The 128,986-nt window shown below is 49.7% G+C and overlaps 5 protein-coding genes and 1 pseudogene across 7 annotated transcripts; 1 reads left to right on the top strand and 5 right to left on the bottom strand.

Moving 5' to 3' along the window:
* Window positions 1–7,993: 7,993 nt before the first annotated feature.
* Window positions 7,994–13,929, bottom strand: LOC311522882 (uncharacterized protein). The gene is made up of 2 exons (XM_084632442.1): window positions 13,854–13,929; window positions 7,994–8,714 (listed from the first exon to the last, which is right to left on the bottom strand). Exons 1-2 carry the CDS (start codon window positions 13,875–13,877, stop codon window positions 8,361–8,363), a joined length of 378 nt encoding a protein of 125 aa, XP_084488568.1. The 5' UTR covers window positions 13,878–13,929; the 3' UTR covers window positions 7,994–8,360.
* A 17,255-nt stretch (window positions 13,930–31,184) lies between these two features.
* Window positions 31,185–44,699, bottom strand: LOC311521853 (uncharacterized protein). Its single transcript, XM_084630532.1, has 3 exons — window positions 44,482–44,699; window positions 35,470–35,622; window positions 31,185–31,716 (listed from the first exon to the last, which is right to left on the bottom strand). The coding sequence occupies exons 2-3, from the start codon at window positions 35,497–35,499 to the stop codon at window positions 31,363–31,365; spliced, it is 384 nt and encodes a 127-aa protein (XP_084486658.1). The 5' UTR covers window positions 35,500–35,622; window positions 44,482–44,699; the 3' UTR covers window positions 31,185–31,362.
* A 3,531-nt stretch (window positions 44,700–48,230) lies between these two features.
* Window positions 48,231–55,525, bottom strand: LOC311522370 (acyl-coenzyme A amino acid N-acyltransferase 1-like). 2 transcript variants are annotated; one of them, XM_084631625.1, is made up of 4 exons: window positions 55,359–55,525; window positions 51,676–52,179; window positions 49,718–49,920; window positions 48,231–49,179 (listed from the first exon to the last, which is right to left on the bottom strand). In XM_084631625.1, the coding sequence occupies exons 2-4, from the start codon at window positions 52,136–52,138 to the stop codon at window positions 48,589–48,591; spliced, it is 1,257 nt and encodes a 418-aa protein (XP_084487751.1). In that variant the 5' UTR covers window positions 52,139–52,179; window positions 55,359–55,525; the 3' UTR covers window positions 48,231–48,588. The 2 variants fall into 2 exon arrangements, with proteins under 2 accessions (XP_084487751.1, XP_084487752.1); XM_084631626.1 differs by lacking the exon at window positions 55,359–55,525 and adding an exon at window positions 53,563–53,582.
* A 9,125-nt stretch (window positions 55,526–64,650) lies between these two features.
* On the bottom strand, window positions 64,651–72,742 carry CCDC86 (coiled-coil domain containing 86). The gene is made up of 4 exons (XM_084630553.1): window positions 72,395–72,742; window positions 71,899–72,028; window positions 66,669–66,743; window positions 64,651–65,760 (listed from the first exon to the last, which is right to left on the bottom strand). Exons 1-4 carry the CDS (start codon window positions 72,667–72,669, stop codon window positions 65,641–65,643), a joined length of 600 nt encoding a protein of 199 aa, XP_084486679.1. The 5' UTR covers window positions 72,670–72,742; the 3' UTR covers window positions 64,651–65,640.
* A 4,972-nt stretch (window positions 72,743–77,714) lies between these two features.
* Window positions 77,715–91,637, bottom strand: LOC311521516 (membrane-spanning 4-domains subfamily A member 15-like). The gene is made up of 7 exons (XM_084629845.1): window positions 91,516–91,637; window positions 89,037–89,203; window positions 86,950–87,069; window positions 84,197–84,253; window positions 82,926–83,078; window positions 80,984–81,103; window positions 77,715–80,534 (listed from the first exon to the last, which is right to left on the bottom strand). Exons 2-7 carry the CDS (start codon window positions 89,190–89,192, stop codon window positions 80,526–80,528), a joined length of 615 nt encoding a protein of 204 aa, XP_084485971.1. The 5' UTR covers window positions 89,193–89,203; window positions 91,516–91,637; the 3' UTR covers window positions 77,715–80,525.
* An 8,107-nt stretch (window positions 91,638–99,744) lies between these two features.
* LOC311522735 (olfactory receptor 9G4-like) lies at window positions 99,745–118,090 on the top strand (annotated as a pseudogene). The gene is made up of 4 exons: window positions 99,745–99,811; window positions 114,771–114,853; window positions 117,084–117,176; window positions 117,395–118,090. The product of its transcript is annotated as an olfactory receptor 9G4-like (transcript).
* Window positions 118,091–128,986: the final 10,896 nt, after the last annotated feature.

The raw sequence follows: 128,986 nt of genomic DNA, 5'->3' as shown, positions 1-128,986 counted from the left end.
CTCCACCAATTAATGAAGAGAGGTATCCAATCACCATAGCTCTGCCCTATGTAGATTTTACGGACAGAAAAGGGACCATTCGCTCATTGCATCTGATCTCCTGTATACCAGAGAATCATGTCACCCTGTTATCCCCGTATCGAGCCCAATAACTTGTGTTTGGCAAAAGCAAGCACTGTGGTTATGCCAGGAAGGAAAAAGATCCAGTGCCTGACTCCCATATGGCAGGAGTCTGAGCCCTCAAACTCCTCTGCTGCATGATCTGCTTCTTGCTCTGATTGACAGTGTCTTGGAGGCCGACTTCCAGGCACAGGACTCCTTGGCTACAGGATATGGTCACAGGCAATCTGGTCCCATTTGGAGGGTCCAGCCTGATGACCAGGGGATGTCGCTAGGTGGCCTCTTGCTATGGAGCATCATACGCATTGGTGGTACAAGACAGCTGCCTAGGTGAGCAGCCACCCTTCAGATTAACCTAATGTGCCAGGTAGAGAAGCAAGAGAACCCAAGACATTACAGCCAGATGGGACCTCTTAAGTTATTGTCTTCACTTCCTGTCCTCACCCATTGGACTGATCTTCTGGAGCTGGAGCCTATTCTATCCTCGCTGTCAGTGTGAGATCCCTAGGAGATCAGGCATCAGGAGTCCTAAGGGGCCATGGGTTTGTTATGCTACTTCCCTCCTTGCTCTGAGCTCAAGGAAACCACTGGTAGTTAACAAAGACCCTGAGATCAGGCAGGTCTAGACGGATTTCCATACTGCATGGAGATGTCTGCTCAGACCCCTGGCTTCACTGGATCCCACCAGTGAGATCTCCACTATCCCCATTGATCCCAGGCCATGCTTCTGAGAGTCGAGTTCTGTCCTGCCCATTGCTGCTTTGCTGCTATTGTTGCTTCTTCCCATTCCCTGGCCTGAGGCCTTTCAGTGGCTGGGCTGGGTAGCCCGGATATTTTCTTACCTGTTTCTCTTCTGGGCTGCGTTTTGCTCTCCATTGGTGGCAGTTCCATTGACCACCCCCTGTCTTTATATGGCCATGATGCATTTTGCCAGACTCCGCCCTCTGCTGGTTGCACACATCCCATTGGTTGAACCCCAAGTGGGGGGACTCTCTTGTTTCCTCTCTTCCTAGTGTAACGGACGGACGGGGCTGGGAGCACACCTGTATGTCTTTGGACTGTGTATTGTATTGTGCGCGTGTGGGTCGTTTGGCTGCTGAGTTGTCTCATTAGTGCTGTTTTTAGCACATCGTTTTACTAACGTATTTTTAGGGTGATACTTCCCCTCACTCTCCCGCCCCATCCAAAATGCTGCTGTTAAAATCAGTAACCTGGCTCATTGCTTCAGAAATTTCACGCACACCCCACTGGAGTCTCTGGCTTCTAGTCATGCGTCACGGCCAGTCCTGGTCCTTGCCTTTGAGGCCCTGTGTCACACAGTGTCCACCAGCGTGTTCAGCAGGGTCCATTGATCTCCCCTGCTCCCCTGCCAGTGAGGCCAACCTCCAACCGCCCTCCTTTCCTTCCCCGGCAGACTTTGTGCCTCCTTCAAGCGTTCTCCTTGCCACCAGCATAGAAATCAAGCGCTAGAATGAAGAGTGGGAGAGGAACAGTAGAGAGGAAGATCAAGAGAGAGAAATGCAGGAGGGTGGTGAGAGTTCCTCTCTCTATATTCCTCCTTTTCTATCCCACAGGCACACAGTTTCTCTCTGTAGCTGTCAGTATCCCACCCAGCGCTGCTCCGACCTGCCTGTCTGCTAACCCTAGCAGTTTTATCTGTCTTCAAAAGCCCGGCAAGACCAAAGAGGAAACTGTTTGCTCTGCAGCCGGGCCTGGGAAAGCCCCTGAGATCAAAACCGGGGGAGGAGGACAGGAAGGGGAGATGGGGGAGGTGACTGGAGTGCTTTCTGCTGCCCCGGATCAAACATCACTAGAGACAGGCCTGCCCCAGACACCCAGATTCAAACGTGGAGGGTGTCTGAAATCTGAATTCAGCTCTGGATCTGCATTTCACCAGTGGCCCCTGGCTCCATAATAGTCTGGACCAACCCAGGAGGCCCAGTTTCCCCCCTGCAGTGTACAAATAATTCCCAATGAAGTCAAAAGGCATTACTGCTCCTCTGTAAAGCATTGGGTCCTTGGATTGCAGCACTCCCGCCTCGGAGAGCTCTGAAATCTGGATGTGGTGTTGGACTGGGACTTTGCAGCTTGAGCCAATTTCTGAACATCGCTCTGGATCCTGCCTGGAGCTACTCAGTCTCCCTGACACTCCCTTGCAATGCTCTGCAGAGCCAGGAAGATGAGGCTACAGCTTATTAGCTAGTGCATGTAAAGCGCTGTAGAGACATACAGCCAAATCTATCCCTGATGTAATCCTGCTGACAGGCAGGGCCGTCTTTAGGCATACGCAGACTACCTGGCTGCTGGCTGCGTAGGGCACCCGAAAATTTGGGGCATGCCTGGGCCTTTGTGTCCACCCTCCTGCCTCTTTCTATCCCTGTTCTAATCTGACCCCTCCTGCAGGCTCCTACCACAGCTGGCTGCTGCAGCCTGGTGAGTCTTCCTCTGGAAGAGATCTAGTACTTAAAAGTGAAAAAGCCCTTCCAGCCTTTCAGACTTATTAGCACAACACTGAAATTGTTAAAGAGCCATTCAAGGGGTAAAAAGAAAAGGAGGACTTGTGGCACCTTAGAGACTAACAAATTTATTTGAGCATAAGCTTTCGTGAGCTATAGCTCACTTCATTGGATGAATCCGATGACGTGAGCTGTAGCTTACGAAAGCTTATGCTCAAATAAATTTGTTAGTCTCTAAGGTGCCACAAGTCCTCCTTTTCTTTTTGCAGATACAGACTAACACGGCTGCTACTCTGAAACCATTCAAGGGGTAATGAAGCCATTTGACAGGCATTTGCCAACCACCCGGTCTATGCTGTCAGTTTCTGAATTTACTGACAAAAACAATTGTGCATTACTGTAATAGTTACTCAGAACATGTTAGTCTACAGGACCTTAGTTTAAAATATGCTTTAAAAATATTTCATTAGTGTGTTGCTGAAGATTATAAAATCACATCTCTAAAAAAATCCTAGCATAGATTTTTAGGTGCACAATCTGAGTATTCATTTTTAGCCTTAAATGCTTGGATCTTCAGACATTTAGTTTTTTAAACAAATCCTTCAAAAGACCACCCTTATCTAAAATACACATGCGAGCCCGGGTTGCTGTTGGGCATAGGGGCACCAGTTTAATAATACTGCATAGGGCCCCATAAATCCTAAGGACAGCCCTGCTGACAGGAGTGAAGTTATACCACGGAGGCAGCGGTCCAGAAGTGCCATGGAAGCACCGAATATGATGAAGGCCATGGGAATACTCAGGAGAAAGAAACCAGGGCACTAGAGCACTCATTCAAAAGCCAAGGCCAATGTATTGGCCTCCAAGTTGATTTTCCTCACATTGTTGCCCTCTCGCTCACTCGATAGCCAATTGCAACAGTCCCTGTGACAACCGTCACCTGTCACCAGCCAAACTGGAGCTGCAGAGTTTGCAAGAGAAGATTAAAGCCATCAGTCACCTTTGAGTCAATACAGTAGAACTTCAGAGTTACCAGTCAACCACACACCCCATTTGGAACCGGAAGTACGCAATCAGGCGGCTGCAGAGACCAAAGGAAAAAAGCAAATACAGCACGGTGTTAATAAACTACTAAAAAAAAGGGAAAGTTTAAAAACCAAAAATTTGGCAAGGTAAGGAAACTGATTCTGTGCTTGTTTCATTTAAATTAAGATGGTTAAAAAGCATCACTTTTCTTTTGCATAGTAAAGTTTCAAAATTGTATTAGGTCAATGTTCAGTTGTAAACTTTTGAAAGAACCACCATAACAGTTTGTTCAGAGTTACGAACAAGCTCCATTCCCAAGGTGTTCGTAACTCTGAGGTTCTACTGAATCCCTATTCAAAGATGTCAGTTTCCTGGAAATGGGCCAAAGTATTATAAGTGGAGTGAGGAGTGATGCCCTATACCTGCCCAGCACATCACTTGCTTTCAGTGGCCTACAACTTTGCCAAACTTTAACTGTTTAGGATCAAATATTCCTTGGTTGCTCCCTGCCTAAGGCTTAATATTTTGGCCAACTTCCCCCAGAAACGTCTCAGCCATCACTCACAACACTGTTAGGGAAAATAGTACTTCTACCAATTCCAGCTACACTTCCAAGTCTTCTTTTAAGAAGTGTAGTTCCTTCTCCCCCCCTCCCCTACCCCCGCCCAAGGTACAGGTACTTGAAATTTGGTAAGGGATTAGCGCTGGGGTCACAGAGGCATATTTTGCTGTCCCTGTGAAGATCAGCCCCCACTTTGGCTGAGTTATGATTGTGTCCCCTTGTGCATTTGCATTATGCTGGTCTTTAATTGAATCATCACATGCTCTTTTCCACTCCCTCATTCAATGCACCAATCACATTTTATGACAGAGGCATAATACGTCTTTTTATCCACATTCAACGTGTGTGGCCACACGCCTTGTTTACTGCCCGTCAGCCAAACCCTGCACTGAGTGCAGAATAAATTAATTTCCTCCTGGGCTTTAATATAGTAGACGTCATCCCAGCACTTGAGTGCTCCACCAGCATTAATGGGTTTATTGTAATAGCACCCCAGGTAGGTAAGGGGTACTGTTGTCCCCATTTTGCAGATGGGGAATGGAGGCACAGAGAGGGCCAGGGAAACATTCATCCACTAGTTGTGAGAGTCTCAGGATCCCAGTGCCCCACCTGAGAAGCCTAGAATCTGATTTTTCAGAGACATTGAGCATCCACACTCCCACTGGCTCTGTCTGCAAGTGCATGGGTGGTGGGTATAATAGGCAAGGGGAGGCGTTGCCTCTCCTAGCACAGCAATCCCCGCTGCCTAACACCTGGGCCGTGGTCCCCCCTGCCATCTGCCGGCCTCTTTCCTTCCCTGCTCTGACCCTTCCCCAAGGCTCCCACAGCTTGCTGCTGCTGCCTGGGGGGAGTCTTCCTCCTCTCTTCTACCCCATCCCCTTCCCCACTCAGAGGTCCCTGCAGCTGCCGGCCTGTGTCTCTCCACAGGGCACAGGGAGTGTGTGTGTCTCTGTGTGTGTGTGTTAGAATGCCAGCTGGGAGTCAGTGGGGGGTGGGGGGAAGCAAGGAGGCGAGCAGAGGGGATCCCTGAGTAACTTTACACAGTGAAAAAGCCTTCCAGAGATCTAGTAGCAGAGATCACTGAAACTCTTAAAAAGCCATTAAAGTGGTAATGAAGCCATTTGCCAGTGCCCAGGAAGCCTTTGGCCACATTCAGCTGGCTTTTATATTGTAGGAAAATGTGTTATTGGGGTTAAAAAGAGTTTCCAAATGACGACCTTTCAGTTAGTCTCTGTACCCAGAAGACGCAACTGCTGACCTGGCAGAAGGAGGAGCTGACGTAGCCAGTGAGTTTATTTCTTGATCTAGTCGTTTTATTCAAACCCTCTTTAAGTAAACGAGACTCTGGCAGGGAATTCGGTGTAAGAAATACTGCCTTAATATAGGCTGTCAATGACAAGTGCTTTTTCAAAAAGAGAGATTAAGCTTCAGGTTGGCGCAGATATCCTGGCTTTTCGTTTCTTTCTACACAGCATACACCGAATTCCCTGCCACGCAGAGGAGAATCTATTTGGCAACTGAGCTATACCTGTTCCCTGTTCAGTTCCCTTGGGGAATGTTATTAGTGCTTTAAGGTGAAAAGGGGAGAGGGTGTCATGAGGGGCTCAGCAGCAGGGTGAGTGACTATAACTGGGTTAAAAAAAGAACTAGATAAGTTCATGGAGGTCAGGTCCATCAATGGCTACTAGCCAGGAAGGGCAGGGATGGTGTCCCTAGCCTTTGTTGGCCAGAAGCTGGGAATGGGCAACAGGGGATGGATCACTTGGTGATTACCTGTTCTCTTCGTTCCCGGCATTGGCCACTGTCAGCAGACAGGATCCTGGGCTAGATGGACCTTAGGTCTGACCCAGTAGGGCCATTCTTATATTATGTTCTTATGCAAGTGTAAGCAGTGTCAGGATGAGCTCCACCCTGACATCTGGTGGTGAGGTGTGGCAAGTTGTGGAAAAGAACTTCAGGGGCCGATCTCATTTGCATAGGCACACCCACCACGCCTAGAATGAGACCATAGCTGCCCAAATGGTCACTTTGGCTGCTGTGGGATCCCCAGTGTCTCTGTTATTGGGGCAGGAAGAATAAATTGCTATTACCCTGATTATGGGAACTGTGCTTGGAACTGTACGTGGCCTTTTGTTATGATGGAGGGATTCACCATCAACTAAGTAGCACTCGCTAGGCAAGGGTCATGGGTTCCAAAACTGTGTGAATGGAGAGAGGCTGGGGACAAGTATTAATACTTGGTGGCATGGGCCCCTTGGTGAGGGCCTTACATGCTGATTGCACTTCCTCCTCTCTCCACTGTGGAATATCAGAGCTAATTTTGATTTCATTTGAAGTCTAGTTATAGGCTGCTGAGCTCACTTTGGGCTGACAGTGCACCAGCACTGGGGCTCCCCTACTATAAGCTGAATTCACCTAAGAGCTGAAATCACTGAGTGTTGTGTTAAGTAGTGGGGGAGCCTGAAGATATATTGTGGAGCAATTTGCGGGACGGCTGGTGAAGCAGTTCGACGCGGAGCAGTGTGTGGATGGCAGGAGCTGCTTGTGGGCCGTGGAGCTGAGTGAAGGAGTTCGTGGGGCGGCTGGCGGAGCGGAGCGCAGCTGAGTGAAGGAGTTCGTGGGGCGGCTGGCGGAGCGGAGCGCAGCTGAGCGAAGGAGTTCGTGGGGCGGCTGGCGGAGCGGAGCGCCGCTATGGAGCTATGGGGCGGTCAGCTTCAGATCACGTAAGGTGCCTCTTACCCCTGTCCCATTTCCACCCAGATTGGGAGGTAAAGCTCCGCCGATAAACTTTCGAACTCTGGGGCTGCCCTGACCAGGGACAGAGACTTTTGGGGCATTGGACTTTTGGGACTTTGGGTGATTTGGGGTTGCTGGACTCAAGAACCAAAGGGAAAAGGGCATGCCCCAATTTGCCTGGGGTGGGGTTGTTTTTGCTCATGGGTTGTGTTATGAATCCTGTTGGTGGTGTTTCCCCAACATAATGCCACATTGTTTCTCTCTGTTATTAAAAGACTTTTGCTACACTCAGACTATGTGCTTGCGAGAGGGGAAGTATTGCCTCTTGGAGGCGCCCAGCGGGGGTGGTATATATTGGTCCCAGGTCACTGGGTGGGGGCTCGAGCCGGTTTGCATTGTGTTATTGGAATGGAACCCCTAGATATTGAACCCGGCCCTTGTTGCTGCCAACTCTGACGGGCAGAAGGGTTACACAAGGAGGCAAGTGGCGCGGCGAGCCAACTACACAGCAGGTGTCTTGTAGGGGGCGGGGAAAGGGTCTGGCGGAGGGTCGAGGAGGCGAGCAGCAGGCAGGCAAGGAGATGAGCGGAGGAGGGGATCTTGAGGGGGGCTGAAGAGGTGAATGGCGAGTCGTTGGTCTGTGGGGGTGGGGTGGAGCAGGTGTGGAGTGTGGGTGGGGCTGTGGGCGGAAGAGGCAGGACTCGGAGTTCGCCTCCCCCAGGGGAAGTTTCACGCACCACCCATGTGCAAGTGTGAGTGCCCAGCACACGAAATGTGGGTGCTTGTACAGAATTAAAGTAGGAGTGCAGTGGCAGAGTGGGCCCAGGATTACGACAGTGCAGGGGAGGGATAGCAGGTCAGGATTGAGAACCTTGGCGGAATAGCAGCAGAGGTGAATCAGCAGAACTATGTGAAACCCAGGACTGGAGTAGCCAAGCACTGGGTCAGTGTCAGACTTGGAATTGGAACCCAGGAGTCGTGGCTCCTTTTTCAGTGCTCAAATCAGATCACCCTGCTCCTCCTTCAGTGAGAGTGTGTGAGGGAGAGAGACCAGGAGTCAAAAACAAGGAGAAAAGAAATCCAGCTGGGTAGCTAATTTTTCTGATCTTTATTTGCATTTCTCTGAATGGTGCAATTACAGCTGAGTTCCCGGGCAGCCTAGCATTTCACATTTATTTAGATTTCAGTTAGAAAAACTAACTAAAGAAAGTGGCTCAGCCAGTAGTCTACAAAAATTCAGTCCCAGCCTTTCAGCCTTTAGCCCTCTAGCATCCTTTAGCTCACTCAAGAGGTGGCTTTTACAGCATGGAAATGATACTTTATGAAGCAAAAATGATCATTTGGATTTGTTACCAAGGCAGCTTGTGCCTGTGCATAGCGAGCAGATACATTGGCCGGTAGCAACAAGCAGTTAGCACGTGTTCTAACGCGTGCTTCTCCCCACGAATCTTTAATCCCATTTATCCTCCATGGCATTTGTAGACAATGAACAGTGTGGCCTGGTTCTTCACATTTTGCCGCCCCAGGATCTCCGAGCCCTGCAGTTCCCGACTCCCGTACAACAGGCTGATGGACCCCGAGCCACCAAATTTCCTCTCCTGCATGATCCGCTCCTTGATCTGATCGACCGTCTCACAGAGATCGGCTTCCAGCTGCAGGGTTCTCGGGCCGTTGCTGATGGTCAGGGACACTCTGGTGTCAGTTGCTGGGCCGATGGGGAAGGGGTGGAGGTGGGTGACCTTTTGGAAGGACCCATTGCAACCCTTGGTGGGAAGAGCTGCCTGGACTCGTGAGCAGCCATTCCTCTGCTGAAACTAACACACGAAGGAGAGAAGTGAACGAGTCAGACATGGCCACCAGAAAGGAACAATTGTGTTATCTGACCCATGTAATATGCCACATAATCATAGAATATCACAGTTGGAAGGGACCTCAGGAGGTCATCTGGTCCAACCCCCTGCTCAAAGCAGAACCAACATCCATCATTCCCACGAAATGCACCTTTGACCCCCTGTGATGCTCCCTAAGGGTATCCCGAGCTGTGAGGCACCTCCGCACCCCCTGCCCTTAGCATGAAGCAGGCTTGTCTCTGCCTGCTGTGGATCCGCTTCCTGGGACCAACAGCTTCTGGCAATACAAACGCTGCCATCCAGGCCTTGGCAGGCCTCACTCCAGTGGGGGATTTAGAGTTAGTGGGGCCCTGTGCTCAGCTTCATTTTGGGGGGGCCCTTCTTGGGACCCCGCCAAGAAAACGAACATTCTCGCTTATTTCCTCCCCGCCCCCGTTTTTCATTCCTTTTTTCTTCATCCTCCTCCTATAAGTAATAGGAAGTAAATGAAAATAAAGGGAGGTACCTTGATTGTTCTTGTAGTCTAACTTATTTTTCCACAGACACTTGAAAATCGCTGAGGGTCTCGGTGGACACTTAATGATCTTTCCAAATATTGTTTGTACCGTTAGCTAACGATTGTAAAGTGCTTGGGATAAAAGCGCTTTATAAAAAAAAAATGTAAAAAAGTGTTGGGGTTTGGGGTCTGGCCAGGAGTTAGGGTGAGGGAGGGGGCTCAGGGCTGGGGGTGCAGGGTCTGGGAGGAAGTTAAGGTGCAGGAGCAGGCCAGGGGTTGGGGTTTGGGGTCTGGCCAGGAGTTAGTGTGCGGGAGGGGGCTCAGGGCTGGGAGAGGGGGTTGGGGTGTGGAGTGCTTACCTGGGGCAGCTCCTGTTTGGTGCGAGGGGTGCAGGTGGGGATGTACGGGGGTGCAGGAGTCAGGGTGGGTGGGGGTCTGGGGAGGCAGGGTTGTGGGGGGTTGCAGGAGTCAGGGAGGGCAGGGGGCTGGCTGTGTGTGAGGGGGTGCAGGAGTCAGGACTGGGAGTGTGTGAAGAGGTGCAAGAGTCAGGGCTGGGGTGCAGGGTCTGGGAGGGAATTAGGGTGCAGGAGCAGGCTGGAGGTTGGGGTGCAGAGTCTGGCCAGGAGTTAGGATGGAGGAGGGGGCTCAAAGTTGGGGCAGGAGGTTGGAGTGTGGAGCGCTTCCTTGGGGCAGCTCCTATTTGGTGCAAAGGGTGCAGGTAGGAATGTGTGGGGGAGGTGCAGGAGCTCCCTTTTGGTGCAGATGGGTGGGGGTGCGGATGTGGGGGGTGCGTGAGTCAGGACAGGGGGCTGAGGGTGTGGGCTGCGGTCCTGGGGGTGCTCTCAGCCCCCTGCCCTAAGCGGCTCACGGCAGAGGGCTGGGGGCAGGTATGTGTAGGGGGAGTGCCTTTGCTCTGCCCTGCCCCGATTCCACCCCTCTTCCCCAAGGCCCCGCCTCCACCTCCTCCCCGGAGTGCCCGGAGCACGGGCAAACAGAAAGTGCTGGGAGGAAGGGGGAGGGGCAGGAACAAGGCAGGCTCAGGGGAGGAGGCGGGGGAGAGGGGAGCTTAGCTGCCAGTGGCACCCTGTATTTTACTGCAAATCCGCCTCTGCCTCACTCACTCTATATAGGCAGCAATAGGCGCACACCAAGTGCTGAGTCCTCTAAGTATTCCCAGCAGCGTTCAGCCCCTTATGCCCCGAGCACTGACAGAACCACCAAGCCCGCTCTTCCCAAAGGAACAGAGCACACCAGCTTATAAATTTCAGCTCAGGTCCAGGGCTTTGCTGAACTCCACAGCACTCAGAGATATTTACAGTGAAAGCAGGAATGTTTGTCATCAGAGATTCAAGTAACAGGAGTAAGAATATTGGAAACAAATGGATACATATAAAATAAAGTCATAACATGCTTTCTAGAGACTAAACCTGCAGTTTTCTCTCACCCAACCTTCTCTGCAGCCCCTTCAAGCAAGCCTGGCTGAGACCCCTTTCTCATGAAGCAAAACCCCTGTCTCTTTATTTCCTTTGTGAAGGAAATTTCCTTTCTTTCCTTTTATTTCCTTTCTTCTTTAACCGCTAGAGATACCCCCAAAGTACATTGTCTTTACTCATAGACAGGATAACACCCTCCCCCTGCTCCCCGGGCTTGTTTTTTCCTGTTGATTTCACATCTCTTCATTAACATTTGATTTAAATATATATGAACATCCATCGTGTTACCTCACAATGCTTAATTTACATCCCGACTGAAGATAAATGTTTCCTAACTCCTGTCTGTAGGAACTGGTCTAGGGCATGTCACCTTTTGGTGACTCACTTTTAACAGACATACCTAAGAACGTAAGTTTCTGGTACAGACACACAGCTCCTTGCAAAGTACCTGTAGGTACATTTCACAATGATATTGATGACCAGGGAGTCATTTAAGACCTCATGTGACATTCTTTGGTGAATCAGAATGTACATCCCAGAATCAGGAGCTTCCCATAACCCCCTAGCACTCCCTTGCCAATTGGCATTAAGGGGTGCTGGGGTCACGCCTTGGCAAAATGTTTCATTTTTCATGAAAAATGAAATTGTTGCTTTCTAAGCTTCTCTTTGGTATTCCCTCCCCCCCCCATCACAAAACAAATCAAAGAGTTTACATTTACTGGAAACTGGGTTTTAAATGAGTGGGTTTAACGCCAGCCTTATGTTGGTGGCCTTATATCTGCATCCCAGATCCACAAACTCCACATTGCCTCTGGATGAGACAGGGCTGAGGGAGACTGTATTGCTGTTGCCACGTCTTGGCGCGGTCTGTCTAGCAGGGGAGGGTGTTTCACCTTCTCCTAACTGACCCTCCTGAGTTTGTTCTCAATCAGTTCAGTGCTTGGACCCTCACCTCCAAGTGAGTCTATCAGCCCTTCCGTTTTAGGGCTTGCAGTCGCCTGGCTGTTTCCTAGAGGCAGCCTGGGGCGGGGCTGTCACCATCTTACTATCCCCAGCCTTTCTGCCTCCTTTCCCTTCTCTGTGCTCTCCCCTTTATAACAGGCCTGGTTTCCTCTCCTGATTGCAGCTGTGGGCGCTTGCCTCCATGGCTGGCCGTTCTCGAGGTGTGATCAAGGTGCTTGCTTGTAAACAGGAATGACTCCTCTCTGTCTGTGCTCAGGACGGGGTCTGTAAACCCCAGAAGAATTGCTCAGAGCCACACTGAGAAACGCTGGACCGGGACTCATCAGGATGGAAGGAAAGAATTTTGGCTTCAGACCAGCAGGGCGGGGGCTTGCTGCCCTTAGTTACTATTTGTTATTTGCAGTGTTGTAGTGCTTACAAACAACAGTCAGGATCAGGACCCCCCCGATGCTAGTGTAAGCGGGGGAATAGTCCCGCTATTATGGGGAACTTTCCTGGCTTCTGCACTACCCCAGTGAAGTGGGCTAGTGAAAAGATCTGAGTCCTCGCTCCCACTTTCTTTACCCAGAGGCCTCCCTGCCCTTGAGGACTCCCCTTCCACTCTCCTGTCTGGCAGAGTCCTCGTAACCCCAACAAGGCTGGGCCCAGGATTCTTGGGAGGCTCGACCCCCAACCCTGCTGTAGTCACCTAGGACAGGGGCTAGGGTGTCCCCACTCCGGGGTGCTCTCTCTGCACTGGGCACTTCTCTGACCCACTGACCATTACATACAAGTTAAAGCAAATGCAAGTTATTTAATCAACAATTAATTTTAAAAGGAATAAGGAAAAATGGGAAGGCTAAAGGAAACCCATCACCCCGCTCTGTGTCAGGGAACATCACAAACAGTGTCTCTGGAATGTCAGGGCGGTTCACAGTCTGCTCCTTGTAAGTCCCAGGCCTCCTGCTCAGGCCCTGGCTGTGCTGCAGGGATGCTGTGGGTTGGACACTTGCTCTGGTGGTGGTCACATGCTCTCAGGCTCTAAGTAGTAGGACCCATCTGCCCAGTGTCGCCCCCACCCTGTCGGGGTTACGATCCAAGTCTGGCCTGCAGAGCCTCTTGGCTGAGGAGTCCCCCTGTGCTGGGCCCGCTGCCCAGGGTCCCCCTCGCTCTCCCCAGCTGCTCACCGCACCCAGCTCCAGACTGCTCCAGCCCCAGCTCCACCACCCTGTCTCTGCGCTGCTGCTGCTGCTCTGCCTCCAGCTCCCTGGGCTGCTTCTTTGGCCCCTCTGGCTCTGGATGCTGCAGCTCTGCTCCCAGGGCAAGTCTGCTCTCTCTGGGCCGTGCCTCTGGCTTTGGGGCTGCAGCTCTGCTCCCAGGACAGGGTCTGCTCTCTTTGGGCTGCTTTTCTGGTCCCTCTGGATCTGGCACAGCTCTGCTCCCCAGCTCAGCTCGGGCCCCTGCTTTCTCCTTAGCTCAGCCCCACTCTGTCTGACCCAGGCAATTCCAGCTCACACGGAGGACGGGACCCCCCTGGCCTCCTGACTCCCTGATTAGCCTGACCGCCCTGTCATTCAAGCTGACCTGGAGCATTGGCCTCTCCCCATTGTTCCTGGGGACTATCAATCTTAGGGTCCTGATTTCCCATAGACCCTTCCCCTTTTAGTACTGGGAGCTAGCCAACCAGTACACCCCCCTGACTGTTAGTAAGGGGGAACAGTCCCCTTACACTAGACACAGAACAAAAAGATTAACATAAGCCCAAGTCTGAGTTCACAATTAGTCCACAGGAGAGCAACGCAGATTCATGGGTCTGTTCACATCGGTAATGTGAGTCCATCCGTATGGAAAGGGGGTATTTGATGCCGCTAAATCAGCTGATCCATGGTCCCTTCTGAAGCCATCAGCATTGTCAAGGGGAGCGTTTCAGACCTGATGTGGGAGCAAGTGAGTTTTTTCTCCCGATTTGGGTGCACAGGGCACTGGTACCACAGAGATTGTCTCCAGAGAGAGAGAATGAAGCGAGGGAGAGAAATAGAGAGGGAGGCCGAGACAGAAATGCAGGGAGTGGAGGGGAGAGGCTGGGAGAGCTAGAGAGGAACAACTGAGAGAAAGAAAGATGGGGGCTGGGGGGTTTGTGGTGGTGGCAGGTTTGCAACAGTGAAAATTAAAATAACATATTTTCCCTGTCTGTCCTGGTTAGCTGGCATGACCCGCCCCTCACCCACTTACCTGGGGTAGACTTTGCACATCCATGGCTCTGCTGTCTGGTGTGGAGGCTCCGATCTGTCTCTTCTTAGCCCCTAGGCTGTTATCTGGGGTTCTTTATACTCTCCCTCAAAACTGAAAGTAAAAGATACACTGAAGGCCACGGCACTGTACAGCTGTTACATCCAAAAGCACCTGGCAGCGCTCCCACCTGAAAGACTAGGGCGAGAAGGGGACAGGAAGGGCAGTGGGGTGAGGTAGATTGAGCCCTCTACCCTGGCCAAGCTAAAACCTAGCTAGTGGGCCGAGCCAAAGACCCAGATCTCAGTACCCCTGAACGTGGAGGGTGATTGAGATCTGAACCCAGGTCTGGAGCTGAATTTCATCAATGGCCCCCAGCATCATAACGAGCTGGAGCAAACCACAGGGAGGTTGCATTCTCCTACTTCAGGATACCAGTAACTGCAAGTGAAGCTGCTCGGATCCCACTGCTTGAGAACTGGGCCTGGGGGGTTTCAAAATCTGGTTGGGAGTCCAGCCCAGTGTTTTGGAGCCCATTTCGGAGCATTGCTCCGTATCTGGCCTGAAGCTTTTCACTGTCCACGAACCCACCTCTCAGTGCTCAGCCAATCCAGGGCTCATTGGCTAGTGTTTGTAAAGTGCAGTGAAGACACAGGGCCAAATCTAGCCCTGTTACCACCCAGCTCCATCAGTGACGTTACACCAGGGCTGCATTTGTCACACAAGTACTGAAATGCTGAGTATGGGACTGATCAAGAGAAAGAACCCAAGAGACTGGAGCTATTATTCAAAAACGAAGACTTAATTTGTCACTGCCTTGATTTTGTTTGTATTGTTTCCCTCTCAGCTGCTCTGTGGCCAACTGCAAGCTTCGCAAGAGACATTGGAGCTCTGGGGATTTCAGATGACTCAGATTGTCACCTTTGATCACAGCTACTTGCCAACAGCATTACTCTAAGCCGCAGGTTTCCTGTAAATGGGCTGAACGTCGAATCCAGTGTGCGGCCCTATCGGTTGCCAAGAAATTCATTTGTTTTCCGTGGCTTATAACTGCCAAATTTTAACCCTTTGGAATAAAATATTCCATACTTGTTCCCGGCCTCGCAGAGGGGGCGCATGGGGTTCATGCAGGGTCACATGCCCCCCCAATTTATTGCTTGCTTGTACTGAGCATGGTCTATAACACTGCTGAAGCTGCCTGCCCTCACTCTGCTCCCCCCCACCCCCCCTCCCCACCCCACCCCGATTGGCAGGCACAGAAACTGATACCAAAGTGACCCTGAACATCTTAAGTGGCCAGAAATCCCGGTGCCTGGAAGCCGATCTCCACAACACGGTCGATCAAATCAAGAAGTGGATCATGCTGGAGGGGAAATTTGGTGGCCTGGTTTGGAAACAGTTACCAGCCATTTTGGAGAACATGAGCTGAGACAATAAGTGGCTTTGTCGCTTGTAATCCAGTTTTCCAATTGTTTTTGTTTTTAAGCTCTCTAGCACCTTAGCGGTTTTGAGCAGGAACTAGAAATTTGGCAGCCGGTTAGACCTGGGGTCAAGCAGGTACCTTTTGTTGTCCCTCTGAAAAAAAACCAACCCAGATTGGGGTGAATAATAAGCCACAGCACTAAACTCTGCCCTCTTGTGCACGTGCATTGTGATCCAGTCCTTTGTTACATGATCATGCGCTATTTTCTCAACAGGCCCCTGTCTCATTCAGTGCACAGGATGGAAGGTGAAAGAAGCAGGGCTGTGTAGGGATGAGGGCGTTCTCCGTAGGCCCCTTGCCTCATTTCCAGCTGAAGGTGGAAGGTGCATGGTGAATGAGGTGGAGGTGCACACAAAATGAAAGGATGGTTTTACAGTTAAGGCTCTGCACTAAGACCTAGAAAGCCTGCAGGGTTAGGAATTTTACATCTGGGTGGGAAATGGTTTTCGCATCCTGGGAACATTTTCAAGATTTCAAAAAAATCATCCCATCCCAAACTGGAACGAAGAGTCGATGTCTTGAAAATGTTTGTGAACTGAAAATCCAAAAAAGTGGTTTGGGTCAATGAAAATTTGGGTCAATGAAACCCATGTTTAAGAAGGATGAATTCAAACTGGAACAGGTACAGAGAAGGGCTACTAGGATGATCCAAGGAATGGAAAACTTGTCTTATAAAAGGTTTCAGAGTAACAGCCGTGTTAGTCTGTATTCGCAAAAAGAAAAGGAGTACTTGTGGCATCTTAGAGACTAACCAATTTATTTGAGCATAAGCATAAGGATGCATCCGATGAAGTGAGCTATAGCTCACGAAAGCTTATGCTCAAATAAATTGGTTAGTCTCTAAGGTGCCACAAGTACTCCTTTTCTTTTTGTCTTATGAAAGGAGACTCAGGGAGCTTGGCTTGTTTAGCCTAACTAAAAGAAGGTTGAGGGGAGATATGATTGCTTTCTATAAATATATCAGAGGGATAAATACCAGAGAGGGAGAGGAATTATTTAAGCTCAGTACCAATGTGGACACAAGAACAAATGGATATAAACTGGCCACTAGCAAATTTAGACTAGAAATTAGACGAAGGTTTTTAACCATCAGAGTGAAGTTTTGGAATAGGCTTCCAAGGGAAGCAGTGGGGGCAAAAGATCTATCTGGCTTTAAGATTAAACTCGATAAGTTTATGGAGGAGATGGCATGATGGCATAACATGGTTTTGGTAATTAAATATTCATGGTAAATAGGCCCAATGGCCTGTGATGGGCTATTAGATGGGGTGAGATCCGAGTTACCCAGGAAAGAATTTTCTGTCGTATCTGGCTGATGAATCTTGCCCATATGCTCAGGGTTTAGCTGATCGCCATATTTGGGATCAGTAAGGAATTTTCTTCCAGGGCAGATTGGAAGAGGCCCTGGAGGTTTTTCACCTTCCTCTGTAGCATGGGGCACGGGTCACTTGCTGGAGGATTCTCTGCTCCTTGAAGTCTTTAAACTAGGATTTGAGGACTTCAATAGCACAGACATAGGTGTGAGGTTTTTTTGTAGGAGTGGTGGGTGAAATTCTGTGGCCTACGCTGTGCAGGAGGTCGGACTAGATGATCATAATGGTCCCTTCTGACCAATATATCTATGAATCTATGAAAATGTTTTGTTTTGATAATTTCAAAACCATTTTTTCCATTTCAACACTTTAAATTTAAAATAAAAAGTCATTTCAACCCCCCAGAATTGGAACTTTTTGTTGCAAAAATGTCACACTGGGACATTTCCACTATTTCAAGGCTTTTTAATTTTTTTTTTTGACCAATGTTTTTTCAAAAGCACAAGATGTTTTCCCACAAAAAGTTTCCATTTTGACCAGTCAGCATTTATCTGTGGAAAAGTGTTTTGTTGGTGAGTCCCCAACTAGCTCGAAGCAATACCTTCATGCCTTGCATAGATGTTGTGAAGAGAAACATGCTAATGCTGGTAGAGCACTCAGCAGCCCTGGAGAAAATTCAAATTCTGCATTTAGTGCAGGGTTTGGCTGGTAGACATGAGGCCACATGTTAAATGGAGAAAGATAAACAGAAATTTTGACCAGCTGCTTCATTTAGTGAAAGTTGTCCATCTGGTGCACTGAAAGGGGCAGGGGTCCCATAAGAAAAAAGATGTGATCATGTAATCGAAGACTGTATCATATGCAGAGGGGGGGCAGAATTAATTCTGGCACTTCCCAATTTGGGAGTGCCCAATCTGACACCCTTAGTGTTCCTGTAATGCAGTTATATTCGGTATACAGTAAATATCATCCTTTCACCAGCAGCATAATTCTTGACAAGGCAAGAATCCTGCATCATCACAGACCAACATTTTGCTCCATTTTGTTTCTTCCCTAAATATTATTTCTTGTGTATAATTTAAAATAGAAATGCAGTGGTACCGTGGGCCCAGGTGATAACAGTGAGGGGGTGGTAGGTCAGGACTGAGATATGTAAGGGCGTTAGACTGTAATAGCAGCTGGGGTGGGTAGAGGTCACCCAACAGAACCATGTGGGGCCCAGGACAGGACAAGCCCAGAAAAGGTTAAAGAATTGAAAACCAGAACATGAATGGAAGAAAAGAAATCCAGACCCTTTAAAACTCCTGTATTCATTGTCTGTGTCTTTTAATGCTCACACAGCTGCTCAGCTTCTAAAACTAAGCACAGTCACTGGTGCTAAGATCAGAACACAGATTAATTTAAGGATTTAAGATTAATTTAAGCAATTTCCATTAATTTCATCAACTGCTCTCTCCCATGTTGCCTTTAACACGCTGTGGTGGCTTATCCCCCAGGGCATTTTGTGGATGATGAACAGGGTAGCTGAGCTCTTCACTCCGTGCTGGCCCAGGGTCTTTAGGCCCTGCAGTTCCTGGTTCCCATACAGCAGCCTGATGGACTCTGAGTCACCAAACTTCCTCTCCTGCATGATCTGCTCCTTGATCTGATTGACCGTGTTACAGGGATTGACTTCCAGGCACAGGGATTTCTGGCCACGGACGACGTTCAGGGTCACATTGGTGTCAGTTTCTGGGCCGATGATGAGGGTTTGAAGGTGGGTGGCCTTCTCCCAGGGAGCCTTCCAGACACTGGTGGGAGGATCCCGCAGCACTGCTGATCAGCCAGGCTTCTGATTGACATAACATGACAGGTGAGGAACAGAAGAATCAGATTTCAGAGTAGCAGCCGTGTTAGTCTGTATCCACAAAAAGAAAAGGAGGACTTGTGGTACCTTAGAGACTAAGCAATTTATTTGAGCATAAGCTTTTGTGAGCTACAGCTCACTTCATCAATCAGAGACATTACAGACAGAAGAGGCCTATTAGGTTATTGTGCCCACTTACCCTACCCTTCATGTCCACACATGTCAGCTCCTGTACCCACCCTCTCTATCGAAACCAGCCAGTCTCATTTTATTTAGCACCCATAAGTGTGCTGTGGACTTCCCTGAAAATAGGAAAAGGCACAGACCCCGTCCCACTGAGCTCCTTTGTCCACACCGGGGATTTGCCCCCGTTCCAACTCTCGGTGTCTTTCCCTACTCTGTTTTCCTTTGGACTTCACCCTCACACCACACCTAACTCCAGCCCGGCTCTGCTGCTGCCGCCGTTAGCCAGATCAGCTCTCCTGTTCATTGCTTCAAAAACAGCACCCCGTGCCAGCTGGGTCACGTCACTAGCTCTCAGTTCTGCCATCCACTGAGTTCAAACTCCTGATATCTGCCTTTCAGGACGTGTATCATACAGCTCTCACCTATGCTTTGAACTTGGTCTCCTCTCTCATGTCCCCCACCCTTGCTGCTGTATCAGCCTTAGCACCCTGTCCCTCTTCTCCTCTGACAGGCATCCCCATGCCTCATGTCCCCAGGCACCTCCATCTGCTAGTTCTAATCCCCCCCTCAAAGTCCCATTTCTAGCCTAGCTGGTAGGAAAAAAAAAGTGGGGGGGGGGAATTAATAGAGCCATCAAGATTGTGCCTCATGGAGTATTTTCCTGGCCTGATTCTGGTCCCTATGGACAGGAACTGCATCATGTTAGAATTGGCCCTGTTGACCTCCCCCAGCCTTAGCCTCTGACCTTCACTCAGTTCCTGGACACTTCCTTTGTGTGAGGAGCTTCGCAGAATTGGCTTCCTCCCCAAGGCCCATTGAGGTCTCTTGCTCTGTCCTCTCTAATCCATCCCTTCCATTCATTTGTTTAGTTCTCCCTGAATCCTCTTCAGGTTGTCAACCCCTGCCTGAGGGAAGAAGTCCAGAACCGAACTCTGTATTCAACATACAGTCCGCCAGTGCTGCCTTGGAATGAAAGGCCTAAACCCCTGAGGGTCTGTCTCCCCTGGACACTAACTCAGTTTGAGCCCGAGCCTCCCTTCCATCCACACACACAAATCAATCTGACGTGGGAAGCACATAGGACCCGAGCCCTAGGTTGGCTGTGAGTGGGGAGGGCCTCAGAGCCCAGGCTCCAGACTGAGCCTGAATGCCTATACAGCAATTTTTAACCCTACATCCCAAGCTCTGCAAGCCTGAGTCAACTGGCCCTGGCTCTGAGACTTGGTGGTGCAGGTTTTTTACTGCAGTGTAGGCTTCAGCCCTGCAATATGATGCCACTGTACATACAGTCTCAAAGGCTTATTCTTCCCAGTCCACTAAAGGGCAATTATTTCTGTATCAAGATCCATATCTCCTCAGGGAGGAGATGGGAAGGCAAGATTTGATTACAGCAGGTTGAGATTTGGTTGGCAATTTTTTGCAAAAAATGAACATCCTAAACTATTTTCAGTTCATTCAGAACCTTGCACTTTCCCCCTGTTTTTCTAACAAAAAAATAATTCACACTGAGAATTTTCATTTTGTTTTGAAAATTTTCATGTAGAATATTTGTTTTTTTCTCCAGCCTTTCTCTGCCATTGCTTATTTTCTTCCACTGGGAATGTGTGAATTCTTTTAAAAGTGTGAAAACAGTGAGGGAAACAGCTTTCTCTCTTCACAAGTTTCCTGTGGAAGAAGGTCAGAGGGAGAAAAAACATTTTCTCACACTTTCTCTCACTTCTCTATTAAGTGAGAGAAAACAGTGTGTTTTCTTTCATTTTCTCTTAACATAGTTACCCATTTCCCCCCCCCCATGGTGAAAAAGGAGGAGAATATTTTAAAAAAAAATAGAGTGGGAATTTGGAAACTTCAAACCCCCCCCCAAATTGTCATTTCAATTAGTAGTAGAGAAATGAACAAATTTAATTTTTACAAAAACCCATTTCTCAACTAAAAAACCTTACTCAAGGGAATGCCAACTAGCCCCTGTCCCCCACAGTGTCAATAATGTCAATAGCGGACTCACTGGAATGTAGAGAAACATCTGAACTTGATTCTTATTTATATTAAGGCTACTGTGCTGTGGTCACACACTGGCAAAAGATTTTTTTCATTACAAATGAAATTGTTCCTTTTTAAGCTTCTTTTTGGTATCTCCCCACATCCAATCTCTATTGCAAAAAACGTTAGAGTTGACATCTCCTGGAAACTGGGATTTAAATGAGGGGGTTTAACACCAGCAGAGGGTTTGGCCTTACTTCTGCATCCCAGATTCACAAGCTCCACATTGCCTCTGGATGCAACAGGCCTGAGGGAGACTATTGCTGCGGTTGCTGCCTCTTGGCACGGTATGTGGAGGTCTCACCTTCTCTTTACTGACCTTCCTGAGTTTCATAGAATCATAGGACTGGAAGGGACCTTGAGAGGTCATCTAGTCCAGTCCCCTGCACTCATGGCAGGACCAGCACCATCTAAACCATCCCTGACAGGTGTTTGTCTAACCGGCTCTTAAAAATTTCCAATGATGGAGATTCCACAACCTCCCTAGGCAATTTATTCCAGTGCTTAACTACCCTGACTGTTAGGAAGTTTTTCCTCATGTTCAACCTAAATCTCCCTTGCTGCAATTTAAGCCCATTGCTTCTTGTCCTATCCTCAGAGGTTAAGAAAAACTTTTCTTCCTCTTCCTTGTAACATACTTGAAAACTGTTATGTCCCCCCTCAGTCTTCTCTTTTCCAGACTAAACAAACCCAATTTTTTCAATCTTCCCTCATAGATTATGTTTTCTAGACCAGTGGTTTTCAAACTTTTTTCCCACGGACCACTTGAAAATTGCGAGGGTCTTGGTGGACCATGCAATGGTCTTTCCAAATGTTGTTTGTACCATGAGCTAACTATTGTAAAACACTTTGGATAAAAGCGCCATATTAAAAAAAACTAAAATAAACTGTCCCTCTTGCCTGCATATTATCTGCACACATAGCTCCGCTTTAAGATGCTAAACAAATCTATGAGTCATTGCAAATATTAACACAATATTTTCTGATACTGGAAAGGAGAGTAAAAGGTATTTATCCTACAAAGCACCTAGCAGCACCCACACTGAACCTAATGCTGCTTGCTACTTAAGACTCAATGGGAGTACTCCTAGGCGTAGCCCTGGTCTACACTAGGACTTTAGGTCGAATTTAGCAGCGTTAAATCGATGTAAACCTGCACCCGTCCACACGATGAAGCCCTTTATTTCGACTTAAAGGGCTTTAAATCTTAAAATCGATTTCCTTACTCCACCCCTGACAGGTGGATTAGCGCTTAAATCGGCCTTGCCGGCTCAAATTTGGGGTACTGTGGACACAATTCGAAGGTATTGGCCTCCGGGAGCTATCCCAGAGTGCTCCACTGTGACCGCTCTGGACAGCACTCTCAACTCAGATGCACTGGCCAGGTAGACAGGAAAAGAACCGCGAACTTTTGAATCTCATTTCTTGTTTGGCCAGCGTGGCAAGCTGCAGGTGACCATGCAGAGCTCATCAGCAGAGGTGACCATGATGGAGTCCCAGAATCGCAAAAGAGGGAGAGGTGACTGACGACGCGGCTTACAGGGTTGGCTTCAGGGAGCTAAAATCAACAAAGGGGGTGTCTTTACATCAAGGAGTATTTCAGGCAGGACTTCACGGAGGGTTCCAATAAGAAATGGTGCACCTAAGTTATTGTTCTTATTGGAACAAGGAGGTTAGCCTGGCCTCTGATTGATACATGGCTAGATTTACCTCGCTGCACCTTCTCTGTGAGTGACTGCAGTGTGACCTAGAGGAATGAGTCCCCTAGACAGGGGAGGAGGCAAATGAGTACAAAACAAATCTGGTCTATTTCTTGTTTTGATCCACTCCATCTATCTTTTACATCTTTGGCTGGCAGCAGATGGTGCAGAAGGACTGCATGCCATCCACATCTCATAGCTGCTCGGCAGAAGATGGTACAGTACGACTGCTAGCCATCCTCATCTCTTGCCTGCCCGGCAGAAGATGGTACAATACGACTGCTAGCCATCCTCATCTCTTGCCTGCCCGGCAGAAGATGGTACAGTACGACTGCTAGCAATCCGTATCGCCTGCCTGCTCACCATAAGACGGTTCAATAGGACTGACTGCAGGACTAAAGAGAATGATCTGGTCAAGTCACTCCAAATTTAGTCCCTGCGCCCATGTCTGCCCACGTGCTCCCAGCCGACGTGGCCAGGAGCACCTCGGACACAACGAGGACGGCTACCAGTCGTATTGCACCATCTGCTGCCAAAAGGCAATGGGTTGCTGCTACTGTGTAGCAATGCCGTACCGCGTCTGCCAGCACCCAGGAGACATAGGGTGACGGTTACCTGAGTGAGCTCCATGCTTGCCGTGGTATGGCGTCTGCACAGGTAACTCAGGAAAAAAGGCACGAAACGATTGTCTGCCCTTGCTTTCACGGAGGGAGGGAACAGGGGCCTGACAATATGTACCCAGAACCACTCGCGACAATGTTTTAGCCCCATCAGAGTGCTCCATTGTGACTGCTCTGGACAGCACTCTCAGATGCACGATTGTTTGCTGTTGCTCTGACGCAGGGAGGGGCGACTGAGGACATGGCTTACAGGGTTGGCTTCAGGGAGCTAAAATCAACAAAGGGGGTGTCTTTACATCAAGGAGTATTTCCGGCAGGACTTCACGGAGGGTTCCAATAAGAAATGGTGCACCTAAGTTATTGTTCTTATTGGAACAAGGAGGTTAGCCTGGCCTCTGATTGATACATAGCTAGATTTACCTCGCTGCACCTTCTGTGAGTGACTGCAGTGTGACCTAGAAGAATGAGTCCCCTAGACGGGGGAGGGGGGAAGCAAATGAATACAGAACAAATCTGGTCTATTTCTTGTTTTGATCCACTCCATCTATCTTTTACATCTTTGGCTGGCAGCAGACGGTGCAGAAGGACTGCATGCCATCCACATCTCATGGCTGCTCGGCAGAAGATGGTACAGTACGACTGCTAGCCATCCTCATCTCTTGCCTGCCTGGCAGAAGATGGTACAGTACGACTGCTAGCAACCCGTATCGCCTGCCTGCTCACCATAAGACGGTTCAATAGGACTGACTGCAGGACTAAAGAGAATGACCTGGTCAAGTCACTCCAAATTTAGTCCCTGCGCCCATGTCTGCCCAGGCGCTCCCAGCCGACGTGGCCAGGAGCACCTCAGACATGACGATGACGGCTACCAGTCATACTGTACCGTCTGCTGCCACAAGGCAAGGGGTTGCTGCTACTGTGTAGCAATGCCATACCGCGTCTGCCAGCACCCAGGAGACATAGGGTGACGGTTACCTGAGTGGGCTCCATGCTTGCCATGGTATGGCGTCTGCACAGGTAACTCAGGAAAAAAGGCGCGAAACGATTGTCTGCCCTTGCTTTCACGGAGGGAGGGAGGAAACGGGGGCCTGACGATATGTACCCAGAACCACCCACGACAATGTTTTAGCCCCATCAGGCATTGGGATCTCAACCCAGAATTCCAATGGGCAGCGGAGACTGCGGGAACTGTGGGATAGCTACCCACAGTGCAACGCTCCGGAAGTCGACTCTAGCCTCGGTACTGTGGAAGCACTCCGCGGAGTTAATGCACTTAATGCACTTAGAGCATTTTCTGTGGGGACACACACACTTGAATATATAAAACCGATTTCTAAAAAAACGACTTCTATAAATTCGACCTTATTCCATAGTGTAGACATACCCTTAGAGGGACCTATCCACGGACCACCTGAATGGAGCTCGCAAACCCTGGTGGTCCACAGACCACAGTTTGAGAACCTCTGTTCTAGACCTCTAATCATTTTTGTTGATCTTCTCTGGACTCTCTCCAATTGTCCACATCCTTCCTGAAATATGACACCTAGAACTGGATACAGTACTCCAGTTGAGGCCTAATCAGCGCATAGTAGAGCAGAAGAATTACTTTTCTTGTCTTGCTCCTGCTAATACATCCCAGAATGATGTTTGCTTTTTTTGCAACAGCATTACACTGTTGACTCATTTAACTTATGGTCTACTATGACCCCCAGATCCCTTTGCGCAGTACTCCTTCCTAGGCAGTCATTTCCCATTTTGTATGTGTGCAACTGATTGTTCCTTCCCAAGTGGAGTGCTTTGCATTTGTCCTTATTGAATTTCATCCTGTTTACCTCAGACCATTTCTCCAGTTTGTCCAGATCATTTTGAATTTTAATCCTATCCTCCAAAGCACTTGCAACCCCTCCCAGCTTGGTATCATCCGCAAACTTTACAAGTGTACTCTCTATGCCATTATCTAAATCAGTGATGAATGTATTGAACAGAACTGGACCTAGAACTTATCCCTGCAAGACCCCACTCATTATGCCCTCCCAGCATGACTGTGAACCAGTAACTACTCTCTGGGAACGGTTTTCCAACCAGTTTTGCACCCACCCTATAGTAGCTCCATCTAGGTTGCATTTCCCATTTGTTCTCTGTCAGCTGTGTCTCGGACCCTCACCTCCAAATGAGTCTATCAGCCCTTCCTTTTTAGGGTTTTCAGTTTCCTGGCTGTTTTCTTGCTAACCCAGGCCTTTCTGCCTCCTTTTCCTTCTCTGTGCTCTCCCCTTTATAGCAGGCCTGGTTTCCTCTATTAATTGCAGCGGTGGGAGCTTGTCTCCATGACTGGCAGTTCTGGAGGTGTGATCAAGGTTCCTGCTTGTAAATAGGAAAGACTCTCCTCTCTGTCTATGCTCAGTATGGGGTCTGTAAACCCCAGGACAATTGCTCAGAGCCACACTGAGAAATGTTGGACGTGGGCTCATCGGAACAGAAAGAAAGAGTTCTGGCTTCAGACCTGCAGGGCAGGGGCTGGCAGCCCTTAGTTACTATTTGTTATTTGCACTGTTGTAGTGCTTACGAACAACAGTCAGGATCAGGACCCCCCGATGCTAGACGCAGAACAAAAAGATTAATGTAAGCCCAAGTCTGAGTTCACAGTTAGTCCACAGGAGAGTGATGCAAATTCATGGGTCCATTTACATTGGCAACGTGAGTCTATTGGTGTGGAAAGGGGGCATTTGATATTTCTAAATCAGCCAATCCGTGGTCCCTTCTGAAGTTGTCAGCATTGTCAAGGGGAGCATTTCAGACCTGATGTGGAAACAAGTTAGTCTTTCCCCGCTATTTGGTTGCACAGGATGCTGGCACCAGAGATTGTCTTCAGAGAGAGAGAATGAAGCGAGGGAGAGAAATAGAGAGGGAGGCCAAGAAAGAAATGGGGGAAGTGGAGGGGAGAGGCTGGGAGAGTGAGAGAGGAACAATGAAGAGAAAGAAAGATGGGTGGGAGGTGGGTTGTGGTGGTGGCAAGTTTGCAAGAGAGAAAATTAAAATAACATATTTTCGCTGTCTGTCCTGGTTAGCTGGCAGATCCCACCCCTCACCCGCTTACCTAGGGTAGGCTTTGCACTTCCATGGTTATCCCAGCTTTGCAGCCTGTCCGGGAGGCTCCGATCTGTCTCATCTTAGCCCTGTCATAAATATAAAGGGAAGGGTAAACACCTTTAAATCCCTCCTGGCCAGAGGAAAAACCCTTTCACCTGTAAAGGGTTAAGAAGCTAAGACAACCTCGCTGGCACCTGACCAAAATGACCAATGAGGAGACAAGATACTTGCAAAGCTGGAGGGCGGGGGGAACAAAGGGTCTCTCTGTCTGTGTTGTCTTTTGCCGGGACCAGAGCAGGAATGCAGGTCAGAACTCCTGTAAAGGGTTAATAAGCAATCTAGTTAGATATGCGTTAGATTCTGTTTTGTTTAAATGGCTGATAAAATAAGTTGTGCTGAATGGAATGTATATTCCTGTTTTTGTGTTTTTTGTAACTTAAGGTTTAGCCTAGAGGGATTCTCTATGTTTTGAATCTGATTACCCTGTAAGGTATTTACCATCCTGATTTTACAGAGGTGATTCTTTTACTTTTTTTTTTTATTAAATTTCTTCTTTTAAGAACCTGATTGCTTTTTCCTTGTTGTTAAGATCCAAGGGTTTGGATCTGTGTTCACCTATGCAAATTGGTGAGGATTTTTATCAAGCCTTCCCCAGGAAAGGGGGTGTAGGGCTTGGGGGGATTTGGGGGGAAAACACGTTTCCAAGTGGGCTCTTTTCCTGTTATATTTGTTAGACGCTTGGTGGTGGCAGCAATAAAGTCCAGGGACAAAAGGTAAAATAGTTTGTACCTTGGGAAAGTTTTAACCTAAGCTGGTAAAAATAAGTTTAGGGGTTTTTTCATGCAGGTCCCCACATCTGTACCCTAGAGTTCAGAGTGGGGAAGAAACCTTGACAAGCCCCTAGGCTGTTATCTGGGGTTCTTTATACTCTCCCCCAAAACTGAAAGCAAAAGATACACTGAAGGCCACAAGGTCACGGCACTGTACAGCTGTCATGTCCAAAAACACCTGGCAGCATTCCCAGCTGAAAGACTAGGGCGAGAAGGGGACAGGAAAGGCAGCAGAGTGAGGTAGATTGAGCCCTCTACCCTGGCCAAGCTAAAACCTAGCTAGTGGGCCCAAGCCAAAGACCCAGATCTCAGTACCCCTGAACGTGGAGGGTGATTGAGATCTGAACCCAGGTCTGGAGCTGAATTTCATCAATGGCCCCATCTTCATAATGAGCTGGAGCAAACTGCAGGGAGGTTGCATTCTCCTACTTCAGGCTACTGCAGGTGAAGCTGCTCAGATCCCACTGCTTGAGAACTGGGCCTGGGGGGTTTCAAAATCTGGTTGGGAGTCCAGCCCAGTGTTTTGGAGCCCATTTCGGAGCATTGCTCCGTATCTGGCCTGGAGCTTTTCACTGTCCACGAACCCACCTCTCAGTGCTCAGCCAATCCAGGGCTCATTGGCTAGTGTTTGTAAAGTGCAGTGAAGACACAGGGCCAAATCTAGCCCTGTTACCACCCAGCTCCATCAGTGACGTTACACCAGGGCTGCATTCGACACACAAGTGCTGCCATGCAGAGTATGGCACTGATCAAGCGAAAGAACCCCAGAGACCTGAGCTCTCATTTGAAAGCCAAAGCTAACTTGTCACTGCCTTGACTGCTTGTATTATTTCCCTCTCAGCTGCTCTGTGGCCAACTGCAGGTCGTCACAAGAGACACTGGAGCTCTGAGCATTTCAGATGATTCAAATTGTCACCTTTGATCACAGGTAATTGCCAAGAGCATTACTCTGAGCCACGGGTTTCCTGTAAATGGGCTGAAAGTCTAATCTAGTGTGCGGCCCTATAGGTTGCCTAGCACATTTGTTTTCTGTGGCTTATAACTTTGCCCAATTTTAACCGTTTGGGATAAAATATTTCATGCTCGTTCCTGGCCTCGCAGAGGGGCTGCATGGTGGTGGGGGGGCATGCAGGGTCACATGCCCCCCCCCATTTTGCTGCTTGGCTTGTACTGAGCATGTGCTGTAACACTGCTGAAGCTGGCTGCCCCCTGCCCCCCGCCCTGCCCCCCACTATCGGCAGGCATTGGTGGTCTCTGCTACCTCAGGCTAAACTGGCTTGGAAACAGTTACCAGCCATTTTGGAGAACAAGAGCTGAGACAATAAGTGGCTTTGTCGCTTGTAATCAAGTTTTCCAATTGTTTTTTACAAGCTCTAGCACAGGGGTAATCAAACTGGGGGTTGGGACCTCTCACAGGGTCATGAGGTAATTACATGGGGGGGAGGGGGTCACGAGCTGCCAGCCTCCACCCCAAACCCTGCTTTGCCTCCAGCATTTATAATAGTGTTAAATATATAAAAAAGTGTTTTTAATTTATAAGAGGGGGGGTCACACTCAGAGGTTTGCTGTGTGAAGGGGGTCACCAGTACAAAAGTTTGAGAATCACTGCTCTAGCACCTTAGGGGTTTTGAGCAGGAACTAGAAATTTGGCAGCCGGTTAGCCCTGAGGTCAAGCAGGTACCTTTTGTTGTCCCTCTGAAAAAAAAAACCAACCCAGATTGGGGTGAGTAATAAGCCACAGCACTAAACTCTGCCCTCTTGTGCATGTGCGTCGTGATCCAGTCCTTTGTTACATGATCATGCGCTATTTTCTCAACAGGCCCCTGTCTCATTCAGTGCACAGGATGGAAGGTGAAAGAAGCAGGGCTGTGTAGGGATGAGGGCGTTCTCCGTAGGCCCCTTGCCTCATTTCCAGCTGAAGGTGGAAGGTGCATGGTGAATGAGGTGGAGGTGCACACAAAATGAAAGGATGGTTTTACGGTTAAGGCTCTGCACTAAGACCTAGAAAGCCTGCAGGGTTAGGAATTTTACATCTGGGTGGGAAATGGTTTTCGCATCCTGGGAACATTTTCAAGATTTCGAAAAAATGGTCCCATCCTGAACTGGGATGAAAAGTCGACGTCTTGAAAATGTTTGTGAACTGAAAATCCCAAATTGGGTCAATTAAAGTGTTTTGTTTTGATCATTTCAACAACATTTTCTTCCATTTCAACCCTTTAAAATAAAAAAAAAGACAAATTTTGAAATGAAAGACATTTCAACCACCCAGAATTGGAACTTTTTGTTGCAAAAATGTCACAACAGGACATTTTCACTATTTCAGGGCTTTTTTTTTTTAAAAAAATGTCCAATGTTTTTTCAAAAGCACAAAATGTTTTCCCACAAAGTTTCCATTTCGACCAGTCAGCATTTATCCATGGAAAAATGTTTTGTTGGTGAGTTCCCGACCGGCTCTAAACTATATCTCCCTGCTTTGCATAGGTGTTGTGAAGAGAAACCCATGAATGCTGGTGGAGGAAATTCAGAATTCTGCATTTAGCGCAGGGTTTGGCTGGTAGACATGAGGCCACATGCTAAACGGGGCAAGATAAACAGAAATCTCAATCAGCTGCTTCATTCAGTGAGTATTGTCCATCTGGTGCACTGAATGAGGCAGGGGTCCCACAGGAAAAAATATGTGATCATGTAATCAAAGTCTGTATCATATGCAGAGTGGGGCAGAATTAAATTCTGGCACTTCCCAATTTGGGAGTGCCCAATCTGACACCCTTACTGTTCCTTTAATACAGTTCTATTCGGTATACAATAAATATGACCCTTTCACCAGCAGCGTCATTCTTGGCAAGAAATGGTGAGAATTCTGCATCATCACAGACCAGCCTTTTGCTCCTCTTTGTTTCTTTCCTAAATATAAGTGCTTATGTATAATTTAAAATAGAAATTCAGTGGCGCAGTGGGCCCAGGGTGATAACAGTGAGGGGGGTGGCAGATCAGGACTGAGGTCCAATGGCAGAATTATGTAGGGGCGTAAGACTGTAATAGCAGCAGGGGTGGGTAGAGGTCAGTCAACAGAACCATGTGGGGCCCAGGACTGGACAAGCCCAGAAATGGTTAGCGTGAGACCTGAGATTAGAACGCCAGGAGTTGTGACTCCTTGTGCTGCGCTCAGGTCACATTGCTGGTTGTTAGGATATAGATATTCAAGCCTGTCTGCAAAGGGCTATACTTTAAGAATGTAGGTGTATTCTTATCACTTAGCTAGTTATAGAGGTACAAAAGAAAGAATCAAGATCACAGGCTGTCTGTTTACGGGCCTTCTCTTACAGTGACAGTCTGAGGCCCTATTCTTAGGCTAAGGCCTTTGGCTAAACAGCCAAGGGAGCCATAAGCTAGGATGGTCACATCCTCACATTCCAAACTGAAATAAGGTGCTATTGGGCTGTTAGAAAGGTGATCTGATCTATCACCTCCAGAGAAAGGGAAGAGCCTAGAGGATGTAAAAGGAAGTTTAGTTTGATCGTTTTCTATTCAGTAAGAAATCACTTATCAATAGACACAGCTGGGAAACCTTTATGTCTTTATAGATGTAGTTGTGAAATCCTCACTTCTGTATTGTTTTGTCATTATAGTTCCCACTTTGCTATTGTTTATTTGCATGGTCTCTGTCTGGTTCTGTGATTGTTTCTGTCTGCTGTATTTTGTGGGGTGTAAACTAATTAAGGTGGTGGGATATAATTGGTTAAATAATCATGTTACAATATGTTAGGATTGGTTAGTTAAATTTCAGTAAAATGATTGGTTATGGTATAGCTAAGCTGAACTCAAGTTTTACTATATAGTCTGCAGTCAATCAGGAAGTAAGGGGGGGAATGGGAATGAGGAATGGCGGTGGGGAAATTGGAATCATGTTTTGCTAAGGGAGGGAATGGGAACAGGGACACAGGTAAGGCTCTGTGGTGTCAGACCTGGGAAGGGGGACATTAAGGAAGGAAACTGGAATTATGCTTGCTGGAAGTTCACCCCAATAAACATCTAATTGTTTGCACCTTTGGACTTTGGGTATTGTTACTCTCTGTTCATGCACGAAGGACCAGGGAAGTAAGCGGGTGAAGGAATAAGCCCTCTAACACTGGTCTTTCAACCAACAGCTGAAAAGCCACTCTGAGGGGTAGGGACAAGGAACTGAAAGCCAGAATATGAATGGAAAAAAAGAAATCCAGCCCCTTGAAGAACCTTTTATTCATTGTCTTTTAATGCTCAGGACTAACACAGCTGCTCAACTTCTAAAACTAAGCACAATCATTGGAATTAAGGTCAGAAAACAGAGATTAATTTAAGGAAACAAGTTATTTGCATTAATTTAATCAACTGCTCTCTACAACGTTGCCTTTAACATGCTGTAGCTGCTTATCCCCCAGTGCATTTGTGGACGATGACCAGGGTGGCTGGGCTCGTCACTCTGTGCTGGCCCAAGGTCTTTGGGCCCTGCAGTTCCTGGTTCCCATACAGCAGGCTGATGGACCCTGAGCCACCAAACTTCCTCTCCTGCATGATCCACGTCTTGATCTGATCGACCGTGTTGTGGAGATCGGCTTCCAGGCACAGGGATTTCTGGCCACTGAAGATGTTCAGGGTCACTTTGGTATCAGTTTCTGGGCCGATATCGAGGGTTTGTAGGTGGGTGGCCTTCTCCAAGAGAGCCTTCCAGACGCTGGTGGGAGAATTCTGCAGCACTGCTGAACAGCCAGACTTCTGATTGACCTAACATGACAGGTGAGGAAAAGACGAAGGAGACACATTACAGACGGAAGAGGCCTATTAGGTTATTGTGCCCACCTACCCTACCCTTCATGTCCACATATGTCAGCTCCCGCACCCACCCTCTCTACCTACACCAGCCAGTCTCATTTTATTTAGCACCCAAAAGTGTGCTGTGGACTTCCCTGAAACAATCCACAGACCCTGCCCCATAAAGCTCCTTTGTCTACACTGGGGATTTGCCCCCGTTCCAACTCTGTGTCTTTCACTACTCTGTTTTCCTTTGGACTTCACCCTCACACCACCCCTAACTCCAGCCCAGCCCTACTGCTGCCACCTCTGGTGCCACCACCGCCAAGATCAGCTCTCTCGTTCATTGCTTCAAAAATATCACCCCTGTGCCAGCTGGGTCACATCACTGGCTCTTGGTTGTGCTGCCCACTGAGTTCAAGCTCCCGGGCTCTGCCTCTGAGAGCATGTGTCACACAACTCCTGCCTATGCCTTGGGCTTGGTGTCCTTTCTCATCTCCCCCCACCCCCACTGCTGTATCAGCCTTGGTGCCCCATCCCTCTCCTCCTCTGACAGGCATCCCCAGGCACCTCTAGTTCTGCTGATTCTAATCCCCCCTCAAAGCCCCATTCCTAGCCTTGATGGTGGAAAGAGAGCAGGGGGATTTAATAAAGCCATCAAGGTTGTGCCTCACGGAGTTTCTCCTTGGCCTGATTCTGGTTCCTATGGACAGGAACTGCATCATGTTAGAATTGGGGGCCCTGTTGTCCACCCCCAGCCTTCACCTGTGATCTTCGCTTGGGTCCTGGACTCTCCCTTTGCGTGAGGAGCTTCGCAGGTTTGGCTTCCTCCCCAAGGCCCATTGAGATCTCTTGCTCTGTCCCTCCAGCCCTTCCATTGGTTTGTTTAGTTCTCCCTGAATCCTCTCCAGCTTGTCAACCCATGCCAGAACTGCGCTCAGCATTCAACGCACAGTCCGCCAGTGCTGCCTTGGAAAGAAAGGCCTAAACCCCTTAGGGCCTGTCTATCCTGGACACTAAACCTGGACACTGACTCAGGTTTGAGCCCGAGCCTCCCTTCTGTCCACACACAAATCAGTCTGACCTGGGAAGCACTCAGGACCCGAGTCTTAGGACCCTATGACTTAGGTCCAAGCCCTGTCATTGTGCCGTGTGGATGCAGCTCAAGCCAGAGACCTGAGTTAGGAAGTCTGCATAGTGCACCATGGACACATTAGCATGGCTGTGAGGCCCTGGTCAAGTCGCTGTAAGCCCAGGTTTACAATGCAGCATGGGCTTGGAAACATGGAGTCCACAAGCCTGGGTCCTGCAGACCTGGGTTGGGAGGGTCTCAGAGCCCAGGCTCCAGACGAAGCCTGAATGCCTATTCAGCAATTTTTAGCTCCACAGTCCAAGACCTGCAAGCCTGAGTCAACTGGCTCCGGCTCTGAGACTTGGTGGCACAGGTATTTTATTGCAGTGTAGGCTGTAGGCCAGAGAGATAACAGATCCAGCCCTGCAACATGATGCCACTGTACATACAGTCAGAGACTTGTTCCTCCCAGTACACCAAAGGGCAATTATTTCTGTATCAAGATCATAGCACTTCAGGGAGGAGAAGGGGAGGCAAGATTTGATTACAGCTGGTTGAGATTTGGTTGGCAATTTTTTGCCAAAAATGTACATCCTAAACTATTTTAATTTTCATTTTGTTTTGAAAAAATTCATGTAGAATATTTGTTTTTTTCCCCTGCCTTTCTCTGCCATTGCTTATTTTCTTCCACTGGAAAAGTGTGAATTCTTTTAAAAGTGTGAAAAAAGTGAGGGAAAGAAGCTCTCTCGTCATACGTTTCCAGTGGAAAAAGGTCAGATGTGAGAAATGTTTTTTCTCTACTTCCTCTCACGTAATTTTTCTTACTCTATTAAGTGAGAGAAAACAGTGTGTTTTCTTTCATGTTCTCTTAACATAGTTACACATTCCCCCCTTTTTCCAATGGTGAAAAAGGAGGGGAATATTTAAAAAAAAAATAGAGATGGAATTTGTAAAACTTCAACTTCCCCCCCTCACCCCCCTCCAAAATTTGTCATTCCAGTTAGTAATAGAAAAAACCCATTTTTCAACTAAAAAAACTAGCTCAAGGGAATGCCAACTAGCCCCTTTCCCACACAGATTCAATAGTTGATTCGCTGGAATGTAGAGAAACATCTGAGCTTGATTCTTATTTATACTAAGGCCAGTTTACATTGCTCCAGTCATTATAAAGGTGACTTAAAGTAGTTGTAAATATAAAGTGCTCCCACTTTAAGGTTATGTCTTTGCTGCCAAAAACAGGTGTGTTTTTTTTACATTGAGACAGTGTAAAAACACATCCCTTCTTGCAGTGGAGACATAGCTGAAGGCTCTGTTACATTGCAATAACGGTGTAAAAAGGCTTTGGTGTAAATGAGAATTCTGACCGTCTGTCTTTAAAACAACAGATGAAGGGAAAAAGGGTTAGAATGAAGTGATTTATGAGTGAACAGCTGATCATGGGCGAGGGAGAGGTTTTTACCTGAGATTGTCATGAGGAAAGACAGCATTCTATGCATCAAGAGCAGTCAATGAGTCTTTATTCCAAAGAAAAATTGCTAACATGAGAATTCCAGCAGGGGCGGCAGGTTTGTAGAAATTTTGGTGGTGCCCAGAACGCCCAGAGCCTGCCCCGCCCCAACTCTTCCCTCCACCTGCCTAAAGCTCTGGGAGGGATTTTGGGTTGGGGGAGGAGGTCTGGGGTACAGGCCCTGGGCTGGGGGAGGAAATTGGGGTGTAGGAGGGGTGCAGGCTCTGGGATGGAGTTTGGGTGCTGGGTGCAGGCTCCAGGCTGGTGCAGGGGGTGGGGGTGCAGGAGGGTGTGAGGGGTGCAGACTCTGGGATGGAGTTTGGGTGCTGGGTGTAGGCTCTGGGGCAAGGGGTGGGAGTGCAGGAGGGGGTGAGGGATGCAGGCTCTGGGAGGGAGTTTGGGTGCAGGCTCTGGAAGGGAGTGCGGAGGGCTGGGGTGCAGGCTCTGGGAGGGAGTTTGGGGGCAGGAGAGGGTGCATGGGAAGGGGGTGGGGGTGCAGGCTCTGGGACGGAGTTTGGGTGCAGGCTCTGGGCTGGGGGTGCAGGCTCTGGGAAAGGGTGGAGGGGGTGGCGCTTAACTGGGGCTCCTAGGCAGGGCAGGCCGGGGGGGCCTCCGTGTGCTGCTACCCCCAGGCATTGCCCTTGCAGCTTCCTATTGGCCGTAGGGGCGCTTGGGGCGGGAGCAGCGTGTGTGGACACACACGCAGACCACCCTCCCTACCCCACCACCCCCACCCAGGGGCTGCAGGAAGGGGCCGGCAGCTACATGGAACTAGCAGGCAGGTGGTGGGTAGGGGCCCCGGTCTGTTTTAAATTGCCTGGGGGATGCGCTGGAGGGGAGCGCCTGGGGACAGATGGCAGGGCTGAGGGAGAGACCCGGCCTCAAGCAGTGCTGGAGCCAGGCCCAGGCCAGGAATATTCCTGGTGCCTAGGCGCCACGGGCCCATAGAATTTGCCGCTCATGAATTCCAGGCCCTATTTAGAACCTGGTGCTTGGATATGGCAGATCAGAACCAGTTATAAACGCAGAGTTCATCTCAGTGAAAGAAAGAAAAGTTGTGATGGTGGCAGGTTTGTAAAACTGAAATAAAAACAAAGATACATGGATCTTTCTTTCTTTAGCTGACACATCACTCACACTTGCTTACCTTTGGCAGCACCCACAGAGTCGTAGTCATGATTTCCCCTTGTGCCTCCTCCTATCCTGGCAGCACTTGGATGATCTCTCTCAGGTCTCTCAGCCCAGGGCGGCTCTTACAGGTGTTTTATAGAGAGGTGCTGCTGGAAAGTCCCTCTCGAAACTAAAAGCAAAAGCAGGTAGCATCGCTGTTTATAAGAGACTTGGTCAGGGTGTACCGCATCCAGCCTTTGAAACCCCACTGGGAAATTTCCCAACTGAAAAACTAAGTCACCCACCCCCAGATCCAAACAGCCTGTTGAGGCTGTTGGAAAGCCAAACCCAGCTCCATGTCACCAACAGCCCCATCTTCATAACGGGCCAGAGCAACCTAAGGAGGCCCCATTTCCATGCTGGAGGATGTGTGTAACTCCCACTAGAGTCAAAGGGAAATCGCTCCCCATGTATGAGAACTGGTGCCTTAGATCCCCCCCAACCCCCACCTCTGGGAAGCTTGAAATGAGCGTGTAAATCTGGATCAGTGTGCTGGGAGTTGAGCTTGTTTCTGAACATAGCCCTGTACCCGCCTCCAGTCCTTTAGTCTCCGTGAAACCCCCCCCCCCCCAATGCTCTTCAAAGCTGGGAAGATGAAACCAATGCTTCTGCGTTCATGGTTTGAAGTGCTGTGAAGACACAGGGCCCAACTCGCCCTGACAGCAGTGGAGTTACTCTGGGGATGCCTTTGGTGCCATGGAAGCACTGCCCGTAATATGGGTTAATCATAGAATATCAGGGCTGGAAGGGACCTCAGGAGGTCATCTAGTCCAACCCCCTGCTCAAAGCAGGGCCAATGCCCAATTTTTGGCCCAGATCCCTAAATGGCTTCCTCAAGGATTGAACACTCTACCCTGAATTTAGCAGGCCAATGCTCAAACCACTGAGCTATCCCTGCACATCTAGATGATGGGAAACTCAGGGGAAGATTGCTCGGAGGCTCACAGCCAACTCAGTCCTTTGCTGTGTTAATTTGGCTTCCTTCTTTCAACACTGTCTCTGCAAGCCAGGTTTGGTGCATGGCCAAGAGCTCAGGAAGCGATGTGCAGGATCCGTCACCCTGTTACTAGGCAGATTGGCAGCCCAGAGGTTGCAAGCGATTATTAAAAGCCATCAGTGACTGCTGGGCACACCTGCTCCTTTTAAAAAGCTCTGGGCTTCTCAGAAATGGGTTGATTTGTAAGCAGTGGCGGATTTAGAGTTAGTGGGGCCCTGTGCTTAGCTTCATTTTGTGGGCCTGACCTTGGGACCCAGCCAAGAAAAGAACATTCTCACTTATCTCCTCCCTGCCCCCGTTTTTCATTCTTTTTTTCTTCCTCCTCCTCCTATAAGTAATAGGAAGTAAATGAAAATAAAGGGAGGTACCTTGATTGCTTTTGTAGTCTAACTTATTTTTCCACCGACCACTTGAAAATCGCTGGGGGTCTCAGTGGCCCACTTAATGATCTTTCCAAATATTCGCAAAAAGAAAAGGAGTACTTGTGGCACCTTAGAGACTAACCAATTTATTTGAGCATGAGCTTTCGTGAGCTACAGCTCACTTCATCGGATGCATACCGTGGAAACTGCAGCAGACTTTATATACACACAGAGAATATGAAACAATACCTCCTCCCACCCCACTGTCCTGCTGGTAATAGCTTATCTAAAGTGATCATCAGGTTGGGCCATTTCCAGCACAAATCCAGGTTTTCTCACCCTCCACCCCCCCACACACAAATTCACTCTCCTGCTGGTAATAGCCCATCCAAAGTGACAACTCTCTACACAATGTGCATGATAATCAAGTTGGGCCATTTCCTGCACAAATCCAGGTTCTCTCACCCCCTCACCCCCCTCCCAAAAACCACACACACAAACCTGGATTTGTGCTAGACATGGCCCACCTTGATTACCATGCACATTGTAGGGAGAGTGGTCACTTTGGATGAGCTATTACCAGCAGGAGAGTGAGTTTGTGTGTGTATGGGGGTGGGGGGGGGGTGAGAAAACCTGAATTTGTGCTGGAAATGGCCCACCTTGATTATCATGCACATTGTAGGGAGAGTGGTCACTTTGGATGAGCTATTACCAACAGGATAGTGAGTTTGTGTGTGTGGTTTTTGGGAGGGGGGTGAGGGGACCTGGAGCCACCTGAGCACTGGCAAACAGCTGTTTGGCAGCAGGGGAAGTGCTGGAAGAGAGAGGGAGGGGCGGGAACACAGCAGGCTCGGGGGAGGAGGTGGGGGAGGGGAGACCTTGGCTGCTGGTGGGGGCGGAGCCTGCAGCATGAGCCCCAGGAGTTGGCTGGCCCCACTGAACTCCAGGGGAGTCTTGCCATTGATTTCAATAGGGCCAGAATTTCACCCTAGGCCTTTTATCACTCCATGTCTCTGAGCACTGACAACTTTGCGATCACCTTGAAAAGCGAAAGTGCCGAGTTTACCAGGAACCTTAGGAAACGCCCCTCCCGGGGTTATATTGTTCCTGAGTCATAACTGCTCAAACAAAATGGGATGACATCACAAACCTGGAATGCAGACTTATTTTCATAAGGGATCATAAAGGAATGTTCCCCTGCCCTTTATATCTTCCAAAGCCTTTATTTACACTGTGTAAAGATATCCACTGGTGGCTAACGATTTTCAAAAGTCCCAGCTGCTGACAGTCACGTCTTCTCATTAATGGCAAGTTCTGGGCTTCCTACAAATAGGCTGAACTATAAAGATCAGGTAGCTAATGAAGGGGGAACAGGAGCAGGTAACAGGAGAGTCTTGTGAGGGAGTTTAGAGTGGGAATGGGAGAGCCAGGTACACCTGATGAACATTCTCTAGACTTAGATCGATAAACACCCCCACCCCCAAACCAAAACCCAACAAAAATGCAGGCCGAAGTCCAGTAGCAGAATGGGGACTATCCAGTTTATTAACATTTCGGGGTAGTGTGGCCCCGGGCCAGCCCCCACAGGGGGCAGGGTGGGAGTGCCACCCAGCCCTGCTCTGCCCCCACCTCTGCTCCAGCCCCAGCTCCCAGCCCCACCCCCAGCCATGGCTTCGCTTCTGGCCCAGCCCCCGCCTGCAGCCTCTGGCCCCACCTGTGGCCTCCAGCCCTGCTCCCAGCCACAGCTGTGGGAGGGGTTTGGCCATAGACAAGGGTAACGTTAAAATGTTAGAGAACCACTGCCATTGAATTTCTATGGATGGAGATTCTATGTCTGAATAGTAAGAGCCTGTACTTGGTCCCTCAGGGCCAGGAGTTCCTTGCACCGAATGCACACATACGCCACCTGCCCCCAAGACTGGTAATCAGACATGCTGCATTCAGTGCTGGAACGCCAGAAACTCTGTGACTTGCCTAAAACAACATTTAGGGTGAGAAATTACATTTTGTAACCTGTTTCTTGAGTGTATTAAACTTAGTTTGCATGTTTCGTTTTATTTGCTCAATAATCTGCTTTGTACTGTTTGCTATCCCTTATAATCACTTAAAATTTACCTTTTGTAGTTAATAAACTTATTTCTTGTTTATAACATAACCCAGTTTGTGCAATTCATGTCTGGGGCGGGGGGCAAGAAGCTGTGCATATCTCTCTCCACATTGAGGGAGAGGACAATTTTTATGAGCTTGCGCAGTGCAGATTTTTCTATATAGTGCAAGACAATATTATTTTGGGTTTACTCCCCAAAAGGGGTGTGCACGTGTGTGCTGGGTGAATCTCTGAGCTGAATCCTCTCACACAGAGCTGACTTCCGTCTGTGTCTGCAGCTGGGTGTGGCCAGAGTGTGTTCTAGAGAAGGCTTGAGGGCCTGGCATAGCATAGACAGGGTGAGGAAGCCTAGGCTGGTGGAACGGGTGGGCTCAGTGAGACCCTAGCATATCAGGTGGCATCCCAGATGGGGGGGTCCAACCCATCACAGGCTAATAGCCAGGATGGTCAGGGCCACAACCCCATGATCTGGGTGTCCCTAGCCTCTGACTGCCAGAAGCTGGGAATGAGTGATGGGATGGATCGCTTGATGATTGACTGTTCTGTTCATTTCCTCTGAAACACCTGGCATTGGCCAATGTGATATGGCTTGAAAAAAGCTAATGCGGTCTTGGGATGCATCAGGCGAAGTATTTCCAGTAGAGATAAGGAGGTGTTAGTACCGTTATAAAAGGCACTAGTGAGACCTCATCGGGAATATTGTGTGCAGTTCTGTTTAAGAAGGATGAATTCAAAGTGGAACAGGTACAGAGAAGGGCTACTAGAATGATCCGAGGAATGGAAAACCTGTCTTATGAAAGGAGACTAAAGGAGCTTGGCTTGTTTAGCCTGACCAAAGAAGGTTGAGGGGAGATATGATTGCTCTCTATAAATATATCAGAGGGATAAATACCGGAGAGGGAGAGGAATTATTTAAGCTCAGTACCAATGTGACACAAGAACAAATGGATATAAACTGGCCATCGAGAAGTTTAGACTTGAAATTAGATGAAGGTTTCTAACTATCAGGGAAGTGAAGTTCTGGAATAGCCTTCCAAGGGAAGCAGTGGGGGCAAAAGACCTATCTGGCTTCAAGATTAAACTCAATAAGTTTATGGAGGAGATGGTATGATGGGATAACATGATTTTGGCAATTAATTGATCTTTAACTATTCATGGTGAAGAGGCCCAATGGCCTGTGATGGGATGGGATCTGAGTTACTACAGAGAATTCTTTCCTGGGTATCTGGCTGGTGAATCTTGCCCACATGCTCATGGTTCAGCTGATCGACATAGACTATCATAGACTATCAGGGTTGGAAGGGACCTCAGGAGGTCATCTAGTCCAACCCCCTACTCAAAGCAGGACCAATCCCCAATTTTTGCCAGAGATTGCAAATGGCCCCCTCAAGGATTGAACTCACAACCCTGGGTTTAGCAGGCCAATGCTCAAACCACTGAGCTATCCCTCCCCCCATATTGGGGTCAGGAAGGAATTTTCCTCCAGGGCAGGTTGGAAGAGGCCCTGGGGGTTTTTCGCCTTCCTCTGTAACATGGGGCAGCATGGGGCACTTGCTGGAGGATTCTCTGCACCTTGAAGTCTTTAAACCATGATTTGAGGACTTCAGTAGCTCAGACATAGGAGAAAGGTTTATTGCAGGAATGGATGGGTGAGATTCTGTGGCCTGCATTGTGCAGGAGGTCCGACTAGATTATCATAATGGTCCCTTCTGACCTTAATATCTATGAGTCTATGAGGATACTGGGCTAGATGGGCCATTGGTCTGACCCAGTATGGCCGTTCTTATGGGGGATTTGCAACAGGGGCAGGAGGTAATCTTGCCCCATCCAGAAATGTTCAGTGGCTCCACTTCCCACCGCAAACATAACAAGTGCTTATGTAAAACTCAAAATAGCACTGAATTCCCAGAACCCTGAGAGGGCTCCAGAGCAGAACAGCAGGGCTGGGCCTGCCCAGAATTGAAGTGAATTGCTCAAGCCGTAATGGGGTCCAGCACTGGGATAGCTGGGGGTGCATGGGGCAGCAATGAGACTGGTTGGCACAGCGTGGCCTATTCCCAGCTCTGCTGCTGGCCTGCAGGTGATCCTAGGCAAGTTACTTTGGCTCAGATCCTCAAAGGTATTTAGGTGCCAAACTCCCAATGGGGGCCTTCACCTCCCGATGCCTCAATTTCCCCATCTGTGTAATGAGAATAATGATCCTGGCCTCTTTGTAAAGTGCTTTGAGAACCACAGGTGAAGAGCTCTAGACAAGTGCTAGGGAATATCATTAAATGAGAACCAGGCTCTGCATCTGGAAGTCTACAGAACACACAGAAAGAACAGGAGTACTTGTGGCACCTTAGAGACTAACAAATGTATTTGAGCATAAGCTTACGTGAGCTACAGCTCACTTCATCGGATGCATGCACACAGAGACATCCAGTGGCCAAATGACAAATTGCCAGTAAAGGTATCACTTCCCAGCTGCTGCTGCATTAGCTGGGGCAAGAGATGGGTCATGCAGTTGAATCGGACACAGAGCGTACTTTACAGCTCAAGCCAACATCTTAAACACCTGCTAGAAATTGATGGGAAGCCAGCAGAAATCATAGAGCTCATGTCAGGAGCTGACTATGGGAAACCCCTTTTGGGCCAGGAGCCAACAAAATGCATAAGCACATGCTTGACTTGAAGCACGAGTTGTGCCACTGAAATCAACGCTTATGGTTAAGTGTTTGCCGGGCTTGGGTCCTTGTTCAGCAAACAGCTGCCGGCTACACTAGCTTCAGTTTCAGAGTGAGCGAACGCTCACTTCGCAGTGACCCACTCTGCAGATGACATAGGACCAGAGAACACCGAGCAGCTCCCTGCATGCCAACCACAGCTGAGATAAAAACTCCTTCCCCTATTTTAATGGGGTGACCATGGCAACAAGATGGAAGGATTCTGGAACATTAAAAGAAGGGGTGCTATAGCAACAAAGGGGGCTAGGGCTGGGCGGGGGCGTGGCTACCAACCTCAAGTCCCAGAACATTGCAACAGGGGTAACCAGGTAGGCAGGTTCCAGAACATTACAAAAGGGGGCACTATGGCAGCCCGTCCGAGCAGATCCAGGATGGCAGGGAAATGGCAGCTGGCTGGGGAGGGCAGCACAGAGTTGGAGGGTGACAGGTGGGTAAGAGGCAAGTGGTGAAGGGTTGGGAAGTTAGCAGAGACCAAGCAAGGGGAAAAGCAGGGAATCAGTTGCACTCCGGGCTCAGCATGGGAGAATTTAGAGTTCAGGTGGGTCTCATGGGTCTGTGAGTGACGACCAGTCACTCGGGGCTTCTTCTCAGAGGGACTTCCTGATAGACTGGAGAAGCTGGATTCAGAGCCAGAGATCTCCCACCCAGCAAACCCTCAGAGAGGAATTTTTCCTTAAAGAAAGCAGTTGAGATCAACCATGTTTATTCCCATTATCCTGCCTACGGTTTTGGTCTGACATGGGATGGGAGCAACACAGACTTTCTGGGACAGCCACCAGACTATATGCTAGAACAGGGGTCGGCAACCTGTGGCACGTGTGCCAAAGGCGGCACGCGAGCCAATTTTTACTGGCACGCTGCTGCCAGCCGGGGTCCCAGTGCAGCGTATTAAATTTTTCCCCGTAGGAATGTGATACTTGCGGAGCACTGGGACTGGCGGCCATAAGTAGTACCCCGTAAGTAGCACATTCCTACGTGGAGAAATTTAATACACTACACCTGAGTAGGGAAGGCTGTGCCTCCCCAAACAGCCCGCCCCCATCCGCCCCCTACCACTTCCTGCCTTCCTGCCCCCTGACCCATCCAACCACCCCCCCCCCGCTCCTTGTCCCCTGACCACCCCCTCCTGGAACCCCTCACCCCTATCTGCCCCCCCCCAGAACCCCGCCCACCCATCCAAGCCCCCCCGCTCCCTGTCCCCTGACTGCCCCGACCCCTATTCATACCCCCAACAGGCTCCCTGGGACTCCCACGCCTATCCAAGCACCCCTGTTCCCCATCCCCTTGCACGAGGACGGGCAGCCGTAAGTAGTACGCTGTAAGTAGCACATTCCTATGGGGAGCAATTGAATACACGACACGCAGCCTGCTCACAGTCTGGAGTTCTCAAAATATGTTCTCGCACCACTTATCAAAAATTACACTACAATTAGCTTAAAAAACTTGAAAACTTAAAAACTTTGTTTGTATATTACAGTAATTGTTAAATTTATAATGTTAAGACATAGGTTTGATGAAACAAAGTAGTTGTACTTATATGCCTGTGCTTAATTTGTGTTTTCCATGATTTACCTTCTAAAAAAATCTCGCATGTCTCGCACCCCCAGAAAGGGCATCTCGCACCCCAGGTTAAGAACCACTGCACTAAACTGATAAGATCTGCATTTTAATTTAATTTTAAATTAAGCTTCTTAAACATTTAAAAAATCTTGTTTACTTTACGTACGACAATAGTTTAGTTATATAATATAGACTTATAGCGAGAGACCTTCTAAAAAAGTTAAAAGGTATTACTGGCACGCAAAACCTTAAATTACAGTGAACAAATGAAGACTTGGCTACACCAGCTTGGGATGTGAGGGGCCCAGAAGTTTCCTCAAGGTCCTCAGAGGCCATGGGCCATGTTCAGAGCAGAATCCAACTGACCTCAATGGGATCAGGTGGGCTGTGCGAGCCGTGTGAACTGGGATCAGCTCGTTCCCTGACTCTGCTATCTTGCCCATAGCTCTGGCATTATGCGGGGAATTTCCACCTGCACTCTTGGGACAGGCATTACTGGTTGTGCTTGTACGGAATCCATGGTGTTGCCTCCACTCTCTCCCACATATATTATATAAGAATGGCCATACTGGTCAGACCAGTGGTCCATCTAGCCCAGTACCCTTTCTTTTGACAGTGGCCGGTGCCAGGTGCTAAGGAGGGAATGAACAGAACAGTCAATTTATCGAGTGATCCAACCCCTCAGGCAATGCTGGCAACCCCCAGCAAGGCCGGGCCCCAGGGCGGAACAGTCAATGGGCCCCCACTGGTGCCCAGTCAGCTGCTGCCGGCTGGGTGTGCTCTTCTGGCATGGCCAGGGCTTCCGCAAGCCTGCCCAGCAGCCTTCACTGCCACCAGTACTACCCCGCGCACGCCTAGGAGCATATGCACCAACTTCCAGATTTCCCAGGGGGTGCTTGACCCCCCGCTCCATCCTAGAGCCCTTTCCCCAATGCCCCACCCCCACCCCACCTCTGTTCCGTCCCCTCCTCCGAGGGCACCCCATATATAACTGGTGCCTCCCCATAGCGTGTGGGAGGCACGATCTAAAGGGCAGGTCACGTTCCCCCCCCCCCACTGCCGCGCTCTCCCCACCCCATGTTATCTGTGCGGGGGGGGGCGCTTTGTCCCCCTGCTGCGCCTCCCCCCCCAGCACACTCTGCGGCTCTCCCTGGCGGGGAGCAGGAGGGACCCCCCTTTAACCCAGGCCCCTCCCGGTCACCGCTCTGCAGCCCGGCCCCTCAGCTGCCTGAGATACCTGGCTGGGGAGGAGGCAGCTTCCGCTCCCCACCCGGCTCAGCTGCTGGGGACCCCGGCACCCCAGCCCGGGCAGGAAGTGGAAGCGAATCCCCCGGCCAGACTCTCTCCGGCAGCCGCTGCGCAGGGCTGCAGAAGGCTGGTCCCGCCCCTTCCAAGCCCAGCATCTGGGCCATGACTCACCCAGGCCCGCCCCGCACCCCCGCTCCGCCCCCTCCGCCCAGCGCCCTCAGCCTGCGGCCAAACAGCTGAGAGCAGTGGGCGGGGGGTACTGGAGGGGATGGGGACAAGCTGATTGCTGCCGCTGGTGGGAGGCGCTGCGGGGGTCGAGGCGGGTGGAAAGGGCCCGCTGGTGGGTGCTCAGCACCCACTTGGTGCCTATGCCTAGGAGCCCTGCAGCCCCAGGCACTTTAATCACCCGGGCCCCTGGGCAATTGCCCCCTTTGCCCCCCGTCAGTAGGCCTGCCTGGCATGCACTCACAGTCTGGCAGTCAGAGGTTAGGAACACCCAGAGGATGGGGTTACATCCCTGCCCACCCTGGCTAACAGCCATTGATGGACATATCCCCTGTGAACTTTTCTAATTCTTTTTTGACCTGTTAGTTTTGGCCTTCACAACATCCCCTGCATTCCAAACATTGACTATGTGTTGTGTGAATTACTTCCTTTTGTTTGTTTTAAACCTGCTGCCTATTGATTACATTGGGTGACCCCCTGGCTCATGTGTTATGTGAAGGTGTAAATGGTTATTGCCTTGAACTCATGCTACCCTTCTCCCCAGCATGGAGTGGGTGCATTCATAGTACATAAGAATGGCCATACTGGGTCAGATCAAAGGTCCATCTAGCCCAGTATCCTGTCTTCTGACAGTGGCCAATGCCAGGTGCCCCAGAGGGAATGAAGAGAACAGGTAATCATCAAGTGATCCACCCCTGTCGCCCATTCACAGCTTCTGGCAAACAGAGGCTAGGGCAGAGGCTCCCTGCCCTTCCTGGCTAGTAGCCATTGATGGAACATAGTGCACTGTTTTTCAACAATACATGACTGGCATAGCAGGCCCTTGGGGATCGTACCAAGCCAGAAGAATTTAAGAGCTGTCCTGAGATTGCTCCAAATTATGCCAGAGGCCAAATCTGCCCTTGGCAGCTCCGAGGGTCGGCAGAATGCAAAGGTGGCTTAAAGCCAGATTGCCCCCCCCCCCCAGCTGTGTCATGCACAGCTCTGTGCCCCGGGAACTGGGTTAAATCCTGGGACTGTACAATCATCAGCCCAGATCCAGGGGCGCATTTAAATGTTAATGGTGCTGTAAGCTGGTCCTCTGACTTTTGCAATTATAACAGAGTCAAGCTTTGTGCTAGCACAAGAGAGGGAGATGAAATTGACCAGACAGACAACCCACAGCCTTGAAGCTGAGGAGCCTATTGTCATTTTGCAAAAGGAGAGAAAAAGTCAGTCAACTTCATGTTGATGAATCAGTTAAATGCTTAAAAAAATTTCTGTCAGAAGAATTAATGTTAACTTCGCGAAGGATATTTGTTTGTGTGGCTTTTCAGGTATGAGGTTTTTTCAACAGGATGATGCCCCTTTAACAAATGCTCCTTTCTAATCAGCCCCAAGGCTCATTAATTTGCTCCCCCCACAGCAGAATAGCTCATCACTGTTTGAGCCTAATCCACCCAGGGGCACGACTGGATGTGAGGAGTAATGTTAGGCGCTACTTAGCAAAGGGTGAAGTGACAACATGTATAGTAAAAAGAAAAGGAGTACTTGTGGCACCTTAGAGAAGTATTCCTTTTTTTTTTGCGAATACAGACTAACACGGCTGTTACTCTGTAACATGTATAGTCTGGTTTCAGAGTAGCAGCCCTGTTAGTCTGTATTCGCAAAAAGAAAAGGAGTATTTAGAGACTAACAAATTTATTTGAGCATAAGCTTTCGTGAGCTACAGCTCACTTCATCGGATGCATTCAGTGGAAAATACAGTGGGGAGATTTATATACACAGAGAACATGAAACAATGGGTGTTACCATACACACTGTAAGGAGAGTGATCACTTAAGATGAGCTAATACCAGCAGGAGAGCGGGGGGGGGGGGGGGAGAGAAAACTTTTTGTAGTGATAATCAGGCCATTTCCCTCAGACGTTCTTGTCAACTGCTGGAAATGACCCACCTTGATTATCACCACAAAAGGTTTTCTCCCCCCTGCTCTCCTACTGGTATTAGCTCGTCTTAAGTGATCGCTCTCCTTACAGTGTGTATAACACCCATTGTTTCGTGTTCTCTGTGTATATAAATCTCCCCACTGTATTTTCCACTGAATGCATCCGATGAAGTGAGCTGTAGCTCACGAAAGCTTATGCTCAAACAAATTTGTTAGTCTCTAAGGTGCCACAAGTACTCCCTTTCTTTTCATGTATAGTCTGTCACCCTTCCATGGTGAAAGCCTGGGCTGGGGCCTTTAAAACACAAGGATTATTCCTCTAATCCTCCTCGATCAGCATCACGCCCAACCTGGAGCACAGTTTGTGTCTTGTGGATTTATGTTGCAGCGAAAGCTCATGGGTTACGGATATGAAGACAATGAGAAAGGCTTCCCCTTTGTACAAGGGAATATGGCCACCTGCAGCCTAGACATTATTCACTGAGTATGACACCCTCCCACCACCTCGGTGCTTGATTGTCTGAGGCTCCATCTCAGCTACAGAGTCCAGATAAGGAACTCAAGCCATGCAGGCTCCTGCTCTTAGCTCTGCAGGGCCCACGTTTAGCTGCAGGAAATGACCAAGACAATTGCCGTTCCCCAGGCTAGCGTGGCACTTAATTCCCACCCCTGAGGATGAGATTGTTTTCTGTAAATTATCATGGCACAACGAGGCGTCTCATTTTAACGTCATTTTCAGTGAATTACCTTGGAAACCAAGCAGCCATGGATGTGCAGTAACTAAGCTTTTCTCTGGGAGCTAAGAGGGGAGGGTGAGAACATCAGAAGATCTAACGTAATATCTGGTGCAATGGCTGCAGTTTAATCCACTTTGAACTTGTTATAACTAAGGCTATGAAGCCCAAGGCAGTGGGGGTACCCAGCTGCTCCTGGCCACCGTGGGTAGCTGGGTCCCCGCAGCTACTGGCTGTTGTGGGTGGACCCTCACAGCTCCCTACAACACCTGCCTGCCACAGGGCGCCGGGTACCCCGCAGCTCCTCACCACCATGGGTGCAGGGGAGCTCCAAATGAGTGAAGGGGGACCCCACAGTTCCTGGCCCATCCCCACAGCTCCCAGCCTCTGGTGGCAGGGGACCCCACAGTTCAGAGTGTGGAGGAGAGGGACCCTGGAGCTCTGAGCCCCCATGGGGGGTGGGGGCCCCCGGAACTCCCAGCCAGGCCTCTGCAGCTGCCTAGCGGCTACCTATTTTGTGATGGATATTTTTAGTAAAAGTCAAGGACAGGTCACGGGCTTCCATTACTTTTTCTTTATTGCCTGTGACCTCTTTGTCATTTTTACTAAAAATATCTGTGAAAAAATCTTAGCCTTAGTTATAACCTAATGGGGGATGGATACCTGTTCCCTTGTATCTAAGCTAATTATCTCCTGCGGATTCCCCTGCCTATAAATGCAGGGCATCCCCTTCTCCCTTTAAAGCAGCGCCCTCTCCTACATAGCCCTCTTTACCAGCTAGATTCCAGTAGCACCTTCAGATTCTGAGTCAGGCCCGTGAGCTGGGCATTGCACACACACTAAGAGCCACTCATTCCATTGACGAGCTTGCTGTATACGTAGACAAGGCAGAAGCATTATCCCCATTTTACAGACAAGGAACAGAGGCTTAGAAAGATTCAGTGACCCACCCATGGTGTCAGCAGCAAGGCTGAGACTTCAGCCCAGGTCTCCCAAATCCAGGGCAGTGCCTTAAGCAGCAGGCCAGCCTGCTTCCTTCCTTGGGCACTCCCCCTTGCACCCCCACACCCACCCCTGGTGCTCCCCTGGAAGCTTCCCACATATTCTTTCTATGTTCTCAGTATTTATTATGTTGATCAGGCTGGGGTGATGGGAGGAGCTTCCCCAGCCTGGCAGGAGGGGGTCCCCCTGGCCCCCCACTCCCTTGGCTGTTACAGGTTGCTGGTGGGTCCAAGACAGCAGTCGAGGAATTTCAGGATCTCCTGCCAGGAATGCTCTTGAGCTTTGGCATGGAGCTCCGGCTCACCCCCCCAGTGCACAGGTCTGGGGCTCCCCCGGATCAGCGAGATGCTGCACAGCGGGGACCCTGGCGGCTCGATCAGGTGCCCAGCCCCGGGGTAGGAAAGCAGGGTATAGTTCTTCTTCCCATGGCTCTTCATCCTCTCTATAGCCATCTCAGCAAACAGCTTGCTGTTAAAATTGCGGTCGTCTTCTCCCACCACGAAGAGCACCTCCCCTTGAGCCTTCTCCACAGGGATGGCGGCAGCCGCGTGGGCTGGGTCCCGGGGATCCCTGAAGACATGGTAGTTGTCCAGGGCCCCCATCTCTGTGATGAGCAGCCGCTCAGGGCAGTAGGGAATGTGCGGGATGTGGACCCCTTTGTAACGGAGTGGCGTGCCGTTCAGGAATCCTGTGCCATTGATCCAGACCGCGGCCACCACCTGCTCTAAGAAGGCAGCCATGGCCAGCGAGACCTCAGCCCCTTTGGACACCCCGATCACTCCGAGGCCTGGGCCTCTCACCTGAAAAACCCATGAGAAGCCACATTGGAACAATCATGCCAACAGCCTGGGAATCTGCAATTTGGAGCCAGCACAGGATGATACCAGGAGGAGCCTGCAGAGGGCGCTGTGACACAGACGAAGATGGAGCCTGCACTAGCCAATCCCACCCTAGCCAGCAAGGGGCACTATGACCCTGGGGCAGGAACCTGCACTGCCCAGCCCCATCCTCCCCAGCAGGGGGCACTGTGATACCATGGAGGGGGAGGAGCCTGCACTGCCCAGCCCTGTCCTCCTTAGCAGGGGGCAATGTGACCCCGCGGCAGGAGCCTGCATTGCCCATCCCCATCCCCTCCAGCGGGGGTGCTGTCACACCAAGGCAGAGGAGGAGCCTGCACTGCCCAGCCCTGTCCTCCCCAGCAGGGGGCACTGTGACACCAGGGAGGGGTGGATCCCATGGGTGAGAGCCATTGCCAGGACATGTCAGATATCTAGGCTGGAGCCTGAAGCCCCTCATCCAGTGGCTGTGAAGGGACCCTAGTGAAGGAGTGGGACATACCTTGGGGTGTTTCAAGAGCAGGTTGGCTGCTTCCTCGAAATACTCCAGGTCCACCTCCGCCAGCACCTGCGGCAGGTCGTCATAGCCAAAGAAAGCCAGCGCCAGCACGGCGAAGCCCCGGCTGGCGAGCAGGCTGGATCGGAATTCAATGAGCCCGCCAGACCCGCCAAACATGTCGATCACCCCCGGAAAGGGGCCCGGCCCTGCAGAGAACGGGGGAGAGAGGCATTGTGGGGAAAGGGAAAAACACAGCAGTTAGTTATGGCGACCCCAGGGCTAAGGGCTTAGCTTAGCCTTAGCAAACTAGGGCTCAGTAGAGAGGGAGGATCACAGGAACAGGAATCTATTTCACTTGTGCAAAAGTCTTCCATTGAACTGGATATCAATGGAAGTTAGAGGCCTAAATACCTTTGTTGATCTGGGCCACTGCCTCTTAAGAAACTCCATATCCCTGTCCTTCATGTGTTGAGACCATGGCCACAGGACTATCGCCAACTCTCACCATTTTATCCTGAGGTCTCGTGAGATTTGCGGATTTTCTTTAATGCTCATGCGGATTTCAGCTTTCTTTCTTTTTTTAAAAAAGTTCCTAGCTCCCATTGTTGGAGAAATATTAAATGTGACCCAAACACGCTCAGGAAGCAGATGGCCCAATAGAAAGAACCCTATATTTATTATTTTTCAAATCTCAAGATTTTTAAACCGATCTGGTGATTTTTGAACACCTGGGATTGGCAATCCTGTACCTCTGTTTTCTCTGAGGGGCCGAGCAATTAGTTTGGAAGTTTTTGTTCTATTTGAACCTCTGAGAATTGTCTCTAAAGAGAATTAACTTCTTGATGAGCCTTGAAGTGGTTATAAGTGGGGAGGGGGGGAGGGCAGGGGAAGATTTTTTTTTTATAATTTCGATAGTATTGATGTTTATTTTTAAGCATTTTTTCTATTTTTATTGATTTACATTTTCACAGTTGTGTAAAAGTTATGGATTTTAAGCATGTTTAAAAAATTTTATCAATCAAAATTTTCACTGTTGTGGAAAATGATGGGGCGGGGTCAGACAATTATTTAATGGCAGCAGATATTGAGATTCAAAAAGTTAAAGCTTTACAACCGTTAAAATACAAACTATCAACATGACATCAGAATATAAAAAGGCACTACCCTTCAATCAAACTAACGATCTCAGCCAGCATTTTTCTTACTTTATCGGCAAATTTGTATTATTATCGATGGAAATAATTATCCGTCAGTTTGTGTGTCTCTGGTGAAATCAATCTTTACCAATAAAAAGCTAAGTGCATTTATAAGCTCCACCTAAACCCAATCTTTGGTCCAGGGAGACCAACAGCCTGTGGTTGCTGCAAGGTTGTGCAGCCGAACTAGCTCGGCTAAAAGCGACAATATACTCCCCCAGCCAGGCCTGAGAAAGGGATGGCCTCCAGCTGATGAGCCTACTGCTTGGGGTCAAGGAGGCTGTTGCAGTGGGACTCCAGACATCTGCCTCAGCAACCGGGAAGGGCTTGTTATTCACTATGGCAGGGAATCAGGGTGATTTAGGAAGAGAACAGGGATGAGTCCGGCTTTGTGCTGAATACAAATGTTCATGTGTCAGTGGGTGGCATTTCTGTGACATCATGGAGGGGAAGGAGCCTGCAGCTGTCCAACCCTGCCCTCTCCAGCAGGGGGTGCTGTGACAGTGAGAAGGAGGACAAGCTGTTGGTCCTGCTGGGACACCAGGGAGGGGGACAGAGTCCACAGTGAGCTTACCTGATGGTCATGCCCTATTGCAGGGAGACTGACCCTTTGGGGTGAGGGGTACAAGAGGAACTTGTATATGCAAACAGGGCAAGACAAGCACCAGAGAGAGGTAGGAAGGGGACGCCAGGCTGGACTGGGAAGGGAGGAGAACAGGGATAAAGGATGCAAAAGGCAGGGATGCGATGAGCCAGTTTCCTCACCAGGAGGCAGGAATAGGGCCCCTCGGACCCGGCCCTCCTTGATTGGGACACGCTCCACTCCGGGGCCCACATACCACCTCTCCACGGTGCAAGTGGCAAGAGGCACCAGCTGGGGTGAGGGAAGGAGCTGGCAGGAGTCAAAGAGGTCGAGCTGGAAGCAAAAGGGGCCGCTCATCACATCCCGTTTCACCAGCCTGTGGAAGAGCTTCTCTGGCTTGAGGAACCAGAAGAGGCCCATGGGCCATACGCCCACGTAGTCACCGCCCTTGGCAGCTGCCCGCTCCAGGTCCACCTCCCCAGCCTCGTCTGCCCGGTAAAAGGCTCGGGCCCGGAACTGGACGCCCCTCTCGTCCGTCAGCGATGACTGCAGGGTCACCAACTGGGTGGGTGCTAGGCCGGAGACATGGATCCTCACCGGCATGTCGACCAGCGATGTCTCAGGCGTGACCCGGAGCTGGATCATGACTGATGGGTGTTGGGCTTGGAACCTGGGAAAGGGGGAGTCTGGGGAGCAGAGTGGGGTGAGGGAAACAGAGGAAAGGAAATGGCGGGACGGACTGTTATCAATGGGAGAAGCTAGGAAAGGTTTGAGGGGGGCAGGGAAAATACCAGCAGCACTAAGCTGTCCCTCCTCTGTCCCCTGGTATCCCTGCCTTCCAGGGGGCAGAAAATGGGGTGCCTGGGCTTGGGGCGGGGAACCGATTGCAAGACCAGAACCTCCCCCGGTGACGCTGGCAGGGAGTAGTTAGAGCTGGCACCCTCACACCCCTGCCCCTAGCTCCCTGACCCGCTCCCCCGATGGCAGACCCCCAAACCCCACAGGGTCTGACTTTCCAAGGCTGGCGCCTTAACAGGAGCTTTGAGTCCAACACTCGGGGATCTAAAAACTGGGCTCCCTGCCCCCACCCCTCCCAAGTCCCTTCAGTGCCCCCACCTCTTCCTCCAGCCCTGGGGCCCCTTGATACCCCCTCCTCTCCCTCCGGCCCCGGGCCCCTCGGCACCCATGTCTCCCCCCCGCCACCAGGGGCCATGCAGGCCCCCAGAGCTAGCCACGGCGCCGCCAGCCGGGCCCTCTGTCATGTGACCCGCCCCCCACGTGACCCTGCAGAGTTCCCCACCTGATGGAGCGTGGCGCTGGGCCGCTCCCCTGCCGCTGTGCATACGGGGATCGCGAGTGAGGCGGGGCGAGGCTGGGCTGTTTCCTGCTCATCCCGCGCTGAGCGGCCGGCGGGGGGCACAGTCCCCAGTGCCCCCTGCCTCCGCTCCGACGGCGACCCTCCTGCGTGGGATGCTTTGAGATGCGCCGCACACGGGTGGGGAATTGCTGCTGCTAGGTGCGGAGCAGGGCAGATGATCTCACGCCTGCTATGGCAGCGTTACCGTCCCCTGAAGCGTCGGGGGCCGGCCGACCCCCCTCGGGCTCCTGGGCTCGGAGGATCCCCTCGCCTCTGATCCAGCCTGGCAGCAGTTCCCGTGCCCCCCTGCCCCGCCCACCCTGGGGCCTGGAGAGCCGAGTGTCGGTCACCGGCAGCCCTGAGGCCACCTTGCTTCTGTCCAAGGGCCCCGTGCCGACCCCGAGCACAGCGCACAGCCCTGGCGCAGCCCGATCTATCTAAGGTACCGACCCGGCTTCCGCTGCTGTCAGGGCCAGTGGTGCAAGGATGTTTGCGCCCTAGGCGAAACTTCCACCTGGCACCCCCCCCCGCCCTGAGGCGCCCCCCCACGGCAGCTCCCCGCCGCCCCCTCTCTGCCCTGAGGCGCCCCCCCCCCACGGCAGCTCCCCGCCCGCGCCCCCTCCGCCCTGAGGCGCCCCTCCCCCCCGCGGCAGCTCCCTGCCGCCCCCTCTCCCCTCGGGGAGGTGTGCAGCAACTCCCTGCCCCAGCTCACCTCTGCTCCGCCTCCTCCCGGAGCAGGCCCCCCCTTCTCCAGCCTCCAAGGCTTGGGGCGCCAATCAGCTGTTTGGCGCTGAAGCCTGGGCGGGAGAGAAGCAGAGCGGGGCGGTGCTCAGGGAGGGAGGCGGAGCAGAGGCGCGGGAGGGAGCGGTTCCCCTGGGCGCCACCCCACCTCCCGTTACTTGCTGCAGGCGGCCCTCCCCGCGGCCCCCTGCCCCCAGCTCAGCTCCGCTCCACCGCCTCCCCAGAGCGCGCTTTTGGCCGCCCCCAACCACTTGGCGCCCTAGGCGACCGCCTAGTTCGCCTAGTGGTTGCACTGGCCCTGATTGCTGTAGTATCTGAGCGCCTCACAGTCTTTATCGTACCATTATCCTCATAATACAGATGGGGAAACTGAGCCACAGCGAGGCTACGTGCTGGATTCACAAAGAGACTTAGGCGTCTAAGTCCCAGATGCTAAAGGTGACCATATTTCCCAATGGGAAAACAGGACAGTGCATGGGGCTGGCCCGAGCCCTCCCCTCCATGGGGCTGGCTCAAGCCACTCACCTGAGCCCCCCCCCACTGCTTGCCCAAGCCCCCTCCCCATGTGGGGGGTCAGGCAGGGCTCGGGCAAGCAGCAACGCACATGTTAGATAGGGTGACAGTATTTCCCAAAGGCTGGGGTTGATGTTGCTGCTTGCTTGAGCCCTGCCTGCCCCCCTCCCAAGCCCTGCCTCCCCCCGTCATGGGGCTGGCATCGCCAGTCACCTGTCCCCCCCCGCCCCCCGCATGTTCCTCTGTACCTCATTTTTTTGACAAAAGTGGGCATTTGTCTCATTTGCTCTTGCCAACTGATCAAGCTTAAAAAAGGGATTGTCACCTGCCCAGCTAAACCCGTAGGTGCCTAAACTCACTCCGCACCTATATTTTTGCAGTACAGGTTTGTTGGGTGCCTCTGTTTCTGCCTTTGAACATTCACACTGCACCCTCCTGCTAGGCTGGAGCCGGTGCCTGGCAGGTGCGTTCTGAGCAACATGTGACTCTAGCCCTAAGTGATTTGCCCCAGGTCCACAGGGAGTCTATGGCAGAGCAGGGATAAAGGGTCTGTCTCTGCTTCACACTGGTGCTGGTCAGGCCAGTACCTTTTGACTGAACTGGGTCTAGATCAGGGCCCACGTGGTCACTGACGCAGCAACTCCATGTGTACCCAACGCACACTGATGCGAATGTAGCCAACATCAGGGATCAAACCTGTCATCATCCCTACCGTAAACCTCATACACACCCCACCTGAGCCAAAGGACCAACTCTGCAGATTGTCACTAAGTAGTCAGCTATCACGGCTGCTAAAGGAGACCCAATTCCCTGTGCTAAGCCAGCATGTCACCCCTCCACCCCCGCTCCGACTCCCACCTTCCTCAGCTCTCTCTCTCTCACCCCCACCACTTCCCCAGAGTCTGAACTCAGAAGACAGGGCAGTACATAGGTGCTGGAATTAGGGGCATAACCACAGTTTGTGGCTGGAAGTATACAGGTTTTACAGTTTGGTTCAATGGCTCTCAGCACCCCCACTATACAAATTGTTCTGGCACCTCTGGAGCCGTAGGGAGGGAAATCTGCTGTGGAGGCCCATGATCCCATCCAAATTCAGCCTGCTCTCTTCCCAGCCCAACTCAAGGGAATGGATGCTCCCCACGGCTTGAAAACTCCAGCCACCAGACAGCTCAGATACCGCTGTGATAGGCTCCAGAAGCTAGGCCAGGGTAAGAGCGTTCCCTGAGCCCAGGAGGAAAATCAAGGTCTTTTTACCAGACAGGAAGGAATGAAGGTGAGCTCCTTGAGTCTGCGGGAAATCTCCAGGGCTCCCACCGAGATGGAGCAGTTTTCAGGGTTCCCCCCTGGTGTGTCTGCAATGGGCCAGAGTTGCAGGAGAGAGAAGGGTGTGAGAGATCCAGGACTTTGCTCTTCATCTGACCCCACAAACCTCTTGTTTTCGCTTTATATCTCCCACCCTCCTGGGATGCCCTTTGTGCTCAATAGTGAAGATAATCATTAACCCGGAGGGACAATCAAAGCTAGAAATATTTCCCTGTCTCAGAGGGCACTGCACCGTGACTGAGGGGCCAATGAACCTCAGACTTGCCCCATTTAACCCCCTCCTATCCCAGCCCTGTGTTCCCCCCAGCTCTGCCAACACCCCTCAATCCCAACCTTTAGCTCCCACTGCTGTTCCAGCCCTGGACTGCCCACTCTCAGCAGTGCCAGTGCCCCTCAATCCTGACCCAGAGCTACCTGCTATCTTAGTGTGGGTTACCTCCCACCCCCCAATCCCTGCTGCCCCTGGGCTTGGCTGCCAATGCCTCTCAATCCCAACTCATAGCCCCTCAGTGCCCCCTGCCATTCCGATCTCATCCTTTCTCTGGCTGTTCAGGGCAGGCTCTGTCTCCCACTAGGAGTGTATTCAGCACCCAGCGTGTTGTGGCATTTAACGGCTACCCTCATCTAAAAATAAAGATGAACTAGGCACCACATTTTCCAAGGTCTGAGGTGCTTACAATTGCAGCCAGGCACCTAGTGGGATTGGCAAAAGCTGCTTGCCCCACGTAACCCCTTGATCCCACCACCAAGGGGTTAGCCTGAGAGCAGTCACACCTGTGCTCCACAGCCAGCCAGCTCCAGGGTGAAGTTCAAGGCCCTAATGGTGGAAAGACCTGGCTACTTCAGAGCCTGCTGCTCTCCCCTGCGCCAGCCTGACCTGAAGCATTTATGACGCAGCGCTCCTCTATTTAATCTCTCTATCCATCCAGGTACTTTATACTGTGCTTATCTCCATGGGATCTGGGACACCATAGGAAGGTAATAAAGTCTGGTGCACTGTCACAGGGCCCTGTCTGTCCCAGTTCCTAGGGCTCATTAGTAGGCAAGAGTTTCCTTACTGAGAGAAAGCAAGGGCAGAGGAGAAGTCTTTGTGTTGCGAGGTAGTGTGGCCTAGCAGACTGAGCACAGGACTGGGCATCAGACCAAGATTCATGCTTCTATTCCCACTGCTACAACTGACCTGCGGTGTGATTTTGGCCAAGGCCCTTGCCTTGTTCCCCAGTTCCCACCTTTCGTCTGTGTAATAATACCTAGTTCTTTATATCGCACACAAAGGTGGTCAGTATCATCATGCCCCTTTTACAGCTGGGAAAAGTGAGGCACAAGGCAGTGAAGTGATTTACCCGAAGTCACCCAACAGGCCAGTGGCAGAGCCAAGAATGGACTCCAGATCTTGAGTCCTAGTCTAGTGAGCTATCCACTAGGCAATACTAGCTTTGCACAGTAGGGACTGTCTCTTGTGTGTACCCTGATCTCAGGCAGGATCTTGATTTAGTGCCGGGTTTACAATGGCTCCAGTGGCTCCATGGAGCCGGGCCCATGCTCAGAAGAGGCCCCAGCCTGCTCCGCTTGCACTGCGCCCCGAGACCCCACTGGCTCCCCTCGCCCACCACTTGCTCCTCTCAGCCTGCCCGCTGGTTAGCCGAGGACTCCGCTCCACCCCCTAGCCCCACCCCCTGCTCCTCTCAGCCCCCCGGCCAGACCCCAGTGCACCTCCGGCTCTGGGCAGTCTCTGCTTCCCACCACCTGTGGGGCCCCACCTGTCCCCCCAGAGCTGAGCTGCCTGGGATTGGTGCAGAAGCCTGTCCAGTCTCAGCCAGGTGTGTGTGGGGTTGGGGGGAAACAGTGTGGTGGGCTTGGCTGGGCCCCTCCAGGCAAGCACATCTTGAGGGACCCTGGCTGGGGCAGGTCCTGGCCTGGCTGATCGCAGCACTCCTGAGGGGCCAGAGCTATTCCCGGCCCTGGGACCAGTCCTGGCTGCGCTGCCAGCTCAGCCCAGCAGACACAGTCACCTCCCAGCAAGGCCAGTGAGTGCAGCCGAGAGGCAGGATGTGGCGGAGTAGGTCTGTGGGGCGTGTGTGGGGGGGTTCTGGGTTGTGAGGGGGCAGGGAAGATCTGTGTGTGTTGGGGCAATAGGAAGTGGGGGTTCTGTGGAGGGTGCTGGGCAGTTGTGGTGGGGCTGTGGGCAGGGGTGGTGTTGTGCAGGGCACTGTGTATTTGTGGGTGGGTCCAGGGGGGCTCTGGCCACAGGGAGTCAGGGGGTGTTGGGTGGGGGAGGCCGTGTGGTGTGGCATGGGCCTGCCCCTGAGGGAAAGGGATACACAGGCAGCACAGGGCCAGGCAGGCCACTGTGCGTCTGGCAACTGCTGGTTTGTAAATAGTGCCCTCGCATTGGGCAGAGCAGAGCCACGCCTGCCATGCCATGCCCCATTGCCTGTAGCTGATCTCCCTGCACCATGCTCCATTGCCTCCTTGGGAGCCCACAAATATGTTTGGAGCCAGGCCCACAAAAGGTTAATCAAACCCTGGCAGCTACTATGCTGACAATGCATCTAGAGCTGCATGAACTGAGAGGGATGATCATCCCGGGCAGGGAGCTCCACAACCACAGCCTGGCTCCTGAGAAAGCCCTGCCTCTAACCCACCAGCCTCTTGTTACAGGCAGCTCCATTGTTCCTGCTGAGCACAGCCGTGGGCCTGGCTTACCTTGAGCACTGAAGGTCAGGGAGAAATCCTGACTCTAGCAAGATCAGTGGCAAAACCCTCACTGACTTTAATAGAGTTGAAGTTTTTACCCCAGCTCTATTACCACAGACTTGATTCACTGCCCACTGCAGAGCCAATGCTGTGCCTGGAGCCAGAGGTGATGCTGGGCTTGGAGCGGCTGCAGGTTGTTCAGCGCTGATGCCCTTGCAAGACTTTTTCTCCAAAACATTCGTTAGTTGCAGAATCCAGCATTAATAGCAAACAAGCCCAGACTCTGAACAACTTCTCTAAACCCCTTCCCAGTTGTTCAGCCTCCACTTCCCTCCCACTCCAGCTGTCCTCCTTTGGCTTAAAGTTCCAATTGTCAACGCTGGCTGGGAGGTGCTGCTTTGATCTCGATGTATGGCTGAGCTTTTAAACTATGCCCAAGTGTCTATAACCTATGAGGGAGACTTTCCTTCCACAATCCATACATCTATATCTACATAAACGCATAATAAACCACTGGTGGATCCACAGCCTGTTCCTGCTAAGCCACAGGGGCTGCCTTAGAGTCTGCAGCAATGGATGCCCCACCTCCTCTGGCCTATGCCTTTTTAGCAGTCTGGACAGTGGCAGTACAGGAAGGGTTAAAGATCCCTGAGTTGGCCCCCAGGGGAACAGGGTATGATAGCTGCATTGCTCAGCCTGATGAGGAAGCAGGGGTGGGGAGACAAGGAACCAGTCTGAATTCCCACATGTGTGAAAATGACTTTTCTTGCAGAGAAACTGGAACTGGATTTCTGCCTCTCAGGCTCAGTGGGAAGACAAACAGAATTTTTAAAATAAAAAGCCAATTTATGTCTTTCTACACCTAGAAGGTAGGCAATTGTCCTGTGGCCCACAGAACCCCTTATTTATCAGCCAGCTGCTCCTATTACCCCTAAAATAGAACTCCAGGCACTCCTACAAGAGTCTGCCTATATTCACAACTTAATCCTCAATTTGTTTGGTTTTGTAAGTTTTTGGTAAGTGGCATGCCCTAGAGGAACTGCCAGGATTTTATCAGGGGGCTTCCCTCCAAATTGTGGAGGATATGGATACCCTTCTGCTCAAAGGATTGACCCTCAGGCAGTAATCCTTCAACAACAAAAATAATCTTTATTTAACACAATATTTCCTAATAAAGTAAATCTAAAACATATTAAGAAAACAGCAAATTAATATATTAAAAGAAATACATTCATATTTTCTTAACAAAGGCATAGAATTCTGTTAGCACAGATGCACATTAAAGTACTCAAAATTTCAATATCCTACAACTGGAAAATAGCTTTAAGTGGTTACATTCTATATGCAGTGGCTAATTACATATAGGATGCTGACAGCAAGTTCTTAAACATTAAACATATATACACAAATATCCAGCTTTATTATCCCATACACACCTATTCACTCAGTTTATTTCTTATTATGGGCTTACTTTCCTGTTGGTTTTCCTTCCCTCTACTCTAGGTCCTTCTGATCTGTCAGACCTAATTTTGTCACTGCTACTTTGCTTCTGCTCTCTGTCTTCTTATGATTTCAACTCTTTTAGTTGAGTTTCTTTTTCTTTTGCTTCTCCCACTCATTCCAACTACTTCCGCTCACACTGAGGCAGACAAACTAACTAAAGCCAGTCAGCTCTCTGCCTTATACAGATTTTAGCTTATTCTGATTGGCTCTCTTTTAAATCCCAATCATTATCAGCCAATCAGCTTCAAGGCCTTCACCTGTCAATCAAAGCTGGACCTGATTGAAAACCTGTGCTCTTAAGGCTGGACCAGTTTGAAGACCTGTATTCTACCTAACTGACCCCTCTCTTCAGGTTTTTGGAGTGACCTTTATTTCACCCCCAACTTGCCTGCTTGCCCTTGGCCAGATCATTCTAAGGCCTCCAGTTTGGTTTTCCCAGCTTTGATTTCTTGCAGCTGCCATAACCGCTTAAAACCATCTTTATTAACTATTTAAAGCCTCATGATTATTAAACAAATTATACATGTATATGTACCTTAACATTATGTTTCACTGTCACCACTCCAATTTCACTAATTCAAACAAGCCCAAATCTCAATTTCTCCCTGCTTCAACTAATGGTAACAGGTCAGCACCTTTAGTTCTGGACAGTGCTTCTAGTGCTGTATTTCCACACAGAATAGGGCAGCCAGAAAAATCTCTTGTATCAGTCCCCTCCTTATTGCATGATATACTTGTTTATCAATCCAACACCTAATTAGTGAGTTCAGTGGATGTTCAGTTTTGTCCAGCATTAGCTCAAGGCTCTCCATGAGACCAAGCAGATATTTCTTCTTGCTGGCACAATATCTTGTCATCCTTGATTCTGCCTCACTAAGGCTGCACACCTTGTGCACCATTATAACTCTTTTAAGACTTGTGGACAGTATATGCTCAGCTGCTTAAATTTCTCTTTGGGCAAGCACACCAAAATATAAGTGTAATTGCCACCAAAACCTGAAACACCAAAATTATTACTAAAGGATGTAGAATAGCATTAAAGAATCCTGTTGCTGTGGGAGACCATTCCAAAAATATCTTCCACCACCTATGTTTAGTATCTTTTTGTATTCGTTCCATAACTTGTTCATCACTAGAGTGGTATGCAATGATTATGACTTTCTGTGTACTTTCCTGAGCTTTCTGTAATTGTTTTTGTAAGTCAGAATGCCTTAATAGCTGTCTAACTAAACTTATATTCATTCCCAATGGTATTGGGTTAATCTTGATATATATCTGAAACTGATCTTTAATGTCTTCACTTTTTCTTTCAGGCAATGAAAAATTAAAATCACACCCTATTATAGTAGTTATATTGCATAGACATTGGTTTTCCTGAGGATCATGTGTTATGATGAACGATTAACTTCAAACCAGTTACACCAACTTCCAGTACATACACATTTCCTATATACACAACTACAGATCCATTAAGTGGAAAAGGATCGAGTGGGTAATGACATCTTCTCTTTTCTGAACTTAAACATATATCATATGGTTGTATAGTATCATAACTGCAAACATATCCAATACCCACACTCTTCCATGCAGGCTTCAAATTCCAGTTTTCCATACAAAGGTTTGTTTCATGCCCCACTGGCTGCATTAAAGCGTCATTAACATTTAATCCTAATGCCAAAATCCATTCTATCACTATATAGGTGGTAATTTGATTTAATTGTACATCATGTGTAAAATTTATCATTTTCTACCAAGAATACAATTTTTGTTCAGAGATAGTAGCATATTTCTACATAATGCTTCTTATTTCTAAAGGCAAAATCCCACTCATTCCATCCCTTATGATGTCCTTTACCACATCATTAGTCCCTGTTTGTGCTTGTACACAAGCTAATGCCATAGATACATTGCTCTGTAATAGCAGTATTACGAACAGTGGAGGTAAGTGATCCACTTCTTGTAGCTTCTCCCATCCAGGGAGCAAACTAGCTATCAGCCGATGGCTAGTGCTTATCTCATTTAAAGTTGTTTTAGGGGGTTTAGGGTCCCTGTTCTGAAGCACTACTAAATCAATTTGTTCTTTCTATTTTTGCTATTGGGGTTGATCGGAATTGTGGCTGCCATACTATCCCCTCCTTGGTTCCTTTCTCAGCCTGTTCATCTGCCTTGCTATTCTACTGAGCTCTTTCAAGGTTTCTCCTATGAGCGTTCACTTCATCCATTAATACTAGTTGCACAGGCGCTGACTCCATGGGTGCTCCGGGGCTGGAGCACGCACAGGGAAAAAAAAAAAATTGCCACTGGCAGGCAAGCTCTCCTCCCCCTCCCCCAACCTCACCGCATCCTCACTTCTCTGCCTACCTCCCAGCACTTCCCACCTAGCTGTTTGGCAACATTAGCACGCTCCGGAAGGGAGGGGGAGGCGGCGGGGTGGGATTTGGGGAAGGAGTTGGAATAGGGGCAGGGAGGGGGAGGAGTTGGGGCAGGGGCTTTGGGGAAGGTGTTGGAATGGGGGCGGGGCGGGGCAGAGGTGGGAAGAGGAGGGGCAGGGGTGGGACTTCATAGAAGGGGTGGAGTGGGGGTGGGGTTGAGGGCAGAGGAGGGGGGTTGAGCACCCATGGGGAAAAAGGGGAAGTCAGCGCCTATGACTAGTTGGCTACCATTATTCAACATATCTATTCCTATTATTCCATTGCCACCCAAATTTATCAGGCCAAATTGTCCTATTCCTCGATTTGTTCCTAACCAAAAAGATATTGGCTAGCTAAATGGCACTTTACTTTCTGTTTCATTAAATCCTTGCAATCTTTTTATTGCTACTGGTGGTCCAAATAAATTCTTTTTACCCGTACCAAAAGTGGCACTTGTGTCTACTAACATATTTTATTTGAATGCTCTGCTATTAATCACCACATAAATTGTGGGTCTTCCACATTCAACCCATTTTAAATGTGCCACTATGTCAGCATGATCGTTTGCTGACAATGGGGAGCTAGGGAGGCGAACCGCCGCCTGTACTTGGTCTTTGGAGCATGGGGGAGCCATAGATTTGCTCATGACTTGCCAATCTCGGAAACAATTCTTTAGTGGGTAGCCTATCAATCTGATCCAGAGGCTCATACTGTAGCAATTTTCTCCAAAGCCAATTTCTGCCCGGATCAGAAATTCTCTTCTTTTATCTTTGCCCTCTTCTTTCCTTGGTTCCCCTTTGTTTATTTTGCTGGTTCCTCTTTTCCTTGTGGCCCATTGTTGGGGAAAGTTATCAGCAGTGCACCTTGAGTTTTTTCTTTGGAGGTGGCCATCCTTTCTGTATTTTACCTACAACTTTTCCTAGACTGTTTAAAGCAGTATATGAATTATTAAACATTACTGCTGTTTTCATTGTTAAACCAAATTGTGACACTAACGTTCCTTCTGATTGTGTTACATCACATGGTACCTTCCCATCCAGAGTCAACTCGGGATTTCCATGCACTAATTTCCAAGTCATACATGACTCTGGTTTTTCTTTTACCCATTGTTTCTCTACAGAATCAGAATCCCCTACTGGGAAGAAAAACTTCACTTCTTTTCAGGTTATTGATATTACTTCCATAAGGAAGTCCAGAAAAAGTTTTCTGAACTCGTATGAGAGCTAACCCTGTTCTTTTCCTCCAATTTTCTGAACACAACTTTCTTAATGCTCACTACAGCACTGCTTTCCAGAGCTGCACTGTTTACTACCTTCATAGCCTGCAGCTCGTCCTATAAGCAAGCTGCTTCCTGTTGGCAATATGCATGGTTAGCCAAAGTCTGCTGGTGTTGAGAGTTCAGAACCACATTTACTGCTTGCCGCCTTTGTGGCCATTTTCCTTTAAACAGCAATCTTGTTCCCTTAATATTTCAAGCCATTGCTGATCACAAGTGCATTACAGCTATTTAATCTTCAGCTCAACCTTTAAACCTTTCTCTTGTAATGTGGAGTTCTCAGTGAATGCTCAGTGAGAGAGGGACTGGTTACCAGCATAGCCGGGCAGAATTCCATGGCTGCTGCCACATCCACCCTTCGCCCACTGGGGAAGCAGCAGCTAAGCCTCAGCGGGCATCCTGCCCCTCTGCTATGGGCTCCACCACCTACTTTTACCATAGTGAACCTGGCCAGGCAGGCTCTTCCACATGGGCCTGTTACTGCAGCAGCTGCAGGACTCACCTTGGGCGATGGATGCAGCAGCTCAGCGGGTTGCTAGGCCTGCTGGTGCAGCGAGGCAACAGGATGCACCACTTGGGCCTGGCAGGGCTGGAGGCAGAAGTCCAGCAGCTGAGGGCTGCCAACTGCAGGTGATAGGCTGATCTATTGCTACAGGAATCGGCCTGGCAGGAGGTATCAATCAAAGGCCCTGTTATCATATACACGTCTGGCCACACCTCTAAGTGTCCCTCATGCCCAGCCTTAATCCTCACTACCAACCCCTTTCACCTCAGGCCCACCTCACCACTCTATCCTTCTTTTTACAGATCTACCCCTCACCGAACTCCATGCTGCCCCCTCCCAGCAATTCACTTTACACACAGGCGCCCCCCTGCTTCCTTATGTGTGGGAGGGGTCTCCGGGACGAGCCTGGGGCAGGGGCTTGGAGGCCAGGAGGCAGCTCTGAACTGGGGCTTGGGGTGCAGGAGGGGGTGTGAGGTGTAGGCTCTGGCCAGAAGGCGCTTACCACAGGTGGCTCCCAGTGGCAATGCAGCGAGGTTAAAGCAGGCTCCCTGCCTGCTCTGGCCCCACACTGCTCCCGGAAGCAGCTGGCATGTCTCTGCAGCCCCTGGGGTGGGGGAACTGCAGCCAATGGGAGCTGCCAGGCAGCTCTTGTGGGCGCAGGCAGCGCACCGCTACCCGCTGCCCCTTTTAGGGCCGCAAGCCTTCACCTCATGCTGAATGGCTCCTGCACAGCATGTCTGACTCCCTCCCGCCATCCCCATCAGTGTTTGTTGTGGACACTCCCTGCGCCTTACACTCCTCTGGACGGAAAGGAGAGAGCAGGACACAGGCTTGGCTGGTATTTTTCCTTCTGTTTCATTTCTTTGGCCAGAGCAAACATGGATGGATCAACAAATCCCTTCTCACATACAGCCCTGATGTGGTTGGGAGCAACCCACCGTCATTCTCTCCTAGCTGTTGCCAGGAACCTCTTCAACGAGTTAGTGGGTCACCTGAGGCAGATTTCCAGGGAGAGTCCAGCAAAATAAAAACCCACCCTCCTTTAATAATCAGGCCCCTGGTTGTCAGTCTCAGCAGAAAGGCCAATTGGCTAAGGCAAGAATGATGAACACCCACCTCAAACCTGGGGAAGAGGCTGATTGATGGGAGAGAAGCTTGGCCTACTCTGGGCAGCTGGGACTTCTGTCCTTTACCACAGAGCAAGGTGACAGACCATTACAAATATAAGACAGCAACAGACAGCATCCAGTCCACAACCTAGGTCCCTACAAACCCAAATCTTTTTCTATGTGGTTCCTCCTAACAGAAGATCAAATTATTGAGGCACAGGCCAAGACAGACACCAGAAGCAGCTCCCTGCTCCAGCCCTGCTCCCACCAGCTCCACAAGCCAATGAGCGTGCGCTGCTTAAGAGGATTCAGAGCCTTTAACAGCAGGGGCTCCAGTTCACACATTGGCTCAGCTGCCACGGTCTTTGGTTTCTTTGCCCCAAGTCAGGCAGTATGAGGACACCTCATCCCTGTCTCATTAGGGCTTATGACACCTCCCAGCGCTGTGGACTGCAGCATCCTGCCTCACTGGTGCAAGAGAAGACAATGCAGGTTTCCATTTAAGAGCAGCCGTGCGGCCCGTGAGTTTGTATAACCCCTCGTGAGTGAGCCAGCGTGTACTCAGTGCAGCTGATCAGCCTACTGCAGGGAGGAGAGGTGATGGGGAGTCCCCAGCGAAGGATGGGCAGGATAGCTGGGAAAGCAGTGTCAGGACAGATGGACCCCAGAGAAACAGCTGCCCTGAGCCTTATTCCCCTTCCCCTCTGCAGCCTCACTCCTTGGCCTCTTTGCGCTGCGCCTGGCGTTTCTGCAATAGTGCCAGCGTATCCCGCTTCTCGATACGGCGCAGTTGCTTCTTCTTGGCACGCTTCAGCTTGAGCGGATTCCGGATCTGCAGGGGTGGAGCAAGAGAGAAAAGCTGTGAACCTCAGCCATGTAGCAACACAGACCAAGGACAACACACCTATTGGAGACAGCTGGTCAGAAAAAAATGGTGCTGTGGTATCTCATGAGAGGGTAGTTCAAGTGCCTCATAATCCCAATTCTCCTCTATAGGCTGGGCTGCCTGGTCAGACTACATCTCCCATGATGTATCGCACTGTCCCTTCGTGAAGATGTACATCGTGGGCAGGCCTGCCTGTGGAGCATCATGGGAAATGTAGTCTGGCTGGTGAGTCCAGCTGAGAGGAGAATGGGAGCATGAGGTAACTTGACTACAACTCCTAGGAGGCACCACGGCAGCTTTTCCAAATGGAAGCATTTCAGTTTTTCAAATAAAAAGACAACTCTCACAAAAAAAGTTAATCCTCCAATTTTCAGTCAAAAACAGTTTCAGTGGAAAGTTTTCAGCCACTGGGGCAAGTCATGCATCTCAGGGCCAAAGCAGGGCTGTTCCCTAAAGTATGGCCAGCAGGGCTCTGCCTAGTCCAGTCCTGAATAGTTTTAGTGACGGGCTCCCCCTGCAACAAAAGACTATTCCAGAGGCTCACAGATTCCAGTATGAGGCTGTTTTCCCCACTATCCATCTGGATTTCTCTCTCTCTCAGTTCATTTTCACCTTCTTGTCCCTGCCTTGGGCATTCAACAAGAACCAGTCTCTGCAGGGAGAAAAACTGGGTTGACCCCAGAAACTTACGAAAATCTGGCATGTGTCAGGCCTCAATACAAATATGGTTTCCCAAGCAGCAAACGGGACACAGTGAGCATGGGAGAAGGAGCCCCCCAAATGAATCCGTCTCATGTTGGAGAGGTGGGTTCTGGGTCTCCCTGCAAGAGAGGCTAAAAAGCCAAGACACTCACCACTTGTACGATCTCCGCCTTCCGCTCGTTCTCCAGGCGTCGTTTCAAGTTCTCTTCCCGGCGCTGCTTTTTCTCCTGCAGAAACAGCAGAGTGAAGCTTTGATTTTATATCCTGCTGTTCAGGGAAACTGCATTCTAGGGTCATGCCCAGGAATGGGAGCAAAGGGGGAAGAGGCAGAAAAGGTGAGAGGGGTCCCCAGCAAAGATTGGAAGAGATGGAATCACCGAGGCAAGAGAGCACAGGGAGGGCAAGAGCTGCAGAGGAGAAGGCTCTTGCACCAGGCCCAGTGAGATTCTCTCTAGGTACTTTAATAATTAGTTGCGTGTCTGTGTGTAAAGATCCTTCCTGGGAGACAGGGGAGTCAACATGATGAGTGGGTGAGAGCTACATAATCTAGGGACCTCTGCTATGGAAGTTCTGACTCCTTTCATAAGCCTCTCCCACTGGGAGGTGGTTTTGCTGCTTCAGTAGAATGCTGGGATCGGAGTTGCAGTTAGGAAAGGCGATCTCAGGTGGCCAGAGACAGTCACACACAGGGCTCTGAATAGCAGGACACACCCCTCGCTTTGCACTCTGTATCCAAAGAGGTGACAGAAAAGACAGTAAATGACAGGAAACTGGGGTGATGAGTTTGTGGGGACCTGTGCCACTCAGTAGTAGGGCTGCTGCATTATGTACCAGAGGGAGCTTATGTACCAACTACTGGGCTTAATTCCTTGAAGCGGTTCCTGCAGGTGGCACTGTTCTATACTCTCCAAAGTTCTTTTTCTTAGTGCACAAATCTTATAGATTTAAAAGTCAGACAAGACCATTGTGGTCATCTGATCTGAGCTTAAATTTTCACCTCATTTCTAGTCTGCGTTTATCTAGCTTACATGTCCAGTCATAGGATCTTGTTATGCCTTTGTCTGCTAGGTTAAAGAGCCCTCTATCAAATTTCTGTTCCTTACGCAGGTACCTACAGACTCCTAAAGAGAAGATCAAGGAGTGGCTTGAAGTGCAGCATACTGGAATTGCAGAGCATCCCTTTAAACAGCGTGACTCTTAGACAGACATGCTGGGTCATTTAGTTTTGGGTTATGCAAGGTTCTGGGAGCAATGATCCTGGGAAGGAGCAAGCCACATCAGTGGTGGGAGTTTGCTCACTGCTCTGATCAGTCAATTCTGGAGGCAGAGTTGTTCGCTGGGAACCAGGCTCTAGTGCTGTTCAGAAATTCCTGGATAGATTTGCCCTGTATGCTATTTGACCACCTCTGTTCCAGAACTGGTGTATGGGTAAGCTTGGAAGTATTAGATATTTATCAGTAAATACTGATTTCACCATACACGCTGAAATTGATGAAAAAATATTTCCAGCAATAGTAACTGAAAGGTACAGATAGGCAAAGAAAGAAAAGTGCTGCTTGAGAACTTATTAGGGTTTGAGTTAAAGCTATTTACTTTGCATATTTTGACATGATGTTGACAATTTGTGTTTGAACAGCGATAAAGCTTTAGCTCTTTGAATCCCAGTGTTTGACTAAACACCAAATAATTATTGTCTGACCCCCTCCCTCATAATTTCATACAATTGTGAAAATTTAAATAAAAAAACAGAAACAATGTTTAAAAATAAACATTGATATTATCCATCAAAATGATAAAAATTGAATTATTCCAAACCTATGTATAGCATAAATACATCAAAGTCACACTTAGATTATACCCAGATCGTGTCTCTGATTTCTCCGCTACTGGAAAAATAAACGGCAAGGCCCCAAACTTTTGCTACCATCCAACAGAGGGGTGACACTGGTGTCAGAAGAAGAGGCAATACAATAAGTTGTATGGTATGAAGGAAGAGAGAAGGTGGCTAGAGCAAGGAAGAGACAGTCCATGTGATACCCTAGAGCTAGGATGTGGCAGGTTTTTAAACAAAACTGGATCAGGAACTTAACAGAAAACCAGTAGAATTGTTTCAGGATGGAAGGGATGGGATCAGCACATGGCAGTAGGTGTCTGCACATGCAAACTGCCACCCCAGATAAAAGGTGAGATCCATCCAGCCCAATATCCTGTCTCTGAGAGCAGCCCACACCAGATGTTGCAGAGAAGGTGCAAACAACCCACCTATGGAACAATCTCAGCAAACAGAAGTTTCCCCTGGAGCCCAGGCTGCGCTTAGTGGTCATATTATATCCTAGATTCATAGATTCATAGATATTTAGGTCAGAAGGGACCATTATGATCATCTAGTCTGACCTCCTGCACAATGCAGGCCACAGAATTTCACCCACCACTCCTAAAAAAGACCTCACACCTATATCTGTGCTATTGAAGTCCTCAAATTGTAGTTTGAAGACCTCAAGGAGCAGAGAATCCTCCAGCAAGTGACCCGTGCCCCATGCTACAGAGGAAGGCGAAAAACCTCCAGGGCCTTCCAATCTGCCCTGGAGGAAAATTCCTTCCCGACCCCAAATATGGCGATCAGCTAAACCCTGAGCATATGGGCAAGATTCATCAGCCAGATACTACAGAAAATTCTTTCCCGGGTAACTTGGATCTTACCCCATCTAAAAACCCATCACAGTCCATTGGGCCTATTTACCATGAATATTTAATTACCAAAACCATGTTATCCCATCATACCATCTCCTCCATAAACTTATCGAGTTTAATCTTAAAGCAAGATAGATCTTTTGCCCCCACTACTTCCCTCGGAAGGCTATTCCAAAACTTCACTCCTCTGATGGTTAGAAACCTTCGTCTAATTTCTAATCTAAATTTCCTAGTGGCCAGTTTATATCCATTTGTTCTTGTGTCCACATTGGTACTGAGTTTAAATAATTCCTCTCCCTCTCTGGTATTTATCCCTCTGATATATTTATAGAGAGTAATCATATCTCCCCTCAACCTTCTTTTAGTTAGGCTAAACAAGCCAAGCTCCCTGAGTCTCCTTTCATAAAACAAGTTTTCCATTCCTCGGATCATCCTAGTAGCCCTTCTCTGTACCTGTTCCAGTTTGAATTCATCCTTCTTAAACATGGGAGACCAGAACTGCACACAGTATTCCAGGTGAGGTCTCACCAGTGCCTTATATAACGGTACTAAAACCTCCTTATCCCTACTGGAAATACCTCTCCTGATGCATCCCAAGACGACATTAGCTTTTTTCACAGCCATATCACATTGGCAGCTCATAGTCATCCTATGATCAACCAATACTCCAAGGTCCTTTTCCTCCTCCGTTACTTCTAGTTGATGCGTCCCTAGCTTATAACTAAAATTCTTGTTATTAATCCCTAAATGCATGACCTTACACTTCTCACTATTAAATTTCATCCTATTCCTATCACTCCAGTTTACAAGGTCATCCAGATCCTCCTGTAGGGTATCCCTGTCCTTCTCTAAATTAGCAATACCTCCCAGCTTTGTATCATCTGCAAACTTTATTAGCACACTCCCACTTTTTGTGCCCAGGTCAGTAATAAAAAGATTAAATAAGATTGGTCCCAAAACTGATCCTTGAGGAACTCCACTGGTAACCTCCCTCCAACTTGACAGTTCACCTTTCAGTAGGACCCGTTGTAGTCTCCCCTTTAACCAATTCCCTATCCACCTTTCAATTTTCCTATTGATGCCCATCTTATCCAATTTAACTAATAATTCCCCATGTGGCACAGTATCAAACGCCTTACTAAAATCTAAGTAAATTAGATCCACTGCGTTTCCTTTATCTAAAAAATCTGTTACTCTCTCAAAGAAGGAGATCAGGTTGGTTTGGCACGATCTACCTTTTGTAAAACCATGTTGTATTTTGTCCCATTTACCATTGACTTCAATGTCCTTAACTACCTTCTCCTTCAAAATTTTTTCCAAGACCTTGCATACTACAGATGTCAAACTAACAGGCCTATAATTACTTGGATCACTTTTTTTCCCTTTCTTAAAAATAGGAACTATGTTAGCAATTCTCCAATCATACAGTACAACCCCTGAGTTTACAGATTCATTAAAAATTCTTGCTAATGGGCTTGCAATTTCTTGTGCCAATTCTTTTAATATTCTTGGATGAAGATTATCTGGGCCCCCCGATTTAGTCCCATTAAGCTGTTTGAGTTTCGCTTCTACCTCAGATATGGTGATGTCTACCTCCATATCCTCATTCCCATTTATCATGCTACCATTATCCCTAAGATCCTCTTTAGTCTTATTAAAGACTGAGGCAAAGTATTTGTTTAGATATTGGGCCATGCCTAGATTATCCTTGACCTCCACTCCATCCTCAGTTTTTAGCGGTCCCACTTCTTCTTTCTTTGTTTTCTTCCTATTTATATGACTATAGAACCTTTTACTATTGGTTTTAATTCCCTTTGCAAGGTCCAACTCTATTTGACTTTTAGCCTGTCTCACTTTATCCCTACATATTCTGACCTCAATAAGGTAGCTTTCCTTACTGATCCCTCCCTTCTTCCACTCCCTATATGCTTTCTGCTTTTTCTTAATTACCTCTCTAAGATGCTTGCTCATCCAGCTTGGTCTACAACTCCTGCCTATGAATTTTTTCCCCTTTCTTGGGATGCAGGCTTCCGATAGCTTCTGCAGCTTTAATTTAAAATAATCCCAGGCCTCCTCTACCTTTAAACCCATAAATTCTTCAGTCCAATCCACTTCCCTAACTAATTGACACAGCAGGCTTGATACCTCATATTTGTATCCCCTTGTATTTATCATTATCCCACAAAGAGGAATGTGGAGAACAGGAACACAGGGAAATCATAGGAAGGAGAGCCAAAGATCAGGGTGGAGCTAAAGCAGCAGCATGCATAGGCAATGCTGCAATGGAGGCAACAAGGTCCCAGACACTGGAGGAGGGTGGTGGAGAGGAGAGAGGTCAGGCTCAAGAACAACACTTACATTAGAGGCAAACAAGAGGCAAGCTGAGGTGGGAACTAGAGCTGGGGTGAATGAGGGAGGCTTCTCTAGCCTGAGAGAAGCATTTCTGCACTGGAGACTTAGAGCTGAAGGAACTGAGACAGAACAGCAAGGTTACTTGATCACAACAGGCAGAGGAGTGGCAATTCCAACATCAGGATACCATAAGATCTTGGGGTTCATTAACTCATGCAGGCCTCCTCTTGGAGCCTAGTTTACTACTGTGATAACATGTGGGTGCGGGGAAGGGGAGACACACACAAGGGTTTGGGATAATTGGGCAATGAGCTGTGCTGCACCATCCGCTCCTGTTACCTCACGCTCCCTCTGTTTTTCTTCCTGAAGATGCCGGGCAAAATCCTTGACTATTTTCTTCTCCTGGCGCTCTTTCATCTTTCGCTCCCAGGAGGTGCGGAGGGGCTTGTCCTGAATCATATGGGAAAACCTGAAGAAAGGGGGGGGGGAGAGAGAGAAGAAGAGAGAATTCCCATCAGCCACCAACACACTGAGGCGAGCATTTGCATTAAGACAGCTCCACACAGCAACAGGCCAGGAACGGGCTCCAGAGCACTTTTACAAGGGGAGAAGCGTTATCCCGGGTGCCCATTTAGCGTTAGCGCCCATCTCCAACTGCGTCTGTTTGTAACGCACCGCGGGGAAGTCACAAGCCATCCTAGCTGCCAGCGCCTCAAGCCTCCTTACGCCACCCCCACGCTACCCATGTCTCCTCCCTCCGCCAGCCCCCACGCTCCACGGGCCTGCTCCTGGCTCCCCGCCGCACCCCACCTGCTCGCCCGGCCTCCCCGCTCACCGCTTCTTGCCGGGATCCTTCCACACCCGCCCGGATTTGGGTTTCCCCTTGGGAACCGCCGGCGCCTCCTTGCCCGGATTCCGCCGCTGCAAGGCCGGGGCCGCCCCCAGGGTCTCGCCGCGGCCGGGCTCCCCGGGGGTACCCGCTTGCCCGTCCTCGGGGCCGAGCGGGGGAGCCGGGGGCTCCTCCCGGGGACGGTCGGGCGCCGGCTCTAGCCCCTGCGCCTGCAGCCTCCGGCTCCTCCGCAGCCGCCTGGCGCCCTGGTCCGGCTCCATCCCCACGTGCCCGGCGGCAGCCTCCCGCCGCGTCCCTCCCAGCGAGGGCAGCGGCCAGCGACGTCATTAGCGCGCGCGACACGCACCGTTCGCAAATCTACGCGTGCTCAGAACCAAAGCGGACCGACGTCAGGTGCCACGTTTGTGAGGGGAACCAGTGCGAGCCCGCCCCCGTCCGCCATGTTTGTGAGGGGAACCAGTGACGAGCCCGCCCCCGTCCGCCATGTTTGTGAGGGGAACCAGTGACGAGCCCGCCCCCGTCCGCCATGTTTGTGAGGGGAACCAGTGACGAGCCCGCCCCCGTCCGCCATGTTTGTGAGGGGAACCAGTGACGAGCCCGCCCCCGTCCGCCATGTTTGTGAGGGGAACCAGTGACGAGCCCGCCCCCGTCCGCCATGTTTGTGAGGGGAACCAGTGACGAGCCCGCCCCCGTCCGCCATGTTTGTGAGGGGAACCAGTGACGAGCCCGCCCCCCGTCCGCCATGTTTGTGAGGGGAACCAGTGACGAGCCCGCCCCCGTCCGCCATGTTTGTGAGGGGAACCAGTGACGAGCCCGCCCCCGTCCGCCATGTTTGTGAGGGGAACCAGTGACGAGCCCGCCCCCGTCCGCCATGTTTGTGAGGGGAACCAGTGACGAGCCCGCCCCCGTCAGCCATGTTTGTGAGGGGAACCAGTGACGAGCCCGCCCCCGTCCGCCATGTTTGTGAGGGGAACCAGTGACGAGCCCGCCCCCGTCCGCCATGTTTGTGAGGGGAACCAGTGACGAGCCCGCCCCCGTCCGCCATGTTTGTGAGGGGGCATCAGAAAGAAACTTTCTAACGGCAGAAACCTGAACACCCTTGCCCCCGCCCTTGCTCCGCCCACTGCCCCGAAGTCCCGCCCCTACCCACCACTTTTTCGAGGACTCGCCCTTTCCCCCCTTTTTCTCTCCTAACCTTGCTCACTTTCCCATTTTCACCAGGCAGAGAGTGAGGGTGGGGCTGGGATGAGGAGTTTGGGGGGCAGGAGGGGGCTCTGGGCTGAGGCAGAGGGTGGGAGCGTGGGGGGGGGTGAGGACTCCAGCTGGGGTGCGGGCTCTGGGGTGGGGCTGGGATGAGGAGTTTGGGGGGCAGGAGGGAGCTCTGGGCTGAGGCAGGGGGTGGGAGCATGGGGGGGTGCGGGCTCTGGGGTGGGGCTGGGATGAGGAGTTTGGGGGGCAGGAGGGGGCTCTGGGTTGAGGCAGAGGGTGGGAGCATGTGGGGGGTGAGGACTCCAGCTGGGGTGCGGGCTCTGGGGTGGGGCTGGGATGAGGAGTTTGGGGTGGAGGAGGGGGCTCTGGGCTGAGGCAGAGGGTGGGAGCGTGGGGGGGGGTGAGGACTCCAGCTGGGGTGCGGGCTCTGGGGTGGGGCTGGGATGAGGAGTTTGGGGTGGAGGAGGGGGCTCTGGGCTGAGGCAGAGGGTGGGAGCGTGGGGGGGGGTGAGGACTCCAGCTGGGGTGCGGGCTCTGGGGTGGGGCTGGGATGAGGAGTTTGGGGGGCAGGAGGGGGCTCTGGGTTGAGGCAGAGGGTGGGAGCATGTGGGGGGTGAGGACTCCAGCTGGGGTGCGGGCTCTGGGGTGGGGCCGGGATGAGGAGTTTGGGGTGGAGGAGGGGGCTCTGGGTTGAGGCAGAGGGTGGGAGCGTGGGGGGGGTGAGGGCTCCAGCTGTGGTGTGGGCTCTGGGGTGGGGCTGGGATGAGGAGTTTGGGGTGGAGGAGGGGGCTCTGGGTTGAGGCAGAGGGTGGGAGCGTGGGGGGGGGTGAGGGCTCCAGCTGGGGTGCGGGCTCTGGGGTGGGGCTGGGATGAGGAGTTTGGGGTGGAGGAGGGGGCTCTGGGTTGAGGCAGAGGGTGGGAGCGTGGGGGGGGGTGAGGGCTCCAGCTGGGGTGTGGGCTCTGGGGTGGGGCTGGGATGAGGAGTTTGGGGTGCAGGAGGGGGCTCTGGGCTGAGGCAGAGGGTGGGAGCGTGGGGGGGGGGTGAGGACTCCAGCTGGGGTGCGGGCTCTGGGGTGGGGCTGGGATGAGGAGTTTGGGGGGCAGGAGGGAGCTCTGGGCTGAGGCAGGGGGTGGGAGCATGGGGGGGTGCGGGCTCTGGGGTGGGGCTGGGATGAGGAGTTTGGGGGGCAGGAGGGGGCTCTGGGTTGAGGCAGAGGGTGGGAGCATGTGGGGGGTGAGGACTCCAGCTGGGGTGCGGGCTCTGGGGTGGGGCTGGGATGAGGAGTTTGGGGTGGAGGAGGGGGCTCTGGGCTGAGGCAGAGGGTGGGAGCGTGGGGGGGGGTGAGGACTCCAGCTGGGGTGCGGGCTCTGGGGTGGGGCTGGGATGAGGAGTTTGGGGGGCAGGAGGGGGCTCTGGGTTGAGGCAGAGGGTGGGAGCATGTGGGGGGTGAGGACTCCAGCTGGGGTGCGGGCTCTGGGGTGGGGCCGGGATGAGGAGTTTGGGGTGGAGGAGGGGGCTCTGGGTTGAGGGAGAGGGTGGGAGCGTGGGGGGGGTGAGGGCTCCAGCTGTGGTGTGGGCTCTGGGGTGGGGCTGGGATGAGGAGTTTGGGGTGGAGGAGGGGGCTCTGGGTTGAGGCAGAGGGTGGGAGCGTGGGGGGGGGTGAGGGCTCCAGCTGGGGTGCGGGCTCTGGGGTGGGGCTGGGATGAGGAGTTTGGGGTGGAGGAGGGGGCTCTGGGTTGAGGCAGAGGGTGGGAGCGTGGGGGGGGGTGAGGGCTCCAGCTGGGGTGTGGGCTCTGGGGTGGGGCTGGGATGAGGAGTTTGGGGTGCAGGAGGGGGCTCTGGGCTGAGGCAGAGGGTGGGAGTGTTGGGGGGTGAGGGTGGTGCTTACCTCAGGCGGCTCCCGGGAAGCAGCACCGTGTCCCTTCGACTCCTAGGCAGAATAGCGGCCACTGGTAGTTCCATGCACTGCCTGTGTCTGCAGGCGCTGCCCCCGCAGCTCCCATTGGCTGCAGTTCCCGGCCAATGGGAGCTGTGGAGCCGGTGCACAGGGCAGGGGCAGTGTACGGAGCCCCCACGGGCACCCCTATGCCTAGGAGCTGGCGAGACATGCTGGCCACTTCCCAGGATATGCAGAGAGCCTGGCAGGTAGCCTGCCTGCCCTGCTGATGCCAAGTGGACTTTTAACAGCCCAGTCAGCAGTGCTGATCAGAGCTGCCAGGGTCCCTTTTCGACCAGGCGTTCTGGTAGAAACTGGACATCTGGCAACCCTACAGGAAAGGGAAGGAGGGAACCCTCCCCAAACCTCTACCCCAGCCGCCATACTTGTGATGGGCTCTCAGGCCCCCCCTTCCCGATGTCTGCCATGTTTGTGAGGGGCACACAGTGTATTGTTTTGCTAGGCCAGTGTGTGACATTGACACTTCCTTGAAACGGGGAGGAACCCCCCAAAACTGACCCTGGCCCCCATTGTTATGGTGACACTGAAAGCATTAAGATCAGCTTAGGATGCGTTTTGCTTTTATTTCATTTGACCAAATCTGACTTGTCATGCTTTGATTTATAATCACTTAAAATCTATCTTTGTAGTTAATCATTTTTTTTATTTATTCTCTCTGAAGCAGTGCGTTTGGTTTGAAGCATGTCAGAGACTCCCCTTGGGATAACAAGCCTGGTGCATATCAATTTCTTTGTTAAATTGACAAACTCCTATAAGCTTGCAGTGTCCAGCGGGTATAACTGAACTCTGCAAGATGGAGGTTCCTAGGGTTGTATCTGGGACTGGAGATATTGGCTAGTGTAATTTGGTTGCACAATCCAAGGAGCAGCTGCCATGCCAGAGGCTGTGCGTGAACAGCTCAGGTGTGGGGGTTCTCACAGCAGAGCAGAGTAAGGCTGGCTCTCAGAGTCAAGGATTGACTAGCAGATCACCGGTCTGGCTAACACCAGAGGGGAACATCACACCCTCTCCATCCCTACCTCCTCCCTCCCCTCCATCCCTGCCACCTTCATCCATGCCTCTTTCTCTCTCCCTCCATTGCCACCTCCCCCCATCGCTGGGAAGGAGGAACAAAGCATTTCACAGAATGATATCACTTTTAATCTGAAAAGGGAATTGCACGGGGAGAGGCTGGTATATACTGAAATGAGAACACAGGTGTTCAGAACAGCAGCATTATACAGTTATTCTCTTCAGCGCTAACGCTGATATTGCCATGTGCTGGTTATATGCAGAAAAGACATTCATTGTGTGATTGATACAAGAAAAGGTGTGAGCTCTAAGCAGAATCCTGAAGCTGGCCCGTTTACCATTTTAAACAAGGCAGAGTGTCCCATGGACCTCATTTTCCAGAGATTGAGATTCATAGCTGTTAAGGCCAGAAGGTGCCATTAGACCATTCTAGTCTGACCTTCTATAGAACATAGACCAGAGAAGTTCACCCAGTTTCCTCTGTACTGGTGTATGTAAAACTGTTTAGCGGTTTGTATTGTCACCACTTTCTTGATTCTCTTATGTTACAGTTTGTCAGCACCATATTGACCAGAATAGTTGGACGCTCTATTCCAGAATAAAAGTGATTTCATTCCAGAATAAGTTACTCCATTTTGAAAGCACATTCTGGAGTAAAGTGACTTTTATTCTGGAATAGAATGTCCAGATGAGGAGCTATTCTGAAATAATTATTCTGGTCAGTTTTCTTATGTAAACAAGCCTTTTCCTAAGGAATAAATGTCCAGGGTATTTTGAAGTGACATTTTGCAATAAGCCTTTTTGTTGACATTCCACAACTAAAGGAACATTTATTCTTTAATTTTTGACTTAAAATGTTGTTTTGTTTCGGATACTGAAAAAGTTCAGTTTTTTCCTTTGGGTTTGGGGATGTTTTGGAAGTTCCTCATTCAGTGACTTTCTCCTCTTTGTTTTTTTCAATGGAGGAAGCAAAAAAAGTTGTTGAAATCCCCCCCCCCCCGCTCCCTTTTTTAAACTTCTTCCAACTTGGAAGAGTTAAAAAAGTGAAAAGCTCTTTCACACTTTTTAGCTTTTTTGAACTGAAAAGATATGAAAAAAGTTTTTTTAAAAAGTCATTAAAAGTGCTACTTTCTCTAATTTGTAATTTCTTTTATAACTGAAAAAAAGTGTGAACAAGTGTTTAATTGTATTTTTACTTTTCTCAACTTGTTCCCCATTTTTCTTCACTGGAAAAAGTGAAAAAAGGGAGTGGAGGGTAACTACCCCATTTTCTCCAGTTTTCAAAAGCTGAAATGAAAGTTTAAATTGAAATACATTGAAATTTTTAATTTCAAATCTACATTTTGAAATGCAACAATAAATCTCTGTTGTTTTGTTTCAAAGTGGCATTTCAAAACTAAAGCAAAAAAAACCACACTAATTTTGTTTTGAAATGCCCCACAGAAAACCAACATTTTCTAATGGGAAAATTTCAAAACACAATTTTTCCTGTGGAAAGATCCATGGGACAAATTCTGGTGTTCTGATCCGGTCTATATAATACTTTTCCGCTGTCATTGCCTAACAGCTGACCCTAAGCGGCACTGAATATCTGCAGTGCCCAGTGCAGTCAACTAGAACTGTGAGTACTGAGTAGTAAAACTGGGTAGAAAACAGTTCCCATCTGGATAAAATTTTTGAGATTTTTCTTGGCCCAAATTGGGATGAAATGTCAAAATCTCAAAAAAATTTGCAAACTGAAAAATCTGAAATTTTTTTTAGTTTCGATCGATCAAAACATTTAATTTTGATTTTTATCTTTTTAAATTAACTTTCCCCCCCTATCATTAGCATAGATTTCTAAACAAAAACTAGTTTTGCATTGAAAAAAATTATTTTTTTTGTTTCAAAAATAAAATTCTAACTCTTTTGTCCCAAAATTTTTCAAAACAAGAAGTTCCTCAAAACCACCCTTTTCCCACAAACCATTTTGGTTTCAGTGAATTGGCATTTCCACACACACAAAAAAAAATTTTTTTTGCTGAAAAATTCTTGACCAGCTCTAGTCAGTACCACTCAGAATCCAGACTGGTAAGGTTCTAACCTCTAGCGACCACTTCTCAAATTCGAGAGGTAAGCTTGGTTTCGAATGGACAGATAGGGATGTAGATAGACATAACATTCTGTGGGAACATTTGTTATAATAATACTGTAAGCTCAGGTTAATATAGCAAAAAATAAAAAAAATCATCTTTAGCATTTGCATGGTACCCAGTAGAATGAACCTGGCAATACACACAAGAGGTGGATTCTTGCTGGAGGTATGAAGGGAACCTGATACATTTATATAGCCCTAGAGGTGTGACTTTCCCACTGTGGCCTACTGAATCCTTCCTGGCAGGTTACAAAATGAGACATTTTAAGATCCAAGCAATGGGAGAGGTGAGGTACTGGAAGACAACTGGGATACTGGAAGTGAAGGGGGATCAGTGAGAAGATCTTTCTTTTATGACATGATCCTCAGAATGAAAGAGCTGCCATAAAGCCAAAGAAGATTGGAAAGAAGTTAGGGGGTGAGTGAATGTGATTCTAAACAGCAGTAACCCTGGCAGTCCTAAGAACTTTATTCTATAAGTCCTGAAGACTGCTAAGGGTTTGACTTCCCCTCAGAAATATGTAGTTTGAGAGTATCAGCAGTGGCTGAAGAAATCATTCTAAGGACTTGGAAATCAGCAAAGAACACAAGTGCTAAGGGCTGGTCCATAAAACATGTGGTCTGGATGGATAATACAACATGAAGGGAGAACAAGTGAGGATTTTCAGGAGACAAAAGGGCCAAGTTCTTGGTGGAAGCCGAAGACATCAGGAGCTACATGAGGGCTGAATGTGGCATTTACATGGAGATCATGGCATCACTGCTCTGTTTGGGGACAATCAGGGTATCATGTCTTTAGTGGTTTGGTTTTTTTATATCACGCGCTGCCCTGTATGTTCCATCACGTAATAGACGTGTTTATATCTGTTATATATCTGTATATATACAAAATCTGTTACCTTCTATCTACAGCCCCTGGCTTACTGCACTCCTTTACTGCAACACAAATAAAAAAAATTAAACAGACCCCCACTCTCTGTCTTGGTGCAATTAAGTTGTGTGAGGGAACCAGGGGGCAAAGACCAAGAAAAAGGTCATCTTCTACTCCATAATCCTGTTGACTCCCACTGCTTTCCCCATCCATCTTGTTTGCCTGTGCAGACCGGAGGGTTTGTGGAACTGGGGGAGAGGCGTGAGCAGGATGGAAGGAGTGGCTTTGGAGTTTGCTGTCTTTTGCTCTGGTTGCAGAGAATTCCAGGGATCATAGGAGGATTTGAGGGGAGAGGGGGCCCTGGGTTCAGTCTCATTCCATCTCCTCTCCCATTACTGATTGGCGAGTTTGAGGGGCCAGGGAAGGTGTGTGGGGGTCAGTTTATTTTCACCATCCCCATACAGGCTGGAGCGTTTGGGAGTCAGGGGAGGGCTTTGAGGTGCAAAAAATCAGAGTTAACTCCTGCCTGCTAGTGTCAGGAGGGAGGGGGGAAGTTCAGGGGTCAGAGTCCATGAGGGGATTCTGTGAGTAGGGTCCTGAGAGAGGTCATGGGCTGCAGTAGGTTACAGACAGGAGAGTTTCTGGGGAAAGTCAGGGGATAGTTTGAGCGTTAAAGCTGCTCTCATCTCTCAGTTGGGGGGCTCAGGAATAGTGGTGTCTGGCTCAGCATTCGCCCCTATCCCCTAGACACAGAACGGGGGGTAGGTGGGCTGCAGGAGATGTTGGGGCTCAGAGTTTGCTCCCTCTGCCATCCTGCCTGGGAAAGTGAAGATGTGGCCAAGGGTCCATGTTGCTGTGGCTCCAGTGTGGGAAATCTCTGTCATGTTCTCAGTGCACCTGGGGGTGGGAGGAGCAGAGCTGGCCTCTGTTCCATCACAGCACCTGGGGAATAATCAGAGAACAGAATTTACCTTTCCATCTCATCAGGATCACACTGAAAACTGGCATTCGACCCCTCCCCTCCTCTGCCTTTTCTGACAGTGGTTCATCCAGGGCAGGATTAGAATCCATTGGTGGATCAACATAGAGGTAAAGCGCTGGACTGGTCCAACATGGGCAATGAATTCCCCTTTCCCCAAGGAACGGGGTCAAGGGGATCTGACCTTGCTCCAATTGAAATCTCTGGACAAACCCTCACTGACGTCCATAAGGGCTCAGCTGGTGGCTCCATTGTCAGAGCAATGAGGCAGGAGGTCTCTCCAGGGCTAAGGCAATGGGAGTCTTGCTGCTGATGTCAATGGGCTATGGATCAGGCCGAGGTGAGGAGCACGGTTTGCGCGCAATTGCTCCAGGGTTGTGCGGCAGGGAGTGTGTCTGTGCTCCAGCCTCACCATCCGTGTGTAGTGCTGCTGTTTCATGGCCTTGTGTCCGAACACCAGGGCGGCGATGGCCGTGCACAGCTCCAGCAGGCACAGCAGGATGAACACTGAGTTAATCCCGTGACTCAGAATCTGTGGGGAAGAAAGCCCAGGTGAGGTCATCCAGCAATCCCACTGCATGGAGCCACCTCGCCCCAGGGGAGGCCTGTCCCCCAGCTGGGAAGTGTCATTACTACACAGCGAGCAGGTGAGGACTGCCCAAGCTCTCCTCTCTGCACATGCCCTGATAGGGGGCAGGGCATGGCAAGGGGGCCCAGCCATCCAGTGGACAGACATACTATGTGTTGGGTCCTGCGTGGCACTAGCTAGGACTCAAATTGGCTGCATTAGGCAGTGACTCTCCCAGTACAGCCAAAGGGAATCCCTTCTCCTCCCAGGGCTGAGCTGGGCAGAGCCTATCTTGTTTCAGAGTCTAGCTCCCTGTCCCTCCTTCATCTCTGGCTCTTCTCCTGCCCCTTGTTCTCACTTGGGGCAGTGAAGCTCACCAGAGACACTCATAGCTTTGCAGGGCCCTGGGCCAGGTCACACCCATGGTGTCCCAGGTAGATTTCAGTGATCCACCTAGCATTTTTGAGGGAAGGGGGTTTGGCAACAGGATGGAGGGCAGGAAGGGGGAAGCGGGGAGCATTGTGTTGGATCGGGGCAGGCCAAGGGGGCTGCAGCTTATCATGGCACAATATGGGCCCCGTAAAGGCCACGCATTAAAAGCATAGTCTCTGTACTGTTCCTCTCACTACGACCATTGTGATGGCTGCCATCTTGGCTGGCGCACCAGGGAGCCTCTGGAGTGTGGTGTATTGGAAACGGTGTTAAAATTACAAGCAGTCACTTTATATTGTAGGGGATCAGCCACCATCTTGGCTAGCCCCTTGGGGAACTGAACCGGGGACCCCTAGACCTAAATTATTGAGTCTTTACAGGTTGAGCTAAAGAGCCAGTAGCTGCTGTGCACCAGGTGCTATGGGGACCCATAACACCCACACACTGACTCTACACCCACTCCTGAGCTTCCTCCCATAAGGCTGTACAGCTCCTGGGTGATCCAGTCCCCATTCCGGGCTACATACTGATGGTATCATTATACTGGCCGGCCAAAGAAAGACTGGTCTCTTTAAATCTCAGGGTGCTGAGTTGTAGCAGATCTCAGTGTGGGCCCCACCTAGCTCTGGGGCAATGCTGCTGTTGTGGAGGCACCCCATAAAAGAACCTCACCCTACTTATTGCCAGTCTCAAGCAAGCAAAAATCATGAGTCAGGCCTCAAAGGGTTGCAAGTTTGGTGTAAAAATCATGAGATTAAAACAGAAATAAAAACAAACATGGGGTTCATTTTATTTGCCTTTTGGTTCCCCACAGCCAGGAGGCTGGAGGAACCTTACTTTTTTTTGGTTTTAAACAGCAGCTGAGAGTCTCACCTAATCAGCCTAATCCAGGAGCTGGGACTTTAAGAAAAACACCAAATATTGTGCAACTCAAATAGACTTGCAAGAGTTGGCAGCACCGCTTGCATCTGAGCCTCTCAAAGGGCTTCACAAACATTCTGATGGCCAACCCACCCGAGGAAGGCACTATTAGCCCCATTTCCTAGATGGGGAAACTGAGGCACAGAGTGGGGTTGCAGAGCAAGTCAGTGACAGAGCTGAGGTCTCCTGACCCACCCTGGTCTAGTGAATAACTACTACAGCTTCCCACCGCTCTTGTTTGATTGAAACCCCCCCCCCAACCAGGTGAACAGATGGATTCGTTGCCCCTTGCTGAGTTTCTATTCCCATGTTGCGGAGCCAGTGGGTCCTGAGAGGGATGATCCCAGGTCCCCTGAAGTGCTAGACCCAGTCAGACCCCTTCAAAGAGGCTGTGGATTGCTGCAGGAGCAGGCGGCGTGGAAGAGGTACCCACGTAGACAGATTGGGAGCAGTTCAGCAGGGTCATTTTGTTGCCCTCAAGTATGCTGCACCACGGGATGTCTTGGCCCATCTCCACGCTGTGAATGATCATGGCCGCCAGGGTAGCCAGGATGACCAGGCCGCTGATAATGTAGCAGACTTTCACCTGGATCAATCACAGCCAATTAGAGGAGAGCAGAGCACAACATCTGCAATCGTTACAGCACTCACCGAGATCAGTGTCCCAGTGCGATGGGAGCCCCATGGGCACAGCAAAAGGCATCTCTACCCCAAAGGTCTTACCGTCCAAACAGACTAGGCAGAAAGGACTGTTACAAGCCCCGTCTCCCGCCTCCCACTCTACAGGTGTAGAAATGGGGCACAGAGACATTCGGTGCCTTGCCTGAGGTCAAATCTCTGGCAGGACTGGGAAAAGAAGCCAGCTCTCTAGACCGCCCAGGCCAAAGCCTTAACTAAAAAGCCATCCTCATGGCACATTTATAATATGGGTGTAATCTCTAAGGGCCCATCAGCTGAGGCACCTGAGCCAACAGTCCATGGGATGAAACAGCTGTGGCTGAGTGGCCTACGTGGGGCAGCTCTGGGGTCTGGAATGGACTTCCCGTGCTGGTCATATGGAGTCTGAGCACGTTGCCTTGGAGGACACAGCGTATCTGGTCCAGCAGGGGGTGATGGGGCTGAATCATTATGCAGTTGTGGTATTAGAGTCCTAGGGCCCCATTTTGTGATGCTCAGAGCCCCATCAACTCCCAGCAAAGTCCATGGGCCTAAATCTTCATTCAGGCGGATGCAGGAATGGAGAGGGTTGGGCAAATGTGGTTAAAGCCACCCTCACACATCCCAGCCCCTAGTGTAAGGGTCCATCTACACAGCAGCTGGGAGGTGTGACTCCCAGCTCAGGTAGACATGCACATGCAAGCTCTGCTCAAGCTAACACCTAAAACTAGCGGTGCTGGCCTCAACAGCACGAGCCAGGTAACCTGAGTATGTACTTAAGATCTTGGACAGGGTTGTACTCGGGGCCATCACCCATGCTACCATGGCCACACTGCAGAGCTAGCGCATGTTCACATGCCTGAGCTGGGAATCCCACCTCCCAGCTGCAGTGTAGAAATGGACTGAGTTAAAGCAGGCTCAGGGCTTCTGAAATTTGCATCCAGGCTACGTAGGGCCTCCTAGGTGCCATCAGCCACTGTGGCTAGCTGGAGTGCAGCCACGCACCAGTCCCACTCCCATGAACGAAAATGCTTGGAAGATATTTACCAGCCAGATGCTTTCTCTTCTCTCAGTCTCCACCAGCACGGATCCCGAGGACACAAGCTGCCCAGGGAACAGCAAATGGGGAAGAGTTATCGGCAGGTTCCCATCCCACTCAAAATCACGCACACGTTGGAACTGGGTGGAATGAACCCCACAGGATTATGGGCCATGAAAGCCCTGCCCCAGAAGATGACACGAGATTGTCACTAGGATCGAGGTGTAAAGAGACCCAAATTCAGGTTTCGGGAGATTAATGGTGGGATTGAGGTCTCACAGGCTCTCAAGTCCCATCTCATGGGACTCCCTCTCCTTTTATCCCACTGCAAAGCAGCCCAGAGGAGCTGGGATTTTCCCAAATTCTCAGAAGCCAAAGGCTCATTGTCCAGAGCCACAGTGCAATCTGCTGGGCGTTTCCGTATGGCAGGGTAGCTGTGAAGTTCTCCAGATAGGATTTGCTTTCCCTCCATGTCACCACCTGGATCCATTGCCTCCCTGACAGTTGGACAGAAGCCTAAAGCCTGTATGCCCTACTCTACTTGCGCTATATTGATGACATCTTCATAATCTGGACCCATGGAAAAGAAGCCCTTGAGGAATTCCACCATGATTTCAACAATTTCCATCCCACCATCAACCTCAGCTTGGTCCAGTCCACACAAGAGATCCACTTCCTGGACAGTACAGTGCTAATAAACGATGGTCACATAAACACTACCCTATACCGGAAACCTACTGACCGCTATTCCTACGTACATGCCTCCAGCTTTCACCCTGACTACACCACACAATCCATTGCCTACAGCCAAGCTCTGCGATACAACCGCATTTGCTCCAACCCCTCAGACAGAGACAAACACCTACAAGATCTCTGTCAAGCATTCTTACAACTACAATACCCACCTGCGGAAGTGAAGAAACAGATTGATAGAGCCAGAAGAGTTCCCAGAAGTCACCTACTACAGGACAGGCCTAACAAAGAAAATAACAGAATGCCACTAGCCGTCACCTTCAGCCCCCAACTAAAATCCCTCCAACACATTATTAAGGATCTACAACCTATCTTGAAGGATGACCCAACACTCTCACAAATCTTGGGAGACAGGCCAGTCCTTGTCTACAGACAGCCCCCCAACCTGAAGCAAATACTCACCAGCAACCACATACCACACAACAGAACCTCTAACCCAGGAACCTATCCTTGCAACAAAGCCCGTTGCCAACTGTGCCCACATATCTATTCAGGGGACACCATCACAGGGCCTAATCACATCAGCCACACGATCAGAGGCTGGTTCACCTGCACATCCACCAATGTGATATATGCCATCATGTGCCAGCAATGCCCCTCTGCCATGTACATTGGTCAAACTGGACAGTCTCTACGCAAAAGAATAAATGGACACAAATCAGATGTCAAGAATTATAACATTCATAAACCAGTCGGAGAACACTTCAATCTCTCTGGTCACGCGATTACAGACATGAAAGTTGTGATATTACAACAAAAAAACTTCAAATCCAGACTCCAGTGAGAGACTGTTGAATTGGAATTCATTTGCAAATTGGATACAATTAACTTAGGCTTGAATAGAGACTGGGAGTGGCTAAGCCATTATGCAAGGTAATCTATTTCCCCTTGTTTTTTCCTACTCCCTCTCCCCCCCAGACGTTCTTGTTAAACCCTGGATTTGTGCTGGAAATGGCCCACCTTGATTATCATACACATTGTAAGGAGAGTGATCACTTTAGATAAGCTATTACCAGCAGGAGAGTGGGGTGGGGGGAGGTATTTTTTCATGCTTTGTGTTTATAAAAAGATCTTCTACTCTTTCCACAGTATGCATCCGATGAAGTGAGCTGTAGCTCACGAAAGCTTATGCTCAAATAAATTGGTTAGTCTCTAAGGTGCCACAAGTACTCCTTTTCTTTATGCACAGGTAGCTGACCCTGAGCTTGGGACTCAGAGAGAGAATTGCATGAGCCTCTTGATCTAAGAATAAGGGCCAATTTAGTCCCCTGCTGATGGCTGCATCAGTTTCAGTAGTGTCTTATGGGGCGCAGCCACTGGCGGGAGGCAAATATCCACCATCTCCCAGACTGGGGTGTACACACAGTGGAGCCTGATTGAATGTAGGGGTGAATTTCCATCATATCCGAGAGTTCTTCCCTGCCAGAGCTGGGGCCTCTCCGTCGGAGCGGTGATTGTGGGGTGAAAACTAACAGACTGAACCCCACCCTCACACCAGCCTGAGGAGTGTGGGGGTGGGGGGATGGATCTGATCTGGGGCAGGATTGGGGCAGAGCAATGTCATAGGGGTAGGGTTGCCAGTCTGCCCCAGCATTCAGGGGTCTCGCCCACATTTCCATGAGCCTCATTTGCAGGCCTGCATCCCAAAATGTGTGTGAGCGCTGATGATGGCATGCTGGCCCAGGGTCCTGCACATCTGCATGCCGTGACCCTGCACCATGGGGGGGCCCGATGGAGCTGCCACAGGTTGAGCAAACGGACCCATCCTAGGGGGAGTGAGTCCACCCTGAAAGCATTTGCAGGGTTACCACCACCTTCTCCGCCCCTCCCAAGGGCTCAGTGCATAGCACACTCCCTGTTATTCTGAAAGCCTGCCTGGCTATGCTCACTGCCTTCTGTGCCAGAGTTCAGGGCATATCCCAGAGCAAATTTGTTGAGACACCCCCGTGCCGCCCCGAAACTGGATCAAAGGGCTGAGCTTCTCACTCCCGGAGCTGGCTGTGCCTACCAGGAAGCCGATCCAAAAGTAGACTCCGCTGGCCACAGTGAGGGCTGGGGCTGGGAATTCAGTTACCATCAAGGCAATCCCAAAGGAGATCTGCGTGAAACCAGATACGATCTGTATGGCCTAGAGGGGAAGAGGAGATGGAGCTTGGTGTTACTTATACACAATATGTGCAGCAGCATTACCATGATCTATGGCATCACTGTTATCACCATAGCCATCACCACTGACATCATTACCTCCATCACCCCGCCATCACCCCATTACCCTGCTAACATCATCACCCCACCATCATCATCACTGCCAATCTCATCACCCCGCCAACCCCATCACCGCCATCACCCTTATCAACCTCATCATCCCCACCATCATCACCACCATCAGCCCATCACCCTGCCAATGTCATCACAGCCACCAACCCCATCACTCCATCATCCTGCCAACATCATCACTGTCATCAGCCCAACCAACCACATCATCCTGCCAACATCACCCCCATCACCCTGCCAACATCATCACCCCCACCATCATCATCCCGCCAACCCCATCACTGCCATCACCTTCACCAACCTCATCACCCCCACCATCATCACTGCCATCAGCCCCACTAACCCCCTCACCCTGCGAACCCCATCACCCCGTCAACCCCATCACCGCCATCACCCCCACTAACCTCCTCACCCCATTACCCTGCCAACATCATCACTGCCATCAGCCCCACCAACCTCATCACCCTCACCATTAACCCCACTAATCCCATCACTAATTCCATCAATATCATCACCCCATCACACTGCCAACATCATCAACCCCATCATCCGGCTAACATCATCACCACCATCACCTCTGACAACCCCATCACCCTGCAATTATCATCATCACTCCCACCACCCCCACCAACATTATCACCATCACCCCATCACCCTGCCAACATCATCACTGCCATTACCCCCACCATCAATGCTAACCATCGTCTTTACCATCCCCACTACCGTTATGAACAGCAGCTGCATCCTCACTGCTGCCATTGTCATTATTTTCTGTTTTCTCTCCCCCCACCCCACCCGGGGAACAAATTGCGACTCCTCTCACATCGCCTCTTGAGATCTCCGTTCCTGGAGGAGCTCGTCTCCTGATGACCCACAGTGTCTGAGACACACATGCTCAGCGGCAGCCCTTAGGTTAGCCCCAGGACCTAAACTTATCAGCAGAATGAGAGCAGATGGGGGAAATCAGCTGGGTTGAGGCACCAAAATCCTCCCATGGAGATAATCCTCTCTGACTTACATTGTCTGGCTGGCCAGCATTTTTCTGGGCATACGGGGAGATGTTTATGCCTTTGAATGCCAGGAAGCTGTTAAGCTAGGAAACCCTGCAGCTATAGCACTCCGTGGTGTGCTCTTGCCAGCTCTCGCCAGCTAAACGGGGCTCAGGCTGTGTTAATAGCACTGTGGGAGGCTGGTGATGCAATAGGGGGGTTCTTCACTTGGGGTTAGGTCCAGACCTGCTCCCTAGGGTAAGTGGGGCACTTGCCTGTTGGAGCAGAGATAAAACTGAGGTCACACATGGTCTTTTAAGATGCCAAAGGGGGAGGTTAGATGTGGCATCCTGGCTCATGGAATTACTCACTGCCTTCCTCAAATTTCCCTCCCGCTGTTTCACTTGCATATGGCTGCTGCACAGTTGCTGTGTGTCACCCCAGAGGTGGCTGCATTTCAGTGGCTGGAGCTGCAGCGTGGAATCTTTAGGGATGCAAGGGGCTACGTGACCGTCCAGTGGGGGGTGACGCTTACAGTTCAGCTGGTGCTAGCTGAGCCCCTTGTTGGGCCATCTCAGCAGCCAGGCAAGGGCTGAATGTGCAGGGCGCGGGTTCCAATTCTAAGCCACCCCCCCCCACACCCAGTGAAGAGTTAATTCTTGCTCCTCTAGGCCTCACCCACAGCATCCTTGCAAGTGAAGGGAAGGAGAGTCCATTAGTTTCCTAGTGACCCAAGGGGAAGAGCCCCGCTGCCCCTCACTAAGTGCACTGTGTGGGGGTGGGTCACTCTCAGTTCCCCTTCGTTCATCCAGCAGAGATGTCAGACCCTCACCCCCAGTGCCTTGGGCTGTGCCTTCCTGAAGCCTTTGACCTGGGAGGAGCTGGGCTGTGGAGCCGTTGAGTCCAGCTGTGCAGCCCGGGGGTCAGTCTGCGGGATGACCTCTGTGATGACCTTCATCCCCCCGGATTCTGTCACTGTTGCTGCCATTTCGGTGCCAGCTGTGGAGAGAATGGGGAAGTTGGGGTCAATAGCAGGACAAGGCCGGGGCAGAGGAATGGCAGCTCCCCACTGCGGGAGTTAGGCAGAGGAGAATCCTCCACTTCCTGCCAATGGAATGGGACAGCCGACTCCTTCCTAGCTGGGGAATCCCTTCAGACAAATAGCCTATAGAGGAGGGGGGAGCTTGCTATGGGCATCCCAGGGTCTGCTCGCTAAGGGGTTCCCATGGAAGAGATCCCAGGGACCTGCTGGCTAAGGGGCTCCTAGAGGAGAGACCCCAGGGCCTGCTCGCTAAGGGGATCCCAGAGGAGAGACCCCAGGGGCCTGCTTGCTAGGGGAATCCCAGAGAGAGACCCCAGGGGCTTGCTCACTAAGGGGATCCCAGAGGAAAGACCCCAGGGGCCTGCTCGCTAAGGGAATCCTGGAGGAGAGGTCTCAGGAGCCTGCTCATGAGGGGGATCCCAGGGGAGATAATCCCTGGGGCCTGTTCACCAAGGGGATCCCAGGGGAGAGACCCCAGGGGCCTGTTTGCTAAGCGAACCCCACGGGAGAGATCCCAGGGGCCTGTTGGCCAAGGGGATCCCAGGGGAGAGATCCCAGGGGTGAGCTAACTAGGGGGATCCCAGGGGAGATCCTAGGGGTCTGCTTGCTATGGGATCCCCAGGGAGAAGTCCCATGGATATTCGATGTACAATGATCCCAGTGGTTTACCCCTTAGGGTTTCCAGAAGAAGCTAGGGGAGGGGCAAATCACAGGCTCCACTGAAAGGCAGTGCAGGGGCCATTGAGGCCAGTCCTGTGGCTGCATTCTGTGGGGACAGATCCTGGCCCCTGTTACGTCCCAGGCACCTGGAAGTGATGAGGCTGTAGGCTTCAGGGAGTGGGAAAGGAGTCATGGGGCAAATAGCCCCGCACCAGGTAGACTGCTGTGAAGACTGGTGGACTAGCAATACAAGTAGGTCCCTAGGATCCAGGGCGGGCTTGGACAGCTCACATCTTGACTGCAATTTTGTTCCACGCTAGCTCGATGAAAGCTAGTGTGGGTATGCCACAGCGCTGCAGTCAGACCTCTGACAGCAGCATGGACACACTCAAAGATTGCTCCATGCCAAGCATGTGGGTTACTTCCTGACATTCCCCCTGCCCTGGCAAAGGGAGAAGAAATTCCAGGGGATGAGGCTAAGGGAGTGGGTGGGGGTTAGAGAGAGGAGGCCAAAGCAGGGAAGGAGGACACCCTCCATTTGCTGGGAGAAAGCAGGGCCTGGGAAACAACAGAACCAAACAGAGATGGGGGGAGGGGGGAGAGCGTGAGAAATGAAACAACAGGAAGAGAGGTTTCAGAGTAACAGCCGTGTTAGTCTGTATTCGCAAAAAGAAAAGGAGTACTTGTGGCACCTTAGAGACTAACCAATTTATCTGAGCATAAGCTTTCGTGAGCTACAGCTCACTTCATCGGATGTAGCTCATGAAAGCTTATGCTCAAATAAATTTGTTAGTCTCTAAGGTGCCACAAGTCCTCCTTTTCTTTTTACAGGAAGAGAGAGAGTGAGAGAGGGAAAAACAGAATTGGTGTGGAGGGGAAGATACAGTAGAAAAGCTATAGGGAGGGAAAAGGAAACAAAGGGAAGGACAAAAAGTGAGGAGGGGGGACAAAGTATTTAGGAGACCAGATCCCAGGGCGAGCTCCCTATGGGAGGTAGGGATAGAGTAAGAGGTGCAGAGGAGGAAGAGGAAAGATAAAAGGGAGGGGGAAGAGAGAAGCACACAGGGGAATAAGGAGGATGGAGGAAGAAATGAAATGATGGACTCAGAAAAAAACAGAGAGAAGGAAATTGGCAGAGACACATTTTGACTCCAGTTGTTCAGAACTCTTGATGGATTCAAAACTACCACAATGCAAGTGCCAATCTAACGATTGCCCCCCAGTTCCTTGGGGATCTCCCACTCCCCTCCCCCTACCCCCCAACCTAACAATCACCTCCAGTTCCTCAGGGATCTCCCACTCCCCACAGCCCCCTGCCAACTTAATAATTGCCCCCCCAGTTCCTTGGGCATCTCCCACTCCCCCCCCATCAATCTAACAATCTCCCCCCAGCCCCTTGGGATCTCCCACTCCCCACAGCCCCCCCCCAATCTAATAATCATCCCCCAGTTCTTTGGGGATCTCCCACTCTCCCCCATCAATCTAACAATCTCCCCCCAGCCCCTTGGGGATCTCCCACTCCCCACAGCCCCCCATCCCCAGGGTCTCCCTGCCTCAGTGAGTGTCTGTCAGGGGGAATGCAGGGGGCTGACCCACTGCCTTCACTTACTCTGCCTAGCTGTTTGGCTGGTGGGACGCCGTGTGTTGTGTTGTGCAAGCCTCGGGTTCTCTCTGCCTTGGCAGCTTTCCCCAGATTGTTGGCCAGAGTCCAAGGGTGGGCGGGAATGCAGGGAGCCTGTCAGAGGAACTCATTGCCATTCTGGCAGCTCTGCACTGACAGGAAGTTTGTTTGTGGACGTATGGGAGGGTTCCTGTTTCCCAAGTCTCCCATTCTGGCCTGTTTCCCAGAGCTGGGGAGGAAAGGGGGCGGCGAGAGGGAGGATCTGTCCACCTCTGTGGATCTGGGTGCCTGTAAGAGAGACAACATGGACCGGAGACAGAGACCATGCGCAGGGAGAAAATAATGTGAATTACTCTGTATCTTCATGAAGTATGCACAGCCCTGGGCACTTGAAGGCCCCTCTGTATCCCCAGTATATCTTCTGTATACAGCATGTGCCCTGTGACCAGGGAGCCCTTGATGTCAGCTGGCAGAGGGCACAGGGCAGCATAGGGATTCCCTGGGTTGGCTACCTGCATAATAGCTCACCGAAGGGTGGCATGTGAGGTCTCTATCAAGAGCCAGTAGCCTACTGATTGTCACAGTCATTGTGAAATGTACATACAGGTAATATTTAAAGAGTCATGTATCTATAATAAAAATTATGTTCTTAAGGTCTTGGAGTTAAGGCCGATCACCAGGCAGTGACATACCTCGGAGATGTTCCTTTCAGACAGGAGGTAATAGACACCTATTTCCCTGTCTGGCCATTTGTGTGTTGTGCGCCTCTCAGTGGATGTCTATTTGCAAACTTAGCCAGGTCTGAATTGAGAGGCTGTACAAGAGAGGCAATCTATAGGGAGAAAGAAGCAGCAGGGGTGGGGGTGGCCTGTTGATGAATAAAGATAAAGAATTGGCTGGTATATCTTGGTGTGCAAGAGACACGCTGAATTCTTCACCAAGGAGGCCAACTGACTGTATTCTTCTCATGAAAGGAGGGTCCCAGCCAGCCTGGCTATAAAACTCTGCAAGGATTTTGGGTGAGCAATATTCTACAAGACATGAGAGTATCTTGTGAATTAAGTCTAGGCTCTAGAATGCATGTTATGATTTTGTTTTATATGTAGTCATTTGTTTCCAGTACTTCCACTTGCTACTATTTGGATCTCTCTGCTTTGGTAAATAAACTTGTATTTGATTTCACTATAAACAAATTGAAGTCGTGTGAATTGAGCAGAGTGGTGGTCTGAGGTGGAACTGATAAGCTGGGCCATATGGCTTCTTTGGAAGTAGCAGATTGGTGAAGTCTGTGAGTGTCTAGAGGGCCAGGGGGTGGGCACTCCAGTGGGATGCTTGGAGGGTGCCTGTTGCTAGCCTATAGAGAGCCTGCAGGGCTTGGGAGGTCTAGAGGGGAGTGATTGTGTTGCTTGTGGCTAATGGAGTTGGGGAGCTGACCCCCACCAGGCACAGACAAAGCTCCCTCATGCTAAGGGCAGGTGGTAGCAAGATGCTTTCACTCTTGTGTGACAGGCACACTTCCTTCACACAGCCCTGGCAACATGTCTCAGCCCTGCCTTGGAAGGAATGGCTGCCTCTGGGAGTGAGCGGGACTCCTGTATGCCCTTGTCATCAGCCTCATCTCCTCATAGCACTGTGGCACCAGCGGCCTGTGGCTGACAATGGCCAGAATCTCCTGCAGAAGCTGTGGGGTTTTGGGGAAGATGCTCGGAAACTTTCTGTGGGAAAATGCCCTTTTTGCATAGTCCAGAGTTTTCAGCAGGACATCTCCCTGGCTGGCCAGCCTGGAAGACTCATGTCAGTTTCACTGCCTGAATTTTATCTGAATTTCAGAATGTGAAATTGACAAAAGCCATCCCAGAGGGGGTGCCCAGTTGTAGTGCCTTGACTCTGTGCTGCCCGAGCTCTCAGCCTCCCTACCTCCTCCCCAGCTCTGGGGCTGAGGAGGCTGAATGCCCTGACTGCCTCTCTGCTTCTCTGGCTCTCAGAGATGGGGGAACCAGGAAGGTTGAGTGGCTGTGCTGCCAGAGCCAGGTGCCAGGGTGAGTGGTGGGGCTCTTCATCTGTTGCAGCTAGGTGGGAAGGCTCTTGTCAGTTTCACTTTCAGAAACTAACAAGTGTTTTCCAGAGGGGCAGTTGAAAAGCTCCAAAGGAATTTTACTTGAGATCCCTTCCTGCAAATAATGTCACATGTTTGTCTTTTCCTCCTGGAATGGAAATTTTTCAAATATGCGACATTGTCCACGGAAAGGGATTTCCATTTTCCAGCCAGCTCTAGGGAATACGTCTGTGTCCAGTTATCTTTTGCTGTGGTGTTATGACCACGATTAGTGACTGTAATGGTCCTTGTGAATTAGATCATCCATCTGGTGTGTGAGGAGGAAGCTATGTTTTGGGAAATGGGGCAATCAAGGCTGCTCTGGCCCTCTGGCCCCATCAGCAGTGAGTGGATTTCCCTGTTTGAACAATAGGGTTTTGAATGGACTTACCTCTTCCCAAAGACTTTTTAGGGGGAGAAGAAGGGAGGCTGGAATTTCTTCCTTCTCCCCGCTCTCCAATCTCAGCCCACGACTTAAAGAGCTGCAATTTTCTCCAGCTGACCACCTGACATGGTGTCAGGAAAAATCTGCTTTTAAAGGAGACCGGCTCTCTAAGGAAGGAGAGCCAGTTCACTGCCAGAAAGACAAGACATGGCTGGAGGCATCGGGGCAAGAAGCAACTTGCTGTTCCTTTAGGACACTGGCTAAAGCCCCAAGGACTCTCAGGAGGGATGAGAATTCCAAGGAGGTGAAGGTGGTGAACTGCATTCAGATGTTCATTGTTTTGTCTACATCTGAATTTCTCCTGTGCTGTCTACAGGGTCTGTGTTTAAGAACTTCCTTTGCAAAGCTTGTATTCCTTGCTTTATCTGCCATGTGTCCTCTAAGAGTTAAACTTCTGAGTGCACAGCTCTGGGGACAGCATGCATAAACTACAGGTGGGAGGCCTGGGGGGCTCAGCACTGCTCTCGGGGTGGAGGGCAGTATGACTGTGGGATCTCACATGCCAAAATGGGCACCAGAGAGGACATCTGCATCCCGGGAGTGTGCTGAGAACTCAAAGCTAGAGACAGTATCAGGAGGCTGCTCAGAACCAGCAGGCTTGAAAGCACAGGGAATCCTGACATTGGGTCCAATAGATCTGACTGGTGATCAGCCACTAGAAGGGAACTCAGCCAGGGCTGTAACAGAGGCCAGAGAGGATTTAATTACCTCCGGCAAGCCATGGTGCAAATCCCAGAGGGAGGGCTTGACATGGGGACTGGGCTCATTCAGTTATCTCCATTGGGTTAATCCAGTTGTGTCCTGCCGAGAGGATTTTCCATGTAACATGGTGGATAGGGTGGCTCAGATCTGGACTGAGAAATCTCCCGGCATGAAGGCCGAGCAAGGTCTGGAGGGACGAAATGCCAGATCTTCTCTGCTTGAGTTTCAGCCTCTGCTGGGGGAGCACAGGGCTATGATCTGAGGGTTGGACTCAAGTTTCCTGGCTGGTGAAGGACAGCAGGCAAAATCCAGTGCTCAGGGAGAAAGTCCTTGGGCTGCTGCCCTTTGGAAGGACTGTTAGGCCTCTGCTCTAGACACCGACCATGTGATGTGGACAATCTGGTTGTCTGTCAGCCCCTTTCAGATCTCCCTGAGAACGCTGTGGTGAGGCAACTCTGGCAATGCCTGGAGTCCTCAGCTTTCTTAGGGCTGGATGCGAAGACTCTGGAGGTCAGTGGGAGCCCTTCGATTGACTTCAACAGGCTTTGGGCCAGGCCCTTCGACTGTCAGTTCTGTGGAGCCTCAGGGGGAATGTAAAATAATACAGACATGAGTTCAATTCATTGAGGTTCAGATTCACAGCAGAGATGGTGAGCTTTGCAAAGAGTTCCTTTAGAATTCAGTTCATAGGTCATAGTCCAATGTCCAAATCTCATATTCAGGGTGTACCAGCATAACTGGGACTTCAGTCTTGTGACTCAAACTTCCCCTGATGAAGCCTAAGCAGATCTGAGATGACAGAATCAGGACCCAAGGATCTTTTATACAATTTCATGTCTTTTGACAAGTTGGAATTTCTTCAGGGAACAAAAGGTAATTAGGATGACTTTGAAGGAGGTCCATCACCAGTACTTAGCTATATGAATTAACATAAGGCCATTCACAGTACATTTCAAAGAGAGATGAATGCCGAGATATCCTATGTTTACAATTAATTTAAATGCAAGGATCTTCTTTTGACCTCTGAATTATCAGAATACAGCATAGACAGGGACTGTTGATTACATTGTCAGACCCTACTCATACATATGTAAAAACACAAACATTATCTCCCCACATGTCTTTTGAGGGTTATTTATTTTGCAGGATGTTTAACCCTTTCTAGCCATGTGTCACAGAAGGGTAACACTAAGCTCAGTTTTAGCTTATGCAATGGGGACTGAAAATCATTTGCCTTTGCAAGGAAGGAAATAAAAATATGTGTCACATCCTTCTTCAAAAGCCGGACAAGCATTTCATTCTCTAAAAGGAACTCTGTACGCAAACAGATGAGGTTTCACAATAGGGTGCAGAGAAAACATGGGAGCCTTTGCCCAAGCTCTACATGAACAAGCAGAGCATTGTGGCTTTGGCATCCAAGATCAAGGACACTGTGCAGCAGAGATTGTCTAGTAGCTGGGGTTTTCAGCAAGGAGCTTTCAGAACAAACAGCCAATATCTTAGCTAGCGCTGGACTAGGCAAATCTAACCGGCACGGCAATGTGAGCTAGTGAAAATTAACTGCCAAAAAACTTTGCTATTGCAGTGTTAAGGTTGCCCAGTAGTGCCTCGTGCCCTTCAAGATCGTGGAGAGAGATTAAATTTAAACCTCTGAAAACTAAGAAATTAAGAGTTATGGTACATAACAGCCGGTTGGCAGCCGGTGTCAAGTGGAGTGCCCCAGGGGTCGGTCCTGGGGCCGGTTTTGTTCAATATCTTCATAAATGATCTGGAGGATGGTGTGGATTGCACTCTCAGCAAATTTGCAGATGATACTAAACTGGGAGGAGTGGTAGATACTCTGGAGGGCAGGGATAGGATACAGAGGGACCTATACAAATTGGAGGATTGGGCCAAAAGAAATCTGATGAGGTTCAATAAGGATAAGTGCAGGGTCCTGCACTTAGGACAGAAGAACCCAATGCACAGCTACAGACTATGGACCGAATGGCTAGGCAGCAGTTCTGCGGAAAAGGACCTGGGGTGACAGTGGACGAGAAGCTGGATATGAGTCAGCAGTGTGCCCTTGTTGCCAAGAAGGCCAATGGCATTTTGGGATGTATAAGTAGGGGCATAGCGAGCAGATCGAGGGACGTGATCATCCCCCTCTATTCGACATTGGTGAGGCCTCATCTGGAGTACTGTGTCCAGTTTTGGGCCCCACACTTCAAGAAGGATGTGGATAAATTGGAAAGAGTCCAGCGAAGGGCAACAAAAATGATTAGGGGTCTGGAACACATGACTTATGTGGAGAGGCTGAGGGAACTGGGATTGTTTAGTCTGCAGAAGAGAAGAATGAGGGGGGATTTGATAGCTGCTTTCAACTACCTGAGAGTTGGTTCCAGAGAGGATGGTTCTAGACTATTCTCAGTGGTAGAAGAGGACAGGACAAGGAGTAATGGTCTCAAGTTGCAGTGGGGGAGGTTTAGGTTGGATATTAGGAAAAACTTTTTCACTAGGAGGGTGGTGAAACACTGGAATGCGTTGCCTAGGGAGGTGGTGGAATCTCCTTCCTTAGAAATTTTTAAGGTCAGGCTTGACAAAGCCCTGGCTGGGATGATTTAATTGGGGATGGGTCCTGCTTTTGAGCAGGGGGTTGGACTAGATGACCTCCTGAGGTCCCTTCCAACCCTGATATTCTATGATTCTATGATACCCTCCCCACACAACCTTAACTCTACCCTCCTGGAACTGTCAATAGCCACTAGAAATGGCTCAGTCAGGGTGGTGCCACAATAAGTGGATACAAATCACCCAGCAAGAAAATAGTGGCAGCAGATGTGAGAAGGAGGAAAGAAAACATTCGCATGGGGAAAAGGGAAGCATCATTTTAAGAGTGTAGAGTTCCCATGGGAAAAAGGGGGTAGGTGAGGCAAAGGCAGACTCAGGGCAAGTGAGGTCTGCTCAGCTAGTAGAAATGTGCAAGAAAACCAAGAAACAATGACAGTGAAAACATATTTGTACAACAAAGGAATTAAGGAGATGACCTCACTCACCTTCCCTTGGTTTTTTTTCCAGAGATCTGTGTCCAGAGAAAGCATCATGAGCAGGCTGGGCTGTTAATCTCAAAATCTGCAGTGCTATTGTTAGATTTAAAATTGATTCAGGGGCAGAAGGGACTGTGATTTGTGAAGCGTCTTTTAAGAAGAGCCCTAGCTCTGACCCAGAGTAACCAAGGGCAGAGCTCAGTAGCCTAGAGGCACAGATAAATGAACCAACCTTATCAGAGCTTGCGAGAGTAATTCTAGAAGGATGGACTATGTAAAAAATCCCAGGTCCTTCCAAACACAAAATCCCTTTGGGAATACAGTGATGGAATTCCTGCATCTTATGGGATTCTGTCCAAAGGACACCATTGTCATGATGCCACACAGCGTGAGATCACAAATACTAAGCATTATCCACAGTGCTCTTCTGGGTATGGAGAAGTGTAAGAACAAAGCCCGAGATGCCATGTTCCAGCCAGGCAGGAATGCTCCTTTGAAGATAAGGTATCCTAGTGTGGAATCTGCAGTCAGGTGAGGAAACAAGAACCTCTGTTTGCCTTTGGTTTAAAATTGGTACAGATCTGTTTGAATTAAGTGGGAATGATCCTCCATTATTAGTGGACAACTACTCAATTAAAAAAAATTTGAAATGTTGCACAACACATCAAGTAGCAATGTAATAACAAACACTGTGAATTGCAGGTAGCTCATCATGTGATTCCAGAAGAATCACAGATAAAGGTGCCCACAAGTCACAAATTATTTTTATTATAGTAACATGTAGGGGCCCCAGTTTTGGACCAGGCACAGTACAAAACACCACAGATAGTTCCTGCCCCAGAAAGCTGACAATGTGAGTATATGACAAGACAAGAGACAACAGATGGATGCAGACAGGTAGGGGAGCACAAGGAAACAATGAGAAAATACTGGTAGTTGATCTCAGTACGACATTGTCAAGTTTTTTGAAGGCCAATAGCTCAATTTAACCATTCCCTTTGATATCTCAGTTCAGCCATGTTATGTCACTTCCTTTCGATGCACAATCAAATAAGTTAGCAGAAGAGTAGTACAAATAGCAAAAAACTTGAGCAGATGAAAACAAAAAGTGGCAGATTCAGTGGATCCCAAACTTAGTACTGTCAGAGTATTGCAACCCATTTATCACTGCTTTATTTGGATCCCCAGCTGAGATACTTGTGGGCAGAAGGACAAAAACCTAGCACCAACATATGAAAAAGTTCTTGAGCCATAATCAAGGCACGCTGAAGTAGTTTATCAAAGAGCTACATACCAGGAGACAAGAACAGAGGAAGTTCTATGACAGGAATGCCAAATTGCTACCTCCACTGTGAGTGGGAGAATGTCAGATTCCAAACCCACTGCTGGACTAGCCACATTAAGGTCCATCATAACCACCGCTCAGTCCTCCAGAGGAGAAGAGGTATTGGCTGTGTTTCTTGAGGAACATCCAGAATGTTGCTGGAAGTGCTTGGATGCTGCCAAGAATTGGTTCTGAATGGAAAAATGCAAATTCATCACAACTGTTCATGAAACAAGGTTGGCTTTGATGACTTTCCCAACTTGAGAAAATGTGGAGGAAAAAAATTTCAAAATTGTCAAAACATTTCCACATTTTCAAAATGAAAAGTTCTGGTTTTCCAGTTCAAAATAACTTGTTTTTTTAAATGTAAGCTAACTGGACTGAAAAGAAAAGAAGTTGAAATTGCAATGAACTGTTTCAAAATTATTGAAACATTTCAATTGACCACCTCCCACAAAATTAGTTTTTCTCTTTGCAAAATTTTTTTGAGATTACAACTTTTTGTCCTGATTCAAGATGGGGAAAAATTTCTAACTCTTGAAAAATACTTGCAGGGTGGAAAAACCATTTCCCACCCAGGTCTCACAAGTAACAACGGCCCACTCAGGCTGACATCTTATTCGTCATGGACTTCAACCTGGTGGCCACCATCTCCACCATCCTGGCCTCTTATGGCTCCATTACTGTTGCCTGTATTGGACCCCAGTTCTGAATTTTCACTGTTTTGGACATAGCTAATGGGTTTTGGTCTCTGCCACTAGCTACCTCGTGTCAGTATAAAACTGCATTCACATGGGAGGGCAGTCACTTCTGCTGGACAGTCCTACCCCAGGGATATAGGAACTCCCCGGCAATTTTTCACAGATACATGAGACAGGCTCTGGAGAGGATGGATTCAGCAAGGTGCATACAATATGTAGATGACCTGTTGTTAATGTCAGGGACAGAGGAAGAAGACAGGGAACTAACCGAGCAGATCCTTCAAGCTTTGGCAAGAGAAGGATTGAAGGTCAATGGGAAAAAGGCTCAGATGGGACAGACAAGAGTGACCTACTTAGGAGTGGAAGCGTCTCAGATGGGAAGGGAAATTGATAAGGGACGGGTGCAACTGATCCAGTCCCTGCCACTGCCTACAGATGTTAAAAGCTTGCAAAGTTTTCTGGGTCTAACTGGATTTTGCGGGGATTTTGTGGCCAATTATGCAGAAATAGCCCAGCCTCTATTTGACCTAACCCGAGCCTCAACTTGGGAATGGTCAGAAGAGTGTACTGAGGCAGTGAGAGTGCTAAAGGAAAATCTGGCCAGTGCTCCAGTGCTGGCCTCCCGGATGGGGAGAAATTCTTTTATCTGTACCCTTTGGTATCGGACACTACCATTGGCATTGGACACTACCATTAACACAGGAGTATGGAGCAAAGGACCGACCTGTGGCCTTTGCCTCTTGACTTTTGAGTGCTGTGGAACTGAAGTATGGATGGTGTGAAAAGGTTCTGTTGTGCTCCTACTGGGGGGTTGGGAAATTCAAATGCCTCACGGGAATGCAGAAAGTAATAGTCCAATCTCATCATGACCCCCTGTGGCTGTTAAACATGCACACAATCTTACAGGGACAAGTGAGTGGGCAGCATATTGCCCAATGGTTGCTGGCTCTACAGGCAGAAAATATTAAAGCAGAAGTGTTAAAGGAACCCATAGTCTGGGTAGCTGGATTACATCTGACTGGCACCCCACACCAATGTGAAGCCAGCCCAGGTAAAACCCAACATCAGGTGTTTCGGGCGGCTAACCCCAATCAGGTAAAGGAGGGGACACTGGTATGGTTTTTGGATGGAAGTTGTAGGTATCAAGGGGGACGGAAAACTGCAGGCTTAGCTGTTGTGGGAATCAGAGGCAATGAGACAGTCAGCACCACTGGTTTCTCACTAGAAGCAAAGTCAGCTCAGGAGGCAGAACTGGCAGCCTTGCTAACAGCTTTAAATGAAGTGGATCCCAAATTTGAGCCAGAATGTTGGGTGGTGGTAGATTCAGATTATGTATTTTGTGATGCCACATTAATGCTGAGATGGTGAGTGGATAATCATTTCAGGGCAACAGACGGCTCCACAATCAAGCATGCTACCTGGTGGAAGCGAGTGGAGGAGCTGAGTCACTGTTTAACACGGATCAATGTGGTAAAGGTAAAGGCACACAAGAAAACAGGACCCCTAAGCAGAGGGAATAATCTGGCCGATGTAGAGGCCAAGCGGGCTGCAACAGAGGCACCCCCATGGCCCTGGGAGCCAGAAGAGAGAGTGCCTGTAGCAGTGTTAACAAGAAGCGGGGTGGAGACAGATCGGGGAGGGCGAATTCGAGAGTTGCAGGAATCTGACCCAGGACTGGAAGGCATCATGAAACTTGGGGACAGGCATGTGCCAAAGGTGGAACTAATGGAAGGGATTTGGTGTGTCTTAACAACTGAGGGACCAGTAATGTTGTGCCCTCAGGGAAGTCAGACGGCTTTCTTAAGCTGTGTCAAGGTTCCTTCCCCACTCTGAACTCTAGGGTACAGATGTGGGGATCTGCATGAAAACTCCTAAGCTTACTTTTACCAGCTTAGGTTAAAACTTCCCCAAGGTACAAACTAATTTTACCCTTTGCCCTTGGACTTCCACTGCCACCACCAAACTTTATCTGGGTTCCTTAAAATACATAGTTTGGAAACATCTTTCCCCCCAAAATCCTCCCAACCCTTGCACCCCACTTCCTGGGGAAGGTTTGGTAAAAATCCTCACCAATTTGCATAGGTGACCACAGACCCAGACCCTTGGATCTGAGAACAATGAAAAAGCATTCAGTTTTCTTACAAAAAGACTTTTAATAGAAGTAAAAAGGAATCACCTCTGTAAAATCAGGATGGTAGATACCTTACAGGGTAATTAGATTCAAACATAGAGAATGCCTCTAGGCAAAACCTTAAGTTACAAAAAAGACACACAGACAGGAATATTCATTCTATTCAGCACAGCTATTTTCTCAGCCATTTAAAGAAATCATAATCTAACGCATATCTAGCTAGATTATTTACTAAGTTCTAAGACTCCATTCCTGTTCTGTCTCCGGCAAAGGCATCACACAGACAGACACAGACCCTTTGCTTCTCTCCCTCCTCCCAGCTTTTGAAAGTATTTTGTCTCCTCATTGGTCATTTTGGTCAGGTGCCAGTGAGGTTACCTTTAGCTTCTTAACCTTTTACAGGTGAAAGGATTTTTCCTCTGGCCAGGAGGGATTTTAAAGGGGTTTACCCTTCCCTTTATATTTATGACAAACTGGGTGCATGGAAGCTTGGCAGGGGGACACCCCGGGTTTGAGGAGGCACTGGGAACTTTAAAAAGGTTTTGCTGGTGGCCAGGAATGGCAGCTGATTTAAAATCACATCTGGAACGTTGTTTGGACTGTGCCAGGCACAGCCCACCACACAAGGTGCTAAGGGGAGAATTAATGAGACAAGCTCCAAGGGGACCATGGGAAAGAATACAAATTGACTACACAGGACCCCTACCACCAGATCACAGGAAAAACCGATTCATGTTGGTGGTAGTGGATGCTTTCAGCAGGTGGGTGGAAGCTTTCCCATAAAGTATCAAACTGCCCGGGTAACTGGTAAATGAGGTATTCACTCGCTGGGGGGTCCCAAAGGTGATTGACTTAGACCAAGGAGCAGCTTTCCAGTCAGATCTGTTAGGGGAGCTATCGGCCTTCACTGGAATCACACAGTTGTTCCATATTGCTTATCACCCACAGGCTGCAGGGCAAGTGGAACGCATGAACCACACCATTAAAAGTGAGCTAAGAAAGGGAGTAGAAATGGGAGGAAAAAACTGGTCAGTTACTGCCCTTTGTCTTAATGAGAATAAGGGCACAGGATTTTCTCCATATGAAGCGCTCATGAGAAGGCTCATGGAACGGTGGGAAAATCTACTTACCCCAGTACCTGGGGAAGTCACTATACACGGCTTAACACAAGAATGGATTTTAACTCTAATCGAACATGTAAAAGCAGGCGGTGGCCTGGCAAGACGAGCAAGGAGCAGCAAGAGTCAAAACATGGTATGACCTGCCTGGGGAGCGTAATCTACCCATGGTGGGAGATCTAGTGATGTACAAGATTCCAGGTCAACACCAGCTCCTAAATGGAAGGGCCCCTACCTTGTCCTTGACCAATTAGGGCCCAGTCTGCTATTACTGGGTACAGAGAATGGAGGATGAAAGTGGGTTCACTGCATGCAAATAAAAAGGTACAAACAGGGGATTGGGAAAGGGGACGTGTACATTTTGTTATGTGTGTATTACAGGTTAATTCAAAAAGGAGAAAAGGATGAAAATTCCCTGGCCCTGGATGGAACAATTACTAGTGCTAATCACAATTGTCACATTTACAAATTCTATTCAGATCCCACGATGTGAAGTGTCAAAAGGAGGAAACACATGGACGGCTACACATGCAACCTGTGGCAATAAAGCTAATGAAGACTATGAGAATCTCCCCATAGAAAGATGTACCACTAATACTCCAACAGGAATTGGGCAGTGTTGGTATATGGTTTATGGATTAGATGGGGGAATCCCAACCTGGTGGAGAATATCAAATTTATCAGAAAATATCGAATGGTACTCCCTGGGTGCTGCCATGATTAACGATAGTGGAAAACACAGTTACCCAGCTATGTAGTTTGTTACAGAGGGTCCAAAGAATATAACCCTCTAGTGTCCTGGAGCAAACGATCCCTCTTGGGAAAATAGGGCCCCACATTTAGGGTGTGATGTTACTATATGTAACCACAATGGTACTTCCATGGAAGATAATCCCCGAAGGTGTGATTGTTATGTACATATTACATTAGGCGTAAAATCCCCTTTGGGACGCTGGGTGTAAGATGAGTTAACCATTTTACAGAATGTAACCCTACAGGTGATATGGATGCCAAGTTGGAAGAATCCAAATTTAAAGTGGCCACAGCCTGGAGCCGAGAATATTCCCCGATGAGCAAATGTCTGGGACCCATTGTGGGAGCAGGTGCAGCCAGCACTTTTTAACGTGTCCTTTCACTCTATTACATGGGTGGGACGCCCCAAGGAATGGTGGGTGGACCAAATCCATCCTAATTGTAGTATGTACATAAAAGGATTGAAACAACAATTCAATGCATGGGTGAGGGGACACACCTGGAATCGTCGTCGGAAAAGGGGGTTGTGGGCAGCGGGGAACACTATGCTGGGTACATGGAATCTGGGGGACGAGTGGGTAACCAAACAATTAGTAAGCCAAAATATGAAATTTCAACAACAAATTAATGAATTAATGGCACAGCAACAATCGGCAGTTGCCACAGGGTGGAGGACAGCAGTAGAGGTAAACTTGCAGTTAAATCGTTGGGCAGGGGACCTGGTGACATCGGTAGGGGATGGCTTCAGAAGACTAACATGGGGAGAAGTGTGCGTAGGTATTCAAAATGCTCAGCTAATAATGTTAATGGATATTATGAGAGATGCTTGGTCAGAACAATGGCCTTCAGTATTAAATCGGGAGGCTAGCCCATATTTATCCACAATTGCAAAAACATACCCATCTACCTGGAAAATAACATCCCCGACCTGTGGGGACAGTTCTTGTGCAATTGTTACTATGATACCATGGGAAGGAAATGCAAATAAGGTGGTTCCCTTGAACCCTATGGGAGTAAGTAGGGAAGGGGGAGTGCGTTGGGAGCCACTAGGAAATAGGTGGTGGGGGGGTGGAATGGGGTAAATTGGACTGTCATCACATTAAGCAGTTGTATATCCAGAAGAGGAATATGGATGTGCCCCTCTCCTGTGACTATGGAGGAGCAGGATCAATGGCCTATTGCAAAGGGGGGGCATTTAGGGGTAATATATATGGGGTACAGTGTATTCTGTTGGGAATGTATGCAATCCTGCAATATAACACTAGGAGGCAAAATCCTTCCAGTGTATGACCAAATTATGAACTTCTATACACTGCCACCTGGACTATGGTGCACCAATGGATCAGTGGACTTAATTGTTGTAAACAATCGAACCGGCACCTACTACCCCATACTGTACAAAGTAGTTGAATTGGTTTGGACAATACCAAATTTCACTGTGGATATTCAATGGACACACAATATGGACAAAAGTACACAAAGATTACAAGAGCAACTTGCTGCAAGCGCCAACAGTTGGACACACTTACAATACACTACAGGATGGCACTGACAAAATTTTAACCTTATCAAAGGAGGAGAAGCAGTGTTTTTGGTGGTGGCCAGGCTGTTGGACCATACTGCAGTGGTCAGGACTCTCGGTGTTGCTGTGGATTATCATAGCAGCTGATGTATTGTTAACTATATAGTATGCATATGGAAACGATCAAGGGGGGCACAACCCCCTAGAGAACAGCCACTAATTATAACCTATAAGTAATGTAGTAAGCCCCCCCCCCCAAGTGTACTAGACAACCTGGACCCAACCTTCTCGGGCCCACTATACTGGGAAGTCTGGAACACTAATTTTAATAGGTGTAGTATGCCCGTACGAGAGAAGGTGCAGGGCATGGTACTACACAAGGGGCAGTGGGACAGATGGAGCATCGACACCTTCCACCTTGATGCCTGGCCCTATCAGAAAGTGTGTCGCCATATGTCCTATGCTTTTCCTGGGATACCTGGTGTAGCCAAACAGCCAGCCCCCCCCCCCTCTCAGACCAGCATTGCTGGGAACACAAGGGAGCCAAAACAACAGGGCACTTAACATAAATTCCAGCACAGCCTTTGAAGCTGTGAGAAGCCCAGGTGTGCTGCTCCAATGTGCCTCTGGGAACATATACAATGATTAGGCTCACAGCAGACAGAGAAGCTGTGACAGACATGGCTCTTAGCCCCTACTAAATAGCGTGATGCACACACCCCAACATCATAGGTGGGAAAATATTTACCCTGATAAAAGGAATGTCCAGTAGTCGACACTTATTGTTTCTCTCCCTTGCAAGTGTAAACTACTCTTGCGAGAGCTGGCGTCGCCCAGACAGACCAGCCCCAATTTGGCATAAGAAAGGAGAAAGAGAATAAAGGAGTACAGAGGTATAAGTATGGGACCTACAGCACCATGATTTTTGAGTGCTTTTCACTATCTATCTGCTGGTCAGATAAGTGACAGCCTCCCAAGGCTTCTGCAGCTAAGAGGGTCCCTACGCCTTGTCCCTTATTCGTCTTTCGGCGGAATTGAGTGACCGATCCTGGCTTGGCACCGCTGGAATCGAGAGATGCAAGGAGGGTAAGAAGCATCCACACCTGATCTCCTATCTTTAGTGTACACATATTTTGAAATAGAGCTCTATACTTTGTTTTCTTTCTTTGGGATTGTGGCTTCAGTTTTGTAACTTGTTTGTGTGTGTAACATCTCTACATTTAAATAAGTAGGCACTAGCAATTTTGTAACCACATGATTAGAATCTAGTTTAATAAATTTTGGTAACCATTTGTGCATAAGCCTGACTTGTTTTCTCTGGTTTACTGTAAAGCAGCCAACACAATTAAAGAACCTCAGCCGTTTTGGCTTTAAAGCCTGGCCATTAGGTGAGAGTACTAAGAGCCTAGCGTTGAGTTGTGCCGCCTCCACAGGGCAAACTCTTGGGGCGCCTGTCAGTCAGTATTGACTGCCCACTGCGAAGGAGCTCTGAGCTCTAGCAGTTAAAGTCACGGGTGTTTAGGACCTTGGGGCATCCGTCAGCCTAGCTCGGGCTGCCCGCCGCGAAGGGACAGTGCGTCCTAGCGGTTAAAGTCACGGATGGTATAAAACGGGCATAGCTGGCACCTCACCAAACATCCTTGGCCATCGGCTAACACCTGGGCAGGAGGATCCCAAAATTAAAAACGGGGTGGAGTGTTAGGATATAGATATTCAGGCCTGCCTGTAAAGGCCTATACTCTCAGAATGTAGGTATATGTTTATTATTTAGCTAGTAACAGAGGTATACAAGAAAGAATCTGTGTAAGGGCCTTCTCTCACTGTGACAGTCTGAGGCCCTGTTCTTAGGCTAAGGCCTTTGGCTAAGCAGCAGAGGCAGCCATAAACTGGGAAGCGAAGGGTCACATCCTCACATTCCAAACTAGTCAATCTGGGGCTGTTAGGAAGGTGATCCGATCTATCACCTCCAGAGAAAGGGAAGAGCCTAGAAGATGTAAAAGGAAATTTAGGTTGATAGTTTTCTGTCTGGTAAGAACTCACTTATCAATAGATACAGCTGGGGAACCCTTATGTCTTTATAGATGTAGTTGTGAAATCCTCACTTCTGTATTGTTTTGTCATTATAGTTCCCACTTTGCTATTGTTTATTGGCATGGTCTCTGTCTGGTTCTGTGATTGTTTCTGTCTGCTGTATAATTAATTTTGCTGGGTGTAAACTAATTAAGGTGGTGGCATATAATTGTAACCCTTCTGCCAGGCCAAGTTGATAGCAGCAAGGGCCGGGTTCAGTACACAGGGGTTCCCTCTCATCAAAGCAAATGCAAAACTGGCTCAAGCCCCCACCCAGTGACCTGGGAAAATCTTACACACCCCCTGGGTGCCTCAAGGAGGCAATACTTCCCCTCTCACAAGCACAGAGTCTCGGTGTAGCAGAGAATCTTTAATAACATGAGGTAAACGACATCAGCATTAAATTGGGGAAACACCACAACTAGTGTTCATTAACCAAACCATGAGCAAAGACCCACCCCAGCAAATTGGGCCACATCCTTTCCCTCGGTTCTTGAGTCCCAGAACCCAAAAGTTTCTTGAGTCCAGCAATCCACAAATCACCCAAAGTCCAAAAAGTCCAGCCCCAGAGTTCAAAAGTTCATCTGCAGAGTGCTACTCCCCAGTCTGGCTAAAATGTGCCTGTGTGTGGGGGGAAAGAGGTAAGGGGCACCTTACGTGTCCTGAAGCTGACTGCCCCACAGGGCTCTGCTCCACCACGACCGGCTCCGCTCTACACAGCTCACCGTCTCATGAACAGCTCTGCTCAGCTCACCGTCTCACGAACACGCCGCTGTCTCACGAATGGATCTGCTCAGCTCACCTTGCCATCTCACAAACACTCCACCAGCCTATCCACGAACGGCACTGCTGCACTCTAGATCTTCCGGCTCCCCACTACTTGACACCGTGCTCAGTGATTCCAGCTTATAGTAGTGGGAGCCTTAGTGCTGGTGCACCATAAGGCCAAAGTGAATTCAGCACAGTACCTGTAGCAAAACTCTTAATCCACCCAAAATTAGCTCTGACATTCCACAGTGGAGAGAGACAGAGGTACAATTGGTGTTTCAGGCCACCACAAGAGGGCCCACATCACCAGGTACTAATACCTATCTCAAGCCTCTCTCAATTCACAGAATTTTGGAACCCATGTCCCTTGCCTAGCGAGTGCTACTTAGTTGATGGTGAGTCCCTCCATCATAACAAAAGGCCAAGTACAGTTCCAAGCACAGTTCCCATAATCAGGGTAATAACAATTTATTCTTCCCGCCTCAATAACAGAGACACTGGGGATCCCACAACAGCCAAAGTGACCATTTGGGCAGTTATGGCTTCATTCTAGTTGGGGTGGGTGTGCCTATGCAAATGAGATCAGCCCCTGAAGTTCTTTTCCACAACTTGCCACACCTCACCACCAGATGTCAGGGTGGAGCTCATCCTGACTCTGCTAACATAATTGGTTAGCTAATCATGTTACAATATGTTAGGATTGGTTAGTTAAATTTCAGTAGAATGATTTGTTAAGGTATAGCTAAGAATATTACTATATAAATTAGGGGCAAACAGGAAGTAAGTTGGGATTCGAAAATAAGAAAAAAGGAACTTGGATTCAAGCTTGCTGGAAGTTCACCCCAACGAACATCGAATGGTTTGCACCTTCGGCCTTCAGGTATGGCTGCTCTCTGTTCATGCGAGAAGGGCCCGGGAAGTGGGAGAGTGAAGGAATAAGCTCTCTCTATCTAACTTTTTGTGGGCCCGGTGCCAAACATATTTGAGGGCCCCCATATAGTCATTATGGGCCTCTTCCAAGTGTGGGCCTGGCGCAATGCCGCTGTAGTATACCCGGCACTGCTGGGATGGGGATGAAAACCTTTATTCATACAAAATCAGATATTTGAAGCCACACTTGATTGAGACCTCCACTCAGCCCATAGAGAACAAACTGGGCTAGCATCCGTATATGCAGAGTACTCTTGAATTTGTTTTATTTGTGTGGGAGGGGGGTTGTTTGTTAGTTTTGTCTTTTTTGTTTAAACACTCAGGGCCTGCTTGGGGCCCTGAACACAAGTGCTTAGGTAGCACATTTATGAGCCATATTAAGCCCGGATGGAGCAGTCAGTGGAGTTGCACCTGCAACTCCGCATCATCAACACCACTTCCTCCACGCAAAGTTATGTTTCATAAATACATTTTTTGAAAGCTGGATTTTCTACTTTGGTACAATAATGTTTACAAAACTTTTTAAAAAGTTAGTTTCTTTAGCCTATTTCTCCCTTTGCCTCACCACCCCTCATGACTTCAAGTGAAACAGTAAAGTTACTGGGGAGGAGTGTGGGGAGGAAAATTGCTGGTGCCCTTTTTGCAGGGAGAAAGGGCCACTGAGACATACACCAAGGCTACCACAATCCAGCCTCAAGCCCCCACCCCAACCTTCACATCTGGGCTCTCCTCCTATCCCTCCTACTGTCTGCATCCCACACAACTAACCTCCACTTTCACACAAAAGCTCTCCTCAATCTCCCTGCTACCGCCCACCCACCCCCCACTTTCACCCCAGGGCTGTCACCTTCCTCCCTTCTACTGCCCCATACAGAGCCAACCCCCGACCTTCAAGTCAGACTTTCCCCTCCCTCCCTCTTCCACTCCACCCTGCTTCTCCTACCTCCCCCCGGGGTCACTGCCAGCTCCCACAGTGCACACGGACTTGCCCCACAATGCCCCTTCCCCCAAAACTGTGCTGTGCCCTCTCCCCGGAGTGTGGGGGAAGTTTCTGGGCATTCCCACTGGCAGCCAGCCCCGCTGTCATCATGCCCCCAACCCTGGGGGCCACAGACAACCAGCCTCCCCTGTATCGGCCCACTGGCAGGGGACACACACTGCACAGGCGCTGACTTTATAATGTGCCCCCTGGATCTGCCCCAGACCCCTCCCCCACTATACCCCTTCCCCCAAGGCCCAACTTCCACCCTGCCTCTTCCCAGCCTGTTCTGCCCCCTCCCCAGAGTGTGCCATGTCCTCACTCCTCCCCCATCCCCCCCAGAGCCTCTTGTGTGCCGAGAAACAGCTGATTATGGCAGGCAGGAGGTGCAGGGAGGGAGGGAGAGGCGTTGATTAGTGGGGCCTGCTAGTGGGCAGGAGACACTGCGGGGAGGGGGAGGTTCTGATGGGGGGCATCTAGAGAGAGGATTCTCTGCACCACCTCAAACCACCAGCCCACCCCAACCAAGATCCCATCTCTAGCAGTGGCCAGATCTCTGATGCTTCAGAGGAAGATGGAATAATTCCCTAGATTACAGCTGAGCATCAGTGGGGGGCAAATCTTTCCTGACCCCTTCAGTGTCTGGCTGAAGCCATGCAGCTTGAGGGTGGATTATAGTCATTAGGGTCTCCAGTACGTGTCCCCAGAGCACAGCACTGTGCTTGGAAGAGGAGGCTTCCAGGTGTCTTGCCTACGTGCCTGTATTCAGAAAGTCTCTAGCTGTGTTTTTGGATGGGGTGGGGAGCTAGGGGAGAAACGCTTGCTCTGTGCCAGAGTCATAAAGCCGCTCAGGGTGGGGTGAGGATTCCCTGGCCCTCGGACAGGGGCCAGTCACAAAAAAAAGTGCCCTGTATCTTGGCACCAGGGTTTCTGAATGCCCTGGTGGGCAGTGGCTGCCATAGAAACCCAAGGAGAATGATACGGGTTGCAGTGTAAAGCTGTGAGTCGGGGCGGGGGGGAGGGAGTGCTCACTCTGGGAGGGATGGTTGGGGGGAGGGATAGCTCAGTGGTTTGAGCATTGGCTTGCTAAACCCAGGATTGTGAGTTCAATCCTTGAGGGGGCCATTTAGGGATCTGGGGCAAAAATTGGGGATTGGTCCTGCTTTGAGCAGGGGGTTGGACTAGATGACCTCCTGAGGTCCCTTCCAACCCTGAGATTCTATGATAGGGGAATTCTGCATGCTCGGCTGCATGGGGGGAAGAGGGGACTCCAGCTCACTTGGCCCCTTTTGAAACCCTCTAAAGAGCAGGCAGCAGAGTCAGAGTGGAAGTAAGGGCAGAGTGAGGGCAGCAGCATCAGCAGATGTTACTGAGCCGGCTCAGTTCCTGTGAGCATGCTCAGTACAACCGAGACAGGGAATTCTGCCCAGGAGGGGACTCTGGCTCGCTCACCCCTGACCCTGGCAACTGGGGCGGCAGCGGGCCACCCCACATCCGGGCCCTGCTGCAGGGACAGGGGCCGAGCAAGCCAGAGCCCCACTCCCTCTCCTTGCAGCCAAGCCCCAGCTGCCTCCCAGCCAGGCTCTCTCATGCAGAAGCGGCTCTGTCCCGCTCCCTGCCCGACTGCCAGGGAGAGTGGGTCAAACTTGCCTGGGGGAGGGGGAAGACACAGGGAGAGAAAGACAGAACCTCCCCGGGACCTCTCCCTGCAGGTAATGTGGGGTGGGGAGAATGCGGCGGCCCTGGGCTGAGCGGGGGAGTGTGTCACTCAGCAGGGGAGACATGTGGAGCCGGCATATGTCCTCCCCTTTAGCTTGTGCTCCCCCAGTCATAATTTGCCCCACAGCAAATGACTCACTGGAGCCGCCGTTACTTCTCCCTACTCTTGTGCTGCCCCATTTCACCATCTTTAGCTGAGTCTCCATCGTGGTGACAGGTCTTGTGAGGCTGTCGCTTGAGCCTACTTCCCTCACCAGCTTCTTCACAGTCTCTTCACTGAGCATTTTCTCATAAAACCTCTGCCTAGTGATTTCACCGTCTTCCACAAGCAGTCTTCCCTTTTCATCTCCTAAATGCTCTGTGCTTCTTTGCCTAATCTTGGCTAATCTATGTATTCCTTCCCCCCTTCCTTTGTTAGTAGTTCTGCATAAAAACCTTTAAATGGTTGACCTTTAGCTTCCACCCACCGCACTTTCACCTTTTTCTTTCCCAGCTTGTTTCCTCATCACTTTCCACCAGTCTGACTTTTTGCTATTGCTTAAGCCTGCCTGTCCTACTTCTTCTTCTTCCTCCCTGCCTCCTGCCCATTGTTGGATGCCACATCTCCTTGCCGTGAAATTTCCCTCCTTTCCTTTGGACAGAGGGAGCTTCTACACTTCCTGTAATCTGATATTTTCCCCCAAAACCTCCTTGGTATCGTTGTGGTCATTGTCCAACCTCTGCAGAACCTCATCCTTATATCTTCGACTAACTTCGCTATCCGCGAACCTCCACCACTCTGTCCTTTGTTCCACAGCTTGTTTCTTGCCCTTCCCTAGACTTTTCACCCAGACATCGATTACAAGCTGTCTACGTCTCTCCACAATCTGCTCTCCTGGCATCACCTAACAGTTTCATGCTTTTTAGATCTGTTCCTCTTGTCAGGAAGCTGTTGAGCTGGGATGTGTTGGCACCACCCTGGTGTGTAATTAAGAGCTTCTCCCTCTTTACAGAGTCTGTATTGGCAAGACTCAGGCCATGGGCTCTGGCTAACTCTAAGCTATGCTCACCAGCTTTGCTTCCTGTTCCAAAGCCTCGGCCTCCATGACCATCGTCAGAGCCTTCACAGTGTTCTGCCACACATCTGTGGAGATCGTCTTTGATACTGCAGGCTGAGTGCTTGGTTATGGCATGAGACGTTGCACTCTATATGTTTATGGAAATATGCTTACGAGTGTGGATATGATGTAACTGGAATATGCTTTATGCAAAAGGTCTCTTGTAAGGTATCATTACAAAGCTTATAATCTACTGAGTGTGGTCATCCTATTTGTATGTATGTATCATTCTTGTATCTAAAACTAGAAATATGAAGTATTATTCTGAAGTCCTGTTGTAATTAAGCAAAGTGTGGGCCATCAATGGTGGCTTGGAATCTTGATGGCTCCCATTAACTAGGACAATTGATTGTAGATGGCTCTGTTTATTTGCAAAACTTCCTGGATACGTGCAGGTCAGTGCTGGAAGAATGAAGGCTGGGGTCTCACAGGACATGTGACCATAACACCTGTATCTGCAAAAAGAAAAGGAGGACTTTTGGCACCTTAGAGACTAACACATTTATTTGAGCATTAATAATAGAATACCATTTATTTTATTATGGTATTCTATTATTAACAGTGTGATTAATTGTGCGATTAATCATGATTAATTTTTTAATCGCTTGACAGCCCTAGTATTCATTGTGGACAGGATCCACACCAGACCAAGGGCAATGGGGAGTTCTTAACTTTAACAACTGTGCTCGGACCACACAATAATTATGCTAAGGAGGGTGCTTGCATTGGGAAACCAGTCTGGCCAAGTTGATTTGCTGGGTTTTGGGGAGTGGAAATTCCCGAAGCAGGACAAAGAAAGAGGGGTGACTAAACTGGGGGTTATAAATGGACTCCTGGGGGAGGCTGGAGAGGCACACATAGGGAGTTTGGACAGCAGAGGGGAAGGGGATGGGCCAGTCCTAGGGGGTGAACTGGAGGAGAGATGGATCCATGTTTCAGAACCCAAGCCCCCACGGAGGGGAGCGGGACAGGAGGGAGCACCACCCAGCCCTGGCCCGCCCCACCCCCAGCTCTGCTCCAGCCCCGCCCCCAGCTGCAGACCCAGCTCTCAGCCGTGCACCTGTCCTCGTCCCCAGCCTTGGTCGCTGGCTGTGGCTCTGGATCCAGACTCATGCCCAGCTGCGGCCCCAACCTTGGCCCCCTTACACCTGTCTACATCCATTTTCCTCCCCTCCCCCAGGAGCCTTGGCCCTGCTCCTGGCCCTGGCTCAGGGGGTGGGGGGGAATGGAGGCACGAACATGAGGACAGGGGTGGGGTGACCCTCAAAAGTTTGGAGACCACTGTTGTAGGGGCTGGGCAGGGGGCTGCATGGTCAGAGCTCTCAGGATGGGGTGCTGAATAGAGGCTATGCGCCCCGAGCGTGTGCCGAGGGACCGCAGTGTCTGAGCTCTGTTCAGACTCTGCAGGCTCAAAAGACCTGGGACAGCAGTTTAGGGAGAGGCCGCAGGGGGCGGGAGGGGGGTGCTCGACTGGACCAGCCCCACGGACAGACGCACAGCCAGGGGATGGAACTGATTGCAGATCAAACGTCTCTTGCTTCACCTTCTGTCAATGCCCCTCACCAGCCTGCCCAGGGGGACCTGCTCTGGGCAGAGAGGGGCAGGCCCGACTATGCTGCTCTGCTGAGGCTGCCAAGGACAGGCGGTTAGCACAGCTGGGGTTGGAGTTTTTGAGATGGGGACTCCTGTGAGGCAGGAGCTGGGCTGGGACCCACCCAGTGGGAACAACGCCTGGCTTCTCCAAGGGCGGTTATGGCACCAGCTGCTCCTCTGCTCATTAAACTCCTCTAGGTGGTGCCATGTTCCCGCTGCCCCCTCCTGGGGTCTAACAGCAGCCTGGGCTCAGTCTCCTTCTCTCTGCAGGTGTCCAGGAGCTGGACCGAGCCCAGAAGTTCAGCGGTGTCATCCTGGTGGCTGCAGGACAGAGCTTCCCCCACACGGGGTGGGTATGTGTGTTATGCTCCGCACTCCCGCCTGCTGGCAGAAGCGGGACAAAGGAGCACCAGAAACAAGTTGTCCGCTCAGGGTACAGCAGGGGCTCTGTACTCCAGCACAGGCATCGGCCCACCCCTGGGGACAGCTCTCACCTGCGTCCTGGTGTATGTTGCACAGTGTGCGGTACCCCCCGGAAATAAGTGATGCCTTCAGCTTCCCCCAGGCACACTCCCCCACCATCCGTCAACTGCTTTGGGGGTGGCTGAGCCTTCTGCTGCCAGGCGCTCTCTCATCAGGGTTTAGCTTCATAAGCCAGGGCAGGGGCTGGGCCTGGCCACCCACACAAAAGCGGGCACAGACACCCCATCTATAGCCGTATCATGTGGGGGGACCAAAGCTCCTTCTTGTCCAAACAGGTAAATGGCTACGCAGGTGGTGTCGGAGAGAAGGCTTTGGATTCTTTGACCATGGGATGGTGTTCCAAGAAGGAGGAGTGCTAGGCAGAGACGGGCTCCACCTAACGAAGAGAGGGAACAGCAACTTTGCAAGCAGGCTGGCTAACCTAGTGAGGAGGGCTTTAAACTAGGTTCACTGGGGAAGGAGACCAAAGCCCTGAGGTAAGTGGGGAAGTGGGATATCGGGAGGAAGCACGAGCAGGAGAGCACAAGGGGGGAGGACTCTTGCCTCATACTGAGAAAGCAGGACAATCAGCGAGTTATCTCAAGTGCCTATTCACAAATGCAAGAAGCCTGGGAAACAAGCAGGGAGAACTGGAAGTCCTGGCACAGTCAAAGAATGATGATGTGATTGGAATAACAGAGACATGGTGGGATAACTCACATGACTAGAGTACTGTCATGGATGGATATAAACTGTTCAGGAAGGACAGGCAGGGCAGAAAAGGTGGGGGAGTTACATTGTATGTAAGAGAGCAGTATGACTGCTCAGAGCTCCGCTATGAAACTGCAGAAAAACCTGAGTGTCTCTGGATTAAGTTTAGAAGTGTGAGCAACAAGGGTGATGTCGTGGTGGGAGTCTGCTATAGACCACCGGACCGGGGGATGAGGTGGATGAGGCTTTCTTCTGGCGACTAACGGAAGTTACTAGATCGCAGGCCCTGGTTCTCATGGGAGACTTCAATCACCCTGATGTCTGCTGGGAGAGCAATACAGCAGTGCACACACAATCCAGGAAGGTTTTGGAAAGTGTAGGGGACAATTTCCTGGTGCAAGTGCTGGAGGAACCAACTAGGGGCAGAGCTCTTCTTGACCGGCTGCTCACAAGCCAGGAAGAATTAGTAGGAGAAGCAAAAGTGGAGGGGAACCTGGGAGGCAGTGACCATGAGCTGGTCGAGTTCAGGATCCTGACACAGGGAAGAAAGGAGAGCAGGAGAATACGGACCTGGACTTCAGAAAAGCAGACTTTGACTCCCTCAGGGAACTGATGAGCAGGATCCCCTGGGAGAATAACATGAGGGGGAAAGGAATCCAGGAGAGCTGGCCGTATTTTAAAGAATCCTTATTGAGGTTACAGGGACAAACATCCCGATGTGTAGAAAGAATAGTAAATATGGCAGGCGACCAGCTTGGCTTCACAGTGAAATCCTTGCTGATCTTAAACACAAAAAAGAAGCTTACAAGAAGTGAAAGATTAGACAAATGACCAGGGAAGAGTATAAAAATATTGCTCAGGCATGCAGGAGTGAAATCTGGAAGGCCAAATCACACCTGGAGTTGCAGCTAGCAAGAGATGTTAAGAGTAAAAAGAAGGGTTTCTTCAGGTATGTTAGCAACAAGAAGAAAGTCAAGGAAAGTGTGGGCCCCTTACTGAGTGACCACCCACCAGCTCACCTGTCTTCGAGGTGCCCTTTATGGTAATTTATGCCACCACAGGACATGACAGTGGAATCTGCTTGAGGCCACAAACCAGTGTTCCCATTAATTTTTCGCACACGTTTGTGGAATGAATTTTGTTATGTGCACTAATATGGAGGTGATGTGTGACCTCCATATTTGATGCATATAACAAAATTCATGTGATGGGTGTGGGGCCGAGGGGTTCGGAGTACAGGAGGGAGCTCAGGGGCTGGGGCAGAGAGTTGGAGTGTGGGGTGGGGGGTGAGGGCTCCTGCTGGGTTTGCGGGCTCTGGGGCGAGGCCAGGGATGAGGGGTTTGGGGTGGAGGCTGCCCCAGGGCTACGGTGGGGAGAAAGGACTCCCACCAGCTCTCTCTCTCCCCACAGCAGCACCTGGGCTGGTGGACAGGAGAGGTGCCTTTCCCCGCCATGAAGCTCCAGGGTTGGGACTGCAGGATAGGCGCCTCTCCCCCGGCCACGGTAGGTCTGGACCAGCGCTGGGTTTGGGTGCCTCTCCCCCGGCTGCGGCATGGCTGGGGAAGAGGCATCTCTCCTCACTGCAGCCCTGAGGGCCTGCGCGGCGCTTAATCGTCTGCTGCACGGCCGAGCAGATTAGAGGGAATTTAGGCACCTCCACACCCCCATGGACTTCTTCACTGGCAGCTTGTCCTTCCGGATCCTGGCTGACTTGCTGTTAGACTATAGGGGCACCTCCCTGGCTAGCTGTGCCGCCCAGTCCTTCTGGCTTGGCAGACATCTTCCTGGCGGTCATGGCCTACAATTGCTACATGGCCACCTGCAACCCGCTGCACGACACCACCACCATGTCCAAAGGGCTCTGCCTCCTGCTGGTAGCCTGGTCCTATGTGGGTGGCTTCCTCAATGCTGTGGCCCACACAGCCACACCTTCCGTTTGGACTTCTGTGGCTCCAATGTCATCAACCATTTCTTCTGCGATGTGCCACAACTGCTGGGCCTCTCCTGTGACTCCAGCCACACCTACTAGGCCATCCTCTTTGGCTTTGTCAGTGGCACTGTCGTCGTCAGCATTCTCATTATCCTACGGCTACGTTGTAGCTGCCGGCCTATTCATCCACTCAGCCAAGGGCCGGCGCAAGACCTTCTCTGCTGGTGCTGCCCACCTGGCCTCCATTGCCTTGTACTACGGTTCCCTCCTCTTCATGTAGATGAGGCCCAGCTTCAGCTACTTACTTGATCAGGACAAGGTGGCCTCCCTTCTCTACACGGTGCTGAACCCCTTGCTGAATCCAATCATCTACAGCCTGAGGAACAAGGACATAAAGGAGGCCCTGAGAAAGACCATCAGCAAAGGCAGGCTCCTTGTTAAACAAATGTCATGTGACACTGATGAACCAATAAAGACAAAGGCCTGATAGGCTGCTGCTGTCATTACTGCCCCGGCAGGTGTTGTTCAAAGGGTGCCAGATGGGAGAAAATCAGAGCTACTCCCTTGCTTCCATAGTCACCAGTGTAACTGCAGGGACAGCAGGGAAGGGTGAGCATGGGACACAGGGCCTCTCAGCTCTGGGCACTGATTCCAGACTGGCCGCCCTCCTAGGGGTCGTGCCCTGGGGCCAGAGCTAGCCCCATGGGGGCGGGAAGGGAGTGCCACACCACACTTCCAGCCTGGGGCAGGCACGGCTGGAAAAGTTTATGCACCACTGTGGTACATAATACCTTACATGGGACCTTTGAGATGAATATCATGACAACACCATGTGAGGTGTGCTTTTACTGTTACATATCAGGGAGCCAATTGCCAACTGGCATTGGGGTGTTCCTAGAGTCACAGCTTGATTAGGGTGTGGCAGCAGAGAGACTGTCCTGGGGGAATATGCAGAGAGGAAGTGTCTAGATTGGAGTTCACTCTCTCTGGGCATCCAGTGACAGCAGGTAGGGTTGCCAATTTTGGTTGGGCATATTCCAGGAGGTTTCATCACATGAATAGGCAGCAGGTTGAAAACAAATAAAAGGAAGTATTTCGTCACACAATGCACAGTCAACCTGTGGAACTCCTTGCCAGAGGATGTTGTGAAGGCCAAGGCCATAACAGGGTTAAAGAAAGAACTGGATAAATTCATGGAGGATAGATCCATCAATGGCTACTAGCCAGGATGGGCAGGAATGGTGTCTCTAGCCTCTGTTTGCCAGAAGCTGGGAATCAGCAACAGGGGATGGATCACTTGATGATTACCTTTTCTGTTCATTCCCTCTGGGGTACCTGGCACTGGCCACTGTTGGAAGACAGGATACTGGGTTAGATGGACCTTTGGTCTGACCCAGTAGGGCCATTCTTATGTTCTTATATGACATAATATTTAATTAAAAGATTCATCTGGAGACTCATGGACAATCCTGGAGGGGTGGCAACCCTAACAGCAGGAGACTGGGAGAGTCACTGAAAGGCAGGATACAGGCCTGCACAGAGCCTGTGGGGAAGCAATAGATACTGAGGGAGGAGGCCCTGCAGCCAGCGTGGAATAAGAAGGGGATTGTAGGGCAGCTCCCACACATGGTTCTCAAGGGGGCAGCAACCTGAAAAACTGTGGCAGCCCCAGGAACCTCAGACCCAAGGGATGAGCCTGGGGAAGGGATCTGTGTGGCTCGCCTGGATGTTAGGCTTAAAGGGAAGGAGCTAGGCAATGGTGCTTGCAAAGGGCGGACGTAGGGAGTACATCATGGGGACTGTGGGGTGGGGGGCGGCCTAATTATTGTGCACAGGGGGGAAAACCTGCAAGCATGAAACAGGAGGGAACTGCTTCCTTCAGGCCCCACTGTGGAGGGGACCCCAAGTGCTGCCAGCCCCACGTGTACAAAAATCATGAGTCATATACCACCCCACTTCCACATGCAGCTGGGCTGTAGGAAAATGGCCATCCCGCCCCCTTTGGCCCTATTGGCAGGAATGAGCAAGGGTGGCCATTTTGAATAAGGAAAAATTGGTGAGTTGGACAGCCTTTGCTGGCATTTTCGTGAGACAGGTTAAAAAACACCCACCCCCCACATTGCGGGGATCACGATAGAATCATGAGAGTTGGCAACACTGAGACCATAGATGACAAGAGCGAATCTTGGCTGGCGGGATAGACAGACCAATGCCTAATTCCTTTTAATTAAGGGATGCGTTATCCAGGTTACTAGTCCTGAGGCACCAATGGAGAATGGATACCCATGTACCCCTATATTGGACTTCCCCTAGGGGTCTAGTTAGGAACTGCTGTTAAGCTCCTATTGTAGCTACCTGAGCCATTGTATTCTGCTGTCTTCTCTTCCCACCAACCCTAATAAAGAATCATTTACCTCCAGCTGTGTGTGCACCTGCTTATTGGGGTTACACTTCATGCTACAACCTATAGGCTTAGCTGATGATGTGCCTATGGATTGGCCTCTGAGCTCACGATGTACAGGGGTGCTACTGTGTATCTGGAAAGGTTTGGTGTTCCACAGTGCCCCCAGTGGGTGGAGTGAATTACACTGTTTTGGGAAGGATATAAAGAAAACCCCCTGGGTTAAGCACAGAAGGGTTACAACTCTGAAGAGAAGTGAGGAACAAGGGACTTAATATAGTTACTTAATTACTTCACAGCACTGCATGTATCCGATGAAGTGAGCTGTAGCTCACGAAAACTTACGCTCAGATAAATTTGTTAGTCTCTAAGGTGCCACAAGTACTCCTTTTCTTTTCACAGCAATACTGTGAGCCTAAATAAAGGAAAGAAAGGCTGGTGCTGTGGTTAAGGCAAGGTGGGTTCAATTCCCAGCTCTGCTAGATACTCCCTGTCTGATTTTTCAGCAAGTTACTCTTTCTGTGCCTCAGTTCCTCATCTGTAAAATGGGGATAATTATCATTCCTTTGTCTATTTAGATTGTATCCTCTAGGACTTTCCCATTATGGGTGTGAACCTCGCACAATGGGGCCTTGATCTAAGTCATAGAATCATAGAATATCAGGGTTGGAGGGGACTTGAGGAGGTCCAACCCCCTGCTCAAAGCAGGACCAATCCCCAACTAAATCATCCCAGCCAGGGCTTTGTCAAGCCTGACCTTAAAAACCTCAAAGAAAGGAGATTCCAACACCTCCCTAGGTAATTCATTCCAATGCTTCACCACCCTCCTAGTGAAAAAGCTTTTCCTAATATCCAACCTAAACTTCCCCACTGCAACTTGAGACCATTACTCCTTGATCTGTCATCTGCCACCACTGAGAACAGTCTAGATCCATCCTCTTTGGAACTCCCTTTCAGGTAGTTGAAAGCAGCTATCAAGTCCCCCCCTTATTCTTCTCTTCTGCAGACTAAACAATCCCAGTTCTCCTCAGCCTCTCCTCATACGTCATGTGTTCCAGTCCCCTAATCATTTTTGTTACCCTCCGCTGGATGCTTTCCAATTTTTCCACATCCTTCTTGTAGTGTGAGGCACAAAACTAGACACAGTACTCCAGATGAAGCCTCACCAATGTCGAATAGAGGGGAACGATCATGTCCATTGATCTGCTGGCAATGTCCCTACTTATACATCCCAAAATGCCATTGGCCTTCTTGGCAACAACGGCACACAGTTGACTCATATCCAGCTTCTCGTCTACTGTAACCCCTAGGTCCTTTTCTGTAGAACTGCTGCTAAGCCATTCGGTCCCTAGTCTGTAGCGGTGTATGGGATTCTTCCATCCTAAGTGCAGGACTCTGCAATTGTCCTTGTTGAACCTCATCAGATTTCTTTTGGCCCAATCCTCTAATTTGTCTAGGGCCCTCTGTATCCTATCCCTACCCTCCAGTGTATCTACCTCTCCTCCCAGTTTAGTGTCATCTGCAAACTTGCTGAGGATGCAATCCACGCCCTCCTCCAGATCATTAATGAAGATATTGAACAAAACTGGCCCCATGACCGACCCTTGGGGAACTCCGCTTGATACCAGCTGCCAGCTAGACATGGAGCCATTGATCACTACCCATTGAGCCCGACAATCTAGCCAGCTTTCTATCCACCTTATAGTCCATTCATCCAGCCCATACTTCTTTAACTTGCTCACAAGAATACTGTGGGAGACTGTTTCAAAAGCTTTGCTAAAGTCAAAGAATAACACGTCCACCGCTTTCCCCTCATCCACAGAGCCAGTTATCTCATCATAGAAGGCAATTAGATTAGTCAGGCATGACTTGCCCTTGGTGAATCCATGCTAGCTGTTCCTGATCACTTTCCTCTCCTCTTAGTGCTTCAGAATTGATTTCTTGAGGACCTGACTGCTCCATGATTTTTCCAGGGACTGAGGTGAGGCTGACTGGCCTGACAGGATCCTCCTTCTTCCCCTTTTTAAAGATGGGCACTACATTAGCCTTTTTCCAATCATCCGGGACCTCCCCCGATCGCCATGAGTTTTCAAAGATAATGGCCACTGGCTCTGCAATCACATCCGCCAACTCCTTTAGCACTCTCGGATGCAGCACATCCGGCCCCATGGACTTGTGCTCGTCCAGCTTTTCTAAATAGTCCCGAACCACTTCTTTCTCCACAGAGGGCTGGTCACCTCCTCCCCATGCTGTGCTGCCCAGTGCAGTAGTCTGGGAGCTGACCTTGTTCGTGAAGACAGAGGCAAAAAAAGCATTGAGTACATTAGCTTTTTCCACATCTTCTGTCACTAGGTTGCCTCCCTCATTCAGTCAGGGGCCCACACTTTCCTTGACTTTCTTCTTGTTGCTGACATACCTGAAGAAACCCTTCTTTTTACTCTTAACATCTCTTGCTAGCTGCAACTCCAGGTGTGATTTGGCCTTCCTGATTTCACTCCTGCATGCCCGAGCAATATTTTTATACTCTTCCCTGGTCATTTGTCTAATCTTTCACTTCTTGTAAGCTTCTTTTTTGTGTTTAAGATCAGCAAGGATTTCACTGTTAAGCCAAGCTGGTCGCCTACCATATTTACTATTCTTTCTACACATCGGGATGGTTTGTCCCTGTAACCTCAATAAGGATTCTTTAAAATACGGCCAGCTCTCCTGGACTCCTTTCCCCCTCATGTTATTCTCCCAGGGGATCCTGCCCATCAGTTCCGTGAGGGAGTCAAAGTCTGCTTTTCTGAAGTCCAGGGTCCGTATTCTGCTGTCCGTATTCTGCTTTCTTCCCTGTGTCAGGATCCTGAACTCAACCAGCTCATGGTCACTGCCTCCCAGGTTCCCATCCAGTTTTGCTTCCCCTACTAATTCTTGTCTGTTTGTGAGCAGCAGGTCAAGAAGAACTCTGCCCCTAGTTGGTTCTTCCAGCACTTGCACCAGGAAATTGTCCCCTACACTTTCCAAAAACTTCCTGGATTGTGTGTGCACCGCTGTATTGCTCTCCCAGCAGATACTAGGGTGATTGAAGTCTCCCATGAGAACCAGAGCCTGCGATCTAGTAACTTTTGTGAGTTGCTGGAAGAAAGCCTTGTCCATCTCATCCCCCTGGTCCGGTGGTCTATAGCAGACTCCCACCACGACATCACCCTTGTTGCTCACACTTCTAAACTTAATCTAGAGACACTCAGGTTTTTCTGCAGTTTCATACCGGAGCTCTGAGCAATTGGACAGTTTAATTTTAATTGGACAGTTTAGTCCAATAAAATTTATTACCGCACCCACCTTGTCTCGCTAATACCCTGGGACAGACATGGCTACAGCAACACTGAATCTCTCTCATTGGAAGACATTTTTCCCAGACTTCAAATAATTTCTGTATCTCTTCTCTGCACCCTCCTCAATTTTGTCAGCTGTGAGTATGTGCTCACATACTGTGGGAATGGGAGCTATGCAAGAATCAGGAGGCAAATCCTCAGCTGGTGAAGTCAATGGAGCGATGACAGTTTACACAATCTCAGGATCTGCAGCTAGACTGACAGAGAATACTCACAACAAACTGTTCTGAATCAGTCTGTAGAAAATTCGGGGCGGGGGGGAGGAAGTGTCTAGTAAACTAATAACTTTCTGAAAGTTGTGATCTGTTCTCAGAAGTTCTGCAAGCAGAAAACAGAAGAAATGTGATCAATTAGTTATGTGCTGCTAGTGGATTTCCTCCCCTCTGATTATTTCAGCCTGTGATGCTCCATGGTGGTATATCTGCTATCACCTCTGGTTGCGTTGTTCACACTCAACTAAACTCAAAAGCTTCAGATCAGAATTTTACCATATTTTCCAAAAGAAATTCATGTCTGGGCTAGCAGATGTCAGCCCAATGGAAAATATTGTCAGAAAGCTACAAGGAAGCCAGGGCTTCTACGGAAAGTGTTGCTGCACATTATATACCCCTTGATATGTATATGTATCCACACACTATGTACTACCTGAAATGACCACTGGAGGCCACTTTCTTGCCATAGGATTATCTTGCAAGCACCCGGTTAAAGTAAGGATGTACAAACTCATAAAAACAGCCAATTTCAGGATTTGCTTTCATCAGCATTTTGTAATCATACATTTCATTCCTCAGCCTTAATTAAATGGTAACTTCCCCTGAGCTCTGCTCTCAACATAAGGAGAAAATATCTCCAGGTCACTGATGTCAGAGCTGGAAAGACCTAAATCATCTGTCCTATGCAATCCATAACTCCACTGTAGGACTGCTTTCTACAATACATGCTCCTGTGCAATCTAACACTGAGTGACTCAGATGATGGTGCTCTTGCCAGCTCAGTCCACAGCCAAATAGATCTTGCTGTTCAGAAATGTTTCCTGGTATCTTGCCTAAAGTTGGCTTTGGTCAGCCTCACGAAATAATTCCCAAACATTAGAACTGGTTGGAAAACAAGGCTCCCCCATGCAAAAAAAAAAAAAATCATTTTATGGTAAAAATATATTTTGTCCAAAACCTGAAATAAGTCAGTGAGAAAATGCCACTATGATTCCTCATGGGACATGTAGTTTGGGTGCAGCATGCCCTCCTTCTCCTCTGAGAAGGTTGTGTAGTACTGAACATCACTCTGTAGGACAGTCAGCTAGAGCCCATGAAATGCATTACTATGCAAATCAGAGTTGTGTGAAGAACCAATTTTCGGTTCAATGCTGAACCAAAAAAATTAAAAAAAAAAAATTGCTTTGTGTAACCGAAAAAGCTGAATTCTTTTTGCTTTAGCTCAAAGAAAATCTTTTGGTCGACTCAAAATGAAATGTTTAATTTTGTTTGAGTTTTTAACCTTTAAAAAATTAAATAAAATTGAAATAAAATACAAAACTAAGTAATTTTGAATTGAAGTCAAAACATTTCATTTTGAAAATGTTGAAACAAAACATTTAGACTTCTTTTTTTCCAACCAAAACAATTTAGCAAATTCAATACAAATTCACAAAACATTTTGATTGACCCCCAAGCTACATTTTTTGGTGAAAAAAAACCCCGTGGCTGAAAAATTTTGCTCACGTCCAGTGAAAAACTACACAGTAAGCCATACATACACAACATGGACTAATGGTTAGAATTAGCTACTATATCTAAGGCCACTGAAGTTCACAGCTAATTTAGTTAAGTGTCTCACACCCTCAATTGCCCTTGACAGGAAAATGTATAGTACATGGAGGCTGAAAACACTACTAAACTACAGATTATAGAGGAGACAATTTACCATGTAAAATCTCTAAGCCACTAAAAATCAGCTGGGTCATGATGACACTAAAAATAATGTCAGTATACAAAAAATGCTCTGATACGTTGTGAAATCTGAGAAATAGTGTATGAGGGATTAAAGACTGAATGCTAGAAACCTACAAAAGGGGCAGAGCTAAGATCACGTGTGGGCCAGATCTACAGCTGGTGTGAATTGACATAGCCCTAGTCAGTAGTGTCTACAGCCATATGCATGTTACGCACAATTGGCAGCGGTGAGAAGCCCCAGCACGGGCCATGTCTCATGCCGCTACTCTTTGCTGCTGCCGTAGGGCCGGCTGCTGCACCAGAACTCTACCCCAGGGACTTGCCCAGCCTCGCCCCACTTCCAGCACTCCGTGTCCCCTCCCAGGATGGGGAGTGACACTGCACCTGTGCGGGCTGGACTGGAAGGTGGGGGCTGAATATGGTGTGGATAAGCAGGTAACATGCTGGGGCCAGCGGCTGCAGCAGGGATGGCCCCACAGGGATTGACAGTGTGTACCATGGGAAAAACTGGGGGCACCCTGGCCCTATGGAGGTCAGAGGGGATTTATTCCAGCTGAGGATCTGGTCCTATCTGCTTATCTAATAGCGTTCCTCTTCATATTCATAGATTTGAAGGCCAGAAAGACCACAGTGATCATCTGACCTCCATTATAACACAGGCCATAGAACTTCCCTGAGTTAATTTCCATTTGAACTAGAGCAGATCCTTCTCACAAATACCCAGTCTTGATTTAAAAATTTCCGATAGTGGAGAAGACACCACAGCCCTTGGTAATTTGTTCCAATGGTTAATTACTCTCACTATTAAAAATTGTGCTTATTTCTAGTCTGACTTTATCTAGCTTCAATTTCCAGCCATTGGATCTTGTTAGATCTTTGTCTGCTAGACTAAGAGCCCTCTATTAACAGCTTTCTCTTCTCCATGTTGGTTCTTAGACTGTGATCATGTCACCCCTTTACCTTTCCTTCTTTTCAAAGAAAACCTTTGTAGACAGCACCCACGTGCTAGTAATTTGCACATTGTGCCAAACTCTTTGTGATATGAGCAAATAAACTTTGAACTCCCAGCTGCTCTTGGGACATGACCTGGGCATCAGAAATATTATTTCAGTTGTGACCTTACTCACTGGAGAAGGCAGGTTACCATGAAGTTTAGGGGCAGATGGAGTCTTTGCTTTTACAAGAGCTGACCTGTGGAGAAGCACTTTTCTGCTCAGCAGCCAACACTGAAACTGAAGTGAGACGCTACATGGGGGTTGTGGGGAGGATGCACATCAGAGGACACCTAGTGCTCTCTTCTGCCATGTCTGTGACCCGATGATCCAGCTGGAAGATCTCAGGGCTGGTTTTAAACATAACTTGGGTGTCCCACCCCATACTCCTCTTTTAGGGAAAAAGGCTAACACCCAAAACTGGGCATGGGCTGTGATTGTGTGCTGGATGGCAGCCAGGGGTGCATGCTGGGATCAATACTGGGGTCTGACTGGTGGGTCCAGGCAGCAGTGTGTGAAGCACCACAAAGATCCCTGAATGTCTGCCATTCACAGCCATCTCCTGAGTGAAGGAGAGAAAGATTAAATCCATGTTTGGCCATCATGGTCCTAGGGCTAATCACCGGGTAGAGAAGGGAGGGGGCTAGACAATACCTCATACCTCATTCAAGCCAGAGGTAGGGGGCGAATGGGATCCTGATCCTACCATTGCCTGGCATGGCCAGACTTACCTGTGGAAGAGAAGGTACATTTCCTGGCTGACTCCAGTGGGCTCCCACTTGATAGAAAACTTGGATGATTTATAGGAGGAGTTTGGTGAATGGAGGAGATATTCTCCCTAAAGGTCCTCTCCAGGCAGGGTGTCTCAGGCAGGTCCCTGTGGGACCAATTAGAACAGCACCTTGTTTCTGCTGTGGGCAGGTGGGAATACCCCTGGTATGCCAATGTGACCAGTTATTGCCGCCACCCCTGGTGGCATCCATGGTTGAAGGAGAAGGCGAGACAATGTCTCAGGGCTCCGCGTTATGCATGGAAACCAGAGGCCTTTATTGTACTGGCCTGCATCCAAAAGTGAGCACTGGGTCGATCAAAATGAGTCGTTCCAATTTTTGACTTTTTAAACATTTTATTACATAAAATACAAGCATTGAAATGAAACGTCCTGGTGAAACAGAAGATCTAAATATGATGACTTTCTAAATGAAATGTCATCAAAATTGCCATGTTTCGCTTTCAACGAATTGGCATTCAACTAATGGATAAAAGTTCCATTGGAAAATTTCTAGTCTGTGCCTTAAGTATCTCATTGAATCAATGCCCTGCCATTGCAGGGGCCTCAGGGATTGGCAGATCTCGGTCCCGCCTGGTCTTTGCCTCTGACACAATAGCTTAGTCTCCAGAGGATTGTAATACTTTGGTCTAATACAGGTTAATGACTTGCTTGTCCCATTACTGGGATCAGCACAGACCACACTGAAGGTCTCAATACAGACCACAGTACTGGTCCCATGACTTGTCTCAGTACAGAACCCAGTACTAGTCCCAGTTCAGACTCCAGTACTGGTCTTATGACTGGTCCCAGTACAGACTCCAGTACTACTCCAGTACTTTTCCCAGTATTGGTCCCAGCACTGATCCCAGAATAGATCCCAGGACTGGACCCAATACAGGTCAAAGCACTGATCCCAGGACTGGTCCCAGGACTGATCCCTATATTGACCCCAGTAATGGTTCTGATTCACTCTCTGTTTTACAGCTCATGATATACTGCAGGATCAGCCGTGTTGTGTTCATAATGATCATCACCAGACTGGTCAGCAGTTCAGGATCCATGTTTCAGGCAGAGATGGCAGGCACATAGTTTACAAGGGCTGGTGAAAAATGGTGCAAAATGAAGTCAGAAGCCCATGGAATGATGGGATGGAAAGAAATACATCATGGGATGGCGAGCATGCCTCCATGATACACTGTGATCTGTTCCCAGAGGTCCCAGTGGCAGAGGGTGGTGAACTGCATAGTGGGGTAGCTACCCATGATGCAACACTCTCTGTTGCTGCAACAGCAATGACTATGGACACACTCCACCAACACAAGGAGCATTGTGTGGACGTGCAGAACCTATGTAATTAAAGTGGCTTATGATCATTGACATTCCGTAAGTCAACTTAAATGGCCTTAGGCCAGGTCTACACTATAGACCTATATCAGTATAACTACGGCACTCAAGGGTGTGAAAAATCCACAAACTTCTGAGTGATGTAGTTATATCGACCTAATCCCCCCAGATAGACAACACTGTGTCGATGAGAGAGCACCTCCCATCGACACAGCAACTGCTTCTCAGGGAGGTGGATTAACTACGCTGACAGGAGAAGTTCTCCCATCGGCATAGGAGCATCTTCCCTAAAACACTACAACGATGCAGCTCTAATGCTGTATGTGAAGACAAGCCCTTCATGCTTCAGTCACGTTCCAAAGGAAGAAAGTGTGTGAAACTTTCGGGGCCCACAACAAACAAATTAGTGCTAGTTGCAATAGTCGGTTTTGTGATGTATGCTACTAGTGAAAGGGGACTCCCTGCTCTACCACACATGTGTGGTAAGAGTTACATGTGGGTACGCATATGCCACATCTATATACTACTTGCACACACAGACACGCATG

This window comes from Lepidochelys olivacea (genome assembly GCF_965140295.1).
Source record: "Lepidochelys olivacea isolate rLepOli2 genome assembly, chromosome: 6".
Classification (NCBI taxonomy): domain Eukaryota; kingdom Metazoa; phylum Chordata; order Testudines; family Cheloniidae; genus Lepidochelys; species Lepidochelys olivacea.
Note: the sequence above shows the minus strand (reverse complement) of the source record. Positions and strands in the feature narration are given on the sequence as shown.

What these genes read in the sequence shown, in the direction of transcription:
- LOC311522882 (XM_084632442.1), bottom strand. Translation starts at nt 13,877, where the DNA reads ATGGATGTGCAAAGTCTACCCCAG. An exon ending in ATGTGCAAAGTCTACCCCAG is followed by an intron (nt 8,715 to 13,853) that starts GTAAGTGGGTGA and finishes TTCGTGTGTTAG; the next exon opens with TTTCAGCAGAGGAATGGCTG.
- CCDC86 (XM_084630553.1), bottom strand. Translation starts at nt 72,669, where the DNA reads ATGGAGCCGGACCAGGGCGCCAGGCGGCTGCGGAGGAGCCGGAGGCTG. An exon ending in AAGGATCCCGGCAAGAAGCG is followed by an intron (nt 72,029 to 72,394) that starts GTGAGCGGGGAG and finishes CCCTTTCTTCAG; the next exon opens with GTTTTCCCATATGATTCAGG. An exon ending in AGGCGGAGATCGTACAAGTG is followed by an intron (nt 65,761 to 66,668) that starts GTGAGTGTCTTG and finishes CCACCCCTGCAG; the next exon opens with ATCCGGAATCCGCTCAAGCT.
- LOC311521516 (XM_084629845.1), bottom strand. Translation starts at nt 89,192, where the DNA reads ATGGCAGCAACAGTGACAGAATCCGGGGGGATGAAGGTCATCACAGAG. An exon ending in ACTTTTGGATCGGCTTCCTG is followed by an intron (nt 84,254 to 86,949) that starts GTAGGCACAGCC and finishes TTCCCTGGGCAG; the next exon opens with CTTGTGTCCTCGGGATCCGT. An exon ending in GAAGAGAAAGCATCTGGCTG is followed by an intron (nt 83,079 to 84,196) that starts GTAAATATCTTC and finishes TGATTGATCCAG; the next exon opens with GTGAAAGTCTGCTACATTAT.
- LOC311522370 (XM_084631625.1), bottom strand. Translation starts at nt 52,138, where the DNA reads ATGATCCAGCTCCGGGTCACGCCTGAGACATCGCTGGTCGACATGCCG. An exon ending in GGCCCTATTCCTGCCTCCTG is followed by an intron (nt 49,921 to 51,675) that starts GTGAGGAAACTG and finishes CGTTCTCTGCAG; the next exon opens with GGCCGGGCCCCTTTCCGGGG. An exon ending in TGCTCTTGAAACACCCCAAG is followed by an intron (nt 49,180 to 49,717) that starts GTATGTCCCACT and finishes TGGGTTTTTCAG; the next exon opens with GTGAGAGGCCCAGGCCTCGG.
- LOC311521853 (XM_084630532.1), bottom strand. Translation starts at nt 35,499, where the DNA reads ATGACTACGACTCTGTGGGTGCTGCCAAAG. An exon ending in CTCTGTGGGTGCTGCCAAAG is followed by an intron (nt 31,717 to 35,469) that starts GTAAGCAAGTGT and finishes CTGTCATGTTAG; the next exon opens with GTCAATCAGAAGTCTGGCTG.